Source organism: Eretmochelys imbricata, chromosome 2 (genome assembly GCF_965152235.1).
Source record: "Eretmochelys imbricata isolate rEreImb1 chromosome 2, rEreImb1.hap1, whole genome shotgun sequence".
Taxonomy (NCBI): Eukaryota; Metazoa; Chordata; order Testudines; family Cheloniidae; genus Eretmochelys; species Eretmochelys imbricata.
The window spans coordinates 3,212,102-3,348,314 of record NC_135573.1 but is presented as its reverse complement, the minus strand read 5'-3'; the positions used below and the strand labels follow the sequence as shown (position 1 = coordinate 3,348,314).

General features: G+C 62.0%; 7 protein-coding genes across 10 annotated transcripts in view; 4 read left to right on the top strand and 3 right to left on the bottom strand.

The window, feature by feature from the left end:
- PPP1R16A (protein phosphatase 1 regulatory subunit 16A) overlaps window positions 1-1,238 on the bottom strand; it is a 77,714-nt gene extending 76,476 nt beyond the window's left edge. The window contains exons 1-2 of one of the 2 annotated variants that reach the window (XM_077809685.1): window positions 1,205-1,223; window positions 234-299 (exon numbers count right to left, since the gene is read on the bottom strand). The gene's annotated coding sequence lies outside the window, so the exon portion shown is untranslated. Of the gene's footprint in view, window positions 1-233; window positions 300-1,204 lie in introns of both variants that reach the window. The other variant, XM_077809686.1, reaches the window with a different exon arrangement.
- Window positions 1,239-15,967: 14,729 nt separating this feature from the next.
- On the top strand, window positions 15,968-22,402 carry LOC144261323 (forkhead box protein H1-like). Its single transcript, XM_077810744.1, has 3 exons — window positions 15,968-16,252; window positions 20,787-20,891; window positions 21,305-22,402. Exons 1-3 carry the CDS (start codon window positions 15,968-15,970, stop codon window positions 22,400-22,402), a joined length of 1,488 nt encoding a protein of 495 aa, XP_077666870.1.
- Window positions 22,403-36,254: 13,852 nt separating this feature from the next.
- Window positions 36,255-39,066, top strand: FOXH1 (forkhead box H1). The gene is made up of 3 exons (XM_077808803.1): window positions 36,255-36,377; window positions 37,346-37,450; window positions 38,122-39,066. Exons 1-3 carry the CDS (start codon window positions 36,255-36,257, stop codon window positions 39,064-39,066), a joined length of 1,173 nt encoding a protein of 390 aa, XP_077664929.1.
- A 2,202-nt stretch (window positions 39,067-41,268) lies between these two features.
- On the bottom strand, window positions 41,269-91,785 carry KIFC2 (kinesin family member C2). The gene is made up of 19 exons (XM_077808802.1): window positions 91,705-91,785; window positions 83,533-83,602; window positions 83,063-83,229; window positions 80,444-80,696; window positions 73,753-73,949; window positions 73,230-73,295; window positions 72,309-72,446; window positions 64,972-65,169; window positions 59,269-59,442; window positions 58,710-58,857; window positions 58,301-58,431; window positions 57,979-58,090; window positions 56,393-56,574; window positions 54,054-54,158; window positions 53,447-53,577; window positions 45,235-45,358; window positions 44,791-44,920; window positions 41,855-42,084; window positions 41,269-41,394 (listed from the first exon to the last, which is right to left on the bottom strand). The coding sequence occupies exons 1-19, from the start codon at window positions 91,783-91,785 to the stop codon at window positions 41,269-41,271; spliced, it is 2,763 nt and encodes a 920-aa protein (XP_077664928.1).
- A 3,629-nt stretch (window positions 91,786-95,414) lies between these two features.
- Window positions 95,415-105,053, bottom strand: LOC144260846 (putative flap endonuclease 1 homolog). Of its 3 annotated transcripts, XM_077809681.1 has the most exons (11): window positions 104,655-105,053; window positions 104,212-104,302; window positions 103,611-103,713; window positions 103,150-103,195; window positions 102,755-102,840; window positions 102,159-102,295; window positions 100,313-100,373; window positions 98,705-98,836; window positions 97,992-98,143; window positions 97,070-97,223; window positions 95,415-96,749 (listed from the first exon to the last, which is right to left on the bottom strand). In XM_077809681.1, exons 1-11 carry the CDS (start codon window positions 104,734-104,736, stop codon window positions 96,663-96,665), a joined length of 1,131 nt encoding a protein of 376 aa, XP_077665807.1. In that variant the 5' UTR covers window positions 104,737-105,053; the 3' UTR covers window positions 95,415-96,662. The 3 variants fall into 3 exon arrangements, with proteins under 3 accessions (XP_077665807.1, XP_077665809.1, XP_077665808.1); XM_077809683.1 differs by lacking the exons at window positions 97,992-98,143; window positions 100,313-100,373; XM_077809682.1 differs by lacking the exons at window positions 102,755-102,840; window positions 103,611-103,713.
- Window positions 105,054-108,363: 3,310 nt separating this feature from the next.
- TMEM276 (transmembrane protein 276) lies at window positions 108,364-111,462 on the top strand. Its single transcript, XM_077809680.1, has 3 exons — window positions 108,364-108,381; window positions 109,010-109,121; window positions 109,935-111,462. The coding sequence occupies exons 2-3, from the start codon at window positions 109,032-109,034 to the stop codon at window positions 110,436-110,438; spliced, it is 594 nt and encodes a 197-aa protein (XP_077665806.1). The 5' UTR covers window positions 108,364-108,381; window positions 109,010-109,031; the 3' UTR covers window positions 110,439-111,462.
- Window positions 111,463-118,204: 6,742 nt separating this feature from the next.
- On the top strand, window positions 118,205-127,000 carry LOC144261302 (ras-related protein Rab-7a-like). Its single transcript, XM_077810710.1, has 5 exons — window positions 118,205-118,399; window positions 119,015-119,177; window positions 122,955-123,074; window positions 124,745-125,052; window positions 126,668-127,000. The coding sequence occupies exons 1-4, from the start codon at window positions 118,205-118,207 to the stop codon at window positions 124,867-124,869; spliced, it is 603 nt and encodes a 200-aa protein (XP_077666836.1). The 3' UTR covers window positions 124,870-125,052; window positions 126,668-127,000.
- The last annotated feature ends 9,213 nt before the right edge of the window (window positions 127,001-136,213 follow it).

Below are 136,213 nucleotides of genomic sequence, written 5' to 3'. Positions count from 1 at the left end.
TGAACAGAAGAATGGAGCTGGGAAAATTAACAACTAACCACGTTCTGTGTCTATCTTCCGTGTTGCCTGTCCATTACGTTTTGTATGACATCCTATTAGATTGTAAGCTCCCTGGGACAAGGACTACGTCACTTACGTGTTTACACAGCACCCAGATCCTGACTGGGGCCACCAGAACATAAACATGAAATAATACATGAATAGCCATCACCCTCCCTTCCCCACGTTCTCACCTGCAGAACATTTCTCTGCTCCAGCTGTAGTTTCCCAAGCTGGGCAAAAACCCTCTCCTGCTGTTCCTGAGATATGGAAAAATGGGGAGAAGAAATATCTGCTACATTTTCAGTCTATAGGAATTCTCTTCTTTGCTCACTCGGATCAAGACCAACTGGGCTCCCCCCGACCCCGCCTGCCAGAAGTGTCAGGACACAGTGAAATGAGGGAAATAACAGTGCCACCAGCATTTCAAGTGTCACTTTAGACCAGGGGTCAGCAACCTTTCAGAAGTGGGGTGCCGAGTCTTCATTTATTCACTCTAATTTAAGGTTTCGCGTGCCAGGAATACATTTTAACGTTTTTAGAAGGTCTCTTTCTATAAGTCTATAATATATAACTGAACGATTGTTGTATGTAAAGTAAATAAGGTTTTTAAAATGTTTAAGAAGCTTCATTTAAAATGAAATTAAAAAGCAGAGACCACCGGACAAGTGGCCAGGACCTGGGCAGTGTGAGTGCCCCTGAAAACCAGCTCGCGTGCCGCCTTCAACACGCGTGCCATAGGTCGCCTACCCCGCTTTAGACACTGGTAATGGTGGCCCCTGCCATGAGACCCCTGTCCTCATCATACCCCCACCCCCTCCATACCCATCATGCCATGGTACCCCCACCCCCTCCATAGCCCAACTGACCCATGATAGGCCCCCCCGCCACCGTCACAGCCCCCCAAGCACAGGCCCCCCCGCCCCCTCCACAGCCCCCCATCACAGGCCCCCGTGCCACCGCCACAGCCCCCCATCACAGGCCCCCCTCCCTCCACAGCCCCCCCATCACAGGCCCCCGTGCCACCGCCACAGCCCCCCATCACAGGCCCCCGTCCCCCCACAGCCCCCCCCGCAATGGCCCCCCCACCCCCTCCAGAGCCCCGCCCCAAGCACAGGCCCCCTGCCCCGGGGACGCTGACGCTCCCGCTCCCGGCTGCACTCACCCGCCGCCGTCGGCAGGAGCCGGATCGCTCTCCGGCTCTCTCCCCAATAGGGGCGGGTCGCCACAGCGCCTCGCCATAGCAACCATCCACACTTCCGCTCTGGGCGGAGCTCCTGCCGGAACTGGGCGGCTCAGGGCAGACGCCGGCGGCGCCATGTCGAGTGTGGGCGAGAAGCCGGGGGGCGGGGCCAAGGGAGCTCGGCCGCGCCCCCGCCTGTAGGGGGTGGCGCCAGGAGGGACAAAGGGCGGGGCTGGGGGCGACTTAGTGAAAAGCCTCGGGGCCTGGCTGGGGGCCCCATCTCTCCCCCCCACCCCCCCCCCCACCTTGGGGCCTCCACAGTGTCCCCATCTCCCCCCACCTCGGAGCCTGGCCGGGGGCCCCCATCTCCCCTCCCCGCCTTGGAGCTTGGCTGGGGGCCCCATCCCCCCCAACCCCCGTCTTGGGGCCTCCACAGTGTCCCTATCTCCCCCGCCTCGGAACCTGGCCGGGGCCCTATCTCCCCCCCCCTCCCCGGGCCTGGCCGGGGCCCCCATTTCCCTCCCGCCTTGGGGCCTGGCCGGGGGCCCCATCTCCCCCTACCCACCTAGGGGCCTCCACAGTGTCCCCATCTCCCCCCGCCTCGGAGCCTGGCCGGGGGCCCCATCTCCCCCTGCCTGCCTCGGAGCCTCCTCTGTATCCCCATCTCCCCCTGCCTTGGAGCCTGGTCAGGGGCCCCATCTCCCCCCGCCTCTGGGCCTGGACAGTGTCCCCATCTTCCCCCGTCTCAGGGCCTGGACAGTGTCCCCATCTCCTCCTGCCTCGGGCCCTGGCTGGGGTCCCCGTCTCCCCTCGTCTCGAGGCCTGGACAGTGACCCCATCTCCCCCTGTCTCAAGGCCTAGCTGGGGGCCCTATCCCTTCCACACTGGGGCCTGGGCAGGGGCCCTGTCTCCTTCACATCAGGTCTCCAGCTGGGTTTCCTGATCCACCCAGCTCAGAGTCCTGACCCACCTGCATCAAGGGTCCCAGGCCGCCCTGCCTTCATAAAGGGCCAGCGGGGTTTTCCAGGCCATCTGGGCCAGGGCCCCTATAGCCCTCAGCTCAGGCTCCGGCTGCCATTCGAATGCCGCCTGCCTATGTAGAGTTGGTGCCATTGACGGATGTCACTACCCCCCATATTTACACTTATACCCAGGGCCCAATCCTGCTCCAAGTGACTCCAATGGGAGCCCTTCGAATGGAGAACACGGCTCACACCACAGCAGGAGGCCTGAGTGATCTCACCAACCTAGACATTCCCCTCATATAAGTGGGACTGGACCAGTCTCAGAAAAAATACTCTAGCCAGCATCTGCTTTTTAATGGGATCCACTGGATCCTAGCACGAGGCACCAGCTGTCCCCGTTCCCGGCACATTCTCTCCTTTCCCTGACCCCAGGCCCTCATGGAGTTAGACCAAGAGCTTTGCTCCTTTCAGTGCAATGTTTTCTTCCCACATTTCCACAGCCTTCGTTTCAGTCTTCAGTCTGCCTGGAGGGTTGATTTTTCTCCCTTGCAAGAGTATCTCTAGCTTTTACTTTGTGTTGCATTGATGGCTGTAGGTTAATTGTTGCTACTTCGGTAAAAGAAAAATCCTATTCACAAACCATGGTACATTTCCACCCCTTTGATACCTGGATAAATTCATGTAAAATGTCATTGACTTTTTTACTCTTCCCTTTCCCAGAAATGCTCCTCTCCAGAGCCCTAGCAGTGGGTGCTGGCCACATATCTTTTGCTTCAGCCAATGGCCCTTGCCTAGCCAGTTTCCCCCTGGCTTGCATGCCCTAGCAAAGAGATTCCCACTGGTGGGGGGTGCCCAAGGGCAGGGCATGACTGTTGCTCATGCTGGATCCTGACCTATATTCTCCTACTTTCCCCCCACAGTTGGGGCTACATAATGCTGCTCCCTGCAGCGTTCATGACCTCACACAGGGAGTACAAGAGAAACCGCCACTGCAGGGGGGTAGGGAAACCAGTCCCTGGGTGAGGGATGGAAGGAAGAAGAAAGCCCAGACAGCTGGGGAGGGCTCAGACTAGCAGGCAAGGGGGAAGGGGGGCCCAAAGTGGAGGTAGTGGGGCAGGACGGCCAGCCAGAGACATGCTGTGATAACTGGTAGAAACACAGCCGAGAAGAACAACTAGGAGCCGCGCTGGAGCTGGGGAGGAGGAGAGAGCTGGACAGGGAACGGGGAAGAGGCAGGAGGGGGAGCAAACCCAGAAGCAGACAGAGGAAAGGAGACAAGAAGGGAAAGGGCAGAAAGGAAAAGCCGGGAGAGTCAGAGGATGGGGCAGCAGCGTAGCCAAGGCAGGTCAGGAAGGGCGAGGACAGCTGGTGCTGATGCATTGGACAGGTGCGACCATGGCTGTTGTGAGAGCTCCAGGGGAAGGTTCAGTCCAAACCAAAAGAGCTGCTGCCATTGACGTCCCCCCTTTACTTTCCTGCGAGCATTTCTAGGAACACGGCTTTGTAAAACCCATTAGCAAACACACTCCATAGAGCCCCTAGAACCCCCCAGCGTCTTTCAGCACAACTCCCTATGCAGTAAATGTGCCAGAGAGCAGCAGTTCTCGGTTTTGGATATTAGGTGGATGGAAGAATAACATCAATAGTTCTCTGCACTGTCTGACTCCAGCCATGGAGTGGCTTCAGATCTGAAACACACAAGTGAATAGCCAGGAGGTGTAGCAACTGTTAGTTCTCCTTAGGGTCCCATGAACTTAGTTGGGACTTGGGGAATAGCCATGTCTCCTGGATGTGTCCCCCCGAGGCAGTTTCCAGTTCTAGCTCCGAAAAGGCAGCCGCGGATAGAGCGAAAACCCAGCTTCTCCTGGAGTCTCTGCATCACAGATCCTGCCTTTTCCAACCAAGGCTTACGTCGGCTTATTTTCATCCTGACTAGTCACAGACGCTCAGCTTGGAGAGCACCTCTGCGGGTAGTGAGGGCTGGCTCCAACACCCAGTGCAATCCAGGGGAGTCTGCATTGTCTGCAAATGGAGCCTGGGAGCAGGTTCTCTCCTGCACAGCGGTTCCATCAGCAGCTTGCCACAGTGTCCGTCCCTCCACTCCAGCCTTGAGTAACCCCACGCCCAAGGATGGGCTCTCCACACCCTCCCTGCCTGCTCTCTCCCCTGCCCTAAAGATCCTCACAGTGACATTTTGTCCTGCTTCAGTTTCAGACTTGTTCTCGATGGAGAATTACCCCCCTGAAACACACGCACACACTCTCCTCTGTGTTACACCTGGCCAGGTAGGGCTGTTTCCACGTTGCTTCTCCCTGCTCTTTATGCACAGACTGTTTGCCAGCACCCAGTAACGCTCCCCAGCAGCTCGGGACACAGAGCACATCCTGGCTGCAAACCTAGGGAGAGCTAGAATGGGATCACCTGAGTTGGAACGAGGCCTCACCTCTCCTTATTTATTAACCCTGACAGCAATTCACGTGTTCGAAGTGTTGTACCAATGGGAATTCCACACTGAACCGCCAACGCCAGCCGCACACTCGGGCACTAGGATCAGTGCAAATTCACTGGGGAGAGCGCCTCCTACTGAGCACCCCTAAGCGCTGTGCTGGGGCATTGGGGTCAGCACTGACTGCAAGGCGAGGGAGCCTCCCACCCTAAAATCATCCACACCCTCCCCTGCAGTCCAGCACCGGGCTCAGCACCATCTCAGGAGAGCAGCCATTAAGTCCTTCAGCCCCCTTGGTTTTTCTGGTGGTCTCCCATCCAGACGCTGAGCCGGCCTGACTCTGCTAAGCCTTCCTGAGCCAAATTCCCCGAGGTACTGACGGCTCACAGCACCCATCACCTTTAGGCAGGGCAGCTGGCACTCACCACCCAGAATGCTTTGCAGGCGGATTCTCGGAAGGACGGGGGAACCACCAGAGCATGGGGGCATTCTGCTGACATCACAGTGGGGAGACTCCATAGCCCGCAGAGCTGGCGGCCCCCGGAGACATCCCGTAGCGCAGGATCTCCGGGCCAGCAGGCCTCCACCTTTCAGAACGCACTGTCAGAGAGATCTGGCCCAGCCCCCAGACATGGCCCAGGCTGGGCCAGCATGGGGCGCATCCCCTCATGCCTGCAGGAGAGGAGGGCACCACGGAAGAATAGACAGGTCTGGGCTCCTTCCTTCCTGTGAAGATGAAGCCGATGATTGGGAGACCGACCCGGACTATATAAATGACGCCACCAAGAGAGGCTTTTGGTCAGGGGATGGCCACGGAGCCTGCTCTGAGATCTCCATTGCCTCCATCATCTCTGGTAAGGACCGGGGAGAATGCTGGGAAAAGACCCTTGACAATAACCGCAGGGGTTCTGCCTGCCCGTGGGGATGTGTGGATGGGCTGAGAGCACTGAACACGTGGGCCCACCTCTCCCTTCTCCCAGGCACGTTCCTTCCTGCTGCCCTTTCAGCCTCAGCCTTGCTGCTGCTTCAGCTGGGAAACAGCCTGGGGCAGGATGTGGGGCCGAGGGGGAGCGATGTCCCTGCAGGAGTGAGGTAGGGAAACTGACCACCAGCCAAACAGACGTGGGTGCTGCTGTGTGCCCCAAGAAGACCCATTGCCACTGTTCCCTCTAAGCTGGGCGCGTGTGCACACAGATCCTAAACCCTGCGCACACGGCAAACCACCGTGCGCACAACAATTTACACAGAAGAAATTTTTTGCGCACACGGACTGTCAGAAATTAGAGGGAACACTGCCCATTACCCCGCTCTACTCACTTTCAGCTCCAGGGCTCACCGATACGGGTTCCAGTAACAATCTGGGAACGGTCCCTGCTGCAGCGTTTGAGTCTGTGACCCAACCCAATGGGAACCTTTGGTCCCATTTCTACTACAAATTCAACCATGTCCGTCAAAGTGTAATGTCCGAGGGGGGAGAGAGAGATGCATGATGCACACACACAGAGTGTAATGTCCTGGGGGCAGGGAAGAGAGAAAGGTCACGTTGTATACACACACACAGACACAGAGTCATGTTTGGGGAAGGGGGAGAAAGCACACACGTACTCGATGATGGCAGGACCAGGAAACAGAACCCAATTACACCAGTCGCAAATGCAAGTCCTGCTGGACAGCCCCCTGTGGGAGCAGGCTGTCTGTTGTATGCCCCATCACTTGACACGCTCTGGGTTGCGGGAGTTCAGACCAATGGTAGGAGCAGGAGGCTGGGAATTAGGAGCCCTGCCCAGCTCAAACCCTAAGCAAGCTGTGTGTCACAGCCCCGGGCAGGCCTCAGTTTCCCCTCCCAGGGAAGGCACTAGAAGAGGGGTGAGGGCAATTACCCTGCCTTGCTTGTTTTGGATTTTACTCTCCTTTCTGGGATTGTTTCAGATCTGTCGAACTCCATCCGTGGCTGTGAGCTGAACCAGCCTGGCACGGCGAAGCCAGGCGCACCCCGTGTCCTAACCTACGAGAACAGGGGGCTCCGGCGCCCACCCACTGCTGAGGACAGCCACCTCCGGAGCTCTCGAGAGACAATCCAACGGAGCCCGCGGCCAGGCACCGGGACTCGCCTGCTGCGGCCGTACCCCAGCGTCTACCTGCACTCCTCCGCGGGCACGGGCATCGAGAGGGCCTCCGTGTTTGAGTGCAACGCTGCTGAGAAGCTCGACACCTTCTTCTACGAGAAGCTCAAAGCTTGTGAAGAGGCCCCCGCCCCGCCCTGCCCTGCCCGGGGTGACTCCAGTACCTACGCGAACGAGGAGCTCCTGGGTGATGAGCCAGGGACGGAGGCTGCCAGCAGGAGGAGGGCCCACAGCAGCACAGACAGAGAGGGGCAGCTGGCGCATCAGAGAGACGGAGCCCAGCAGGGTGGTTTGGCCCCCCAGGACCAGGGTGGGAGGCCCAGACGCAGTCACACCAGACAGAGGAACAGGAGGAGGGACAGCGGAGGCCTCCAGCGGCTGCCCAGTTCTGGAGATGCCCCCGACCCCGCAGCCTTCGATCAGAGCCTGGGGCCGTTCCAGCCAGGGGACAGGACAGCAGCAGGGCCGGGGTGGGAAGAGCCCGCCCATGGGAGGGGGTGCAGCAGACCTCCCCGGATACTGCCGCACTGCGTGATTGCTCATCTCCAGAGCTGTACGGCCTGCCAGCGGTTTAACCAGAGCCTGCAGGCCTGGCCTGGGGAGGAGGCCACCTACGAGAACAGCTGGGCCCCACGGGAAGAGGAGAGCGCCCCCAGCAGGAGGGCGAGGTCAGCAGCACCCTCGCAGAGGCAGCTCCGGCAGAGGCTCTCCGAGGTCCGGAAATGGCTGGAGCAATCCATGGCTGAGGAGCCTTCGCTTTGTCCGGGGCCAGAGACCCACAGGGCCCCAAGCCCGGTTGTCCCAGGCTGGTTCTATGCCTGTGAGAGCTATAGGAACTTGGATCAGAAAGAGGGTGGGACCTGGAGGAGGCTGGAGCGGGACGGGGACCCAGGGAGCCGCAAACAGCCTGCAGAGTGGGGCAGCAGGAGAGGGAAATGGGAAGCAGGAAACCCCCCGCGCTGCCAGGTGAGGAGGGGCCTGGAGGCTGAACAGCAAGGGAAGGGGGAGAGAGAGGCCCCTGTGCGGTGCAATAGTCCTGCTGTCAGTAGCCAGCGTGGTGGCATTGTGAGCCCAAGTCACGAGGTCAGGGCTCCCCGTCAGGCTGGTGCTAGCCCCCGGCTGAGCTGCAGGGAGGAGATCCACCAGCCTGGCAGAACGGAGGGGCTATGTGTGGGGAGCAGCCTCGAGCCGCGTTGCCTAGGCCATTGAAAACCAGCCCAGACAAAGGCCTGGAGACTCCGGAGGGACCAGCCCAGCCCCAGAGGCAGGGACTAGCCGCTTCCATCAGCCTTGCCCACCTTCCCCCTCAAAGCGAATCCCCCTGGCCGTGGCCCAGGGCTTTGGCAAGCCAGGCACAGCGCCCCCCACAGGAGAGCAGGGGATTTTCAGGGATTACGGGGAGGGGGATGGGAACTGGGACCAAACACCACTGGCCGGCTGTGTCCAGCCTGTCTGGCAGTAGACAGACGCTCAGCCAGAGGTGGAACAGGAGCCAGGCTAGCAGGCCGGGCTCACTGGCAAGGAACAAGGGTGCACGGTCTATCAGGGAAATGTCACAAGGGCACGCAGAGAAGGCAGCCCCTGGCAACCCTTTTATTACACAGCAGAGGGCCCTTGCTCCCCCGTCACTGGGAACCCACCCTTGACTGCAAGGGGTGAAAATGGAGCAAGTTGCGCAGAATTGGACCCTGTCTAACCCCCCCGCCCCCGCAGGGCTCAGCTCAGGGCTTGGTCAGAACGGACGGCTTGGGGGTGGGGAGCTCGCGCTGGGAGAGGGAGCAGGCCACAGCGCTTGCCTCCATGCAAGTGTGCCCAGCCGCTCTCCGGGGGCTGCCAGCAGTGCCCTGCAGGCCACCATTTGGGAGCCGCTGTCCCAGATGACCTGCTAGGTCTCTCCACCCCACTCCAATTTCCGTGGTTGGGGAAAGGATTAGTCACTCCTGTGGCTAAGCTGCAGCTTCCCCAGTGGGCACAACAAGAGATCTCAGGCCTCAGGGCGGATCACCAGCTGGCGTCAGGAAACCATTTCCCTCCATGGCAGCGTTGCAGTTAGATGTACCTGGCAAATGTCCAACTTGCACAGAACATCTGGCATGGGAGACAGGGTCCCAGGATTGATGGGCTATTGGGCTGTCCTGCTATGGCAGGGGGTAGGATGGACCATGGTCTGTCCTGGTCCGGGGTGGGGTGGTACCCAGATGAGATGGACCATGGTCTGTCCTGGTCTGGGGAAGGGGGGCCCAGGCCATCGTCTATCCTGGTCTGGGGAGCGTGGGCAGATGAGATGGACCCTGGTCTGTCCTGGTCTGGGGAAGGGGGGCCCAGGCCATCGTCTGTCCTGGTCTGGGGAGGGGGGGCAGATGAGATGGACCCTGGTCTGTCCTGGTCCAAGGGGGACGACACCCAGATGAGATGGACCATGGTCTGTCCTGGTCTGGGGAGGTGGGGTGTACCTAGATGAGATGGACCATGGTTGTCCCAGTCCCTCCCCCAGCACCTGATGCCCTGGGGGTCGGAGCCCCGCAATGCCCGCTCACTGCACTGCGTGACCCCCTCTCTCTGCCTTAGCCTGTGGCGAGGGGCCTTGGCCACGAGGAGCTGAACGCAGCGACCGTCCCGCAGGGCACGTGCTCCTGCCTCTTCTGTGAGCACCAGAGACGCGGCCCGGGCTCCGAACCAGGCTGGCGGAGGGAAGGCCACGCCAACGAGTCTTGGCCCGGCACCTGTTCTGCCACCGAGGCTGCAGCTGCCAAGCTGCAGGCCGAGAGCCGTGTCCAGAGGATAGTGGAGGCCTTTGAGAGACGATCCCGCAGGGAGGCCAAGGCAGCAGCACAGGAGAAGCTGTTCCAGGCCGCCCGGCAGAGGGAGCTGGACAGAAGAACCAGGGCAGTGGCGTCAAAGGAGCACCGAGGGGCCCGGCTCGCTCGGCAGCCTCGGAGCGGTTCCAGGCCACCCCGATCCCATTCCAGGGAGCACAGGCGAGAGGCGCCCCGGCCTGAGGCCGTGACTGAGGGGAGGCCCCAGGGCTCCCGGCGGAAGGGAGACACCATGAAGAAGAAGAGGCCAAGCTTTGTGGGGAAACGCAACAGCCATCACTAGTCCCTTGTGATCTGCCTGCAGCTCAGCTGGGGGGGAGCTGGCAGCCCCAGGACCCACTCAGGAGAAGGGTCGGGCAGCACCTACATGCTGGGAGCCTGGTGTGCCACAGGCACGGACGGGCAAAGGCGGGCTGAGCTGGGCTACAGGGCACCAGATAAAGAGCAGGGCCCATGACAACCCAGGTACCCTCTGCCTGAGCAATCAGGGAAGGAGAAGGGGGGAGCCGTGGAACAAGGGGGGCACCAGCCTGGGGGGCCAGGCAGGAGCTCAGAGCTCCTGGGGCCTGCAGAGACCCATGGCCGGGGCCGGCAGCCTGGGACGGGTCCCCCAGGGAGGGCGGGGGCTGCGGAGAACACCAGTGTCCGAGTGATGTGTCCATCAGCGGGGGAGGAGCCGGGCAGGGGGGATCGGGGCCACAGGCTGCCTGAGGAATGCCAGGGGGGCCCTGGTGGCTCCGTGCCACGTGATGCTTTCCGAGATGGTGCAGGAGCCCCCCCGGGGTGGCAGCACCCCTTGGTCCAGCCCAGCTCTCCCCACTGGGGTGAAAGGGCGAGGAGAGCCTGGGGCTGGCCTGAGGGCGCTGATGGCTCACTCTGCACCAAGGCCAGAGGAAAACAGGGACCAATACATCATTGCACCACTAGAGGTCGCTGTGTGTCTCCTTAGCGAGGCTGGCGCCTGGGAGGGGAGCCAGGAGCACCCTGAAAGGAGCAATGCTCTGGGGTCTGTCACGCACCCCCACCCCCAGAGCACTGGGGCAGGCCGCAGCAAGGGCCCTGCAGCCACGGAAAAAACAGGCACAGTCCCCCAACACCTGGCCACACCTGTGCACAGACGGACCAACACGCACAGCTCAGCCACCCTACAGCAAGGAGCCGGGCACAACCGGCAGACAGACAGACAGACAGCTCAGCCACCCTACAGCAAGGAGCCGGGCACAACCGGCAGACAGACAGCTCAGCCACTGTACAGCAAGGAGCTGGGCACGACAGACAGACAGACAGACACACACACACACACACACACACGTATTGCTCACGCCTAGTGGTCAAAAATCACATAATCTCCCCCCATCCTCCCAAATGACAAGCTTGGCTTAGAGACCCTGTGATTTTCATACTAATCGAGGCTGAGTCTTCACTTGCCTCCTTGTCACTGGGCCTTTGGGGTCACAGTTTCCAGCTTTCCCCCCAAACCGGGGAACTCTGGGCCTTTGTAAAGCGAAGCTGTGCATCTCACCCGCTCACCTGACTCCAGTAGCTGGGGCTTTAAGAAAACACCAGATGTAAGAATTGGCAAGAAACTCTCCCACGGAGCCTTCCCCACAAGACAGCCACACACACCCCCACGACACAGCCACACCCCGTCACACACACAAACACCCCCCCCCACCAGAGACGAGCCCTGGCCCCGGCCCCAGGTTTGCACTCCACCTGCTTCTCTGTAGACCCAGATACTGCCCCCACCTCCACCTCCCCCATTGCTCCTTGCTGCTGTTTTTATTTCCCCCTTTTTTAAAACCTCCCTCACTTCTCCCCATCCTGCTTGGGTGGGGCCCAGGCTCGGAGCAGCAGTGGGGGCTGCGGGTCAGGATTGTGAAGAATCAGCAGAACTTGGAGGGTGGGGGGAGCCCAGGGCTGGGACAGCAGCAGGAGCTGCAGGTCGGGATTGAGGGGCAGGGCATTGTCAGAGCTGGGGGTGGGGAGCCCAGGACTGGGCTACCTGGCGGGCTGCAGGTCGCGATTGAGGGGCACGGGCAGAGCTGGGTTGTGAAGCCTGCACAGACCCTCTCTGCTCTGGGCCTGATGCGGCTGGTGCTATTCCACCTCCTCCCCCTGCCCAGGGCATGGAGCCAGGGTCCCTGCCTTCACATCCGCAGACGGAAATCCACATCCCTCCTCCCCAGGGCGATGGGGACTGTCAGGCCTGGTGCTGGCCAAGTCAAGCGGCCACATCAACAAGCCTTTCCCAGCTCCTGCCCCATCCCCCCTGATCTCGCACAACAATGGGGCTGGGGAGGCCCTGCTGAGCTCAATCACCAGCCCAACAAAGGGAGCTCCTGCCTGGCCTGGCGGCAGGGAGATGGCCGCAGACACCTCTGGGGGGGAGCAGCCCTGGCGGGGAGGTGACAAATGCACCAATGCCAGCTCTGGGGTCAAAAGGACAAGGGGGGGAGCAGCCAGAAATGGGGAGCACAGGCCTGCACCCTGCGTGCCATGGGGGGATGGGAACCAGCAGGCTTGGCTGGGGAGAGCCGGGGGCGGGGGCGGAATTAATGACAGCGGATTTAGGCTGGAGGCGAGATCTCCTGGGCACTGGCATGGGCTCTCGCTGCCCCAGGGCTGGGCTGGGCTGGGAGCCTGGCGGACGGCTTGGAGAGTGCACTAGGGAGGACGTGGCTCATAGCGGTGCGGGGGGCACGATGGAGGCGGCAGGCAGGGCACACGGAGCAGACGGGGACGGAGAGCCTGTGCGGGGTCAGAGCCGCCGGCCAGCCAGCGAGTCCCGACGACCCACCGGGCCCAGGGGAACCGGTGCACGTCCCGGCCACAGCCCAGCGGGTGCAAACCAGCCGCCTTGGAGCTGCACCTGTCCCACCGGCTGAGGTTCCACCCCTAGCAGCATAGGTCTGGGGGGGCTCAGGGTCGCAATGGGAAAAGCGGGTGTGTTTCCTCGCCCGGCCCTGCCCTGGCCAGCTCAGCCACTGCCATCTCCCAGCTCCCCAACCCTCTGCTCCTGGGCTGGCCCCAGGCTCCCACACCATGAGCTCCCCCCAGGGCAGGGGCGGGGGTACACAACAACATGGCCAGCCCCTGGACAGTACCAGTCATACTGTCAGCCCCAGGGAGTCAGCTCCCACCCCAGCCAAATTCCTTAGCAGTGGGAAAGCCAGGGGGTGGGGTAGGGGATCTGGGCATGTCTCTTGACAGATATTGGGAACATGACACATGCCAGCCCATAAGGCTCCATGCTCGGGACCAAAGGGGCTCCAGAGTCCCGATTTACCAGTGCTGATCTCCATCCTCCACTGGGCGGGGCACCCAAAGCACCGTATGCCCCAGGCTGGATTCATCCCAAACCCACCACTAGCCCGCCAGCTGGGGACAGGTCATTCCAGGTAGGCTGCAGAGGGGAAAGGAACACCCAGGCCAGCCAGCGAGTCCATGCAGAGCCCTGAATAGAACCCAGGTGTCCTGACTCCCCAGCCTCGGTTTTAACCGTGAGAGCAGCATGTGCCTGCAAGGCCGCCAGGCGAGGGGTGTCAGTCGGTGTCACTGGCACAGTCAGGAGGTGCTCGGTGGTTACGAGCGATGGCCGTGTGCCAGTGGAGAGCTCTGCACTGCTGGTCCGCGGGGTTCCAGACTCCCTGAAACAGACAACGCCACAACCGGGTGCGGCCGACAGCAGGACACAGCAGGTGTGAAACCCACGGACTGCAAGGGACAGCGCCCCCTACTGAGCCCCTGCCCCCCTCCCTGCACCACAGCGCCCCCTACCGACCCCCGCCCGGCTCCCTACACCACAGCGCCCCCTACTGAGCCCCTGCCCCCTGCACCTCAGCGCCCCCTACCAACCCGCGCCCGGCTCCCTACACCACAGCGCCCCCTACTGAGCCCCACCCATCTCCCTACAACACAGCGCCCCCTACCGACCCCTGCCCGGCTCCCTGCACCACAGCACCCCCTACTGAGCCCCTGCCCCCTGCACCTCAGCGCCTCCTACTGACCCGCGCCCGGCTCCCTACACCACAGTGCCCCCTACTGAGCACCACCCATCTCCCTACACCACAGCGCCCCCTACCGACCCCCGCCCAGCTCCCTGCACCACAGCGCCCCCTACTGAGCCCCTGCCCCCTGCACCTCAGCGCCCCCTACCAACCCGCGCCCGGCTCCCTACACCACAGCGCCCCCTACTGAGCCCCTGCCCCCTGCACCACAGCATCCCCTACTGAGCCCCGCCCATCTCCCTACACCACAGCGCCCCTACTGAGCCCCACCCATCTCCCTACACCACAGCACCCCCTACCGACCCCCGCCCGGCTCCCTGCACCACAGCGCCCCTACTGAGCTCCGCTCCCCGCATCACAACGCCCCCTACTGAGCCCCCACCCCACTGCCTGCACCACAGACCCCCCTAGCACCACACCAGGGCATTGGGGTCAGCACCGACTGCCAGGGGAGAGCACCCCCTCCTGAGCCCCTGCCCCACTCCCAGCACCCCAGTACCCCCTCCTGAGCCCAACCCCTGCTCCCTGGAGTGCAGCGGCCCCAGCGCCACCCTGGGGCATTGGGGCCAGCACTGACTGCAGCCACGCTAGGGAAGTCCCTGCTGAGTGATGACACGGGACAGCACCGTCTCCCCACAGGGAAACCTAGACAAGGCAGTTTGCGATTGCCACAGGAGTTACAGGGGCAGCCTCGGGTTTGCCCTGACCAGCTAAGCTGCAGGAATGCTAGAAACAGCCTCTTCCCCTGTACAGGAGCTGAGAAGGGAGAGGCCAGCTCCAAACTAATAGGCCTTTAAGAGGGAGGCCTCCAAACCAACCCTGGCCCCCAGAACTCCTGGGTTCCTTTATGTCCTAGGAGGCATGTTCCCTTAGGCACCAGGTCAGGGAAGGAGTTGCTTAGCTGACCTCAGAGCAATCACCGAGCCACCAGTCAGCACAGCCAGGTCTCTGTGGGTACGTCCACACCGCAGTGAAAAGCCCGTGGCACCGAGTGTCAGAGGCCAGGGCCACTGACTCGGGCCTGTGGGGATGGGGCTGCAAATTGCAGTGTAAACGTAACCCGAGAGCCCAGTCAGGCTAGAGACCTGCAACCCATAGCAGCAGTAGGGTGGCATGTGTGAAAATTCAGGAGGGGAGGCGGGAACTGGCGCCTATCCCTGAATATCGGAAAAGTCCCTATAAAATGGGGGCAACTGGTCATCCTTGGCAGCTGGCACAATGTGCTCCTCACATTGAGTCTAGCCTCTCCTTTTCCTGGTTATATGGCCGGGCCGGGCCCCAGAGCAGGACTCCGGGACTGTGCCCAGTCTTTGTGAACTCCAGCCAGGGGTAACCTGCTCTGTCACAGCCAAACCGGGAAAACAAGGCCCAAGAGTGGGGAGCGCCCCCTCCTGAGTCCCCAGTGCCGCTCCCTGCAGCAGGCGGAGGTTCCTCGGAGGTCTCCCAGCCAGGCCGGAGTCGCTTGTTGGGTCGGTCCTGTGCCACGTCTGGGGCTGTTGGCGGGCACCCCACCCCCATGGCCCACAGTCGCTCACTGTCACCCACGCGAGTCCCAGAGAGTCACAGGGCCCAGGCCTGGCAAACTCAGCTGGAAACCCGCCCTGAGCATCCACAGCTGCTGCATGGCCCGGGGCCTCACATTTCCATGTCGATCCAGGGAGTTACAGGCACCAAAATCCACTGCTGACTGCGCCCCTGCTGGGGACCTTTGCTCGGGGCGCTGGGGGCGAAGCCCCCCCTCTGGATTGGAGTCCCGGGCTGGGGGACTCAGCTTCCCTGAGAAGCAGGCGAGGCCCCAGCTCTCAGACCATCCGGCTAGACTGGCCCAAGCCCTCCAGGTCCAGTGTGAGGAGTGACCCTGGCCTGGACCCAGGGCAGGGGAGAACGGGCCAGATCCTGAACCCCTTGCTCAGGCCTTCCCCAGGCCAGATGCCCATGGGCTTCAGGCTCTGGGCCTGGCCAGGGGGGCCTGACAGATGTTTCAGACTCAGCTCTACCATGGGCTGCCAAAGCCCCCCTCGGGCCAGTCCCCTGCGGGCTAGTGGGGTCCAGCAGGCCGGCCCAGGAGAGGGGCTGCGAGGCCGCAGGTTCTCCCCCAGCTGGGGTTGAGCCCGGGCTCTCACCTCCACCAGCCTTTAACGTCCTCCCCGGCCCCCCGCTTAACAGAGCCCTGCTAATGGTCGGCTGGCCGGCCGGCCCTGCCCCCTGGTGCCAGCAGTCTGGCTCCCCAGTTGGGGCAGAGATGCGGATCAGCATGAGAAAGGCTTGAGTCGGAGCAGGAGAGCCGCTGCCTCCCACCTGAGCCCGCCCCCTGCCCCTCCTGGCCCGGGGCTGCCCTTCACCTTCAGCACCCGGAGCAGCAGCGGCTGGAGCAGCACCCGGGCCATGTCCCATCCTACGGGGGAGGCAGCCCCTGGGCAGAGCGGCGCAGAGGCGGGGGGCTGCCCGAGCCCCCCGGGGGAAGCGCCCCAGCGCTGTGCCCAGGACGGGGGAGGTCCGGGCGCTGGGGATGGAGCGGGGCCGGGCGAGGAGCCCCAGGACTCCAGCAGGAAGGGGAAGAAGAAGAAGAAGAAGAAATACAACCGCCACCCCAAGCCGCCCTACACTTACCTGGCCATGATCGCCCTGGTGATCCAGGCCTCGCCCGGCAGGAAGCTGAAGCTGTCCCAGGTAAGAGCAGGGCAGGGGCCCAGGAATCTGGGGGGCCTTGATTTCCCCTGTTGTGCGCGGTCCCACAGGCTGGGCGACCGGGGAGGGGGGGCAGAGGGACTATTGGACCATCTAGTCTGACCTCCTGTACCTCCCAGGCCATGCACATCCCCCAGGTCCCCTGCTCTGGTTCCCCGCCCCTCCAGGCGCCCCTGGGAGAGCCGGGCAGCCCAGAGCCGGAGGGAGGGAGGGAGGGGGACACTGGGCTCCAGTTGGTACAGGGCCTGCCCCCCCTTGCTAGGCTTGCACGGCTCTGGGAGAGCCCCAGGACCAATGGTGGGCGAGGGGGATGCCCGGAGACCCGGGCACTGTCCCTCCCCTCCCAGGGCCTGCTCTGGGGCCGAGCTGGGCGCGTGCAGCGGCCGGGGGATCGGGGATGGGGGCAGGCGACAGACCCCCGCGGAGGGAGGGTTTGGCTCCCGCTGCTCCCAGCGGCCGGGACCCAGCGGCTGAGCCGAGCCCCATTCAGCCCCGCGCCTACTGTATATGGTGTAGATAAGCCGCGGGTCAGGGGTCGGCCAGGGAAGGAGATTAGGAACAGCGCGGGGGGGGGGGGGGATTCCTCGGGGGTCAGGTGACCTGGGAGTTTGCACAGACACGGGGGGGATTAGCACATTGGGATGGAGAGCTCGCCCGACCCCCAGGCCAGGGTCTAAGGGGTCACACGAGGCTTTACCGCTGCCTGGGCCAGCGCCGGGCCGAGCTGCCGGGAGCCGGTGGTTGCTTAAAGCCCAGAAGCTCAGAGCACTTTACAAACACGGAGCGCAAGGCCAGACAGTATCACTGCACTGGGGAAACTGAGGCACGGGGCCCGTCCGAGGTCCCCCAGCCAGTGGGAACAGAACCCAGGTGCCTGGTTCCAAGAGCTCTGCTCTAGCCACTAGACGCCACTCCACTCCACTCATCCTAAGGGACCCGCTCCCCTTGGGCATTTGCCCCCAGCTTGCGTTACTGGCCCCCCACTAAGCTAGGCTAACAGCTGGCACATACAGCCCCGGGCAACCTGGGAGGGGGCGGGGCCTGGACGAGTCAGCCAATCAGCTCCACCCAGATCAGCTCTGCATGGGGTGGGGGGTCAGGTACCAGATTGGACTCACATGCTCAGCTCTCCTCGGACCCCTTCACCGCTTGGTGCCCCAGCTGCCCTGCCCCATGGCACTGTGGGTGCTGCAAGGGTTAATGGTGGGGGCTGGGGGCTTTGAGATCCGGAGGGGCAAGTGCTGGGGGGGAGGGGGTACTGGGACAGCCTATGGGGTGGGGGTGGTCCCCAGCTCCTCTGGAATGGCAGGGCAGAGCCGGGGGAGACTCTCCCCGGAGCGTGGCGTGGGCTCTGTGGGCTGTTTTGGGGGGCTACTGCCAGTGAGTGGCCCAGCCCTGGCCCTGGGGTACTGTTCAAGTGCTGGAAGCCAGCAGGAGGCATCAGGGAGCCCCCAACAGCCTGCCGTGCTGAGTAATCCCAGCCCCCCTGCCCAGGTTCACGGATGCTGCAGGGGCTCTGTGCTGGTGCAGCTCAGGCCCTCTGCCGGGGCCAGGAGGGGAGATGGGCATTACCGGAACCAGAGCCCAGCCCTGCTCCCATGTAACCTCTGCTCCCGGTGCCGTGGGTTCACTGGGAGCAGGTGGGTGAGCTGAGCTCACACAGAGGAAGGGCGGGCATGGGGGGGAGGCCATGGGGACGGGTGTGCACCCAGAGGCAGAGCAGACCTGGGGGTGCCCCAGCACCAGCCTTTTCCACCTTGTGGGAAAGGGGAGCTCCCTCTCCCTGGCCTGTTCGGTCCTTGGCCCCTGCAGAGGCCTAGTTAGTGCTGGTTGTGGGGGGGCGGGGGGGGGCTGCACAGCGTGTCCCCTGGCCTGCTAGGAACAGGGATGCACCCCTCCATATTTGGGTCTCACACGCCACCCAATGGCCACAGTCACGATCCAGCAAGAGCCAGACAGGACCAACACGATGGCTGTCCTTGAGGGGATTAAACCCTCCGCTCTGCACCACGCCCTGTGCCCCAGCCTTGCTTCCTGACAGGCTACAGTGCCTCCTTAAAGATGCAGCCAGCTGCAATCTGCTCCAGTCCATGACCACCAGGGGCCTGACAATTCCTTCCTGGCACTTTGTGCCATCAGTCTCACCTGCATTGCGGGGGAATGAAGCGTCACAAGCCCGCTTTGCACAGGGGTGAAAGATGACATAAGAAAACTCTGAATTGTTTAACAACACTTCGTTAGATGCTCAAAAAAGCCATAATTAAGGAAGACCCTGTTGGTTAAAACGCTGACCTGGTTCAGAGGAAAGTGAAGGCAGCTATACAAAATTAAAAAATAATGTATAACAAATGGAAGAAAGGGGAAGTTGACAGTTATGAGTATAAATCAGAGGTTAGGAACTGTAGAAAATTGATAAGGGAAGCAAAGGAACACAAGGAGAAATCTAAGGCCGGCAGAGTTAAGAACAATAAGCAGTAGTTTTCAAAGTATATTAGGAACAAAAAGAATCCTCACAATAGTATTGGTCCAGTACTAGATGTAGAATTATTAATCATAATGCAGAAAAGGCAGAAAAGTTCATTAAATATTTGTTCTGTATTTGGGGAAAAAAACCTAGATGATGGCGTCTCATCATATGATGATGATAACACTACACCCATTCCACTAGTCTCTCAGGAGGATGATAAACAGCAGCTACTAACATTCGATATTTTTAAATCAGCTGGTCTGGATAACTTACATCCAAGAGTTTTAAAAGAGCTGGCTTGACCATTAATCTTGATTTTCAATAAATCTTGGTACAGTGGGGAGGTTCCAGAAGACTAGAAGAAACCTAATGTTGTGCCACTATTTAGAAAGGGTAAACAGCATGACCCAGGTAATTATATGCCTTTCATCTGACATCAATCCCAGGCAAAATAATGAAGCAGCTAATACGGGACTTGATTAACAAAGAATTAAAGGAGGGTGATATAATTAATACCAATCAACAAAGGTTTAGGGAAAGAGATCCCGTCAAACTAATTTGATATCTTTTTCTAATGAGAGTACAAGTTTGGAAGGAAAAGGTAACAGTGTTGATATGCTATTACTTAGACTTCTGGGCATTTGATTTGGTACCACAGGATATTTTGTTTAAAACACTGGGAAGATATAACATGAACACGGCACACATTACATGGATTAAATGCTGGCAAATGGATAGATCTGAGAATGTAACTGTAAATGGGGAATCGTCATAGAGAAGATGTGTTTCTAGTGGGGTCCCGCAGAGATCGGTTCTTGGCCCTGGGCTATTTAACATTTTTATCAGTGACCTGGAAGAAAACATAAAATCATCATTGACAAAGTTTTCAGATGGCACAAAAATTGGGGTAGTGGTAAGTAACGAAGAGACCAGGTCTAAATTGCTTGGTAAGCTGGGCACAAGCAAACAATATGCATTTTTATACACCTAAATGTTAACGTGTACATCTAGGGACAGAGAACGTTGGCCAGGCTTACAGGATGGAGGACTCTGGGAAGCAGGGACGCTGAAAAAGATGTGGGGGTGATGGTGAATAATCAGCTGAACGTGAGCTCCCAGTGCGACACTGTGGCCAAAAGGGCGAATGCGATCCTGGGACGTATACATGGGAATCTCCAGGAGGAGCAGAGAGGTTATGTCACCTCTGTATGTGGCCCTGGTGCGAGCGCTGCTGGGGTCCTGAGTCCAGTCCTGGGGCCACAGTTCAAGAAGGATGGTGGTAAACTGGAGGGGGGTCAGAGAGGAGATATGAGAATGATTCCAGGATTAGAAAACCTGCCTTGCAGGGATACATTCAGGGAGATCAATCTATTTAGCTTAACAAAGAGAAGATTAAGGGGAGACTTGATCCCAGTACCTACATGGGGGGCACACGTTTAATAACGGGCTCTTCAGTCTAGTAGAGGAAGGTCTAACACCATCCAGTGGCTGGAAGTTGAAGCTAGACACATTCACACTGCAAATAAGGCACACGATTTTGACAGTGAGGGTCATTAACCACTGGGACAATTTTCCCCAGGTCATGGTGGATTCTCCCTCACTGACGATTTTTAAATCCAGACGGGCTGTGTTTCTAACTGCTCTGCTCCGGGAACAACTTGGGGGCAGGGCTTTGGCCCGTGCTGCACAGGGGGTCAGCCCGGATGGTCACGCTGGTCCCTTCTGGCCTTGGAATCGAGGACTCTGAGCCAGCGGAGGGCCGGCCGCAGCCCCCAGCAGTCAGGGAGTTGCACGCAAGGCCCCAGGAGGGAGGAGCCTCCCCAATTTGTGCCACCACAATCTGAGGTGCCCACCTGGCTCGCTGTTCGCTGTGTGGCACCAGTGCTGTGTCCCACGCGGGTCCCAGTGAGGTGGCACCAAAGCCAGCAGCCCTGCAGTCCAGGCGGGGACAGCCTGAGGCACGCTGAACGGAGCAGTCTCACAGGGCCCAGCGCTGGGGTCTGCTCCGCCCGCGGCCAGGGGCTCTCACCCCCCGTCTCTCGGTTTCAGATCATCCAGGAGATCGGCGCCCTCTTCCCCTTCTTCACCGAGGGCTACCAGGGCTGGAAGGACTCCATCCGCCACAACCTGTCCTCCAACCGCTGCTTCTCCAAGGTGAGCGCTGGGGTGCAGTGAGGGAGCGGGGGCTGGGGAAGAGAACGGCCTCCGGGGGGCTCTGGAGATACAATATGTTGGGGGGGACACTGGGTCCGAGGGTAGGGGGATGGGATGGGGAGCCTGAGGGAGTAAGGATCCAGCTTTGGGGGTAGGTGATGGACTGTCAGGCTCCAGGACAGGGTTGATGGAGCTGGAGAAGGGCCAGGGGAGAGCCCAGGGCTAAGGATGAGGTGATGGGGGGTGCTAGGCTCTGAGGGGTGAATCGGTCAGGCCTGACACACAGGGAAGCTCTGTCCCGACTTCCCGAGCTCCTGGGGTTGGGTTCGGGGCCTCCCCAGGCTCAGGATTGCTCCATGGCTCCCCCGGAGGCCGATCCCCGCACTGAGCCTGTCTCGCTCTCTCCCTGGCAGCTGCTGAAGGATCCCGCGAAGCCCAAGGCCAAAGGGAATTTCTGGACGGTGGACGTGAGCCGGATCCCCCCGGACGCCCTGAAGCTGCAGAACACGGCCATCTCCCGGCAGGAGGCGGCCTCCTTCGCCAGCGACCTGGCCCCCTTCATCCTGCACGGCTGGCCCTACGGCTGCCAGGGGGCACAGCACCAACTGCAGTGCGCCAGGGCCTCCTCCACCCACGCCAGCTCCGACAACGAGGAGAGCGGCTACCAGCTCGGCGAGGCAGCGAGGCCGAGCAGCTCCTTCACCATCGACTCCCTCCTCAGTGACTTCCAGGAGGTGGGTCTGTCCGGGAAGCCCCGGGAGGAAGGGGGCCACCCCCAGCCCGTACAGCCCCCTCCCAGCCAGTCAGCGGGAGACTCCCTTCCCATCAGCATGGACCTGTGGGGCCCAGTCCCCATCTTCCGTGTCTCCTCTGGGCCCCCGTCGCTGCCCTGGCGACCCCTGTGCAGTCTGACTGCACCGCAGTCTTTCTCCTCCTCCTCCAGCAGCATCTCCACCCTTAGCTCCTTGTCGTCCGACGAGAGGGACCCCGGCAGCCGGCGGTCAAAGCAGGCGCGAGGCTCCCGAGCCCCGGCCAAGCGCCCCCGGCTACTGGCTGCCCGTGAGAGCAGTGGTTCCAGCTCGGACTCCGATGGCTCCGGAGGCTGCACCCCGGCTCCATCGCCCACGCTGGTCCCCCGGCCGTGCTGGGAGCAGCTCCCCACCTCCTACACCAAGTGCGTGGCCCCCAACGTTGTGGCTCCCCCGAGCGGCCCCCCGTTCTTTGCCTTCCCCACAATGCCGGGCCTGCCCTACTACAGCTACAGACCCCCCAGCTACGTCAGCCCAGTGTACTGGGACCTGAGGCCAGGCCCCTCGGTGGCCCCCAGGCAGCAGGGCCCACAACTTCCTGGCCTCTCCGTGGACCTGGACCACACGGTGCAGGGCATGCCCCCCAACAAGAGCGTGTATGACGTGTGGGTGAGCCATCCAGGAGACATTGTGCACCCAGCGCTGTACAGCCAGGGCCCCATGCCCGGCAGCGTGGCGCTGACCCGCTATGACTCCCTGTGATGGGCCCCAGTAGGGGAGGGCTGGGCAGCCCCGTGGCCTCTCAACAGCCCTATCTCTTCGGGAGCCTGCGCCAGCTGCATGGATAAACAAGCCCTTGCAGGCCCAATGGTGCTCCTCAAAACCGGGGCCAGCAGGCAGAGCTGCATCTGGATCTGCAACGGTGCGGTCCCTGGAGACTACAAATCCCAGCATGCAATGCTCCATGCAGAGCCGAGCATCCCTGGGGGGCCACCCGTCCTCCCACGGAGCCAGCTGGCAGCAAGCAGGGCATCCTGATGGGCTGTTCTGCTCTGCAGGAGGAAGACACGGATGCCATTGACTCTGGTCCTCACCCAGCGGGGAACCATCTCTGCTGCCTTTACTTACCTACCTGGATGGCTGCCTTTGGGCCTCTCCGGATGGGATGGGGGGAGTTCCTGCAGGAGTCTCTCTGCTCCCCCTTCTCCTGAGTTGCCTCCCTGGCAGGACCCTCTGCTCCCTTCCACATCGCGTCTGCACATGTGTGCCCTCCCCTGACATGCTCCGGGGGCCAGCGGCTGCTACAGTCCAGTGGCTCCTGGGGAGGGCCTAATCCAGGTTCCCAGCTTCGGCCGGCCCCAACTGTGCAGAGCTGGGGGACATGGAAATCTGAACGCAGATCTGGATTCCTAGCGGGACAAACCATCTGACCACATGGCAGTGTAACCCACACATCTTCTGGATGTGGTGTTCTGTCCCATCTAGGGGCACCGAGACCAAAGGTGTGTGGATTACAACAGCACGAAGGCTGGGCCTGCCTCTGGGGAGTTTCTGTTTGCCCCGGAATCTGCAGACAGAGACGCAGCTCTCAGAGCGGGGCAGCTTCATGACTTTCTATAATGCTGGGGTACCCTCCCCCATGCAGCCCACCAGGCATCTAGCATCAGCTTCACCAGGACGCGGGCTGCTCGCAAGGCACAATTACCACCCAGGCAAGAAGGGACCAGTGTGACCATCCCATGTGACCGCCTGTGTAACACAGGCCAGAGACCTGCCCCCAAGTCATTCCCAGAGCAGAGCTGTTAAGAAAAAAAACAGTCTTGATTTAAAAATTGCCAGTGATGGAGAATCCACCATGACCCTGTTCCAGTGGTTCATTGCACTCACCATTAAAAATGTTACCCCTCATTTCACTTCCAGTCTGAATCTGTCCAGCTTCAGCCTCCAGCCACTGGATCATGTCAGACCTTCCTCTGCTAGATCGAAGAGCCCGTTATTAGCTCTTTGCTCCCCACGCAGGTGCTCCCAGACTGATCAAGTCACCCCTCCACCTGCTCTTTGTTAAGGTAAATAGATGGAGCTCCTGGAGTCCATTCCCTATAGGCAGGTTTTCTAATCCTTCCATCATTCTCTTGCCTTGTCTCTGCCCCCTCTCCAATTTATCAACCTCCTTCTTGCGTTGTGGGCACCAGAACTGGACCCAGGACTCCACAGCGGTGGCACCAGGGCCACATACAGAGGGAAAATAACCTCCCTCCTCTTACCCAAGCTTACAGTTTGTACCTCCCAGGGTCCCATTCGCCCGTTTGCCCACAGCATCACGCTGGGAGCTCACATTCAGCTGGTCCTCCACCCCCACCCCCAAATCTTATTCAGCGCCGCTGCGTCCCAGGAGAGAGTCCCCCACCCTGTACCTATGGCCGGCAGTCTTTGCTCCAAGATTTTTTACTTCACGTTTGGCTGTACTGAAACACACACTGTTTGCTTGTGCCCAGCTTACCAAGCGATCCAGGTCATTTTGTATCAGTGACCGGCCCTCTCTGCTAGTTCCCACTCCCCCAGTTCTGCGTCACCTGCAAAATACACTGGTGATGCTTACATGTTCTCTGCCAGGTCAATGATAAACCCCTTCAGTAGCGTAGGGCCAAGAACCGATCCCTGGGGGAACCCACTGGGAACACACCCCCTCAATGGTGATTCCCCTCTAGAATTACATTTTGAGACCAGTTAGTCTGGGGGGAGGGATAGCTCAGTGGTTTGACCAGTGGCCTGCTAAACCCAGGATTGTAAGTTCAATCCTTGAGGGGGCCATTTAGGGAACTGGGGCAAAAATTGGGGATTGGTCCTGCTTTGAGCAGGGGGGGTTGGACTAGATGACCTCCTGAGGTCCCTTCCAACCCTGATAGTCTATGATTCAGTCAGCTTTTAATCTCCTTAAGACGTGCCACGCTGATTTTGATTAAAAACTAGAAAAATACAAAGTATCATAAGGTACCACGTCAAACCCCTCACAGAAATCTGTTACAGCAACACTATTCCTGTTATCAGCCAAACTTGTCATCTCATTGAAAAGACACCGAGTGAGTTTGACAGGATCTATTTTCCATAAGCCCGTGTGGATGGGCATTAGCTCTATCACCCTCCTTTCATTCTTTAACTGCATCCCTGTTACTGAAGCTACTGGAGATCTCCCTCTGCCAGCAGCAGTAGCAAGTCTCTTATCCCCGCTGTGAGTCCAGTCACTAGAGGACGCCATCCCTCACAGCCAACAACGTTACATACCTTAGGGTGGAGTCTCCTCTTGAGTCAGTGTCCAGCATTTCTAAGAACCCTTTTATCTAAGGAGGAGGCCACATTCTGGTCCCAGGTGCCCCAGGGAATGCTGCACGTGTGTCTTCAAGCAAATCTGGCTCATGCTTTTTATTCTTTAATGGTTTTGCCTCCTTTCCTTCTCTTTGTTCCAATCCCCCCTGGAAAAGCAGCACTGGCCAAATGATTCCTAGCGGTGGCACAGCTTCTCTCTTTCCGTTTACAAACCAGCCAGCTGGTCAGCCCGAGGCCACCTGCAAAGTGACACACGTCAGCAGGAATAATCTGAGCCCCTCGTTTATCTGTCTCGGGTGCTTCTATGGTCCCCATCACGGTGACTGAGCACCTCCCGATCTGTAACGTGTTTCACCTCACAACTCCCCTGGGAGGCAGAGCAGAGCTGTTAGCCCCATTTTATGGGTGGGAAACTGAGGCACAAAGAGACTAAATCACATGGGGGGGGTGTCCTGTGGTAGAACAGAGACTTGAACCCAGGTTTCCCAAAGCCTAGGCTGGTGCTCTAACCACTGGGCCATCCACCGTCTCATAGAAACCACGGGAGGGGCAATCCCGCTGTGGCCAGCTCGCTGCAAAGCTCTGCTGAACGTGTAGCAGAATGGAAACCCACGGTGTTCGGGAATGGAGGGCAAATCAGATGACGCCCTTCTCTCCATTCAGACTGGACGTGTGGGCCAGGATAACTAGCCATGGGAACAAGCTACCAAGGTACGTGGGGGATTTGCTGTCACTGGCAATGTTTAAATCGAGACTGGCTGGTTTTCCAAAGACCTGCTCTGGTTCATTCAGGAATTAATTCCAGGGAATTGGCTGGTTGGGGCTACACAGGAGGGCAGATGAGATGATCACAGTGGTCTCTTCTGGCCTTGGAAGCGATGAACAGGGCCGGCTCCAGGCACCAGCGAAGGAAGCAGGGGCCTGGGGTGGCCAACAGAAAGGGGCGGCATGCCGTCCGTCACCGGGGCGGCACGTCCGGGTCTCGGCCCTGCAGTCCCTCTCTTCCTCTTCGGTGGTACTTTGGCAGCAGTTCAACCAGGCTTGGGTTTTTTAGTTTGGTTTTTTTTTCCTTCACCACCTGGGGCGGCAGAAAAGCTGGAGCTGGCCCTGGCGATGAAGCTCAGGGACATGGCCCAGCTACCCACCATAATGAAGGGAAGAGAGGAGGTAAGGTAGATCAGGCTGCGCTCTTCCCTCCCCATCTCCTCCTACAGGACCTGAGGGGATGGTCAATTAATTTAAAAGGCAAAAACCGCATCACCGATCAAAGGAAATTCTGCTTTCCCACCCCCCCGCACACTTGGCCTGTGGAATCCACTGCTCTGGGGATCACCGAGGCCAAGAGTTTAGCAGGCTTTGTGGGTGAGAACATCCCCCAGGGTTCCATAGGCCGGGCACCCACTGGGGTCAAGCGGGGGCTGCCCCCGTGGAGAGGGTATTCCATAACCACCCACTGGGAAGGTCTTGCCCCATCCCCTGATGAATTGGTGGTGGCCCCAGCAGGCGGGATGCTGGATTAGATGGACCATTGGCAGAGCCCGTGAGAACAGCCCTACATGCCTTAGCCACTTGTTGCAAGGATTTGATTGGAGATTTGAGCTGTGGGGGTGGGTGCTGACTGGATGCCTGGGTCACGTGGCAGGTTGCTGTTCCCTCCATGGAACGAGCGTCCGGGTTCCAGGAGCAAGCCCCTGGGTGCGAGTTCGAAATTCACCTCCGGCATGGACTGTCCCAAGCCCACAGCTTCCCCGCCCGCTTCCGCCAGCCGCGGCACTCGCGGAACCGGCTGCAGACAGCGAACAGGAGCAGAGGGCGAAAGCAGGCGGAGGAAGTTCAGGGTTTCTGCTAGAGAAAGCGTGGCCAGAGCGTCTGCCCAGGGGCTCTCCCAGGCCTACCAAAAACATGGGGCTTGAGCTAGAACTGCAGCTGGAGTCAGTGGAGCTTGGAGCTGCCCCACCTGTCCTGCCTGCCTCATTAACCCCTGGTCTCCTGCATGTCTCTGAAAGAAGGTCTCCAGGATCCATCTGTGTCTGACCTGTCTGATTGTGCTTCTGACGCTAAGCTCCTCCATGACTGTATCTTCTCCTGGGTCCAGTCCCGCACACGGCACCCTGGCTCCATGTCAGTAATAAAGTATTTGTGCCTGGTTAATTGGCTGCAGGTCTGTGCATAGCCCCCTGTGGGTGTGGGGGTTTGGGGTTTCAGAGATTGGGAGGGGTTGTGGGTGTCAGAGACAAGGGGGTGTCACAGATGAGGCCTGAAGTCACAGGCTTAGACTGAGCTATGAGCTGGGTGAGAGCAATGGGACCACTTGAGCAATGAGCTGAAGGGATCGCCAGCTGGCCCAGGATGAGCGGCAGGGCTGAGGGAGGCAGTTTGGCTGCATCACCATAACTGAAATTCCCTTTGAACAAGTCCGAGAATGTTCCTCACGCTCACGAGGAAGCTCACGCCCCCCCGGCACAATCCCAAGAGCCCATCCTTATGGGCCTAGGTCGGAGCCCACTCCCGGGGGATCCACTGAATTGTCAGAACAATGGGGAACAGTCTCAATTAGAACACAAGGCTGTGCGAACCCTAGCCTGGCAGGTACCTGTGTAAGTGCAGAGAGCATCCCTCGGCATAACAAACAGCAACCTGTAATAAAAGGCTATAGTTCCCTTAAAACTGCCATCACTATGCTTCAGAGTTAACGGGGAGAGTAGCATTCCAGGCTGCCTGCAGCCATCACTGCGCTGGTTACAGCTCACGGTTGGAGGGTTTTTGTTACATACAAACCAGGAGGGCTAGAAACTGACTTTTTAGATACTAGGGCTTAAAATCTGCAGCCCCATTGTGCACTGGGCATGAGTTTGGCAGCAGGTCCCACAGCTGTGGGATAGCTGGGTGCACATGTCCCACTGCCCAGGTCTGAGCTAACCTGAAGCTCTGCCACCCACCAGGAGTGTCCATCAGGATTAAACCCCAACACACCATTCAGCGGCCTCCCCCGCCCCCCCCCCCCCGGGCAGCGGGGCTTTTTGCACATCCAAGGTTTCCCCAGGCTTTGTTCAGTGAGCTCCCCTCCCATGTGCTCATTCACTCTCCCCCCATCCCAGTTATCGCTGAACTAGGCAGGGGGAGCAGAGATGGGGGGCTGGTGAGATCCGGCGACAGTGGGGAGCTGCTCACCAGGCACAGAGGAGCGCCCTGTACCCCCACCCCAAAGAAGCCATGCCCACACAGGCATATTTCACGTTTGCCCCCTCCCCTGGCAAACCAAACCCACTGCCCCAGAAGAGACCCGCCCCATCCCCATCTGCCCAGGACACCAGGCGCTCCACACCGCCTCCAGGAGATCTGCACCATCTGCCCCCGCCCCTTGCTGGGCTCGCCTGCTGCTGCCCCCTCTGCCCGACTAGATGCACGGTTGGGACCTGCACCTCGAGATCCTCTGCGTGCACCTCCTCTCCTCTCCCAGGAGGCCCCGCCCCAGGGCAGGAGCCCGCCGGGGCCTATCCCAACCTAGGCCCCTGCCTGGGAACCCCCCCAGGTCAGAGGTCTGGCATGAGCGGGTTCAGCCGGGCAGGAACTGGGGGGAAGGGCAGGAACCCAGAAGACTGGGCCCTTGTACACTTGGGCCAAAGGTCCAGCGATCCTCACGCCACTTGATGCATGTAACTGCGGGGGGGCGCATGTGTGGGCCTGCAACACTGCCCCCTGGTGGTCATGGTGGACCTATCTGTGCATGGCATCAGCTCGCCGCCGCCGGAATCAGGCCGAAGAAATCTGCAAACTTAATTCCAGCTCTGGAGGGCGCCCTTCTCCCTCCTGCCCTTTCCCCGCCTGCCTTGGGACCCCACCACACCCTTCCTGCGCCCTCCACCCCATCTTCCCTCTCACCTCTCATTGCCTTCCCAATCCCGGCGCTAGGAAAACGAGCCATTATTTGCTGCATGGTACAAAATCCCAGCCTGGCTCCAGGTGGTGCAGGGAGCCCTGTTCCCCCATCACCTGCAGGGGGGACACTGCCTGATAGGCGCCCCTCTTGCACTGCCCTAAGCCAAATGTCCCACATGGCTCTGGTGCCCCACCCCCACTCCCAGCCTCCAGCCCGCTGCTCTCCCATTACCCCCCTATCCCATCCTGCAGCCCCTGCTGTTCTGGTCCTGGCCCTCTCCTGAGCAGAAGCTGACGCCTGTGCCCAGTAGGAGGGTGTTTTTGTGCTGAGACCCCCTAAACTCACCTCACTTGTGGAGACCTGTCTGGAAGGTGAGGCCAGGCTCTGCAGTTGGAGGGGGGGCTGCAGGCAGTGACAGGGAGCTGGGGTCATGCCAGGAGCAGGGATTAATGAACAGATGGTGCCAAGGGGCCGTGAACTGGCACAAAGAGGATCAGCGGCAAATGCTCCGCAACAAAAGGTGAGAGGAGTTTGCGTGGACCTGCCCCAGGGGCTGCCATTCAGCCCCCTCCCCCTGCGGCCCAGGCCCCAGGACCCAGGTTGGGCCGGACTGGCGCAGGGGAGCTGCTGGGATGGCACCAGAGGCTTCAACCAGAATGCCGGGGGCGGGAGGTCAGTCTGACCAGGGGGATGTACTCACGGGGAGCTGGGATCCCACAGTCCCATGCAGCAATGCTCCCCGCAGGCCCAAGCCAAACGCCCCCCACCCCAGCCACCAGCCAGGGCCTGACCCCGAGCCTGAGACAGGCTCTAACCCAGCCCTGCACCAGCCCAGCCGCTAACCCAGGCCATAACTTGAGGCCTAACCCAGCTGTCTTAGGGCGCGTCTACACTGCAAAGAAAAACCCCACACCACGGCCTCAGAGCCTGGGACGACTGATTCGGGCTCGCAAGGCTCGGGCTGCAGGGGCTAAAACCAGCAGGGCAGCCGTTCCCGCTGGGTCTGGTGCCCGGGTTTGGAAACCCCAGACGTTCCCTCCCCTTCACCGGGTCTCAGAGCCCAGCCTCCAGCCCACGCCGAACGGCTATGCTGCTGCTCTCAGCCCCACAGCCTGAACCCCACAGCACTCTGGGCCTGGGCGCCCCAGGCTGGTCTTTGCAGGGTAGCCAGGCCCTCGGAGCCCTCGGGGCAGCCAGGCTGCAGCACGTAGCTGATCAGCTGGAGGTGCTGGGAGCCTGAGAGGTTGGGAACAAATGCGACGGGGCCAGAGCTGTCATTTCCTCCGAGCTGAGCCAGGAGACTCCGGCCTCAGGGCAGACCAGGTCTCTGCTGCTGGACGGTCCGGTCCGGAGGATTTAAGGGAGCGTCAGGAAGCAGCGGTGGGAGGGTGAGCAAGCCGTGTAGTGGGCAGGCCACCCCCCGCCAACAGCCAGAGATCTGTTCATTTCCAATCTGGTGAGCTGTTCAGTCCCTACGCACCTCCTGGTGCCCTGATGGTGCCACTTCTTCCCAAAGCATCCGCAAACTCCCTGGTCACATCAGCTGGCCCCACCCAGGACCGTAGCCCCTAGCCAGGCACTGAGCCAGGCCTGGTCTGCTGGCCCTGCACCGAGCGAGCACCAGCCTCCGGTTCGCTGCTCGGAGGGAGCCGAGGGACCAGGCCAGATACACGCTGTTCACCTGTGTCCGCAGGAGGGACCGGGTGCGGACCCCACGTCTGGGCTGACCCTGCCTACCCTCAACCCCTTTGCCTTGTCTAGGCCAGGGGTTCCCAATGGAGGGCCGGACACAGCCCCTGGGGGTCTGCTGGCTGGGGCGGAGATCGGGGGGCATTAGGAGAGTTGCCCCCCCGCAAATTGCTTCTTTCCACTCCCCTCCCGGCCCTGGCCCTTCAGCGCAGCCCCAGGGCACACAGTCCTAGCCACTTGCCCGGCCTGGCAGAGCCTGTGTTTGGGGGGCAGGGTCTGGAACAGGGGAATTTTTGGGGGTGGGGGAGCCTGGGTCAGAGGCGCAGAAGAGGCGCAGCTGGAAGGTTTCCTCCTCCCGCCCTCAGCAGCTGGCTTGCAGGCCGGGGGACAGGAGTATCGGGGACCTCCCATGCACTCACCTGTCCCCTTCCCCCATTCCGTCTCTGCTATTCATGCTGGAGCCCCTGCCCCATTGCAGGCTGCACCCGGTGCCCTCCCCAGCCAGCCATCCCTCGCCAGGGTGGGGCACAGAGCTGCTCCTCAGCCTGCTCCTACCACCGGGCTCACTCAGCCGTCTCGCCGACTGCGGGCTCCCCTTCCCCATTCCCCCCAAACTCAGGGTCCCCCTCACAACATGGCTGCCCCACCCCTTCCGAAACTCCCTTAACTCTTCGTACACCACAGCCCACCCCAGCCCTTCCACCTCCCCATGAGCCATCTATGGTCAGCTTCCTCCGTCTCAGACCAGACTGGTCTCTCTGTGTCGCCCCCTCACCCCTCTGCCCCAGGGCCAGACTGGGGCTCTCTGGGGCTGAACCCCGGCTTTGACTGGGGTAACGGGTTCTGCCCCCTCCCCCTTTCTCTGCCCCCCACCCCCACGCTCCCCAGCCAGAGGCGGCCTGCCTGCTGCAGGAAAACCGGGCCCTGCGGGCCAAGCTGGCTCTGGTAGCCCCAGGACCGAGCAGAATGTGCCCCACCTGCCACCGGTGAGAGGAACACCAAGGGACCTCACTCAGCCACACCCCCACCAGCACCCCTGTGGGGCAGAGGCCAGGGGACCTTGCTTATCATAAGTGGGGGGGACAGGGAGCTTTGGCTCAATTTGGGGAGAGAGATCAGGGCTTTTGCCTCTGCAAGGGAAGGGGTGCTGGGCACCAGTGGGCAGGAGGGGTGACACCTGCCCTCAGATGGAAAGATGTACCCCTGAGTCCTGGCCCCTGCTGGTACATCGAGTTTCTATGTCTGTCAGAATTAATATTAATAGTGTTCCCCAAGGAGTGTGAATGGTGGGCCACAGCACCTATTGCAGCTGCAGAGGGGGGCCTCAGGGAAAACGTCTGGGACCCCCTGGTCTAGGCCAGCCCCCACTGGCCTCAGGGAAGCCCTGCCAAGCAGCCAGACTCTCTGGAGGGTTTCCAATCAGCAAAAGCTCCCCTCTCGGATCCACATGGCGGGTGGCGGCTGCTCTGGGAGCTGTGTGGATAGGAACATCAAGGGAGCGAATGGCTCCCCTCAGGGCAGGAGAACAGGCTAGCAGAGCTGGGCCCTATGCTGTGGGGCTGGGGGCTCAACGCGCTCTGGGCCCTGCCCCCGTCTGTCTAGCCGGGAGGTGCTTCTATGGCCCTCAATATGGGAGTCCCTCTGCTGATGCCCCTCAATCCCTAACCACTGCCCCCTGCTGCCCCACCCTGGGGTGTGTCCCCCAGCTCTGCCGGTGCCCCTCAATCCTGACCCACAGCTCCCTGCTGCCCCAGCCCTGGGCTCCCCCACTCCACTCTGCCGGTGCCCCTCAATCCTGACCCACAGCTCCCTGCTGCCCCAGCCCTGGGCTCCCCCACTCCACTCTGCCGGTGCCCCTCAATCCTGACCCACTGCCCCCTGTTACCCCGGCCCTGGGGTGTGTCCCCCAGCTCTGCCGGTGTCCCTCAATCCTAACCCACAGCTCCCTGCTGCCCCAGCCCTGGGCTCCCCCACTCCACTCTGCCGGTGCCCCTCAATCCTGACCCACTGCCCCCTGCTACCCCGGCCCTGGGGTGTGTCCCCCAGCTCTGCCGGTGCCCCTCAATCCTGACCCACAGCTCCCTGCTGCCCCAGCCCTGGGCTCCCCCCCAACTCTGCCGCTGCCCCCCAATCCTGACACGCAGACCCCTGCTACCCCAGCCCTGGGCCCCCCACACCTCTCGCTCTGCTGCTGCCCCTCAAACCCCGACCCGCAGCCCCCTACCCCCACTGTTCCATCTTCCTGTGAACCGTAACCTCTCTGCGACCTCCCCACTGGTGCCAGGACTCCCCGGCGCAATCAGCCCCAGCATTAGCAGCCCTGTTAGTGCGGGCACTTTGCATAATCCTCCCAGTGTTAGCACAACAAAGGGGCTGGGGCTGGAGGGCGAGGGGAGCAAACTGGGCCCAGGGGAATCCAGGGGGTATCTCGGGGGAAACGGCCCACCAGGGAGGGGGGTCGGAGCATGGCGCAGTTCCCCTAGGGAAGGTGGGAGCCTGGGCGCAGCACTGAGGAAACCACGTCTGGGGAGGGTCCTAGAGTCATAGATCAGGGTTGGAAGGGACCTCAGGAGGTCAGCTAGTCCGACCCCCAACGCAGGTCCTCCCGGACCTCACAGGCTTTGCCACTTGGGATTTCTGCCGTGGAGCCAATCACCCCAAAACACAGACGTGAGGGGCAGACCCGGCCTGGCCCAGCCCAGACCCTGCCTGAGAGCAGGGTGAGCAGCCAGCTCCAGCCCCATGCCTCAGCCATGAAAGCACAGCGCTCACCCGGGGGGACTCCAAACGCTGCACCCCCTGAGGGCTGGAGGCATCTCGCCCCAGGGCTGCTGCGCTACCCCAAGGGGAGAAATGGCTGAATGTAAAGGGTTAACCCTTTCATTGCTGATTGCTGGAGCAGAAACACCCAGGCAGTAGGAGCAGATATTCCCCTCCCACTGCCAACCTCCTCCCTGACTCCCTCAGCTGGGGAATCTCCCAGGAGACACTTAGGACCTGGGGATCACCAGCACCAGGATCCACCTGGGGAAGGGCGGGGAAGCTCGTAGCGTGAGCCTCTAGCTCAGTGGTTCTCAGCCTGCGGCCCGTGAGCCCCCTTCCAGCCCAGTCAGCTCAGAGCTGCAGCCCATGGGACACCCTCAGGGCCATATCTGTACTATTGGATGCATCCCACAGAACACATTCTGGCCCACCTACGTGGCCCACAATGGTAACTGGGTTGAGAACCGCTGCCTAGCTAATCGGTGATGGACATGCCCAAAGCCGGCCCACAACGGTCGCTGCCCTGACTATGAGCTCGCCCACTAAGCAGGGCGAGGCCTGGTCAAGGTCTGGATGGGAGATGTCCAAAGAGAGGGTGCATCCCACCTTGAGCGGGGGGGGGGGGGGGGAGCTGGCAGGGCTCAAAGGCACGGGAACATGCCCTCCTGCTGAATCTCAGGCAAAGGGCCAGCCCCCTCCCTCAACGACAGTGATGCCACCCCCCAGGAGTGCAGAAATCATGAGATTGGCTTAAAAATCCCGAGATCTTCAAAGCCAAACACCCGGCCTCCGGGTTCCGAGCCTCCAGGGCTCACGCAAGCCTCAGGGCCCAAACCCTGGGAGTAGCAGGCTCTCTCGCCCCCATGTCCTCCCATCCAAACCCCGTGGGGAGAAGAGCCGGGCCTGTGGCTGACGGACAAGATGGTTCGGGCATGGCAGGACAGGGGCCCTGCTTTGCCACAGGACCGCAGTTCCCTGCCTGGACCTGCCTCCCCTCCATGGCAGCAGGCTGGCAGGTTTTATGCCTCTGGCTTCGTGTGGGCATGCGGCCAGTCAATGCCCAGTGGCATCAGGAGAGCCTTGCTGGCAGCTCTGGAGTCCTGCACGTCTCCATGGCCCAGCACCCAAGCGCATCCCCGGGTGGGAGACAGGAACAGCAGGGCTGGGATAGGATCCCAAGGGGTAGAAATAGCTCCTTTGGGTCCCTGCCAGGGCCCCAGCTCAGGGCTGTGCCCTGCAAGCCCTTCAGTGATGGGGCTTCCCCTAGGACAGGGAGTGGGAGGATGGGTGGCCCAGTGGTTAGGTGTTAAACTAGGTTCTGCAACCAGCTCTACAGACTCCCCTTCGTTTCTCGCTGCCTCGGCTGCCGTCCCTACCCTGGGGGTAACAGTGCCGCCCCAGCCCACGGGGAGGCTGGGAGGCTAAATCTCTCCTGTGATTGCCAGGTGGCTGGATACCACAGGGAGAGGGGGCTGCTGCGTGAGCAGCCAGAGAGACTCCAGTCAGTGCCCCACAGGGTCTGGAGCCCTCCTTGGGCGTGGTTCTTGCTATTCAGCCTGCTTGAGTTGATGACATTCAGTAAGGATGAATGCAAAGTGCTCCACTTAGGAAGGAACAATCAGTTGCCACATACACAATGGGAAATGACTGCCTAGGAAGGAGCACTGCAGAAAGGATGAGGAGTGGGTGTCATAGTGGATCACAAGCTAAATATGAGTCAACAGTGTAACACTTGCACACAAAAAAAGAGAGAGAGAGAGCACACATTCTGGGCTGTATTAGCAGGAGTGTTGTAAGGAAGACACAAGAAGTAATTCTTCCACTCTGCTATGTGCTGATTAGGCCTCAGCTGGAGGATTGTGTCCAGTTCTGGGTGCCACATTTCAGGAAAGATGTGGACAAATTGGAGAGAATCCAGAGAAGAGAAACAAAAATGAGTAAAGGTCTAGAAAACATGACCTCTGAGGGACGCTTGAAAACACTGGGTTTGTTTAGTCTAGAGAAGAGGGGACTGAGGGGGGACATGATAACAGTTTTCAAGCACATAAAAGGTTGTTACAGGAGGAGAGAGAAAAATTGTTCTCCTTGACCGCTGAGGACAGGGTCAGAAGCAATGGGCTTAAATTGCAGCGAGGGAGGTTTAGGTTGGACATTAGGAAAAACTTCCTAACTGTCCTGGTGGTTAAGCACTGGAATAAATTGCCCAGGGAGGTTGTGGAATCTCCGTAGTTGGAGATGTTTAAGAGCAGGTTGGACAAACACCTGTCAGGGATGGGCTAGATAGTTCTTAGTCCTGCCAGGGAGGTCCCGTCCAGTCCTACGAAGCTATGATTCTTCCTGGCATCACCCCGACTCATGGCTCCTAGGCCCCCCACCCAACACCCTAAACTAGCCAGGCCAAGCCCTGCCCTGTTCCTGTACCAGGCCTCACTCTGCCCACCGGAATCTCAGCTCATCTGCAGCTGTTTGTCACCCCTGTGCCCAATACCATGGCGGTGCCCCAGGACGGCAGGTGCCCACCCAGCCAGGCGGGGTCACCCCAGAGCCAGGCAGGGCAGGAGGCTCTGGCGGGGGGTGGCTCCCCCCCAGCAGCGCTGTCTCAGGCCCCATTGTGCTGAGCTGCAGAGTGAGCTGTGGAGGGGAGGCAGGGGGCCACTTCTCACCTCAATCAACCCAGGGCCGCCTCCTCCCAAAGCAGAGCCAGCGCCCAGCCCCTTCCCCTGGGCCGCACCCCAGCCGGGCTGGCTCCAGCGGGGGGCGAGCCGCCCATCTGCATGACAAAGGCCGCGATGGCCACTGAGAGCCCCTAATGCGCCCACCTGAGAGCTCCCAACAGCCGCCGCGGGCGCCTGGCCTCCCTCTTCACACGCTCCGGGCGCCTGGCCAGGACGGACGGACCCAGCCCCCGCGGAGCAGCCCTCGGGCCCCGCCGGCCACCCCACTGCCCAGCCCAGCGCCATGGAGCAGACGCCGCCGAAGAAGAAGAAATACAGCCGGCACCGCAAGCCGCCCTACACCTACCTGGCCATGATCGCCCTGGTGATCCAGGCCTCGCCGGGCAGGAAGCTGAAGCTGTCCCAGGTACGGGGCCCCCCGCCCGGGACAGCTGCGCCCTTCTGGCCGGGCAGCGCAGCGCGCAACTCGCCACGGCCCGGATCGGGGCCCCTGGGTGGTTGGTGCCCCCGGGAGGAGACCCCCGCCCTGAACCAGTGACCCCGGACCGCAGGCTGCAGTTCCCTCCTGGGGTGCCCTGTAGGAGGTTGTGGGGCGGGGACCCAGCGTAGGGTCACCGGTCCCGGGGTTAGCTCCGCTCCAAGCGTCTTGCCGTCTGCCTGCGGGCTGGGGGGCATCGGCTGGGTTTGGGGGGGGGCTACGGTGGATTGGCGGCAGGGGCGATGTGGTTTTGGGGTGGTGGGGCAGTGGCTGCGGGGCGATAACTGGTTTGGAGAAGGGGAAGGGGGTCGTTGGGGGGGTCACTGGTTTGGGGTAGGGATGGGGTGGTAGGGGGAGGGGGGTCACTGGGTTGAGGGGGTGGAGGTGTGGGGGTCACTTGTTCGGGATGGGGGGAGAGGGTTTGGGGCGGTCACTGGTTCGGCGTGTGGAAGTGGGGGTTTCTAGTTTAGGTTAGGGGATGGGGTTGGGTTCAGGGAGGGGGGTCACTGGTTCCGGTTGGAGGTGGGGGTCACTGGTTCGGGGTTTTGGTGGGTGTTTGGGGTCACTGGTTTGGAATGGTTCCGGGTGGGCGGTCAGTGGTTTGGGGTATGAGAGAGGGTTGGGGGGGGTCACTGGTTCGGGGGAGGTGAGAATCACAGGTTTGAGGTGAGGGGATGGGAGGTGGGCTCAGTAATTTGGGGGTGGGGAAGGCGGGAGAGAAGGTTTGGGGGTCACTAGCTCGGGGAGAGGTGGGGGTCAGTGGTTCGGGGTGGGGGTCACTGGGAGTCACTGGTTGGGGTCAGGGAGGGGTGCGTGAGGGTCCCCCAGCAGGGATCAGCCCTGGGGTCTGCTCCGCCCGCGGCCAGGGGCTCTCACGCCCCGTCTTTCGGTTTCAGATCATCCAGGAGATCGGCGCCCTCTTCCCCTTCTTCACCGAGGGCTACCAGGGCTGGAAGGACTCCATCCGCCACAACCTGTCCTCCAACCGCTGCTTCTCCAAGGTGAGCGCTGGGCCGGGGCCACAGACACCGGGGGCAGACTGGCGGTGGGGTGATGGTGATGGGGTATGGTGGGCAGGCTGGTAATATTGGGGGTAGGGATGATGGGGAATGGGGGTCAGCCTGGCAGTGGGGGGGATAAACAGGACATGGGGGGCAGACTGGCAGTGGGGGTGGGGTTAATGGGCTATGTGGTGACAGGCTGGCAGTGGGGAGGATGACAGGACATGGGAAGCAGGCTGGCAGTGGGGGGTGGGGTTAATGGGGCATGGGGCAGGCTGGCAGGGTAGGGATGACAGGTATGGAAGGCAGGCTGGCAGTGGGGGTGGTGGAGATGATGGGGTATGGAGGGCAGGCTGGCAGTGGGTGGGGTAAACAGGAAATGGGGGGCAGGCTGGAAGTGGGGGGTGGAGTTAACGGGGCATGGGGCAGGCTGACAGGGTGGGGAAGATTGGGTATGGAGGGCAGGCTGGCAGTGGGGGGGTGGGGATTATGGGGTGTGGGGATGACAGGGGATGGGGTCAGGCTGGCAGTGAGAGGGGTAAACAGGAAATGGAGGGCTGGCTGGCAGTGGGGGGCAGGCTGATGTGGGGGGTCTCTGACTCTGGGGAGCTCTGTCCCTGGAGACCTCCCCCCTCCCACAGGTTGAGCCCGTCTCGCTCTCTCCCCGGCAGCTGCTGAAGGATCCCGCGAAGCCCAAGGCCAAAGGGAATTTCTGGACGGTGGACGTGAGCCGGATCCCCCCGGAAGCCCTGAAGCTGCAGAACACGGCCATCTCCCGGCAGGAGGCGGCCTCCTTCGCCAGCGACCTGGCCCCCTTCATCCTGCACGGGCAGCACTACAGGGGGGGCCCCCAGCAGATGCTGCCTGCAGCCAGCGTGGGCGCTAGAGTTCCCGCACCTGGGGCCGATCCAGAGACTCAGGCCCCGCAGGCCAGGCCCCGGCTGGACACTTCCTTTTCCATCCAGTCCCTGCTGCAGAACCTGCACAAGGTGGACTTGAACGAGCAGCCCGGGGGTCAGGGGCTGCCCAGGCTGGGGAGGTCTCTGCACCCGGAGTGCCAGGAGCCCTCTCCCTTTCCGCTTCCTTCCCCCGCTGCGCTGAGGGCCCCTGGCAGCCCCAACTACCCCTCCAGGGGCCCTGGCATCCCAAGGACTCGCTCCTCCTCTGCCTCGACGCTGCCCTTGGATGAAAAGAGCCCAGGCAGCCCACAGCCCCCGGCTCTGGCCAAGTGCCCCCAGCTGCTCCAGGCCTTCCCGAGCAGCAGCTCCGACTCAGAGGGCTCCACGTGCCGCACCCCGCCAGTGTCCCCCATGCACCAGCTCCCCCCCTCCTACGCTATGGGCCTGACCCCGCTCATCCCCACTTGTTTTGCCTTTCCCCCCATCCCCGGGCTGCCCTACCTCAGCTACTGCCCCGCTGCCTACGTCAGCCCAGCCTACTGGGACCTTGTGCCCCAGCCCTTGCCAGCGGCCCTTCCCCCACTGCTGGGCGTCCCCATGGACCTGGACAGCGCCCTCCCGGCCCTCCCCCGCAGCAAGGCCAGACACGCCCCTCCCACGGCGCCTCCGCCCTGGCACACCCAGCATCTGGTGCCCCCCCAGTACGGGGGGTTCTGAGGGACACGGGGGCAGCCCCTTTCCGGCGGGGCAGCAGCGCGGCTGCTGGGCGATGGCTGATGCTAAACGTGCAATAAAGGCCAAAAGCTGGGAAAGGGCAGCTCCCCACCGGCCCTGCCCCAGAGACCAGCCCCTCCCGAGCCCCTGACCTGCACCACGCAGCCTGCAGGCCCAGCACGCAGCGTGGCCTAGCCGCGGGGGTTAGGTTGCAGCGGTGCGTGCTGCAGCATGGCCCGGGAGCCTTCCCAGGGGAGCAGGGCCCAGAGGCTGGGCTGGAGGAAGGGCGGGGTGGCTCCCAGGGGCTGGGGCAGCCCGGGCCAGCCCTGCCCCTCCTCCGGCCAGCCCCAGTGGGAAAGTGAGCGGGTGGGGTGGAGACCGTGGGGGGGGTATGTGTGTAAAGTGTGCTCACGCACGCACAGCTATGAATAAAGGCGAATGGAGACTTGGCCGTGCCGCTCACTGTGCTGACCCCATCACCTGCCCCTGCCCTACGCTGACCCACAGCCTGCTCCCCCCAGCTCCCTGAGCCTGTCCTGTTCCAGCCCCAGGTCCATCTGCTACTCACTACGGGGGGTGGGAATGGGAGCAATGTGAGGGCAACCGCAGGCAGCAGTAGGGGTGGGGGGCTTCACCATCTGCCCCCTGCTGTGCTTGGCAACCCCCCCCGCCCCCCATGAGTGCGGGAACCCATGTCAGGAAATACAAAGCCTAACCCCTCTGCCAGGGCACAGGAGCATGGGCTATGAGACTGTGTTTGGGGCTGGGTCCCACCAGTTGGGGGCCCAGGACTACCTGTGGGGATTGCAGAGGCTGGGGACAGCAGGTTCTTTGCTGTGGGGGTGGGGGGGAGGCCACAAACTGGCTGAGGATGCAGGAGACACAGGGTCCCGTGGGAGGCAGGGAAGAGGTGGGAGGGGGAGGGATGTCTCAGAGCTGGGCTCCTCACCCTAATAAGGCAGCATCAAGAACAGGCTGGGGATGCAAAGGTTCCTCTTTATTGCCCCTACGAGCGCCCAGCGGGAATAGGGCTCAAGTAGCACAAACACAGCCTGGGGGCCCCAGCCCTCCCCCAGCAACCCGACTGCCAGGGACGCAGACCTGGGGACGGGGCATGAAGGGCCTCTCCTGGCAGGCGGTGGGGCGGGAGCACTGGCTGGGAGGGGAGTGCCCAGCTACTCCAGCAGGGGGCAACTGCAAGGAGTGGGGCAGCACCGGCTATGGGGGGGCTCCTAGCTATTCCAGCAGGGGGTGCTGTGGAGGGGGCCAGCAGCGTGGGCATGAGGATGCCTGCCTCCAGGCTATTGCACTAATTAACTCCTGGCACAGAGCTCGGGTTCGAGGAGCGGCGGGGAAGATGAGTCCTCCGTGATCTCCCCCAGCATGGGTGGCCGGGGGGATGTTGGTGCACATTTGCCTGGCTTTGCATATGCATTCAGACATGTGTGTGCGGAGGAGCATGCGTGATTGTTCAAGCCAGTGACTGCTCAGCAATTGTCAGGCAGTATGTGGGGGCATTGCTGTGGGGTGGGGGCAAGGCCCTGCTGGTCTCCTATTTGCCCATTCGGAGGGCAGGGTGACTCTCTGTGTGCTTTACACACACGCAGGGAGCATGCCCTACCGTTATGATAGGGCCTACAATAACAGTTGCAGGGTGGGAGCCCATTCTCCCACACAGCTTTCCTCTGTCATCGGGGCCAGCAGAGGGGAGCACGGTGTGGACAAGGGCTGCCAATACCCAGCATGGGGGGCTGGGCGACCTGTACTACAAGGGTAATGGGCGGGGGCACGTCTCCTAGTCCGAATGGGCCCAGAGTGGTCCTGCTCAGGGCAGGTGTCTGGCCCGAGAGGGGCCCCATGGCTGGAGGAAATCACAGCCCAGCTGCCGAGCTGGGGACAGTGTGCCGGGGTACCCGCTAGTGGGCAGAGGGAACCAGCATCGCACGGTCAGCCCAGGCCAGGCCCTTCCCTTCCCCTGCTTCTCTGCCCTGTTGCTGGGCTTAGGACCAGGGCTCCACCCGCAGCCTGGTGTCTGGGACCAGACGCCCCCACTACCCCGTGGATGCGCTGGCTGTTGCATGTGATTGCTCCCTCCCAGCTGACGGCCGCTGCGTACCCTGCCCCGGTGCCTCCTTGCTGTACCACAGCTGGAGAGAGGTGGGGTTGCTGCCTGCATCTTGGGCCCGGGAACGGGGCCAGGCGGGCTCAGAGCTCGCTCCGGCCCCAGGAGTCGATCCTGCGGGATGCTGGGCCCAGCTCCACCTTGCAGACGCGCTGGGCGAACTTCAGGGAACACATGGTCTCCCCCGCGTTCTTCTCCAGTAGCGAGATCTGGGGGGGAGAGATGGACGGAGTAAGGGGGCCTGGTTAAAATAACCCGCTTTCACCACCAAGGGGTAGCGGGCCCCATCCCCCAGAGTCCTACCCCCACACAGGGGTCCCTCATCACGGTAATAACGGACGTGGGTGCTGAGCCGCCCTCTCGGTGGGGGGTGCGGGGGTGGGATGACATGGCCTCGCTGCTCAGCCGAGCAGGAACTAATCGAGCCCTCCGCGATCCCTGTATCATCCTGGGCTGGGAAGTCTGTTAATCAGCAGCGTTCTCCCTACTGGTCAGAGGCAGCAGCACGGGGTGAAATAATGTAGGCCCTACGCAAACAACAACGGTCATTCCCCCTTTTCTCTGTCACAGAATGGCGAATTTCCATGAGGCATTTCGGGTGCAGGCCTGTGGAGCCCCAGCATGCAGTGCAGCCATTCCTCAGCATGCCCCGGGCTCGGCGGTACCTACCTGCACCATCATTACAGTCTTGTTGCCCTTGCCCAGGGAGTCCTGCAGCAGGTAGGTGAGCTTAGAGTTGCGGAAAGGCACGTGGCCCTGCTTGGCTCTGAGGGCCTGGATCACCTCCCCCAGGGCCAGCAGGGACTTGTTAATGTTCTGAGCTTCCTTCAGCCGCTCGCCCTGCGCCCCCGACTTCCAGACCCGCTCAGAACCTGCCAGGTCCACCAGATTCAGCTTCCCTGGGGTGCCGGAGACACAAGAGGAGAGTCTGGGCTTTGTGCGGCAGGCTCTGGGGAGCCAGGAAGGGCTGGGTCTGCCAGGAAGGGGCCAGGTGTGGGGTGCTCTTGGGGGAGCCACAGCCCCTCCCTGCCCACCCTCCAGATCCCCTCGTTCCCCCTCCAGCTGGCACTGGACCCCCAGCACCGAACCACACCTAACACTGCCCCACAAAGAGAGGAGAGCCAGATTTTCAAGCGGGGATCTCTCCATTCTGGGAGCACAATTTTGCACCAATGGTGATAAATCTGAGTCTGCAATTCAGACCACAAAAGCCACTGCCCTGCGGGGACAGCCTGGTACATTGATCACCCAGCGACCTGAACTGCACCCGCAGACTATTATGGGGCCGTGAGTTGTGGCTGTGAAAACAGAGGCCAGCACCCTAGGGCAAAAGGGTGGCCCTAATGCTGGGTGGTTAATAAACACCCTCCCCCCATCCCACCCCCCACGATGCTGACCATGGCCAAGCGTTCAGAGACTGCAGGCGGGAGGCTGGCGGTTCCCTCCCTGGGTCTGGGTCACTTGGACAAGGACAGCAGCCTGGTCAGTTCCACCTTGTTTCTCGTCCATTTCACTGTCAGGGGCTCATGCCCTAGCACAGGGCTGCAGTGTTGGGCCCCTGCCAAGGGGATGAGTGTTCAGCCTGTCAGCCCCTGGGGGGGCCGTCGTTTCCTGCGCATACTTCCAGCGGCAAGCACGGGGGGACACCCCCACTCCGGCTTCTAGCTGCTACTGCAAGACTCAGCATGAGCCATGGCCTAGAGGACAGGCGAGGATCAGGGTGCAAGGTCTCTGGAGCACTGATCACTAAAGGACGCAATTGGATGCAGTAGGGCCACGGTGTGAATTCAGCGTTAGTGGGTCGGTGGCCCTACCAGGTGGAGCCCTGTGCAGATCAGGCAGTGCCAGGACGAGCTCCCCCCACCCCCATTAGCCCTGCCCTATAGGGGTTCCACGGCTCACCCGGAGAGCCCCAGTACAGCGGCTTCTTGGTGAACATTTGAGAGTTGCATTTATCAATGTTGATCAATGCAAAGTACTGCACACTGGAAAACATAATCCCAACTCGACATAGAAAATGATGGGGTCTAAATTAGCTGTTACCACTCAAGAAAGAGATCTTGGAGTCACTGTGGATAGTTCTCTGAAAACATCCACTCACTGTGCAGCGGCAGCCAAAAAACGAACAGACTGTTGGGAATCATTAAGAAAGGGATCGATACTAAGACAGAAAATATCTTATTGCTTCTATATAAATCCACGGTATGCCCACACCTTGAATACTGCATGCAGATGTGGTCGCCCCATCTCAAAACAGATCTATTGGAATTGGAAAAGGTTCAGAAAAGGGCAACAAAAATGACGAGGGGACTGGAACGGCTTCTGTAGGAGGAGAGATTAATAAGACTGGGACTTTTCAGCTTGGAAAAGAGACGACTAAGGGGGGATATGACAGAGGTCTATAAAATCGTGACTGGTGTGGAGAAAGTAAATAAGGAAGTGTTATTTACTCCTTCTCATAACACAAGAACCAGGGGCCACCAAATGAAATTAATAGGCAGCAGGTTTAAAACAACCAAAAGGCAGTATTGCTTCACACAACGCACAGTCAACCTGTGGAACTCCTTGCCAGAGGCTGTTGTGAAGGCCAAGACCATAACAGGGTTCAAAAAAGAACTTCATGGAGGATAGGTCCATCAGTGGCTAGTAGCCAGGATGGGCAGGGATGGTGTCCCGAGCCTCTGTTTGCAGAAGCTGGGAATGGGAGACAGGGGATGGATCACTTGATGATTCCCTATTCTGTTCAATTCCCTCTGGGGCACCTGGCATTGGCCACTGTCGGCAGACAGGACACTGGGCTAGATGGACCATTGGTCTGACCCAGTCTGGCCGTTCTTCTGTTCTTCTGAGAGGGTGAGGCATATCCATGGGGATCCAGCCTGGGGCCCAGCCAACTCGTTTCACAGGGTATACCTATACTGCAATTAAACACCCACAGCTGGCCTGTCTTATCAGACTCGGCCTCTCGCTACGGGGATGTTTAACTTCGGCCTTGGGATCTTCGCCCATTGCAGGGTCCCAGAGCCCAGGCTCCAGCCTGAGTCCCAGCGTCTACCCCACCAAACTGCAGCATAGGCCCGAGCCAGCATAGACCCGTGCAGGCTGGCTGGCAGCCAGGAACAACGGCCGGTCACTGCCCTGGAATCAGAGCCAACCCTCCCCTGAGCGAGCCCCGGGCAACTTGACACCTCCTCAGCCAGCCATTCCTGCCTAAGAACCCCACCTTGTCCCTGAGAAGCCTGGTCTTACCTCAGTGCAGCCTCCGTGGGACCTCTGCCCCCCACAGCTCTGCCCCTGCGTGGGGGTGGCCGGAGGAAGGCTCAGGGGCCTCCCACAAGCACCAAGCCTCAAGTTCCTCCTCCACCCCCCGGAAATCCTGAATCAGTGTGTCCCCAGCACTGACCATGACGTCCAAAGCCCCCAGCCCTCTTCCTCGCCTCCTGTCCATCAGCTGCCGCTGTGGACCGTCAGATTCGGGTGGCTCTGCCGCCCCCAGGCTGTCCCAGGGCTTCCCTCCTCTGTGCGCAGCAGCCAGCAGGGGGCGAAGCGGAGCAGGCCGGGGGGTCCAGGAGAGGATTGTGGCGCAGGTCCGCGGCAGTGGGTACCTGAGGTCTTGGTCCCGGTGCTGCAGTTGGTGCCGGTGATGGTGACGGTGAGCAGGGCGTGGGACCGGGAGCTGCGCTCGTTCATGTTGGTGCAGTAGGTCGCCCGGTTCCTCTTCCCCAGCGACAGCATCTGAGACAGACCCAAAGGCCGAGGGAATGAACCCACCAGGAGTGAACCTCACAGCCCCCAGCCCCACCCTCCAAGACACGGCAGCTGCGGGGAACCTCCCGCTCTGCTAGGCGAAGCTGCCGGGGAGCGCCGGCCTGAGTCACTGGCACTAGCAAAGGGAGCAAGCAGACGGGCGGCTGGACCAGGTTTCACCAATTCATGAGCAGGACTCCGCCCCTCTTAGCTCCACCCCTGCCAGTATAACTCAGATGCCCTGCCCCCTCACTCCTCCTGCACCCGAAGGCCATGGGTGGCTTTGTCCCGTCCCCTGGTACCTTTCGGATCTCCCGGAGCCCCGGCACCTCCACACTGGTCAGGCCCGGCACGTGGAGCTGCCCACTCCCGTCAGGGTTCAGCTTGATGTCCAGCTTCTCCTGCGGCTCCTTCCCAAGCAGATCCCTGCAGGGAGATGACAACATCGGCTCAGGCTGGGTCCCCGTGCCCAGGACGGTCCCTGGGTGCTCTGGGTCCCTCAGGGCGGGTTGAGACACTATTGAGTCTGCAGACAGGGATGCTAGGGAAGGGGACGGGCCATGGGGAGGCTAGGACGTAGGGCTGGGTAATACCAAGTGCTTCACAAACCATAGAGAGCAATCGCTGCTCTCTCCATGCAAGTGCAGCCACCTCTGGAGCAGGCCTGTACAACCACTCTGAACAGCAGCTTAGAACAAGTGAAGAGGAATCCTGGATCCAACTCAAATCAACAGGAGGGTTTAAGGAGGCAGCATTGATTCATCTGAGCTGGGATTAACTCAGGACCTAGTTTTATGTTTCATCTTAAATCTGCATCTCCGGCAGCACGGCGCCCCCTAGTGAGCGCTGTGGTCCTGTCAATCAGAGCCGAGAGCGCCCCCTGCAGCACGGCCCCCTAGTGCGCTCTGGGGTCCTGTCAGTCAGAGCCGAGAGCGCCCCCTGCAGCCCGGCGCCCCCTAGTGCGCTCTGGGGTCCTGTCAGTCAGAGCCGAGAGCGCCCCCTGCAGCACAGCGCCCCCTAGTGCGCTCTGGGGTCCTGTCAGTCAGAGCCGAGAGCGCCCCCTGCAGCCCGGCGCCCCCTAGCGCGCTCTGGGGTCCTGTCACTCAGAGCCGAGAGCGCCCCCTGCAGCACGGCGCCCCCTAGTGCACTCTGGGGTCCTGTCAGTCAGAGTCGAGAGCGCCCCCTGCAGCACGGCGCCCCCTAGTGAGCGCTGTGGTCCTGTCAATCAGAGCCGAGAGCGCCCCCTGCAGCACGGCGCCCCCTAGCGCGCTCTGGGGTCCTGTCACTCAGAGCCGAGAGCGCCCCCTGCAGCACGGCGCCCCCTAGCGCGCTCTGGGGTCCTGTCAATCAGAGCCGAGAGCGCCCCCTGCAGCACGGCGCCCCCTAGTGCGCTCTGGGGTCCTGTCAGTCAGAGCCGAGAGCGCCCCCTGCAGCACGGCGCCCCCTAGCGCGCTCTGGGGTCCTGTCAGTCAGTGCCGAGAGCGCCCCCTGCAGCACGGCGCCCCCTAGCGCGCTCTGGGGTCCTGTCACTCAGAGCCGAGAGCGCCCCCTGCAGCACGGCGCCCCCTAGCGCGCTCTGGGGTCCTGTCAGTCAGAGCCGAGAGCGCCCCCTGCAGCACGGCGCCCCCTAGTGCGCTCTGGGGTCCTGTCAGTCAGAGCCGAGAGCGCCCCCTGCAGCACGGCGCCCCCTAGCGCGCTCTGGGGTCCTGTCAGTCAGAGCCGAGAGCGCCCCCTGCAGCACGGCGCCCCCTAGCGCGCTCTGGGGTCCTGTCACTCAGAGCCGAGAGCGCCCCCTGCAGCACGGCGCCCCCTAGCGCGCTCTGGGGTCCTGTCAATCAGAGCCGAGAGCACCCCCTGCAGCACGGCGCCCCCTAGCGCGCTCTGGGGTCCTGTCAGTCAGAGCCGAGAGCGCCCCCTGCAGCACGGCGCCCCCTAGCGCGCTCTGGGGTCCTGTCACTCAGAGCCGAGAGCGCCCCCTGCAGCCCGGCGCCCCCTAGTGCGCTCTGGGGTCCTGTCACTCAGAGCCGAGAGCGCCCCCTGCAGCACGGCGCCCCCTAGTGCGCTCTGGGGTCCTGTCAGTCAGAGCCGAGAGCGCCCCCTGCAGCACGGCGCCCCCTAGCGCGCTCTGGGGTCCTGTCAGTCAGAGCCGAGAGCGCCCCCTGCAGCACGGCGCCCCCTAGCGCGCTCTGGGGTCCTGTCAGTCAGAGCCGAGAGCGCCCCCTGCAGCCCGGCGCCCCCTAGTGCGCTCTGGGGTCCTGTCAGTCAGAGCCGAGAGCGCCCCCTGCAGCCCGGCGCCCCCTAGTGCGCTCTGGGGTCCTGTCAGTCAGAGCCGAGAGCGCCCCCTGCAGCACGGCGCCCCCTAGTGCGCTCTGGGGTCCTGTCAGTCAGAGCCGAGAGCGCCCCCTGCAGCCCGGCGCCCCCTAGTGCGCTCTGGGGTCCTGTCAGTCAGTGCCGAGAGCGCCCCCTGCAGCACGGCGCCCCCTAGTGCGCTCTGGGGTCCTGTCAGTCAGAGCCGAGAGCGCCCCCTGCAGCACGGCGCCCCCTAGCGCGCTCTGGGGTCCTGTCAGTCAGTGCCGAGAGCGCCCCCTGCAGCACAGCGCCCCCTAGTGAGCGCTGTGGTCCTGTCAATCAGAGCCGAGAGCGCCCCCTGCAGCACGGCGCCCCCTAGTGCGCTCTGGGGTCCTGTCAGTCAGAGCCGAGAGCGCCCCCTGCAGCACGGCGCCCCCAGTGCGCTCTGGGGTCCTGTCACTCAGAGCCGAGAGCGCCCCCTGCAGCCCGGCGCCCCCTAGTGCGCTCTGGGGTCCTGTCAGTCAGTGCCGAGAGCGCCCCCTGCAGCACAGTGCCCCCTAGTGAGCGCTGTGGTCCTGTCAATCAGTGCCGAGAGCGCCCCCTGCAGCACAGCGCCCCTAGTGCGCTCTGGGGTCCTGTCAGTCAGAGCCGAGAGCGCCCCCTGCAGCACAGCGCCCCCAGTGCGCTCTGGGGTCCTGTCACTCAGAGCCGAGAGCGCCCCCTGCAGCACGGCGCCCCCTAGTGCGCGCTGGGGTCCTGTCACTCAGAGCCGAGAGCGCCCCCTGCAGCCCGGCGCCCCCTAGTGCGCGCAGGGGTCCTGTCACTCAGAGCCGAGAGCGCCCCCTGCAGCACGGCGCACCCTAGTGCGCTCTGGGGTCCTGTCACTCAGAGCCGAGAGCGCCCCCTGCAGCACGGCGCCCCCTAGTGCGCTCTGGGGTCATGTCAATCAGAGCCGAGAGCGCCCCCTGCAGCACGGCGCCCCCTAGTGCGCGCTGGGGTCCTGTCACTCAGAGCCGAGAGCGCCCCCTGCAGCACGGCGCCCCCTAGTGCGCTCTGGGGTCCTGTCAGTCAGAGCCGAGAGCGCCCCCTGCAGCCCGGCGCCCCCTAGCGCGCTCTGGGGTCCTGTCAGTCAGAGCCGAGAGCGCCCCCTGCAGCCCGGCGCCCCCTAGCGCGCTCTGGGGTCCTGTCAGTCAGAGCCGAGAGCGCCCCCTGCAGCACGGCGCCCCCTAGCGCGCTCTGGGGTCCTGTCAGTCAGTGCCGAGAGCGCCCCCTGCAGCACGGCGCCCCCTAGCGCGCTCTGGGGTCCTGTCACTCAGAGCCGAGAGCGCCCCCTGCAGCACGGCGCCCCCTAGCGCGCTCTGGGGTCCTGTCAGTCAGAGCCGAGAGCGCCCCCTGCAGCCCGGCGACCCTAGCGCGCTCTGGGGTCCTGTCAGTCAGAGCCGAGAGCGCCCCCTGCAGCACGGCGCCCCCTAGCGCGCTCTGGGGTCCTGTCACTCAGAGCCGAGAGCGCCCCCTGCAGCACGGCGCCCCCTAGCGCGCTCTGGGGTCCTGTCACTCAGAGCCGAGAGCGCCCCCTGCAGCCCGGCGCCCCCTAGCGCGCTCTGGGGTCCTGTCAGTCAGAGCCGAGAGCGCCCCCTGCAGCACGGCGCCCCCAGTGCGCTCTGGGGTCCTGTCACTCAGAGCCGAGAGCGCCCCCTGCAGCACGGCGCCCCCTAGCGCGCTCTGGGGTCCTGGCAGTCAGAGCCGAGAGCGCCCCCTGCAGCACGGCGCCCCCTAGTGCGCTCTGGGGTCCTGTCACTCAGAGCCGAGAGCGCCCCCTGCTCGCCCCCTAGCGCGCTCTGGGGTCCTGTCACTCAGAGCCGAGAGCGCCCCCTGAAGCACGGCGCCCCCTAGTGCGCTCTGGGGTCCTGTCAGTCAGAGCCGAGAGCGCCCCCTGCAGCACGGCGCCCCCAGTGCGCTCTGGGGTCCTGTCACTCAGAGCCGAGAGCGCCCCCTGCAGCACGGCGCCCCCTAGTGCGCTCTGGGGTCCTGTCAGTCAGAGCCGAGAGCGCCCCCTGCAGCACGGCGTCCCCTAGTGCGCTCTGGGGTCCTGTCAGTCAGAGCCGAGAGCGCCCCCTGCAGCACGGCGCCCCCTAGTGCGCTCTGGGGTCCTGTCAGTCAGAGCCGAGAGCGCCCCCTGCAGCCCGGCGCCCCCTAGTGCGCTCTGGGGTCCTGTCACTCAGAGCCGAGAGCGCCCCCTGCAGCCCGGCGCCCCCTAGCGCGCTCTGGGGTCCTGTCAGTCAGAGCCGAGAGCGCCCCCTGCAGCACGGCGCCCCCTAGCGCGCTCTGGGGTCCTGTCACTCAGAGCCGAGAGCGCCCCCTGCAGCCCGGCGCCCCCTAGTGCGCTCTGGGGTCCTGTCACTCAGAGCCGAGAGCGCCCCCTGCAGCACGGCGCCCCCTAGCGCGCTCTGGGGTCCTGTCACTCAGAGCCGAGAGCGCCCCCTGCAGCACGGCGCCCCCTAGCGCGCTCTGGGGTCCTGTCACTCAGTGCCGAGAGCGCCCCCTGCAGCACGGCGCCCCCTAGCGCGCTCTGGGGTCCTGTCACTCAGAGCCGAGAGCGCCCCCTGCAGCACGGCGCCCCCTAGTGCGCTCTGGGGTCCTGTCAGTCAGAGCCGAGAGCGCCCCCTGCAGCCCGGCGCCCCCTAGTGCGCTCTGGGGTCCTGTCACTCAGAGCCGAGAGCGCCCCCTGCAGCCCGGCGCCCCCTAGCGCGCTCTGGGGTCCTGTCACTCAGAGCCGAGAGCGCCCCCTGCAGCACGGCGCCCCCTAGTGCGCTCTGGGGTCCTGTCAGTCAGTGCCGAGAGCGCCCCCTGCAGCCCGGCGCCCCCTAGCGCGCTCTGGGGTCCTGTCACTCAGAGCCGAGAGCGCCCCCTGCAGCACGGCGCCCCCTAGCGCGCTCTGGGGTCCTGTCACTCAGAGCCGAGAGCGCCCCCTGCAGCCCGGCGCCCCCTAGTGCGCTCTGGGGTCCTGTCACTCAGAGCCGAGAGCGCCCCCTGCAGCACGGCGCCCCCTAGTGCGCTCTGGGGTCCTGTCACTCAGAGCCGAGAGCGCCCCCTGCAGCACGGCGCCCCCTAGCACGCTCTGGGGTCCTGTCAGTCAGTGCCGAGAGCGCCCCCTGCAGCACGGCGCCCCCTAGCGCGCTCTGGGGTCCTGTCAGTCAGTGCCGAGAGCGCCCCCTGCAGCACGGCGCCCCCTAGTGCGCTCTGGGGTCCTGTCACTCAGAGCCGAGAGCGCCCCCTGCAGCACGGCGCCCCCTAGTGCGCTCTGGGGCCCTGTCAGTCAGAGCCGAGAGCGCCCCCTGCAGCCCGGCGCCCCCTAGTGCGCTCTGGGGTCCTGTCAGTCAGAGCCGAGAGCGCCCCCTGCAGCACGGCGCCCCCTAGCGCGCTCTGGGGTCCTGTCAGTCAGTGCCGAGAGCGCCCCCTGCAGCACGGCGCCCCCTAGCGCGCTCTGGGGTCCTGTCAGTCAGTGCCGAGAGCGCCCCCTGCAGCACGGCGCCCCCTAGCGCGCTCTGGGGTCCTGTCACTCAGAGCCGAGAGCGCCCCCTGCAGCACGGCGCCCCCTAGCGCGCTCTGGGGTCCTGTCACTCAGAGCCGAGAGCGCCCCCTGCAGCACGGCGCCCCCTAGTGCGCTCTGGGGTCCTGTCACTCAGAGCCGAGAGCGCCCCCTGCAGCACGGCGCCCCCTAGTGCGCTCTGGGGTCCTGTCACTCAGTGCCGAGAGCGCCCCCTGCAGCACGGCGCCCCCTAGTGCGCTCTGGGGTCCTGTCACTCAGAGCCGAGAGCGCCCCCTGCAGCACGGCGCCCCCTAGCGCGCTCTGGGGTCCTGTCACTCAGAGCCGAGAGCGCCCCCTGCAGCACGGCGCCCCCTAGTGCGCTCTGGGGTCCTGTCAGTCAGAGCCGAGAGCGCCCCCTGCAGCACGGCGCCCCCTAGTGCGCTCTGGGGTCCTGTCACTCAGAGCCGAGAGCGCCCCCTGCAGCACGGCGCCCCCTAGTGCGCTCTGGGGTCCTGTCAGTCAGAGCCGAGAGCGCCCCCTGCAGCACGGCGCCCCCAGTGCGCTCTGGGGTCCTGTCAGTCAGAGCCGAGAGCGCCCCCTGCTCGCCCCCTAGCGCGCTCTGGGGTCCTGTCACTCAGTGCCGAGAGCGCCCCCTGCAGCACGGCGCCCCCTAGCGCGCTCTGGGGTCCTGTCACTCAGAGCCGAGAGCGCCCCCTGCAGCCCGGCGCCCCCTAGTGCGCTCTGGGGTCCTGTCAGTCAGAGCCGAGAGCGCCCCCTGCAGCACGGCGCCCCCTAGCGCGCTCTGGGGTCCTGTCAGTCAGAGCCGAGAGCGCCCCCTGCAGCCCGGCGCCCCCTAGCGCGCTCTGGGGTCCTGTCACTCAGAGCCGAGAGCGCCCCCTGCAGCACGGCGCCCCCTAGCGCGCTCTGGGGTCCTGTCAGTCAGTGCCGAGAGCGCCCCCTGCAGCACGGCGCCCCCTAGTGCGCTCTGGGGTCCTGTCAGTCAGAGCCGAGAGCGCCCCCTGCAGCCCGGCGCCCCCTAGTGCGCTCTGGGGTCCTGTCACTCAGAGCCGAGAGCGCCCCCTGCAGCACGGCGCCCCCTAGTGCGCTCTGGGGTCCTGTCAGTCAGAGCCGAGAGCGCCCCCTGCAGCCCGGCGCCCCCTAGTGCGCTCTGGGGTCCTGTCACTCAGAGCCGAGAGCGCCCCCTGCAGCACGGCGCCCCCTAGTGCGCTCTGGGGTCCTGTCAGTCAGTGCCGAGAGCGCCCCCTGCAGCCTGGCGCCCCCTAGCGCGCTCTGGGGTCCTGTCAGTCAGAGCCGAGAGCGCCCCCTGCAGCACGGCCCCCTAGCGCGCTCTGGGGTCCTGTCAGTCAGTGCCGAGAGCGCCCCCTGCAGCCTGGCGCCCCCTAGCGCGCTCTGGGGTCCTGTCACTCAGAGCCGAGAGCGCCCCCTGCAGCACGGCGCCCCCTAGCGCGCTCTGGGGTCCTGTCACTCAGAGCCGAGAGCGCCCCCTGCAGCACGGCGCCCCCTAGTGCGCTCTGGGGTCCTGTCAGTCAGAGCCGAGAGCGCCCCCTGCAGCACGGCGCCCCCTAGCGCGCTCTGGGGTCCTGTCAGTCAGAGCCGAGAGCGCCCCCTGCAGCACGGCGCCCCCTAGTGCGCTCTGGGGTCCTGTCAGTCAGAGCCGAGAGCGCCCCCTGCAGCCCGGCGCCCCCTAGCGCGCTCTGGGGTCCTGTCACTCAGAGCCGAGAGCGCCCCCTGCAGCACGGCCCCCTAGCGCGCTCTGGGGTCCTGTCAGTCAGTGCCGAGAGCGCCCCCTGCAGCACGGCGCCCCCTAGTGCGCTCTGGGGTCCTGTCACTCAGAGCCGAGAGCGCCCCCTGCAGCACGGCGCCCCCTAGTGCGCTCTGGGGTCCTGTCAGTCAGAGCCGAGAGCGCCCCCTGCAGCCTGGCGCCCCCTAGTGCGCTCTGGGGTCCTGTCACTCAGAGCCGAGAGCGCCCCCTGCAGCCCGGCGCCCCCTAGTGCGCTCTGGGGTCCTGTCAGTCAGAGCCGAGAGCGCCCCCTGCAGCCCGGCGCCCCCTAGTGCGCTCTGGGGTCCTGTCAGTCAGTGCCGAGAGCGCCCCCTGCAGCACGGCGCCCCCTAGTGCGCTCTGGGGTCCTGTCACTCAGAGCCGAGAGCGCCCCCTGCAGCACGGCGCCCCCTAGCGCGCTCTGGGGTCCTGTCAGTCAGAGCCGAGAGCGCCCCCTGCAGCCCGGCGCCCCCTAGCGCGCTCTGGGGTCCTGTCAGTCAGAGCCGAGAGCGCCCCCTGCAGCCCGGCGCCCCCTAGTGCGCTCTGGGGTCCTGTCAGTCAGAGCCGAGAGCGCCCCCTGCAGCACGGCGCCCCCTAGTGCGCTCTGGGGTCCTGTCACTCAGAGCCGAGAGCGCCCCCTGCAGCCCGGCGCCCCCTAGCGCGCTCTGGGGTCCTGTCAGTCAGAGCCGAGAGCGCCCCCTGCTCGCCCCCTCCCCCTGTCCCAGCACGGCGCCCCCTCGTCCCATGCCGGGTATTGGGGTCACTGTAGCGTGCTGAGCAGGTCCTCTGGTCAGACCCTGCCCGGTCGGGCAGCGCGGTGCCCAGCCTGTGCAGCAGGGTGAGGGGAAGGTTCTGTGGGGGGCAGGGCGTTCCTAGCGGTGCGTAGGGCAGGCCCCCTCCCCCGGCCCCCTCTTACCGGATCACCTCGTTGTAGATCTCCACCACGCTGAGGCTCACCGAATACTTCCACAGCCCCTCCCTGGCCTCCATCTCCTGGTACAGGGCCTGCAGCGCCCGCTGGTTTATGCCAGGGTCCTCGGGGACGCCCTGGAGCCAGACAGAGACAGGGCCTCAGGCTTCCGCCCAGCTCAGAGGTGGGGGCTTCGGGGGCAGCCTAGGCCCCCTCAGAGTCCCCTCAATGTGGAGGCGTGTGGTGGCCTGTCCATGCGCGTCACAGCCCGTTGGCACATGCGTGTGTACCCGTGTGTAGGAGTGTGCAGGTCGGGATCTCCTGCACTGAGCCCCATGCTTCCAGGCGGCTCCAAACGCCCTCACACCGGCAGGACGCCCACAGACGACGCCCTCCTTCCCAAGGGCAGGGAGACAGATCCCACCTCCCGAGAGCGGGAGACTGTCTGGGGGGCAGCCGGATTCCCACGTCCCTGGAGGGCTCTAGGCCTGGGATGCAGAGCGGGGTCTCTCCATTCCCCCACCCCAGTGTCAGCCCTTCCTGGAGCCTGTGGGGCTAAGTGGGGCAGAACCCAGACTGGCCCCTTCCTCAGCCCCATGGCCCTGCTGCCTACCTCCATGGTGTACGTCTTCCCCGAGCCAGTCTGCCCGTAGGCAAAGATACACACGTTGTAGCCATCCAGACAGGACAGGACCAGGGGCTCGATCTCCAGGAACACCTGAGCGGGAGGCAGACAAACAGGTGGGCATCAGCAGGGGGCCGAGGGACCCGTGTCCCGGTGTGGGGTGCAGGTTCTGCAGTGTGGGTGACAGCCAGCAGAGCTGTGGGGGAAGGGGTGCAGTGCAGGGGGTGCCCTGAGCAGGCGGGGTGAGTGCTGGGGGCTGAGGCTGCCAGTCGTGCGGGAGGAAAGCCAGTTACCTGCAACCCTGGCAATCATGGCTCTGGTGGTCCGGGAGGAGCTCCAGGGTCCTGTCCCTGGCTAGGCACCTGGGGATCAAGGGGTCACAAAGCACCAGGTGGAAAGGTCAGCGCAGAATTAACGAGCCCTCCCCAGGGGGGAGGCAGTGCCCAGAGCTCCCCCGCGGCGATAGGCCCCAGCACGCTCTGCCAGACTGTGGAGCACCACCACACGCCGTCTTAGAACACGATCCCCCTGCATGCCACTCTAGAACAGACCGCAAACGGCTCTAGGACAGTCGAGTCGCACACCACTCATGCACACCGAGCTCTAGAACAGACCACAGGCGACTCTAGAGCAGTCTAGCTGCACACTGCTCTAGAACAATCCACCCACACGCTCAGGGAGCGAGAGAGCTCTAGAACAGTCCATCTCCACCCCACACACACCTCTAGAACTCAGGCCACATACCACTCTAGACCAGTCCATACACACACAGAGAGAGCTCTAGAACAGTCCATCAACACACCGCTCACATGTCATTGTAGAACACTCCACATCACCCCCACATGCTGTTTTAGGACACCGCACCCTGGCACGTCAAATCTAGAATGTTCCACACGTCGATCTAGAATGTGCCATATTTCCATTTACTTAGAACACTATAACCCACATGGCATTTTGCAACCCTCTGTTAACCATCCTAGAATGTCCCACCTTCCCAAGACAATTCTCTAGAACATTTGGGCCATAAATGCCCACCTAGATCACTATATCCTATCTTATTCTAGAGCTCTATAGGCCACCTTTGTGTGCCATTTTAGAACACCATGCGATGCACGGATCTAGAACACCACAGGATGTGTCTCCTTGCAGAACACTCACAAAGGCATGCTGTCCTAGAGTGCCCTACACAGACCATGCTAGAACGCTCCACCCCGCACCCTGATCTAGAACAGCCTGCCCTGTGCGCTGATCTAGAACACTGGCGAGTCTTGCTGTCCTGGAACACATCCTGCCCCGTGGTCTAGAATCTCCCTCCTCCTCCTCCTCCGCTGCTCCCCAGTGCAGCACTGCTCTGACATGCTCCATTTTCTGGAATGCTTTCCCCCCTTCTGCCTGTCTCACTTCCCCGGTTCCTCTAGAGCGCTGCACCTCCCTGCACCCTGGAACTCCCTCCCCTCCCCCGCAGCGTTCTGGAGTCCCCCAAGCCCCTCCAGCATTCCAGGAGGCTCCATCTCCCCAGGTTCCAGGACACTATATCCCAGCTCCATTCCCTTCCCCACAGCGTTCTGGACCGCTCCAGGCTCTGCTCCCTTGGTAAGCATGGGGGGCACAGCCGTCGCCCCCATATCATCACAGTGCAGATGTGAGGGAGGTGGGGATGGAGTGGGGCACATGCCCCGGCCTGCCCTCCCTCATTCCCAAGAGCTGCCAGGCAGTGCAGCTCCCTGGGGGGCCTGCCGGCCGCATGGCAGCTCTATGGAGGGGCTCCTGGTAATGCAGCCCATCCAGGGGGCCCTCCCCCCATCCACACAACTGCCCCAATCGCTGGGCTGCTGCTGCCCCCGCAGCTGCCAGGGGACGGCCCTTCGGCTGAGTCACACAGGCGCTGTGCCTCCCAGCCCGGGGCGGAGACCAGCACTGACATGGCCAAGGGGCGCAGCACCCCTGGCATGGGCACAATGAGGGGAAGGGAGAGCTAAGTGTCTGGCTGCAAATGCTGCCTTGAGAGCCACCCCTCCCATCTCCCCCACCCCGGCCTGGGGGGCCACAGCTCTGAGGTGAAGATGCCCGTGGGCCCGGCCAGGGCACCGAGTCCCCAGGCATGGCGCGGGTCTGAGAAACAGGCAGGGGGTGGCTCAGATCCAGTCCTGCCACCAGAATGCCCCCGGGGGCCCTGACTGCCAGGAGCTTGGGTGGCACCTGGGCCCCCAGCTCATGGCCGGCACCGCCCGGGGTTCGGGGCAGGAGGGTGGCCGAGCCGGGGTCCCCAGTCTGACACAGATGGGATGGGGCACGGCGGGGCGGGAGGGAGTCGGGCAGCGGGTCACCTCCTCCTGTGTGGCCTCCGGCAGGAAGACCTTGTCCAGCTCGAAGGTCCTCTCCTTGCCCTTGTAGCGGGCGGTGATGCTGCTGTCACTGCCGGGCTCCGTGCTGACGGCCGTGCTCACCTCCCCCTCCCGCTGGTCCACCTCCGTCACCGGCTTCAGCCGGCACAGCACCCGGATGTTCCCTGGGGGCAGAGACGCAGGGTCACGGGGGCTCTGCGGGGCCCTGGAAACTGGAGTCCTCTACACGCGACAGCCAGGGGCCTGCCACGCTGCCCTCAGCCCTGCCTGGCACCCTCAGGCTCCATGGCCCAGCCAGCCCCTGGCCAATCAGTGCCAATGGATGCCTGGCCCATGAGAAGCCAGGCTGAGACCGCTACCCACCGGCCCCAGAGCCGCCCGCAGACAGGCTCACCCTGCAGCCAGGGCCGAAGCCAGCCCTGCGGGACCCCACAGCGAGTGTCTCCGAGCCAGCTGCTCCCTGTGCAGGGCAGAAGCCAGTACTGAGCCGGGGCGGCCTGGGAAGGGCGCTGTCCCACTGCGGAGGGGAACACATTTGATCCCGTCCCTGCCCAGCGCCCTGAGCCATGGCTGTGGGGAGCAGGGCACGCTGGAAGTGGGCGAGGAGCACTCCCGCCCTGGGCAGAGCCCGAGTGGCACCACGGCAAGGTGGGACCCACCAGCAGCGCCAAGGCCTGAGCTGCCCCCAGAGACCAGGCAGTGACCTGCCGCAAACATGCCCCCACTATGCCCCATCGGCCCGCTCCCCCAGGCTGCAGCCACACACAGGCTGGGAGGGGGTGCAGGAGCCAGGGGAGGGCAAGTCTAGGGTCTCCGGTATTTGGGGAGGGCTCTCCATTGGCAGCTAAGTCCCTTAATGGCTCACTGGGGGACCCTTGGGTCCCAGCCCAGTGGGCACTGCCTTCTTCGGAGCTCTGCCCCCACACCCGGGGTATGCTCCCGTCACCGCCGGGGTGCAGCCCTGGCTCCTCAAAGCATCTGTCCTGGCCCAGACCCATTGGAAGGGACGTCTAAAGAGGCTTCTGTGGCTGGAGGTCCCAGCTCAGCCCCCGGGTGTGGGCCTGGGCAGGGAGGGCTCCAGGGACAGGCGCAAGAGCCTGAACCCTGGACCAAGCCAGGGGCTCTGGGGGTCAGCGCAGGTGCCCGAGCCCTGGGCTGGGCTGGGGGCGGGTCACAGGGTCCTGGTGGCCAGGAGCCAGGACCACACCTGGTTTCCACTGGGGCTGAACCCAGCTCAATGTGAACTGCAGGAGCAGGAGGCGGAGCAGGAACGCCTTGGCTCCTCCCACACAGCTGCTCAGCCAATGAAACACAAGAGGTAGCTGCGCCAAGCTGTCACTGGCTGCTCAGTGACCCAGCGGGCAGGTGGTGACACCTGAGAGCCAGTTAACCCTTTCCCGCCTGCCGCACCCCCCATGCTCGGCTCTGGACCGACCCAACCCAGGAGAGCGACCTGCCATCCCAGGCACCCTGGGGCCTCTGCTGGGTGGGGCGAGGGGCCCATCCAGCCCCGCCCATGGCCCCCGCACTGAATCCATCCCCTGCCACCCTCCCCCAGCCCTTCGCACCTTTCAGCTCCACCAGCTGGGCGTGGTACTTTTTGCGCAGCAGCACCTCGTGCTGGTATTTCCACTGCAGGTCCCGGCTGGCCTCCGACGCCTCGCTGGCGGCCGAGCACATCTAGGGGGACAGGGACACTCAGCCCCCGCCGGGCCCCCGCAGAGAGCCAGCCTGAGCGCCCAGCGCCGCTGGTGTTGGGGGCAGGAGGCTGGGGGAACAGGAGCAACTGCCCCTTTCCCCTGGACGGGCCTCCCCTGCCCCCTCCATTCCCCGTGGGCGAGCCCCGCTTCTCCCCGACAGGCTGTCCCCCAGCAGCCTCCCCAGCCTCACCTGTCTCCTGGCCTCCCGGATGGCTGCCTCGTAGAACTCGGAGAAGTCACGCACCTGGCTGCGCAGGCTGGAGTAGCTGGTTTTCATGCCCTTGAGGATGGGCTGCAGCGTGGCCAGGCGCCTCTGGACACCTGCCAGGGGAGCAGAGACCGGGGGCAGCTGCCCTCAGAAACAGGCCCTAGCTAGTCCATCCCCCCCACCCCTGCCCCACACAGGGATCCACTCCGCAGGGCTGGAATCTGCTCCCATCGAGCGCAGGGGATCCACTCCCCAGGGATCAGCTCCCCGGGAGGCAGCACCAGGATCTGATCCCAGCAGGGACTAGCGTTGTGCGCTCACGGCTCAGGATCCCCTCCTGACCAGGGGCTTTCGGAGACGCTTCCCCAGCCCCTCCCCAGGCCGGCGGTACCTGTCAGCTGCTCGCGGAGCTGCTCCAGGTGCTGCTCCGAGCACTCCGAGGCCTCCTTGACGGCCTCCTCCTTCTGGGCTTCCAGGTGGCTGATCTCCCGCAGCAGCTCCTCCCGCAGCTTGGTGATCTCACACTCGTAGGCAGAGATCTGCAGGTGGGGAGACCCTCGGGTCACCAGGGAGGGCTCGTCTGGCCCTCCCCAGGGGCTGTGGGGGTCACATGAGTGAGGGACGGGGCTCCTGGCTATGGCCTGGGGGGAGGTCGGTCCCTCCACAGGTGAGCGTCTGCTCTGGGGGCTGGACGGAGCAACTCCATTCCCCACCTCCACCTGCCGTGCCTGGGCCCCGGGGACCTGCCCCCTCTTTCGTGGGGTCTGGGCTACTGGAATGCAAGGCTGGGCTACCCTCCCGTGGCCGATGGCCACCCCCAGGGTTGGGTCTCTATGTCAGGGGATGCGGCTCTCAGCAAAGGAGCAAGGAGCCATGGACGGCGGTATTCTGCCTGCGAGGGCACAAGTTTGAATCCCACCCACCCTGTCCACGGTGCCGCTCTCGCTCACCTTGTCTCGCAGCCCAGCAGTCACCTCCTCCGAGCCTTGCAGCTGCTCCGCCAGCCGCTGGCACCGCTCCCCCTGGCTGCAGAGCTGCTCCTGCAGCCCCCGGTTCCGCTCCTCGGCCTCCACCAGAGACCTCAGGGTCGTGGGGGACTCCACCTCCACCGTCTGGGTCACATACTAGAGACGTGAAACGGACGCTGTGAGGGGCTGGGGGCGTGACTGCCCCCTGCTGGGGGAATCAGACCTTTCTCTGTGTGGGTGGGTGGGTGTGACTGCCCCCTGCTGGGGGAATCAGACCTTTCTCTGTGTGGGTGGGTGTGGGTGTGACTGCCCCCTGCTGGGGGAATCAGACCTTTCTCTGTGTGGGTGTGGGTGTGGGTGTGGGTGACTGCCCCCTGCTGGGGGAATCAGACCCGTGTGGGTGTGGGTGTGGGTGACTCCCCCTGCTGGGGGAATCAGACCCGTGTGGGTGTGGGTGTGGGTGTGACTGCCCCCTGCTGGGGCAATCAGACCGGTGTGGGTGGGTGTGACTGCCCCCTGCTGGGGCAATCAGACCCGTGTGGGTGTGGGTGGGTGTGACTGCCCCCTGCTGGGGCAATCAGACCCGTGTGGGTGTGGGTGGGTGTGACTGCCCCCTGCTGGGGCAATCAGACCCGTGTGGGTGTGGGTGACTCCCCCTGCTGGGGCAATCAGACCCGTGTGGGTGTGGGGGTGGGTGTGACTGCCCCCTGCTGGGGCAATCAGACCCGTGTGGGTGTGGGTGGGTGTGACTGCCCCCTGCTGGGGCAATCAGACCCGTGTGGGTGGGTGTGACTGCCCCCTGCTGGGACAATCAGACCCGTGTGGGTGTGGGTGACTCCCCCTGCTGGGGCAATCAGACCGGTGTGGGTGGGTGTGACTGCCCCCTGCTGGGGGAATCAGACCCGTGTGGGTGTGGGTGGGTGTGACTGCCCCCTGCTGGGGCAATCAGACCCGTGTGGGTGGGTGTGACTGCCCCCTGCTGGGGGAATCAGACCCGTGTGGGTGTGGGGGTGTGTGTGACTGCCCCCTGCTGGGGGAATCAGACCCGTGTGGGTGTGGGTGTGGGTGTGTGTGACTGCCCCCTGCTGGGGGAATCAGACCTTTCTGTGTGTGGGTGTGTGGGTGGGTGTGTGTGACTGCCCCCTGCTGGGGGAATCAGACCGGTGTGGGTGGGGGTGTGGGTGACTGCCCCCTGCTGGGGGAATCAGACCAGTGTGGGTGTGGGTGACTGCCCCCTGCTGGGGGAATCAGACCCGTGTGGGTGTGTGTGACTGCCCCCTGCTGGGGCAATCAGACCGGTGTGGGTGTGGGTGTGGGTGACTGCCCCCTGCTGGGGGAATCAGACCGGTGTGGGTGTGGGGGTGTGTGACTGCCCCCTGCTGGGGGAATCAGACCGGTGTGGGTGTGGGGGTGTGTGTGACTGCCCCCTGCTGGGGGAATCAGACCCGTGTGGGTGTGGGTGTGGGTGTGGGTGACTGCCCCCTGCTGGGGGAATCAGACCCGTGTGGGTGTGGGTGTGGGTGACTCCCCCTGCTGGGGGAATCAGACCCGTGTGGGTGTGGGTGTGGGTGTGGGTGACTGCCCCCTGCTGGGGCAATCAGACCGGTGTGGGTGTGTGTGACTGCCCCCTGCTGGGGGAATCAGACCCGTGTGGGTGGGTGTGGGTGTGTGTGACTGCCCCCTGCTGGGGGAATCAGACCCATGTGGGTGTGGGTGTGGGTGTGTGTGACTGCCCCCTGCTGGGGGAATCAGACCCATGTGGGTGTGGGTGTGGGTGACTCCCCCTGCTGGGGGAATCAGACCCGTGTGGGTGTGGGTGACTGCCCCCTGCTGGGGGAATCAGACCGGTGTGGGTGTGGGGGTGTGGGTGACTGCCCCCTGCTGGGGGAATCAGACCAGTGTGGGTGTGGGTGTGGGTGACTGCCCCCTGCTGGGGCAATCAGACCCGTGTGGGTGTGGGTGGGTGTGACTGCCCCCTGCTGGGGCAATCAGAGCGGTGTGGGTGGGTGTGACTGCCCCCTGCTGGGGGAATCAGACCCGTGTGGGTGTGGGTGTGTGTGACTGCCCCCTGCTGGGGGAATCAGACCCGTGTGGGTGTGGGTGGGTGTGAGTGACTCCCCCTGCTGGGGGAATCAGACCCGTGTGGGTGTGGGTGGGGGTGTGAGTGACTCCCCCTGCTGGGGCAATCAGACCGGTGTGGGTGTGGGGGTGTGGGTGACTGCCCCCTGCTGGGGGAATCAGACCCGTGTGGGTGTGGGTGTGGGTGACTGCCCCCTGCTGGGGGAATCAGACCCGTGTGGGTGTGGGGGTGTGGGTGACTGCCCCCTGCTGGGGGAATCAGACCGGTGTGGGTGTGGGGGTGTGGGTGACTGCCCCCTGCTGGGGGAATCAGACCCGTGTGGGTGTGGGTGACTGCCCCCTGCTGGGGGAATCAGACCGGTGTGGGTGTGGGGGTGTGGGTGACTGCCCCCTGCTGGGGCAATCAGACCCGTGTGGGTGTGGGGGTGGGTGTGACTGCCCCCTGCTGGGGGAATCAGACCCGTGTGGGTGTGGGGGTGTGGGTGACTGCCCCCTGCTGGGGGAATCAGACCGGTGTGGGTGTGGGGGTGTGGGTGACTGCCCCCTGCTGGGGCAATCAGACCCGTGTGGGTGTGGGGTGTGGGTGACTGCCCCCTGCTGGGGCAATCAGACCCGTGTGGGTGTGGGGGTGTGGGTCACTGCCCCCTGCTGGGGCAATCAGACCCGTGGGGGGGTGGGGGGGTGGGTGACTGCCCCCTGCTGGGGGAATCAGACCCGTGTGGGTGTGGGGGGGTGGGTGACTGCCCCCTGCTGGGGCAATCAGACCCGGTGTGGGTGTGGGGGTGGGTGTGACTGCCCCCTGCTGGGGGAATCAGACCCGTGTGGGTGTGGGGGTGGGTGTGACTGCCCCCTGCTGGGGGAATCAGACCCGTGTGGGTGTGGGGGTGGGTGTGACTGCCCCCTGCTGGGGGAATCAGACCCGTGTGGGTGTGGGGGTGGGTGTGACTGCCCCCTGCTGGGGCAATCAGACCCGTGTGGGTGTGGGGGTGTGTGACTGCCCCCTGCTGGGGCAATCAGACCCGTGTGGGTGTGGGTGACTGCCCCCTGCTGGGGGAATCAGAGCCGTGTGGGTGTGGGGGGTGTGTGACTGCCCCCTGCTGGGGCAATCAGACCCGTGTGGGTGTGGGTGACTGCCCCCTGCTGGGGGAATCAGACCCGTGTGGGTGTGGGGGGGTGGGTGACTGCCCCCTGCTGGGGCAATCAGACCCGTGTGGGGTGTGGGGGTGGGTGTGACTGCCCCCTGCTGGGGCAATCAGACCGGTGTGGGTGTGGGGGTGTGGGTGTGACTGCCCCCTGCTGGGGCAATCAGACCCGTGTGGGTGTGGGTGGGTGTGACTGCCCCCTGCTGGGGGAATCAGAGCCGTGTGGGTGTGGGGGTGGGGGTGACTGCCCCCTGCTGGGGGAATCAGACCGGTGTGGGTGTGGGTGTGGGTGTGGGTGTGGGTGTGGGTGACTGCCCCCTGCTGGGGCAATCAGACCCGTGTGGGTGTGGGTGACTGCCCCCTGCTGGGGGAATCAGACCGGTGTGGGTGTGGGGGTGTGGGTGACTGCCCCCTGCTGGGGCAATCAGACCCGTGTGGGTGTGGGGGTGGGTGTGACTGCCCCCTGCTGGGGGAATCAGACCCGTGTGGGTGTGGGGGTGGGTGACTGCCCCCTGCTGGGGGAATCAGACCGGTGTGGGTGTGGGGGTGTGGGTGACTGCCCCCTGCTGGGGGAATCAGACCCGTGTGGGTGTGGGGGTGGGTGACTGCCCCCTGCTGGGGGAATCAGACCCGTGTGGGTGTGTGTGACTGCCCCCTGCTGGGGGAATCAGACCCGTGTGGGTGTGGGGGGGTGGGTGACTGCCCCCTGCTGGGGGAATCAGAGCCGTGTGGGTGTGGGGGTGGGTGTGACCTGCCCCCTGCTGGGGGAATCAGACCCGTGTGGGGTGTGGGTGTGTGTGACTGCCCCCTGCTGGGGGAATCAGAGCCGTGTGGGTGTGGGGGGTGTGGGTGACTGCCCCCTGCTGGGGGAATCAGACCCGTGTGGGTGTGGGGGGGTGGGTGACTGCCCCCTGCTGGGGGAATCAGAGCCGTGTGGGTGTGGGGGGGTGGGTGACTGCCCCCTGCTGGGGCAATCAGACCCGTGTGGGTGTGGGGGTGGGGGTCACTGCCCCCTGCTGGGGGAATCAGAGCCGTGTGGGTGTGGGGGTGGGTGACTGCCCCCTGCTGGGGGAATCAGACCCGTGTGGGTGGGGGTGACTCCCCCTGCTGGGGCAATCAGACCCGTGTGGGTGTGGGGGTGGGTGTGACTGCCCCCTGCTGGGGGAATCAGACCCGTGTGGGTGTGGGGGTGTGTGACTGCCCCCTGCTGGGGGAATCAGACCCGTGTGGGTGTGGGTGTGGGTGACTGCCCCCTGCTGGGGCAATCAGACCCGTGTGGGTGTGGGTGTGGGTGACTGCCCCCTGCTGGGGGAATCAGACCCGTGTGGGTGTGGGGGTGGGTGACTGCCCCCTGCTGGGGCAATCAGACCCGTGTGGGTGTGGGGGGTGGGGGTCACTGCCCCCTGCTGGGGCAATCAGACCCGTGTGGGTGGGGGGTGACTCCCCCTGCTGGGGCAATCAGACCCGTGTGGGTGTGGGGGTGGGGGTCACTGCCCCCTGCTGGGGCAATCAGACCCGTGTGGGTGTGGGGGTGGGGGTCACTGCCCCCTGCTGGGGCAATCAGACCCGTGTGGGTGTGGGGGTGGGGGTGACTCCCCCTGCTGGGGCAATCAGACCCGTGTGGGTGTGGGGGTGGGGGTCACTGCCCCCTGCTGGGGCAATCAGACCCGTGTGGGTGGGGGTGACTCCCCCTGCTGGGGCAATCAGACCCGTGTGGGGGTGGGTGTTACTGCCCCCTGCTGGGGCAATCAGAGCCGTGTGGGTGTGGGGGTGGGTGTGACTGCCCCCTGCTGGGGCAATCAGACCCGTGTGGGTGTGGGGGTGGGGTGTGACTGCCCCCTGCTGGGGCAATCAGACCCGTGTGGGTGTGGGGGTGGGGGTCACTGCCCCCTGCTGGGGCAATCAGACCTGTGTGGGTGTGGGGGTGTGGGTGACTGCCCCCTGCTGGGGCAATCAGACCCGTGTGGGTGTGGGGGTGGGGTGTGACTGCCCCCTGCTGGGGGAATCAGACCCGTGTGGGTGTGGGGGTGGGGGTCACTGCCCCCTGCTGGGGCAATCAGACCGGTGTGGGTGTGGGGGTGTGGGTGACTGCCCCCTGCTGGGGCAATCAGACCCGTGTGGGTGTGGGGGTGGGGGTCACTGCCCCCTGCTGGGGCAATCAGACCCGTGTGGGTGTGGGGGGTGGGGGTGACTGCCCCCTGCTGGGGGAATCAGACCGGTGTGGGTGTGGGGGTGGGGGTCACTGCCCCCTGCTGGGGCAATCAGACCCGTGTGGGTGTGGGGGTGGGTGTGACTGCCCCCTCTGGGGCAATCAGACCCGTGTGGGTGTGGGGGTGGGTGACTGCCCCCTGCTGGGGCAATCAGACCTGTGCGCACATGTGTGAGAGCAAGAGGCTGTGCGTGGCCTCTAGAGGCCGCAGAGGCAAACTGGGGCCCCGAGAGGCAGGCCCGGAGCTGGGCTCACCTGTACGTCGGGGGGCCGGTTCTGCTGGGTCTCCAGCGCGAGCTGCAGCTCCTGTATCCGCTCGTCCAGCCTGCGCACCTCCTGCCCCTTCCGCCACTGCACGGCGCTGGCCTGCCCCTCCAGGCGCACCAGCTGCTCCACCTTCTGCTGCAGGGAGGTCTCCAGGTGCTGCACCCTGGACCTCAGGCCCTCGTTCTCCTGCAGGGGCCGTGGGCAGGCCGTGGTTACGTGCCAGGAGGCTCCTCGGGGACCTACCTGGCCGGATCTCCCGGCACAGTGCGTGAGTGTGGACACAGGGGCGCCAGCCGGGAGCGGGTCTTTGGAGCTCAGGGTCCTGCATCCCACAGTGGTAGTGATGCGGGGGCTGGGCATCGGGGGACTCTGGCGGTCAGTGACACGGGGCTGGATGGGGGGGCAGGGATCTAGGGGTGAGTGATGGGGGGGCTAGGCGGGGAGGCTGTAGGGGTCAGTGACATGGGGGTTGGGTGGGAGTAGGGCTCTGGGTCAGCAAGAGGGGCCCCGTTCACCTTGGCCAGCATGGCAGAGGACTGGGCACAGGGGGGGTGGGAAGGCACTGGGTCACCTTGGCCAGCATGGCAGAGGGCTGGGAACGGGGAGGGGCTCTAGGGGGTCAGCGAGGGGGGTGAGGGTGGGGTGGGGGGCAGTGGGTCACCTTGGCCAACATGGCAGAGGGCTGAGCACAGGGGGGGCGGGGGGGCAGTGGGTCACCTTGGCCAGCGTGGCAGAGGGCTGGGTATGGGGGGGCAGTGGGTCACCTTGGCCAACATGGCAGAGGGCTGAGCACAGGGGAGGTGGGGGGGCAGTGGGTGACCTTGGCCAGCGTGGCAGAGGGCTGGGCACAGGGCGGATGGGGGGGCAGTGGGTCACCTTGGCCAGCGTGGCAGAGGGCTGGGCACAGGGGGGGCGGGGGGGGGCAGTGGGTCACCTTGGCCAGCGTGGCAGAGGGCTGGGCACAGGGCGGGCGGGGGGGGCAGTGGGTCACCTTGGCCAGCGTGGCAGAGGGCTGGGCACGGGGGGGGCGGGGGGGGCAGTGGGTCACCTTGGCCAGCGTGGCAGAGGGCTGGGCACGGGGGGGCGGGGGGGGCAGTGGGTCACCTTGGCCAGCGTGGCAGAGGGCTGGGCACGGGGGGGCGGGGGGGGCAGTGGGTCACCTTGGCCAGCGTGGCAGAGGGCTGGGCACATGGGGGGCGGGGGGGCAGTGGGTCACCTTGGACAGCGTGGCAGAGGGCTGGGCATGGGGGGGCAGTGGGTCACCTTGGACAGCGTGGCAGAGGGCTGGGCATGGGGGGGCGGGGGGGCAGTGGGTCACCTTGGCCAGCGTGGCAGAGGGCTGGGCACAGGGCGGATGGGGGGGCAGTGGGTCACCTTGGCCAGCGTGGCAGAGGGCTGGGCATGGGGGGCGGGGGGGGCAGTGGATCACCTTGGCCAGCGTGGCAGAGGGCTGGGCACGGGGGGGCGGGGGGGGCAGTGGGTCACCTTGGCCAGCGTGGCAGAGGGCTGGGCATGGGGGGGCGGGGGGGCAGTGGGTCACCTTGGCCAGCGTGGCAGAGGGCTGGGCATGGGGGGGCGGGGGGGGCAGTGGGTCACCTTGGCCAGTGTGGCAGAGGGCTGGGCACAGGGGGGGCGGGGGGGGCAGTGGGTCACCTTGGCCAGCGTGGCAGAGGGCTGGGCACGGGGGGGCGGGGGGGGCAGTGGGTCACCTTGGCCAGCGTGGCAGAGGGCTGGGCATGGGGGGGCGGGGGGGGGCAGTGGGTCACCTTGGCCAGCATGGCAGAGGGCTGGGCATGGGGGGGGCGGGGGGGGCAGTGGGTCACCTTGGCCAGCGTGGCAGAGGGCTGGGCATGGGGGGCGGGGGGGGGCAGTGGGTCACCTTGGCCAGCGTGGCAGAGGGCTGGGCATGGGGGGGCGGGGGGGGCAGTGGGTCACCTTGGCCAGCGTGGCAGAGGGCTGGGCACAGGGGGGGCGGGGGGGGCAGTGGGTCACCTTGGCCAGCGTGGCAGAGGGCTGGGCATGGGGGGGCGGGGGGGGCAGTGGGTCACCTTGGCCAGCGTGGCAGAGGGCTGGGCACAGGAGGGGCGGGGGGGGCAGTGGGTCACCTTGGCCAGCGTGGCAGAGGGCTGGGCATGGGGGGGCGGGGGGGGCAGTGGGTCACCTTGGCCAGCGTGGCAGAGGGCTGGGCATGGGGGGGCGGGGGGGGCAGTGGGTCACCTTGGCCAGCGTGGCAGAGGGCTGGGCATGGGGGGGTGGGGGGGGGCAGTGGGTCACCTTGGCCAGCGTGGCAGAGGGCTGGGCATGGGGGGGCGGGGGGGGCAGTGGGTCACCTTGGCCAGCGTGGCAGAGGGCTGGGCACAGGGGGGCGGGGGGGGCAGTGGGTCACCTTGGCCAGCGTGGCAGAGGGCTGGGTATGGGGGGGCAGTGGGTCACCTTGGCCAACATGGCAGAGGGCTGAGCACAGGGGAGGTGGGGGGGCAGTGGGTGACCTTGGCCAGCGTGGCAGAGGGCTGGGCACAGGGCGGATGGGGGGGCAGTGGGTCACCTTGGCCAGCGTGGCAGAGGGCTGGGCACAGGGCGGGCGGGGGGGGCAGTGGGTCACCTTGGCCAGCGTGGCAGAGGGCTGGGCACAGGGGGGGCGGGGGGGGCAGTGGGTCACCTTGGCCAGCGTGGCAGAGGGCTGGGCACAGGGCGGGCGGGGGGGGCAGTGGGTCACCTTGGCCAGCGTGGCAGAGGGCTGGGCACGGGGGGGGCGGGGGGGGCAGTGGGTCACCTTGGCCAGCGTGGCAGAGGGCTGGGCACGGGGGGGCGGGGGGGGCAGTGGGTCACCTTGGCCAGCGTGGCAGAGGGCTGGGCACAGGGGAGGCGGGGGGGGCAGTGGGTCACCTTGGCCAGCGTGGCAGAGGGCTGGGCACATGGGGGGCGGGGGGGCAGTGGGTCACCTTGGACAGCGTGGCAGAGGGCTGGGCATGGGGGGGCGGGGGGGCAGTGGGTCACCTTGGCCAGCGTGGCAGAGGGCTGGGCACAGGGCGGATGGGGGGGCAGTGGGTCACCTTGGCCAGCGTGGCAGAGGGCTGGGCATGGGGGGCGGGGGGGGCAGTGGATCACCTTGGCCAGCGTGGCAGAGGGCTGGGCACGGGGGGGCGGGGGGGGCAGTGGGTCACCTTGGCCAGCGTGGCAGAGGGCTGGGCATGGGGGGGCGGGGGGGCAGTGGGTCACCTTGGCCAGCGTGGCAGAGGGCTGGGCATGGGGGGGCGGGGGGGGCAGTGGGTCACCTTGGCCAGTGTGGCAGAGGGCTGGGCACAGGGGGGGCGGGGGGGGCAGTGGGTCACCTTGGCCAGCGTGGCAGAGGGCTGGGCACGGGGGGGCGGGGGGGGCAGTGGGTCACCTTGGCCAGCGTGGCAGAGGGCTGGGCATGGGGGGGCGGGGGGGGGCAGTGGGTCACCTTGGCCAGCATGGCAGAGGGCTGGGCATGGGGGGGGCGGGGGGGGCAGTGGGTCACCTTGGCCAGCGTGGCAGAGGGCTGGGCATGGGGGGCGGGGGGGGGGCAGTGGGTCACCTTGGCCAGCGTGGCAGAGGGCTGGGCATGGGGGGGCGGGGGGGGCAGTGGGTCACCTTGGCCAGTGTGGCAGAGGGCTGGGCATGGGGGGGCGGGGGGGGCAGTGGGTCACCTTGGCCAGCGTGGCAGAGGGCTGGGCACAGGGGGGGCGGGGGGGGCAGTGGGTCACCTTGGCCAGCGTGGCAGAGGGCTGGGCATGGGGGGGCAGGGGGGGCAGTGGGTCACCTTGGCCAGCGTGGCAGAGGGCTGGGCACAGGGCGGATGGGGGGGCAGTGGGTCACCTTGGCCAGCGTGGCAGAGGGCTGGGCATGGGGGGGCGGGGGGGGCAGTGGGTCACCTTGGCCAGCGTGGCAGAGGGCTGGGCATGGGGGGGCGGGGGGGGCAGTGGGTCACCTTGGCCAGCGTGGCAGAGGGCTGGGCATGGGGGGGCGGGGGGGGCAGTGGGTCACCTTGGCCAGCGTGGCAGAGGGCTGGGCATGGGGGGGTGGGGGGGGGCAGTGGGTCACCTTGGCCAGCGTGGCAGAGGGCTGGGCATGGGGGGGCGGGGGGGCAGTGGGTCACCTTGGCCAGCGTGGCAGAGGGCTGGGCATGGGGGGCGGGGGGGGCAGTGGGTCACCTTGGCCAGCGTGGCAGAGGGCTGGGCACAGGGGGGGCGGGGGGGGCAGTGGGTCACCTTGGCCAGCGTGGCAGAGGGCTGGGCATGGGGGGGCGGGGGGGGGCAGTGGGTCACCTTGGCCAGCGTGGCAGAGGGCTGGGCACGGGGGGGCGGGGGGGGCAGTGGGTCACCTTGGCCAGCGTGGCAGAGGGCTGGGCATGGGGGGGCGGGGGGGGGCAGTGGGTCACCTTGGCCAGCGTGGCAGAGGGCTGGGCATGGGGGGCGGGGGGGGCAGTGGGTCACCTTGGCCAGCATGGCAGAGGGCTGGGCACAGGGGGGGGCGGGGGGGCAGTGGGTCACCTTGGCCAGCGTGGCAGAGGGCTGGGCACAGGGGGGCGGGGGGGGCAGTGGGTCACCTTGGCCAGCGTGGCAGAGGGCTGGGCACAGGGGGGCGGGGGGGGCAGTGGGTCACCTTGGCCAGCGTGGCAGAGGGCTGGGCACGGGGGGGCGGGGGGGCAGTGGTTGACCTTGGCCAGCGTGGCAGAGGGCTGGGCACAGGGCGGATGGGGGGGCAGTGGGTCACCTTGGCCAGCGTGGCAGAGGGCTGGGCATGGGGGGCGGGGGGGGGCAGTGGGTCACCTTGGCCAGCGTGGCAGAGGGCTGGGCACGGGGGGGCGGGGGGGGCAGTGGGTCACCTTGGCCAGCGTGGCAGAGGGCTGGGCATGGGGGGGCGGGGGGGGCAGTGGGTCACCTTGGCCAGCGTGGCAGAGGGCTGGGCACGGGGGGGCGGGGGGGGCAGTGGGTCACCTTGGCCAGCGTGGCAGAGGGCTGGGCACAGGGGGGGCGGGGGGGGCAGTGGGTCACCTTGGCCAGCGTGGCAGAGGGCTGGGCATGGGGGGGCGGGGGGGGCAGTCGGTCACCTTGGCCAGCGTGGCAGAGGGCTGGGCACAGGGGGGGCGGGGGGGGCAGTGGGTCACCTTGGCCAGCGTGGCAGAGGGCTGGGCACAGGGGGGGCGGGGGGGGCAGTGGGTCACCTTGGCCAGCGTGGCAGAGGGCTGGGCATGGGGGGGCGGGGGGGGCAGTGGGTCACCTTGGCCAGCGTGGCAGAGGGCTGGGCACAGGGGGGCGGGGGGGGCAGTGGGTCACCTTGGCCAGCGTGGCAGAGGGCTGGGCACAGGGGGGCGGGGGGGGCAGTGGGTCACCTTGGCCAGCATGGCAGAGGGCTGGGCACAGGGCGGATGGGGGGGCAGTGGGTCACCTTGGCCAGCGTGGCAGAGGGCTGGGCATGGGGGGGCGGGGGGGGCAGTGGGTCACCTTGGCCAGCGTGGCAGAGGGCTGGGCACGGGGGGGCGGGGGGGGCAGTGGGTCACCTTGGCCAGCGTGGCAGAGGGCTGGGCATGGGGGGGCGGGGGGGGCAGTGGGTCACCTTGGCCAGCGTGGCAGAGGGCTGGGCACAGGGGGGGCGGGGGGGGCAGTGGGTCACCTTGGCCAGCGTGGCAGAGGGCTGGGCACAGGGGGGGCGGGGGGGCAGTGGGTCACCTTGGCCAGCGTGGCAGAGGGCTGGGCACAGGGGGGGCGGGGGGGGCAGTGGGTCACCTTGGCCAGCGTGGCAGAGGGCTGGGCACAGGGGGGGCGGGGGGGGCAGTGGGTCACCTTGGCCAGCGTGGCAGAGGGCTGGGCACAGGGGGGCGGGGGGGGCAGTGGGTCACCTTGGCCAGCGTGGCAGAGGGCTGGGCACAGGGGGGGCGGGGGGGGCAGTGGGTCACCTTGGCCAGCGTGGCAGAGGGCTGGGCACAGGGGGGCGGGGGGGGCAGTGGGTCACCTTGGCCAGCGTGGCAGAGGGCTGGGCACAGGGGGGCGGGGGGGGCAGTGGGTCACCTTGGCCAGCGTGGCAGAGGGCTGGGCACAGGGGGGCGGGGGGGGCAGTGGGTCACCTTGGCCAGCGTGGCAGAGGGCTGGGCATGGGGGGGCGGGGGGGGCAGTGGGTCACCTTGGCCAGCGTGGCAGAGTGCTGGGCATGGGGGGGCGGGGGGGGCAGTGGGTCACCTTGGCCAGCGTGGCAGAGGGCTGGGCACGGGGGGGGCGGGGGGGGCAGTGGGTCACCTTGGCCAGCGTGGCAGAGGGCTGGGCACAGGGGGGCTGGGGGGGCAGTGGGTCACCTTGGCCAGCGTGGCAGAGGGCTGGGCACAGGGCGGATGGGGGGGCAGTGGGTCACCTTGGCCAGCGTGGCAGAGGGCTGGGCATGGGGGGGCGGGGGGGGCAGTGGGTCACCTTGGCCAGCGTGGCAGAGGGCTGGGCACAGGGGGGGCGGGGGGGGCAGTGGGTCACCTTGGCCAGCGTGGCAGAGGGCTGGGCACAGGGGGGCGGGGGGGGCAGTGGGTCACCTTGGCCAGCGTGGCAGAGGGCTGGGCACGGGGGGGCGGGGGGGGCAGTGGGTCACCTTGGCCAGCGTGGCAGAGGGCTGGGCACAGGGGGGGCGGGGGGGGCAGTGGGTCACCTTGGCCAGCGTGGCAGAGGGCTGGGCACAGGGCGGATGGGGGGGCAGTGGGTCACCTTGGCCAGCGTGGCAGAGGGCTGGGCATGGGGGGGCGGGGGGGGCAGTGGGTCACCTTGGCCAGCGTGGCAGAGGGCTGGGCACGGGGGGGCGGGGGGGGCAGTGGGTCACCTTGGCCAGCGTGGCAGAGGGCTGGGCACAGGGCGGATGGGGGGGCAGTGGGTCACCTTGGCCAGCGTGGCAGAGGGCTGGGCATGGGGGGGCGGGGGGGGCAGTGGGTCACCTTGGCCAGCGTGGCAGAGGGCTGGGCACGGGGGGGCGGGGGGGGGCAGTGGGTCACCTTGGCCAGCGTGGCAGAGGGCTGGGCACGGGGGGGCGGGGGGGGCAGTGGGTCACCTTGGCCAGCGTGGCAGAGGGCTGGGCACGGGGGGGCGGGGGGGGCAGTGGGTCACCTTGGCCAGCGTGGCAGAGGGCTGGGCACGGGGGGGCGGGGGGGGCAGTGGGTCACCTTGGCCAGCGTGGCAGAGGGCTGGGCACGGGGGGGCGGGGGGGGCAGTGGGTCACCTTGGCCAGCGTGGCAGAGGGCTGGGCATGGGGGGGCGGGGGGGGCAGTGGGTCACCTTGGCCAGCGTGGCAGAGGGCTGGGCATGGGGGGGGCGGGGGGGGCAGTGGGTCACCTTGGCCAGCGTGGCAGAGGGCTGGGCAGACACAGTCGCCAGCTGCTGCAGGAGCCCCTGGGTGATGCTGAGACTCTGCTTCAGCCCCTCGTTCTCCACCGTCAGGTTGTGGATCCGCTTCTCCGAATCCGTCACCCCCTGGAAGGAAAAGCGGGGCCGGGGAGCTCGAAGCCTCGGCAGCCCCCCCGCCACTGCCCCCAGGAGCCTCGGCAGCCCCCCCACACTGCCCCCAGGAGCATCAGCGCCCCCTCCCCACACTGCCCACGGGAGCCTTGGCACCAATCCCACACACTGCCCCCAGGAGCCTCGGTGCCCCCCCCACTGCCCCCACACACACATACTGGCCCCCCCCACACACACACACTGCTCCCGGGAGCCTCGGCACCCCCCCACAGTGCCCCCAGGAGCCTCACACCCCCCCCCACAGTGCCCCCACAGCAGCTGCCAGCTTTCCTATCCTGGGAGCGCCCCCTCCCCCGGCTTCTCTCATCTTCCTCCCCACCACATTCTTCCTCCCACACCCTGGGGAGCAGGAGAAGGGATAGGCCAGTAAAGGAGGCAGTGGGGGGAGAGGGCAGAGACAATGGGGTGGGGGGGATAAAGTGCGGGGGCAGAAGGAACAAGCCTAGGCGGTACAGTGGGGGGACATGGGGCTGGGGGGCAGATGCAGTGGGGGGCAAAGGGACAGGTGTGGAGGGGCTGCAGTGGGGGGCAGCAGAGGGGATGTGGGGATGCAGTGGGGGGGAGCAGAAGGAACAGGCCTATGGAGTGGAGTGGGGGGAGGAGGCAGAGGGGATGGGGGGTTGGGGTGGGGGACTAAAGTAGGGGGGCAGAGGGGACAGGCCTAGGGGGAGGAGGCAGAGGGGATGGGGGGAGGAGGCACAGGGGACGGGGCTGGGGTGGGGATGTCTTTCTCCTCACCATCCCCGTGCGCAGCCGCGTCAGCTCCTCCTCTCGCTCCTCAATCTGCTGCTTCAGCTCTTGGACCTAGCAGAAGGACACACCTGGCATCAGGCCCCTCCCTCCCCAGGGGCTGCGTGCCACGGCCCCCTCCCCAAAGACGGGGCGCTGCCGATGGAGGGCGCAGTTAGGGCAGGGACAGCCCCAGGGCATAAGGGGCTGGCTGGCGGGGGTGAGCCCAGTGCCCCACATGGCCCCCAGGGCTGTAAGGATGAGGCTGGTGCCTGCTAGCGGGGGCTCCCCTATAGCTCAGGGGCGCTGAAGGGCTGAGTTCTTGCCCTGGTTCCCCAGGGACTCAGCCATCCCTGCCCTGCAAGGCCCTGCAAGCAGAGATCCCACCTGTGGAGCTGTCTCCATCCTCAGGGTCTTCTCCCCTTCCTGGGGCTTTGCTGTGGGCCCCGCCAGCCTCTTCTCAGCAAGAGCATCATTCCCATTCCCATCCTACCTGCCAAGGTCCACCAGCAGCGCGGCCCCTGGTTCTCACCTGCAAGCCGAAGCTCCCTGCCAGCTGCTGCTTCTCCTTCTCCCCCTCTTCCAGCTGCTCCCTCAGGCCCGTGATCTCCTCCAGCAGCTTGTTCCTCTCTCCCTGCAGGGCACTGATGGACTCCACCAGCCGGTGCACACCCACAGGGGTCACGGGCGGACACGGGGACAGGGGGCAAGCGGAGGGCGGCTTCATACCTGGGGTGAGGGGGACATATGCAGTCACTCCTAGGACATCCATGTGGGTGCAGAACTAGGTGGGCCATCTGGGGAAGGGACGAAGGGGATGGGGGGGATGCATCCCACCATAGAATCAGCCTGGAGACAGAATCACCCTCCGCTCAGTGAGGGGCAGGCGGGTATGTGCTCGGGGGGGGGGGAGGATGTGTCGGGGGTTGGACAGGTATTTTGTATGGGTGGGTAGATGGATGAGTGTATTGCATGGACGGATGGATGGATGGTCATGTTGGATGGACGGGTGGGTGAATGTTGGATAGGTGGATGAATGAGTGGGTGCATTGCATGGGTAAATGGATGAGTCTGTTGGATGTGCGAATGGATGAGTTTGTTGGGTGGACAGGTAGATGGATGGATGGTGTGTTGGATGGACAGGTGGATGTGAGGGATGGATGGATGGGCAGATGGATGTGTGTGTTGGATGAGTGTGTTGGATGGATGGCTGAGTGTGTTGGATGGTGTGACGAAGTGGGACTGTTCTTAATGTTTCCTCTGAATAGTGTGGGGGTGCCTCAGTTTCCCCTATGCAGTTCTTAAGTATCTAGGGGGTGGGATAAGGGTGTATGATCATTGCAGAGCCCTAGAGGACAGGTGTCTGCAGGAGTCTGGACACAGAGAATGGCCGACACCCTGTTTCCTGGCCACTGATGGCCTGGCCCTTTCCCCCTGAAAGGTGAGAGCTAAAGGGTTGGAGAACAAAGGAATCAGGTGACCTCCTGGCCAGGAAAAGGGACAAAGCCCAGAGGAGGAGGGGCTGGAGGGAGTTTCAGTTTGGGGCTGGCTGGGACATGGAGTGAAGGGCAGACATGGTTGTCTGGCTCACTGCCACCCAAAATGGACCCAGCTGAGGGGTCCTGTTCTCTGCACCTGCAAGCTCTGTTTTAGACCATGTTCCTGTCGTCTAATAAACTTTTTGTTTTACTGGCTGGCTGAGAGTCACGTCTGACTGTGAAGTTGGGGGGGCAGGACCCTCTGGCTTCCCCAGGAGCCCCGCCTGGGCGGACTCGCTGTGGGAAGTGCACGGGGGGCAGAGGATGCTGAATGCTCCGAGGTCAGACCCAGGAAGGGGGAAGCTGGGTGAGCTGTGTGTCCTGCAGACAGGCTGCTCACAGAAAGGAGACTTCCCCAGGGTCCTGACTGGCTTCATGGGGAGCAGTTCCAGAGCATCGCCTGGGGACTCCGTGACAGATGGATGGATGGGTATGTTGGATGGTTGGGCAGATGGATGAGTGTGTTGGATGGTGTCAGAAGTCACAGGTGTGGTGCTCTGCTCTGTTAAATGTTGATAACAGTCAGTTGCGTGCATGTGTTCCCTCTGTGCGCTGCCCTGGCTCTGCAGATTGCTGACACAGAAGACCCCGAGAGAACCCCCAATGACCACAGGCTCTGACAAGGTACGAAGGCACCCGGCCAGGTTTATTGTCAAATGAAAGAGTCTCTAGCTCCCCGGATAAGATGTCTACAGTTCTGCTAGTACATATGTGCTCCCTGACAATGGATTGGCTCAGCCAGTGGCGGGATTTACCACTGCCCCCTAGGCCAAACCAAGACATCCACTCAGGAGTGCATTCATAGCCACAGCTACAAACAAGTTACACATCACTCCTGACGCATAGAGGTGCAACCCCTCTAGGTGTTAGGGTGCCGCCTCTCACAAAACAACTCTACCATATTACTTTCCTGCCCCTGTCTTTAGGATAGGTCAGCCTGTTCCTGTTAGCTGTGGGGTACGTGCTTGTACCAGAGTGTTCTGGTACCATCCTGGCACGTGTTTCCATAACTAGTGCCCAGGACCTTTTAGGGATGTGTATTTTTACAACATCAGCCCTCTTCTTGCCAGATTCTGTGACCAGGGCCTGCCTCTGGCTCACAGCTTAACTTTGCTTTATGTCAGCAAAATCTTGACCATTACTTTAGTTCAGGCCTTACGCTTCATACCAGGCCTCTGATGCAAGAGTTTGTTTCAGGGCATCATCTTACTACAGATGGATTGATGGATATGTTGGATGGATGGTTGGTTGTGTTGGACGGTTGGGTGGATGGATGGGTGTCTTGGATAGATGGATAGGTGGGTGGGTGTGTTGGATGGTGTAGTAGGAAGAGAGCCTGAGACATAAGCCCTTGTGTCAGAGGCCTGGAATGAGGCAGGACCCGCTCACAAAATCTGGCAAGAACAGGGCTGATATTGCAGAAACACACATTCCTAAGAAGTGCTAGGCACAGAGCACTCACGCAAACACATCTCGATATCAAGTGGTACCAGAACATCCCAATATCAAGGATGGTAGAAAAACATTCCCCAAAGATAAAAGGAACACACTGACCCCTCTTAAAAGATAAGGTCAACATGACAGTATGTAATAGAGATGTTTTGATCGAACCAACACGTACAAGGTGATGGGTGATAATTCGCCACGTCAGGGGGCAGTAACTATGTCAAAGGGGCAGTACTAACTTGTTTGTATTAGGGCAGGGGTCGGTAACCTTTCACAAGTGGTGTGCCAAGTCTTCATTTATTCACTCTAATTTAAGGTTTCACGTGCCAGGAATACATGTTAACGTTTTTAGAAGATCTCTTTCTATAAATCTATAATATATACCTGAACGATTGTTGTATGTAAAGTAAATACGGTTTTTAAAATGTTGAAGAAGCTTCATTTAAAATGAAATGAAAATGCAGAGCCCCCTGGGCCGGTGGCCAGGACCTAGGCAGTGTGAGTGCCACTGAAAATCAGCACACGTGCTGCCTTCAACACGCGTGCCATAGGTCTTCTACCCCTGTATTAGGGTATAAAGATGTATCTCAGAGGGAATATCTTTGTCTGGTCTAGGGAGGAACAGAAAGTCCCACCGTTCACTGAGCTGGTCCATTGTTATGGGCATACATGTATTAGTGGCCCAGTAGTCTGTGGGATACTAGTACTGTGCTTCTTCGACAATGAACCTGGCTGGGTGCCTTCGTCCCTTAACGGATCTTGTGCTCATTGAGCGGTTCGCTCAAGGTCTGCTGTGCCAGCTGTCTGCACAGGGCTGGGGCGGTACAAAGAGGGAACACACACAAGCAGCCAAATATTTATCAACATCTAACCACAGATGGATGGATGGGTGGATGTGCTTGATGGTTGGGCAGATGGATGAGTGTGTTGGATGGACAGAGAGATGAATTCATGGTGTGTTGGATGGATGGGTGGATGAGTGTGTTGGATGGCTGGACAGATGGATGAGTGGGTGTGTAGGATAGACAGGTGGACGGATGGGTGAGTGTGTTGGATGGATGAATAAATGGACAGGTGTGCTGGATGGGTGGGTGGATGAGTATTTTGAATGGATGAATTGATGCCTGATCTGCCTGTCCATCCAATACACCCATGCATCCACCTGTCCATCCAACACACCTACCCACACATCCATCACACCCTCCATTCATCCACCCAAAATACTCATCCACCTTCCCCTCCAACACACCGGTCCATCCGTTCATCCATCCAACATGCCCACACATCCATATGTCCTACCAACACACCATCCATTCATTCGTCCGTCCATCCAACACACTCATCCATTTGCCCACCCATCCAACACACGCACCCATCCATCCAACACACTCATCATAGAATCATAGAATATCAGGGTTGGAAGGGACCTCAGGAGGTCATCTAGTCCAAACCCCTGCTCAAAGCCAGACCAATCCCCAACTAAATCATCTTAGCCACGGCTTTGTCAAGCCTGACCTTAAAAACTCCTTCCTTAGAAGTTTTTAAGGTCAGGCTTGACAAAGCCCTGGCTGGGATGATTTAGTTGGGGGTTGGTCCTTCTTTGAGCAGGGGGTTGGACTAGATGACCTCCTGAGGTCCCTTCCAACCCTGATATTCTATGATTCTATGATGAGTGTGTTGGATGGATGAATGGATGGGTGGGTGTGTTGGATGAGTGTGTTAGATGGACAGACGAATGAATGGATGGTGTGTTGGTTGGACATATGGATGTGTGGGCATGTTGGATGGATGAACGGACAGACCGGTGTATTGGAGGGGAAGGTGGATGAGTATTTTGGGTGGATGGATGGAGGGTGTGATGGATGTGTGGGTAGGTGTGTTGGATGGACAGGTGGATGCATGGGTGTATTGGATGGACAAGCAGATGAATGGCTGTGTTGGATGGACGGGTGGATGCATGGGTGGGTGTGTTGGATGGACGGGTGGATACATGGGTGTGTTGAATGAATGGATGGATGGACAGGTGTGTTGGATGGGAGGGTGGATCACTATTTTGGGTGTGTGAATGGTGCATTGGATGGGTGGGTGTGTTGGACATATGGGCAAATTGATGCATGGACATGTTGGATGGATGAACGGATGGGTGCATGTTTTGGATGAACGGATGGGTGCATGTGTTGGATGGACGGGTGGGTGGTGTGTTGGATGAATAGATGGATGGTGGGTTGGGTGGGTGGTGTGTTGGATGGATGGGTGGGTGTGTTGAATGGGTGGGTGGATGGTGTGTTGGATGGAAGTGTGGATGGTATGTTGGATGAATAGATGGATGGTGCGTAGGATGGGTGGGTGGTGTGTTGGGAGGGTGTGTTGGATGAATAGATGGATGGTATGTTGGGTGGATGGTGTGTTGGATGGACAGGTGGATGGTTGTTGTATGGGAGGGTGGGTGGTGTGTTGGGTAGGTATATTGGACAAATAGATGGCTGGTGTATTGAATGGCTGGGTGGTGTGTTGAATGGGTGGGTTTGTTGGATGGACGGGTGGATGGTGTGTTGGATTAATAGATGGATGGTGCATTGGGTGGATCGATGGGTGGGTGTGTTGAATGGGTGGGCAGATGGTGTGTTGGATGGACGGGTGGATGGTGTGTTGGATGGATGGGTGGGTGTGTTGGATGGAGGTGTGGGTGGTGTGTTGAATGGGTGGATGGTGTGTTGGATGGATGAGTGGATGGTGTGTTGAATGGGTGGGTGTGTTGGATGGACGGGTGGATGGTGTGTTGGATAGGTGGGGGTGTTGGATGAATAGATGGTGTGTTGGGTGGATGGATGGGTGGGTGTGTTGAATGGGTGGGCAGATGGTGTGTTGGATGATGGGTGTGATGGATGGACGGGTGGATGGTGTGTTGGATGGATGGGTGGGTGTGTTGGATGGAGGTGTGGGTGGTGTGTTGAATGGGTGGATGGTGTGTTGGATGGATGAGTGAATGGTGTGTGGAATGGGTGTATGGTGTGTTGGATAGGTGGGGGTGTTGGATGAATAGATGGTGTGTTGGGTGGATGGATGGGTGGGTGTGTTGGGGGATGGGTGTGTTGGATGGACGGGTGGATGGTGTGTTGGATGGATGGGGGTGTGTGTTGAATGGGTGGGCGGATGGTGTCTTGGATGAGTGGGTGTGTTGGATGGATGAGTGGATGATGTGTTGAATGGGTGGGTGTGTTGGATGGATGGGTGGGTGTGTTGGATGGAGGTGTGGGTGGTGTGTTGAATGGGTGGATGGTGTGTTGGATGGATGAGTGAATGGTGTGTTGAATGGGTGGGTGTGTTGGATGGACGGGTGTATGGTGTGTTGGATAGGTGGGGGTGTTGGATGAATAGATGGTGTGTTGGGTGGACGGATGGGTGGGTGTGCTGAAGGACGGGTGTGTTGGATGGACGGGTGGATAGTGTGTTGGATGGATGGGTGGATGTGTTGAATGGGTGAGCGGATGGTGTGTTGGATGGGTGGGTGGGTTTGCTGGATGAATAGATGGATGGTGTGTTGGGTGGATGGATGGGTGGGTGTGTTGAATGGACGGGTGGATGCGTGAGCTGCGGTTCACTGGTTCATCGGGTTACTTCAGAAGACGAAGTCTCTTCTGCCTCCAGCAGAGCGGGTCCCTGCAGATCAGTCTCTGTGACTCATTCAGTCCTTGGCCTCTCTCCAGAGGCTGCCCAAGAGGGGCCGACTGACCACCACTCATCACCATTTCGTTTGGACACTGCCCCTTAGCCGAGACCCTCCAGCACACTCTGCCTCCAGTGGCCTCATGGGGCAGCCGAAGCTGCCCGACAGGTGACTTTGAGCAGCCACCATCCTGGAGGTGAAGGGCTCCTCCCCCCTATTACCAACCCCTCTCCATGTCCAACCGCCAGCCAGGTTTCCTCCCATCACCAGTGCAGCCACCCTCCTGCATCTCCAGGGCTGCAGCAGGCCCATCACCCTGGTCCTCGTGACAACCTCAGGAGCTCCTCTACCCTGTTGTCTTCAGAGGGGAGGAATTCACACAAGGCCTGACAAGGCGTAGGGGACGAGGCGGGACGCCAGGCAATGGCACCCAGGCCTCGGTGGGATCCCAGCGGTGCCCAGGCCTCGGCGGGGGCGGGACCCCAGCGGCGCCCAGGCCTTGCAAATTTCACCCCCGAAGCCCAGGTGGCTGCTCATGGGCGTTGCTGCGGTCGGGACGAACGACTCCCCACCGTGCAGCGTCTCCATGACGTTCTGCTGCTCGCAGATGACGCCCTCCAGGCTCTCGATGAGGCTCAGCTTGTCCTGCACCCGCTGCCTGTAGGCCCTCCTCAGCATCCGCAGCTGCTTCCGTCGCCGGTGCTCCTCCCGGCGCAGGAGGGAGCGGTACTCCCCGGCTTGCTCCTGCAGCCGCTGCATCTGGCCGTAGTGCTCCAGGAAGGAGAGGAGGTGGGACATCACCGAGATGAGCGGGGAGTCGGGGAGCTGGCGTGGGGGCCCGTGGGAGGAGCAGGGGGAGGGGGGGCCCGTGGGGGATGGTCCGGCCCGAGTGAAATGGCGGGACGGGGAGGGAGGGGCGGACATGGCAGGTCGCAGGGGCACATGGGATGTGGGGGGGATGAGGGAGGTGGTTCGAAGGAGAAAAGAGAAGACAGAGCAGTTAGCGCAGGCAGAGGGTGGGGATGGTTTGCCTAGCGCGGAGGGTGGGGGCCAAGGACTCAGGAGACTGGGCCCTGTCCCTGCTCTGCCACAGACCCCGTTTGACTCTGGAATGGGTCACTTCATCCACTGTGTCTCGGACCCCCACGCGTGCAGTGGGGCTGGCTCCATGAGACGCTATAGGCTATGGTGAGGCACTACGCCCAGGGGCCAGAGGAAACCCCCAGACAGGTACCCCACATGCAGCAGCCTGCGCAGACCTCACAGCTGCCTGGCACCATCGGCAATCGCACACCAAGAGCAGGGGCCCTGTGCGCTGGGCACGGCACACTTCGTCGGGGACAGGTGCTGTCTGTCTGTCTGTCTCGGCTGCTGAGCGTGGGAGGAGAAGGGACTTGCCCAAGGCCACCCGTGTAGCCAGGGTAGGAAAGGTGGCAGGTCAGGCGAGCCACCCGAACACGGACCCGGGGGCCGGGCGGGACGGCACTCCGGCAGCTAGATCAAGCGCCCCCCCACCCCGTGCTCCCCAGCTGCACTGCTGTGTTTAGTGCACCAGAGTGAGCAGAGCTAGCATGTCTGTCCGCGCGAGCTGGGAATCACCTCCCGGCTCAGACCCAGAGCCTGGGCCGCCTCCGAGCCTGGGCTCCTGTTAGGAGCAGAGGGGCCCTTAGGGCCCGGTTCCTGGCTGCCCTGTGTCATGTCATTGAGGCCAGCGCTCCCAATGGCAGCGTTCTACCCACGCTCTGCCAGGCTGTGCCAGGCCCTTCGGTATCACCGTGACGGGCGGTATCCAAAACCAGGCAGGTGGACATGGAGCCAGGGATGGGCAGCGCTGTAGGATTCCAGAAACCCACACACACTCCAGACCAAGACCATTGGTCCCCTCTGTGGTCTGAGACACACGGTGACCCTGGGGACACAGGGACTGGGTCCCTCCTTCTCTGCTCCAGGCCTCACCAACCCCCTTCTGGGGAGAGTAGAGAGCTGGAAAAGCTCCTGGGTGGACAGGAGCACTGGCGACTGCCTGGTAAATAGCCAGCAGGTCAGTGAGGGCAGCAAAGCAAGCAGAGTGGAGGACAGGGACGGATGAGACCTGGGAGCTGTCTGGATGGATGGCTCTGCTGGGCTGGTACATGGCCACTTCAGATCTGACGCAGTGGGTCCTGGTGTGACCCAAGAATCCCAGAATGCCAGCCGGCAAGGGGGTCCAGCAATATCCCGATGCTGGATTGTGCATTCTGGGTCCCCAAAAAGCGAACTGTCCACACAGATGCTGCGTAAGGGGCTATAGATGTCCACTGACAGCGTGCAGGTTTTCTATCGCACAAGGGACCTTTGTTCACCTGGCTCTCGGGCGGGACGTGAGCACCATAAGCTAACACAGCGTATACCCATGTACATACGAAGCCAGCAGGGGGATGTGAAATCAACAGGGAAGTGGCACGCCGGAAAAAGAAACCCCAGTGCGTTATCCTGATCTGAGAACATACACTGAAGTCTGGGGACTTGAGCAGAAGGCAGAGACGACACCCCCCATCCTTCACCTAGGAAGGAAGCGGGCTGGGCATTTACGGTCCTGAAAACAGGATCTCAACCCCCTTGGCTGAGACTCGGCAGAGGAGTTTGGGGGTGAGATATGCTTCGTTGGCCGGCAGCTTAGCCTGCTGAGTGAAGTGCAGGCTCCAGAAAGCATGCTATGATCTTGTTTTACAGGTAACCTTTTGTTTCCATTATTCTCCCTCGCCATCTCTTGGTTCTTTGCCAATGATCTCACCCTTGTTTTCACGATAAAGATCCCTCAGAGCCGTGATATCACACAAAGAGCGGATCCTGACTCTCACAAACAGGGGTACATGTTGGCCCCTGGGGGACAGCAGGCCTGGTACTTCTGGGAGTGTCCTGTGGAGACGGGGCTCGGGGACTGGGGTGCACCTCCTGTTAACCTGCAAGGCAAGGTAAGGGCTGGCACGGCCTGGAGGAGAGGGCCTGGGTGGCTGACAAGAGGGGGGGGTGAGGGAGTGGACACCCAGCTAAGCACAAGCAAGACTCCCCCAGCACAAGAGACGGGGGATACCAAGGGGCCTCACAGTTCTGGGCACCCCGAGACCCATCACACCTGGCCACACCTGTTTGTGTTTCATGCTCCTCATTGCCATGGAGACAGGTCTGATGGGGAACATGCCCAGATTTACCTTCCCGCCAAGGGCCTCTGTGTCCGCTGGGCAGAGCTTCCCCTCGGCAGCTTCCCGCTTGAGGGACAGGAATTCGGTGAGCGGGGTGGCGGCATCCTCCAGAAACCCGCTGTCAGGGCCAGCCTCCTCCTCCTCCGTGCCATTGTCTCGGTCGCTCTCGGAGCTGCCTGCAAAGGCGGGGACCAGCACTGGGCGGGAGCAGCAGCGCCGGGGCGCCCCTTGGCTCCCCCACCGTCGAGACAGCTGTGCCCCAGCTCAGCGGCACCCCCCCCGCCCCGTGTGAGATCCACGCCCCCAACACCCCGCACCCCTCCAGGACATGGGCAGAGCTGGGACACTGTCCCAGCTCACCAGCCCGGCATGCACCGAAATGCAGCCAGCACCCGCCCCCTGCAGCTGGGCCCCGTGCGAACCGGACCAGCCGCTGTGGCTCAGAGCCGTGCACGGGGCAGGGAGAGGAGGCTACGCACTGTCCAGCTCCGGCAGCTCCGGCCACAGCTTGCGTCGCCTGGCTGGCTCCGCGGAGAAGGCATCGGGGCCCTGGAGAGCAGGAGGGGAAGGAAACATCTGTCAGCAACAGAGGCCAGGCCATGGACGGGTCCTCAGAGCCCCCCGACCAACCCGCCCCCTTCCACGCATGGGTCCTCAGAGCCCCCCGACTAAACATCCACTGCAAACGGGTCCTCAGAGCTCTCCCCATCACCATGGACGGCATCTCAGAACCCCTCCCCCGCAGACAGTGCTTCAGAGCCCCCCCCACCCCGAGCAACCCCACACCACAGATGATGCCTCAGAGCCCCCATGGCACCACCCCTTCATGAACAGCACCACAGAGCTCCTCACCCCCTGAACACTCCCCACCACGGCTGCCCCCCCCAAGCCCCTCCGGGCACGGACAGCCCCCCCATGCCACCCCCCACCACTGTGCCCTACAGATCTCCCCAAGAAACCCCCCGCCACAGACAGCCCCATAGAGCCCCCCTCACGCACTCCCTCACCACAGACAGTCTCCCCACACACCCCTGGCTACAGATAGCCCCACAGAGCCCGTTCCTGGCCATCAACAGCCCCACAGAACCCCCTCAAGTACCCCCCCACCACAGACAGCCCCATAGAGCTCCCCCCCCGCTCCCCACAAGCCCAGCACAGAGCTGACCCTGCTGGGTGCAACTGATGCCCTGAGCCGGAGCCATCTCCGCGATGAAGCTGTCTAGACACCGGGAACACTCCCGGATTGCTCCCTTCAGCACTACGTGCCCAGGGCCCTGATGCACCCCAAGACCCGACCCTCTCCCACGAGGCCTGGCTGGGTGCACCAATGGGGCTGGGGAACAGCAAGGTGCTGAGCTAGCAAGATGGGAACCCTGCTAATGGGGAAGAGCCGGCCCTGCCCGGGTGCTGCCCCCGCTAACATACGCCAAGGAGGAGGGCACACACCCGTTCCCCCTCGGTGCCCGGCGCACAGAGGACAAGCAGCTGCTTAGCCCCCAATGGCAAGCCCTGCTCTTTAACTCATGCTTAGCTCTGGAGGTCCCTGGTTCAGCCCAGCCCCTCGCCCAGCTACGCTGATGGGGCACCTGACTGTGTTGCCTGGCCTCACAGCAGGCACCCCCTACTGGAGGAGTCAGCATTGCACCCAGCACCGGCTGGGGTGCGGGGGTGCTGCTGTCTGGGTACTGCTCTCTAGGGGGTGCTGGGAGAGCAATGCCCCACGGTGGGCTGCTGCAGAGTTGGGTGCCTGAGGGGGTCAGGGGCTGCCCACAAGGCAGCACGGAGCCAGCGTTACACTGGGGGGGGGCGGGGGATGCTTTGATTTAGACACAGAGACTAGCCCTGGACCCCTGAGCACAACTGCCCCAGTTTGCAAAAACCACCTCCTGCCTCCCCCACCCCGCAACCAGCCTGTACATGACGCCTCGTGCATCCCCCTTCCCTCCACCACCCCCGCGGTCTATACCCTGCCTGTCTCCGGTCCCCGGGGCAGACCCTGCTCTCCACCCAGCGGCCAGATGGACTCAACCCCTCGTCCAAGCTGTCAGATGAGAATCCCTGCTCATCCTAAACCCAACGCAGCAGCACCAGTGCTGGGGAGCTGTCTGCCTCTGTGTCCCCCGCCAGGGAGACAGACCCACAGCGCAGCAAGTCAAAGCCTGAGCCAGGCCTCCCTGGACAATCAATACAGCCTGGCTGGAAAATGCGCCAGCTCCCTGCTAACAAGCTGCAGCCGAGCCAACCTCGGAGCCAGCTGCGCAGAGCGGAGCCGAGTGGGGAAACGGCAGAGCGCCAGAGCCGAGATGCCAAGGGGAGGAAATGGGGCAGGCTCTCAGCACCGCCCTATGGATCCAATCAGCCCTCTGGCAGGGGAGATCACGCTGCCTTGAGCGGTCAGGCCCCCATCCTGCCGGGCCCCTTTGGAGAGAACCGACCCCCCAGCTGCTAAAGCGCCCACAGAGCCAACCCGGGCACACCTGGCACGCACATCCCGCCCCAGCAGAGGGGCCCAGCCTGGGAACGGCGCACAAAGCTCTCTGCCAGCGGAACACGAGGCACGGCCAACGCTCCTGGCCCTGTAGACGTGTCTGGCAAGGCTCAGCGGGGCTGGGCGCCGACCCGTGGCTGCGGTGAGGACGGGTCAGAGATTGGAACAATCGATGTCTATTCAAACAACAGACGACACCCCTGCCCCCAGGCGTCCTCAGTGCAGAGCAGGGGCCCAGGGCAAAGCGGGCAGGGAAAGCCGAGGTTCTGTGCCATGCTGACAAGCAGAGGGAGACCCAGACCCAGCCCCCCTGCGAGGGGAGGAGTGAATGAACCCCAGTCTGCTGTCCTCTGCGCTGGGTCCGACTGGAACCAGGAGGCTCAGCACAGACAGACCGAGCCCTTCAATCCCTCGTGCCTTCTGGCGCCTGCTCCAAGCGAGTGGGCCCTAGCAGGCTGGGCCCCCGCCCCTGAAGCCACACCGTCCCCAGCCCCTACTCACGTCCCTCGCGCCGCCAGTCTCTCCCACCTCCTTTCCCTGGCGCTGTCGTAACACGCTTGTGAAGCGTGGGTCATGTCTCTAGGGGCTGCTCCTGATAGAGGATAAGAGCCTACTGCTGCTGGTGGCTGACGGAGGGATTCCTTTAGCTCAAGCGACGAGGACCTATGCTCTGGTGCGGATCCACAGCGAAGGATGTCACTGAACCGGACCCCGAACAGGCACCTGAATGCCTGCGCTGCCATCCCTTCCCATGCACAGCCAGCTTGGGGAGTAGCCCACGCATTACCGGCCGACCCTCAATAACAAGCCTGTGTTAAAACAGGGGTAGGTGTTAGCGTTGGCACAGGGATTCCACCTGGCCCCAGCATGGGACGTGGGAAATCCAGGCCCATCCATCAACCAGGGGACAGCCTCAGCACCCGCATCTCCAGCAGCTGCCGAGGGCTGCGGTGGAGTCTCCATCCCTAGACATTTTTAAATCAAGATTGACCTCGAGCAGATCTTTCAGAAAAGCATCCAGACAGGAGTTAATGCAGGGCACTCCTAGGGCCGATGTGATAGATACAGAGATCTCACAACGGCGCCTCCTGGCCCCAGGCTCTCAGAATTGATGGAAAAAACACCAGGAAATCACTAGTGGCCCAGGAGCGAGAACACCAGAGTCCTGCAGCGGCCTTGGAAGGGATGTCAACAGGACAGGACCTGCCCCCCATGTACTCCCGAGGGCTCTCACCCCACCACGCTGGGTGCAGGATCCTAGTGATGTCACACGGGCCAGCCTGGGCAAGGATAAAGTCAACCGGCTAAGTGCACAGCTGGGTCAGCAGGTTCAATTCCCCCTCCAGCAGGGCTGAGCTGCCCCCATGCCCAGCCCTTCGACCCCTGGCTCTCCGCCTCCCCACTGCCAATTTCAGTCACTTCACTTGTACTGCTAAGTGCCCAGGCTGCTGGCTGCATTGATCTCCAGAACCAAACCTGTGCCCGGGGCTGCTCTGCCACCACCATAGAATCATAGAATATCAGGGTTGGGAGGGACCTCTGGAGGTCATCTAGTCCAACCCCCTGCTCAAAGAAGGACCAATCCCCAACTAAATCATCCCAGCCAGGGCTTTGTCAAACCTGACCTTAAAAACCTCTAAGGAAGGAGATTCCACCACTTCCCTAGGTAATGCATTCCAGTGCTTCACCACCCTCCTAGTGAAAAAGCTTTTCCTAATATCCAACCTAAACCTCCCCTACTGCAACTTGAGACCATTACTCCTTGTTCTGTCATCTGCTACCACTGAGAACAGTCTAGATCCATCCTCTTTGGAACGCCCCTTCAGGTTGAAAGCAGCTATCAAATCCCCCCTCATTCTTCTCTTCCGCAGACTAAACAAACCCAGTTCTCTCAGCCTCTCCTCATAAGTCATGTGTTCCAGCCCCCTAATCATTTTTGTTGCCCTCCGCTGGACTCTCCAATTTTTCCACATCCTTCTTGTAGTGTGGGGCCCAAAACTGGACACAGTACTCCAGATGAGGCCTCACCAGTGTCGAATAGAGGGGAATGATCACGTCCCTCGATCTGCTGGCAATGCCCCTACTTATACATCCCAAAATGCTGTTAGCCTTCTTGGCAGCAAGGGCACACTGTTGACTCATATCCAGCTTCTCGTCCACTGTAACCCCTAGGTCCTTTTCTGCAGAACTGCTGCCTAGCCATTCGGTCCCTAGTCTGTAGCGGTGCATGGGATTCTTCCATCCTAAGTGCAGGACTCTGCACTTGTCCTTGTTGAACCTCATCAGATTTCTTTTGGCCCAATCCTCTAATTTGTCTAGGGCCCTCTGTATCCTATCCCTACCCTCCAGCGTATCTACTTCTCCTCCCAGTTTAGTGTCATCTGCAAACTTGCTGAGGGTGCAATCCACACCATCCTCCAGATCATTAATGAAGATATTGAACAAAACCAGCCCCAGGACCCACCCTTGGGACACTCCGCTTGATACCAGCTGCCAACTAGACATGGAGCCATTGATCACTACCCGTTGAGCCCGATGATCTAGCCAGCTTTCTATCCACCTTATAGTCCATTCACCAGTCCATATTTCTTTAACTCGCTGGCAAGAATACTGTGGGAGACAGTGTCAAAAGCTTTGCTAAAGTCAAGGAATCGCACGTCCACTGCTTTCCCTTCATCCACAGAGCCAGTTATCTCATCATAGAAGACAATTAGATTAGTCAGGCACGACTTGCCCTTGGTGAATCCATGCTGACTGTTCCTGATCACTTTCCTCTCATGTAAGTGCTTCAGGATTGTTCTTTGAGGACCTGCTCCATGATTTTTCCGGGGACTGAAGTGAGGCTGACTGGTCTGTAGTTCCCAGGATCCTCCTTGTTCCCTTTTTTAAAGATGGGCACTACATTAGCCTTTTTCCAGTTGTCCGGAACTTCCTCTGATTGCCATGAGTTTTTAAAGATAATGGCCAATGGCTCTGCAATCACATCTGCCAACTCCTTTAGCACTCTCGGATGCAGCGCATCCGGCCCCATGGACTTGTGCTCGTCCAGCTTTTCTAAATAGTCCCAAACCACTTCTTTCTCCACAGAGGGCTGGTCACCTCCTCCCCATGCTGTGCTGCTCAGTGCAGTAGTCTGGGAGCTGACCTTGTTCGTGAAGACAGAGGCAAAAAAGCATTGAGTACATTAGCTTTTTCCACATCCTCTGTCACTAGGTTGCCTCCCTCATTCAGTAAGGGGCCCACACTTTCCTTGACTTTCTTCTTGTTGCTAACATACCTGAAGAAACCCTTCTTGTTACTCTTAACATCTCTTGCTAGCTGCAACTCCCATTGTGATTTGGCCTTCCTGATTTCACTCCTGCATGCCTGAGCAATATTTTTATACTCTTCCCTGGTCATTTGTCCAATCTTCCACTTCTTGTAAGCTGCTTTTTTGTGTTTAAGATCAGCAAGGATTTCACGGTTAAGCCAAGGTGGTCGCCGGCCATATTTACTATTCTTTCGACACATCGGGATGGTTTGTTCCTGTAACCTCAATAAGGATTCTTTAAAATACAGCCAGCTCTCCTGGACTCCTTTCCCCCTCATGTTATTCCCCAGGGGATCCTGCCCATCAGTTCCCTGAGGGAGTCTAAGTCTGCTTTTCTGAAGTCCAGGGTCCATATTCTGCTGCTTTCCTTTCTTCCCTGTGTCAGGATCCTGAACTCGATCATCTCATGGTCACTTTCTCCCAGGTTCCCATCCACTTTTGCTTCTCTACTAATTCTTCCCGGTTTGTGAGCAGCAGGTCAAGAGGAGCATGGCCCTTAGTTGGTTCCTCCAGCACTTGCACCAGGAAATTGTCCCCTACACTTTCCAAGAACTTCCTGGATTGTCTGTGCACCGCTGTATTGCTCTCCCAGCAGATATCAGGGTAATCGAAGTCTCCCATGAGAACCAGGGCCTGCGATCTAGTAATGGGGATTTGGACCGATGGGCTTTGGACCATGGGTCCCCTCTGGACTGTTGCCCATTTTTGGCTCTGGGACTCCTGCCTCCTTTTTTTCCAGGGGAAGAATCGTTTGCTATCTCCAAGAGCTTGAGTCAGGTGATAGAGACGGCAAACTGAGCAGCACTTAGCCCCCCATTCAGGATACAGGGAACCAGGGACTGTCTGTGAGGTGGAAATACAACACATTTACAACTGATCAGAGAGCCACTTTTCCCACACGCGTCATTAACCTGTGTAACTCACTGTTACTAGACCTTATTGAGCTTAGCAGAATACAAAACAGGGCCAGACCCTTCTAAGGATCATTACTCCAGCCATGGTTACCCATTACAAAGGCTATAATTTCTCCTGGTCCCGGACATCAGCAGCCCCTAACTGAATGATGCGGGGTTAGGAAGAGATGACCCCCGGACAAGTTACTCCATAATCATCCAGTACCAGGTGCCTTGTGCCTTCCTCTGGAACGGCTGGGGCTGGTCCCTTTCACCAATAGGACAGACTGAGACTATCCCTGGTCTGTTCAACCTGCCCATTCTTATGTCCCGAGTGCTGACCCAGACAGACCGAAGGGGCCACTAATCACATTCAGAAAACAATCTCAGCTCCACAGCAAGGCATGGCGAGCGGGAGGGACGGGGCGTGCCTGGAGCCCCACCTAGCCTGAGAGCAGGGGCTGCCCGACTGGGGAGGGGCAGGTAGACTCACTCAGGCAGCTGGCTCCTTAGTGCACCCGGAGCGGGAGAGGACCTAGGGTGTGGGCTGAGCAGTCAGGCGTGGGGAGCCGGACTGAGCTGCTCTTTACATTCCCCCGGGACCCCAGGACAGGGGGACCTGCCATGCACTTTGCTATGAGCTGGTTGGGAAAGGGGTCTGCTGCCAGGGAGACAGAGCGGGTGCGCAGTTACCATGGCAACAGATGTCTTTGAAATTCCACCACGGAATGATGGCGACAGATCGACTGTTACTTCTGGTTCCTGTCACTGCAAACCATCTCTGAGTACCCCTCCTCCCCACCAGTGTGCCAGGAATAATGGGGATCCATCCAGGCAGGGGCAGGTGCCCCCAAGTCTGCATGGCTAGGACTGAGGTACCCTCCCTCCACCTCTTCCCATGCCGGCAGAGGATCAGTGTCCCATATCACTCCCCTGGGCTGGATCCGGCAGCACCAAAGCTGACCTGGTTTCCTCCCCCTTCCCCTGGCCCGCCAGGCAGATGCGACAGCCGCAGCCAGGCGGGCTTTCATCTCTGCATTGATCAGGGAGCAGCATCCCCACAAGAGAAGCAACCACGGCTACCTGGGCACACAGCGGCTCAGAAGCCAGGCTGCCGGGGACCATGCCAAGTGGACAGAGGGCAGAGATCCAGGGCCGGCAGTGCGAAGGGCCGTGGGGCTGGGAGTGGAGAGGGAATGACTATCTGGCCCAGGACAGAGCAGTCCCACTCGGTCAAGGGACAGGGACTGGCTGCTCCGGGTCAGCAGCAAACTGAACAGCATGAGGGGAGAGGAACAGCCCACCCCGGTGGGGCAGGTGGCAGCTTCCCATCCCTGCCATGAGTTGGGAGGACTCAGCCGGGCCTCCACCACCCAGAAACCACCCCACGGCCTGGCACCTGGGGAGTCTGCTCAGGAGACGCCCAAGACCAGCCTGGCCGGGGGGCTGCAGGCTGGGACTGAGGTCAACAGACCTAAGGGGGGAGCCCAGGGCTGGGGGAGCAGGGGGCTGCGGGTTAGGATTGAGGGGCACCGGCAGGGCATGGAGATAGGAGCACCGGGGATCTGGCTGGGGGAAGCCAGGAACCCCGGCACAGGGCACCGGAGGACAGTGAACAGCTGTCAGGGGCAGGTGCTGCTGGGGGCGTGCAGAGCAGCTGGGGGCCGGGGGCAAGGCGGGGGGGGCCGGGGGCACAGCGGGTAGAATAGCTCCCCCCTTTGCCCTCCCCAGAGGTGGCACTGGCAGGTGTCCCGGGTCCGCACCCCGGGGCCGGGCTCCGCTAACGGGGTCCCCGTGGCCCAGCGGCCCCGTCTCACCGCTTGATCCGATCCAGAGACTGGCCCGGGCCGGGGTTCCCCACAGCGGGGGCGGCTCAGGGCCCTCTGGAGGGCATGACGCTGGCTGAGGGGGGCCGGGGTCCCCCCGCCCGGTGCCCCAGCCCCCCCCCAGTCCCCCCTACCTGCGGCGGGGGGAGCGGCGGCGGGCCGCGGCGCAGCAGCGCGTACACAATGTAGACCAGCAGCGAGTAGAAGGCGAACATGGGGGCGCCGGGGGGAGGGCCGCCGGGGCGCCCTGCGCAGCCCAGCCCGGGGATCCCCTCGCCCGCCCGGCAGCTGCAGCGCCCGCCCCCCGGCCGAGCCAGCCGCAGCGGCTCGGAGCATGCCCAGTGCCCCCGCCCGCCCCTGGCGCTGCGGCACCGGCGGGGCCCGGGCGGAGCTGGGGGGAGCCGCCCACGGGCGGCGAGACGCGGGCACCCCCTGCAGCTCCCTGGGCACGGGCAAGACACGGGCACCCCCTGCAGCCTCCTCACGCCCTGGGCATGGGCGAGACACGGGCACCCCCTGCAGCTCCCCTCACTGACACGGGCACCCCGTGCATCTCCCCTTGCCCTGGGCACAAGGGCGACTCGGGCACCTGGAGCCTCTTTGTGCCCTGGGCATGGGTGAGACACGGGCACCCCCTGCAGCTCCCCTCACTGACACGGGCACCCCGTGCATCTCCCCTTGCCCTGGGCACAGGGGCCACTCGGGCACCCCCTGGAGCCTCTTTGTGCCCTGGGCATGGGTGAGACATGGGCACCCGCTGCAGCTCCCCTCACTGACATGGGCACCCCGTGCATCTCCCCTTGCCCTGGGCACAAGGGCGACTCGGGCACCTGGAGCCTCTTTGTGCCCTGGGCATGGGTGAGACATGGGCACCCGCTGCAGCTCCCCTCACTGACACGGGCACCCCATGCATCTCCCCTTGCCCTGGGCACAGGGGCAACTCGGGCACCCCCTGGAGCCTCTTTGTGCCCTGGGCATGGGCGAGACATGGGCACCCCCTGCAGCTCCCCTCCTCTGGGCACGTGTGAGACACAGGTACTCCCTGCAGGCTCTTTGTGTCCTGGGCACGGGCAAGACATGGGCACCCCTTGCAGCCTCGTCAGCCCTGGGCAGCGTGGATCTGCAAGACCCAGGGGGCCTGCAGCCTCCTTGGCCCCTGCTGGTAGTGACAGACACCTGGTCAGAGCCCCAGGCCCCAGGCTGCTGTGGTGAGTGTAGGGTCTGAGTGTAGGGCCTGACCCGGGGGGGCGTGAGCTGCTGGCCACGGGGAGGGCTGCGGGCTCTGAGAGATGCAGAGAGCTGTGACAGGCTGGGCATCATGCCCATTTCTCTGCTCCACAGCCCTAGGGAGCTTGAACCACAGCAGGGAGTGAGTGCAGGGGCATGGGTCTGAGACATGGAGCACAAGGGCTGGAGCAGGAGGGTTAGCTATGGAGCACCGAACCCATGAAATAATCAAACCCCCACCCCCAGTTCCCCGAAAGATTCTCCTGCTCAAGGAGCACAGCCCTGAACACGCCAACTGGCCCTGGGGCCTTATTACACGCCCTGTGATGACACAGAGGATTCCTAGATCCCAAGGCCCGAAGGGCTCAGGGTGATCCTCTAGCCTGATCGCCCATATGCCACAGGCCAGAGACCTGCCCCCCAAGACTCCTGTTTGAAGTAGAGCAGAGTCCTGAGCAAACCCATCAGGAAACCGAGAATCCACCACCACCCTTGGGAAATTGTTCCCATGGTGAATTATCCTCCCTGTGCAAAATGTACATCTCATTTCCAGTGCGAATTCTCTAGCTTCGATGGCCAGCCATTGCCTGGTGTTAGACCTTCCTCTGCTGGACTGATCAGCCCAGCTGACCTGAATGTGGCAAAGAAAGAGCCCCTCCCTAGCCAGAGAGCAATTAGCAAAGGCCTGCTGGCAACCAGGGAGGGGCTGGGGATCTCAAAGAAAGGGGCACAAGAATATTCTATAATGGGGTGCATTAGTCAGTGTAAATACAGGTCGAGACCTGTAACTGGAGACCATCTTACCTTTGCGCCTGGCAGCTCTTTGAGTCTTTGTCATTCCAGCTCCCTCTCCTGCTGTGATCTGTCCCTGCTGCCCCCGCAGCACCCCACCAGGCAGCGGGGAGGCAGAAGCCTGCTTCTTAAGTCCCGCTCTGGGCTTTGCTGGGCAGGGCGGCTGATCCCAGCCATAGCACAAGGCCGTGTGCAATGCACCGTGTGACCGCAGCCCCCCCGATTGCCCGGGCTCCCCTTACGGCCCAGCAGGACACGGCGCCCGCGCTCACTGAAAGACGGAATGGGCCAGGAGCTCGGGTGGCGGCAGGGTGAGGAGACGTGAGCTCAGTTACTCAGCCCCCTCCAGGAGACCCGGGCTCCCAGCAGCCCCTCCAAGCGAGCTGGCAGCTGTGCAGCTTGAGGTGCATTCGGTCCCAGTCCCGTGTTATCTGTGGGTTCCCCGTAGGGAGCGTGATGTACTTTGGGGTGTGGAGGGGGTCTCCAGGGGCGCTTTGGCTGCCTCTGTGGCAGGGGAGAGGCAGGGTCCCCCCTCTTCTCTGTGCAGAGCTCTCCCGGTTGCCCCAGGAACCAATTCAGCCAGGCCCTAGCGCAAGGGTGGCCAGCCTGAGCCTGAGGAGGAGCCAGAATTTATCAATGTACATGGCCAAAGAGTCCCAGTAATACGTCAGCAGCTCCCCATCAGCTCCCCCCACACGCTCCCAGCGCCTCCCGCCCACGGGCAGCCCCGGCGAACAGCGCTTCCCCCTCCCTCCTGATCAGCTGTTTCGTAGGGTGCAGGAGGCTCTGGGGGTGGGGTGGGGTGGGGTGGGAGCGAGGGCATGGCAGGCCAAGGGAGGGGACGGGAAGGGGTGGAGTGGGGGCAGGGCCTGGGGCAGAGCCGGGGGTTGAGCAGTGAGCACCCCCCGGCACACTGGAAAGTTGGCACCTGTAGCTCCAGCCCCAGAGTCGGTGCCTGTACAAGGAGCCGCACGTTAACTCCTGAAGAGCCGCGTGTGGCTCCGGGGCCCCAGGTGGGCCACCCCGGCCTAGCGCAGCAGCGCTCCGTGCTGAGCCCACCAGCAGAGGGGTGAACGGGTCCACTGGGGCCTCCGTCCCGCCAGGGGCAGCGGGAACAGCACAGCGAGCGGGCCGGCATGGGTCCCGCTCAGCCCCGCCCGCTCCACCCAGGGAGAGCAGCAATCCCCCTCGTGCCCAGTGGACATCTTTCCCCGAGCCTTCACGGTCCATAGCGAGTCTCACGCCCTTGGGACTCTGCAGCGAGGGGTGGCAAAGTCCCTTGGCTGGCATGGCACGTCCTCCCCGCTGCAAGCAGGCCGAGCACCTCGCACACCCTCCCGAGCAAGGCCCCTGGCTCTGAGCAGCCACCACCTCAGCTGGGCCTGGGGGGGAGTTCCCATGGGGGCGGGGGTGGAACTGCCTCCGCTACAGCTGGGAAGCTTCCTGTCCACCTGAACGGAGCTCAGCAGGGTCTGTCCCGGCCGGCTCCGACCCATCCATCCCCCGGGGGACCGGCCAGCTCCTGGTGCCAGCTGCAGACTCAGAGCAAGGGAGGTACAGAGGTCAGGGCCTAGCTCGTTCACGCCACTGCTAGCAGGGTGGCTGAGCTCAAAACTACTCCAGCCCCCACCTCTCCCAGCAGGGGGCGCTGTGGGGAGCGGGGCAGGAGCTGGCTTGGGGGAGCTCCCGGTTTCTCCAGCAGCTTCTGGAGCAGGAAGACGGTGCAGCTTCGCGGGGCAGTGCTGGGACCCTCAGCAGCTGTGACTAACGGGAGCTCTTGTGCCAGAGGTCTTTACCAGTTACAATCAGACTGAACTGTATCACCTCTGACTTTATTGCCGAGCTCCCAGAGCAGAACAGGAGACGGTGTCCTGGTGCCCCGTTGGGCTGGCCAGGGCGGAGATATCGGTAGAGTCGCAGCGGGCACGTCTATGCAGCAGCTGGGCGCAAGCTCCCGGCCCCATCAGATACCACCTGACGCCTGGGCTTGAGAGCTGGAGCGCCAGCCCGAGCCAGAACATCTCCCCTGCTCTTTGTGCCCCCCGGCCATGCTCCTCAGTCCGGCCTGCTTTGAAATGTCCCTGGCAGACGATCCCACAGCCGGATCCATCTCCCAGCCGCGGAGTCACTCCTGATATTCACTCTCATTCTTCCCTTCCCTAACCCCATCCCCATTCTGCTCCCATGGGTACCCGAAACAGGCAGTCGAGGGACAGAGCTCCTGTCGGACTGTCTCCAATGCCCTCCTCCCCCTGGCGCTGGGGCCAGGCCAGCAGGAAGGATGGGCCTGTGATCCAAGCACTGGAGAGAGGCTCTGGAGAGCTGGGTTCTAATCCTGACTCTGCCACAGCCTCCTGTGTGACCTTGGGCAAGTCGCTTAGTGGCTCTGTGCCCCTGGTGCCCCGATACCACAGTGCTGGGCCTGGCAGCAGAAACCTGAGAGAGTTCTGAAAGGCGGCCAACTTTGGCCTCAATTTGCAGCTACCAGGCACAGAGCGAGCAGGCACTGTGTTACTGCCCCATCCTAGATTGCTGGCGCCCCTCAATCACAACCCGCAGCCCCCTATCCCAGCCCCGGGCTCCCCCCGGCTCTGCCGGCGCCCCTCAATCCCGACCCGCAGCCCCCTAACCCAGTCCCGGGCTCCCCCCGGCTCTGCCAGCGCCCCTCAATCCCAACCCACAAAATCTGTTGGAGCTCTCAGGAGGGGGGTACTGAACCAACCTGTCCAGCCGGTTGTTCTTGCCCCTCATCACACACACACACACTCTGCACTTTGCACCCTGGCCACAGGCCATGCAGCTGTCCCCTAAGGCCAGTGCCAGTGGGCGGCCGGCAGAGACTGCAGCTCCCAGCATTCAGTGCCTCACTGGGCCGTATTGCATGCTGGAGCATGGGCTGCACCGGGGCATTAAAGTCGAGGCGATTTGGTTCCGTCCGTGCCCATCAGGTTCAGCTGCGGGGCTCCCGGCATGTTGCCCCAGCTGCCCACTGGGCGTGGCTGGCAGAAGGCCTGGGGGAGAGCAGACGGCAGCGTATGGGTGCTGTGGAGGGAGCAGGCACAAGGCCAGCATCTCACTTCCCCGGCTCCGGGCTGCCCGCTTTTCCGGATGTCCCTGCCTGCAGTTTCTGTCTCTTCCTGCTGGGCCGGGGGCTGGGCACCTGGGGAAGGAAAGTGGCCGAGATCAGACCAGCTCGTCTCACTGTCTGGGTCCTGTTGATTCAAGGGCAGCCCCCAGCAGAGATGGCGGCTAAGACTGATACGTGCCCAGGCCCCTGTTGGGACCAATGGGGCCAGGACTGGAAGCAAAGGGATCCGTGTAGGGCATGAGGAACCCCGATGGCTGGCTCCAGGCCTGGCCCTGCCCCCTCCTCACACAAACACCTGGCACAATGAACACCCTGCTCAGTGCTGTTTGCAGATCTCCACCCATACACAGGATAACCCCCTGCGCCATCCCTCGGGCCCGCCCACCCCTTACCTCCGGCGGACGTGCTCGTTTGCTGGCTGGGAAGAAATCGCCCAGCTTCCGCTGCCTCCTGCCCTCCCGGGGCACTTGCTGCTTGGGCTGGGCCTCCTTGGGCTTGGGCTGGGCCTCATGCCACCGCTGCAGCCGTCGGCACACCCGCGACTCACTGGAAAGAGAGCTCGGGTCAACGTGGGGGGGGGGCAGGGCCCGGAGGGGATCTGGGCCAGGGGGGCACCACAGCAAGAGGAACGGAAACCAAGGGGGGTTGAGGAGAACCCCCTAAGTGTGGCCCTCCTCGCCCGCCCTGTGCCAGGATCTCAGCAGAAGTGGCTCAGCGCCAGGCCTGCTCCCAGAGCTCCCTGATACAGGGGGTCTGGCTTGAATGGGCTTCCCGAGCTCTGGGCCCGCTGTGCCTCAAGGGCGCTGCAGTAGATCTGCTCCATCGACAAGGCCGTGTCCAGCCTCTCCAGGGCTCCGAGAGTCACCCTGGGACTGGGGCCAAGCGAAACAGGCAATTCCTTGGAGCCCAGCTCGGACCCAGGTCAGGTGCTGGAGACTTGCATGGGGCACTCGAGGCCCTGGCGCTCTGAGTGTCGATCCCAAAGGGGGCGGGGGAGTCTGCTGGTGCCACACAGCGAGCTCCATGTTGGTGCGAAAGGTGCCGGACTGGGAGCACTGGAGACGTGTCCCCTGTCTACACACTGCCCCACCTCCCCCCATCCCGCCCTGGACATCCCCCCTGTGGGCGGGAGAAAGGGGGTGAGTCTCCAAGGCCTATTTAGCTGCTGGCTTCAGGACTGAGGCTGCCAGCTGTGGGGTCAGATTGGGGGCAGCCACACAATGAATTGAGACCCCCCCGAACTCATCACACACAGGACTCCTCCCCATGCTAGGCCATCCCGCCTGCCCCCCATCCAGACAGTGCAACACTGACTTCATGTGCTTCTCGCGGGCGAGGAACTGCACCAGCCCCTCCGGGTCGGGGTCATGCCACTCCAGCGTTATCTGGCCCGGGTCGGCCACCTCCGGCTGCAGGAAGAGCCTGCGAGCTCCCTCCAGGTCCCAGTTGGTGGGCAGCGGGTGCTTCTGCAACAGCAGCAGCTTACAAGCCAGCGGTGCCCTGTGCCTCCAAAGGATCCCAAAGCACTTTGGAGCCCACATCCAGGAATGGCTGTACCCACCGCTGCAATGCACCCACCTCTGGGGAGGGACCAGCAGCTGGTTACCAGTGCATAGCTACACCACAACCCGGGTTGGGGCCGGGAGTGAAGCAGAACCCTGCATCCACAGTTACCGGATCTAGGACACCAGGGTTCACGCCCCAGGGTCTTTAACGCCCATGGGGTCGATGGGCAGGGGCCTCGGTGTCGTGTCTCATTCAAAGGGCCGCACAACTGCACCAGGGAGCACAGGCCGGCGGGGGGGTCACTACTGTTCCCCCCCCAAGGGGTGAGGGGTTTGTTCCCTCCAACCAGCCCTGCTCCTTTGCCCACTTCTCGGGCATCCCCCCTACCTGGCTCTCGCTGGCAGTCACGCCCCTCCTGGCCCTTCCCACCGACAGCGCGGCTTTACGGCAAACCCAGCCCACTCCCCGGCTTGGGCAGCACACGGCTTGGCTGCTCATGCCCAGGCCGAGGCCTCCGGTACCTGCGGGTCGATGTTCTGGAGAACCTGCTCGATGGTCCCGTGTTGCTGCAGCAGCCTGAGGGCCTTCTTGGGGCCCAGCCGCCAGATCTTCCCACAGTAATCACAGCCCAGCAAGATGCACAGGTCCACGAACTGCTCCGGGACAGGCCCGGCCCGAGGAGAGGGGGAAGAAGACAACCATCACCAGAGGGGTTAGCTGGGTGGCCGCCTGCTCCGGCCCTGACCACCCCTCCCACACCCTGCTGAGGCTGGCGGACCAGGGGCCAGCTCATGCCACAAGTCTCAACCGAACCCTGACAAATACGTGGCTGGCATAGCCTGGCCCGCCTGTGGGTTAGTATTGTTCAAACAGGTGTCAGCATTGGAAGACTGTGTTTAGCCTGTATGGAACGGTGGTGAGCTGCTGCCGGCGTCAATCTGACGTATCACGTCCGTATCCCCTCGTGCAAGGGACTATCGGAGCGGTTGGACAGTGAGCCTCTGTGACCCTGTAACTCGCCAGGCAGGAGAGAGACATTAACCAGTGTGAAGTGTTGGCTCCAGCAGGTGTTACGTCCTGCCCACAGGGAAGGTCCATCAACACCTGCTGTGCCCCCCTTCCTCCACCCCACCCCCGCTGAGTCATGCACGTGGTTTCCTCCCATCAGCTGAGTTTGTGGCTCAGAGCACATGGCGGGAGGGGGATAAAACCCCAGACAGAAGGAAATGATCCTCTCTGCTCTGCTTGGACTCTGGAGGGGCAGGTTTCTAGGCAGAAGCAAGAGATCCCCAGTGCTCAGCGTGGGTCAGCCCTAAAGGACGTTTGGAGCTTGCGTGTGACAGATGCTTCTATTCCCTTTTGAAACTTGTGACTGTAACTTGGGTGTGTATCTATGGTTCCCTGCTTAACCTTGTCAATAACTCTCCTGTTTCCTTTTCCTGGTTAATAAAGCTTTAGACAGTTTATTATAGGACTGGCTACAAGCGTGGGCTTTGGTGTGAGAGCTAAGGTGCAACTGACCTGGGGTGAATGACGGGTCCTTTGGGTCAGGGAGTAACCTGACTATTGCCGTATCCTTGGGGTAAGGGCCCAGCTATCACACAGGCAGCTCCCCTGGGTGGCAGGACAGATGGGGGAGCCCACGGGGCCTGGCTGTGACTCCCAGGTTAGGCTGTTGTAGGGCCTGAGGAGCTCACACCTGGTAACTGGTTGGTGAAATCGAATACAGAGCTCACAGCCAATGGGGGGTTGGTGCCGGGTTCCCAGCACTCTGCCCTGAGGCTGGCATGCACGCCCTGGGGTCACGGCAGGCAGCGTTACACTCCTCACCAGCACGGTCCCTCCCCGTCTCAGCATAGCCTCACCTGTTCAACATGCACCAGACTGACGGGCAGCCCAAGGGAACGATGAGACAATCCTGCTGGCCAGCGTCGTCTCCCTCTTCCCCTGGGCTGCCCGTCGGTCTGTCTGCATCCACCCGCTGCCTCCTGTCCTCGGATTCTCAGCTCTGGGCGGGGCCTGTCTCTTTGTTCTGTGTCCGGGCAGCACCGAGCGCAGGGGGTTCTGCTCCACCGCGGGGGCCCCACGGTGGTACCACCACACAACAAAACCCATCAATCCATCCCCACCTGCTCCTGAGTCATCCCCAGCTTCTGCAGAATGGCAGGCAAGGAAAACTCTTCCACCTCACTGCAAGAGACAGAGGGCAGCGTGAGGCTGGGGCACCCTCCCCCGCCAAGCCCCCATTCCTGTCCGCCTTATCCTATGGCACCCCCCAGAGCCGCGCAGCCATCCCTTGCGGCACAAACCTGGCGTGGCCAGCCAGTGGGAGCCCAAGGCCATAACCTGAGTGCAGGCTCCAGTCTCCCGTCTACACCTGTCCAGCCCCCAGCACCTCCCCTCTGCTGGGTGGGCACCCTTCCGGCTCCCCCACCACCCACTCCTCACTTCCTCTTCCACAGATTCCGAGATTCTCAGGCCAGAAGGGACCACTGTGATCATCCAGTCTGACCCCATGTGTAACACAGGCCAGAGCCCTGCCCCCAAACAACTCCTGTTTGACCCAGAGCAGATCTCTTAGATTTAAAAACGGCCAGTGAAAGAGAATCCACCATAGCCTTGGGATGTTGCTCCGGGGTTAATGGTTTTAACCCTCACTGTTAAAAATATGCCCCTTATTTCCAGTCTGAATTTGTCTAGTTTCAACCTCCAGCCATTGGATCATGTTAGACTTTAGTCTGCTGAACTGACAAACCTTCTGTCAAATCTCTGTTCCCACGGAGGTACTTATAGACTGTGATCAAGTCACCCCTTCACCTGCTCTTTGGTAAGGTAAATAGATGGAGCTCCTGGAATCTCTCTCTATAAAATATGTTTTCTAATCCTTTAATCATTCTCATGCCTCTTCTCTTAACCCTCTGCAATTTATCACCATCCTTTTCAAATTGTGGGCACCAGAACTGGGCCCAGGATCCCAGCAGCCCTCGCACCAGGGCCACATACAGAGGTGAAATAACCTCTTTGCTCCTCCTGGAGATTCCCGTGTATACCTCCCAGGATCGCATTCGCGCTTTTGGCCACAGTGTCGCACTGGGAGCTCAAGATTCAGCTGGTTATCCACCACGACCCACAAATCTTTTCCAGAGTCGCTGCTACCCAGGATAGGGTCCCCCATCCAGTAAGTATGGCCGACAGACTTTGGTCCCAGATGTATGACTTTACATCTGGTCGTATTGTTGTTTGCTTGTGCCCAGCTTACCAAGCAATCCAGATCGCTCTGTGTCAATGACCAGTTCTCTTTGTTATTTCCCACTCCCCCAATCATTGTGTCATCTGCAAACTTTGTCAGTGATGGTTTTATCGTTTCCTCCAGGTCACTGATAAACATGTTAAATAGTGTAGGGCCAAGAACCGATCTTCTTACTACGAACACCGGCTCAGTGGGGATTCCCTGGTTTCAGTTACATTTTAAGACCTATCACTTGGCTAGTTTTTAATCTGTGGGCCAGGTTAATTTTATATCGTTCTAGTTTCTTCATCAAAACGACATGCAGGACGAGGTCAAACGCCTTCCAGGAGTCTAAGTCCGTTACGCCAACGCTATCAGCGTTATCAGCCAGACTTGTCATCTCGTCAGAAAAGAGACTGAGTGAGTTTGACAGGGTCTATTTTCCGCAAACCCATGCGGATTGGCATTACTGAGATCACCCTCTCGTTCTTTATTAACTGAGTCCCCTCTCAGCTGCTCCGTTACCTTGCCCAGGATCGACGTCAGGCTGACAGCCTATAATTACCCTGGTCCCCCTGTTTATCCCTTTAAAATCCTGGCACATGAGCTTTATGCCAGGCCTCTGGAACTTCCCCGGGGTTCCCAGGCGCCAGCAGCTCCTGGATCCCCCTCTCTCCTCTACCATGTCCCCCAGCAGGGCTCAGACCCACCAAGGGCTCAGCGTGGCCAAGACCGCTGCCACTCACCAGCTTTTCTTGGCGCTCAGGTGGCGGATCAGGCGGAGGCTCCCGAAAGGCAACGCGTCCATGTCCTCCGTGGCCGTGCACCAAACCTTGCCAGACTTCACCAGAGCTGCACAAGTGGCTTCTGCCTCAGCCGGAGCCTGCGCACAGGTACAGAGAGCAGCTCTGCTAGCATCCCCATGGGGACAGCGCCCTCCTTGGGCCATCCCCCAAACGGGACCTGCCAGCGGCACACGGCCCCTCCTCCCCGGTCCCCGCTCAGACCAGCTTTCACTGCTTCCTTTACATCACAGCAACTGGCTTGCTTCTGTCAAGGGTCCATGTCCCTCCCAGAGCACTTTGTGTAGGCCCTAGATAAACAACCCCCGTCTCCACCAGCGATACCCTGCGGCTCTGTCACACTCAGCCATGGACCCTCTGGCCAGCAGAGCCACCTGGGCCACCCCTGAAGAGCAAGAAACTGCAGCCAAAGCAACCGGCTTCGCCCAAGCACAGGGCCTCTCCCCTTCTCCTGGGGAGCCCAGACAGCTGCCCCAGTGACCCACGGACTGGCCCCTCTGCCACAGGATCCGACCCCATGCTGTCCCACTCCAAGTTACCTGCACACATGGCACACCCAGGTAGCTCAGCAGGGTCTCACAATCCTGCTTCAGGGGCCGCTGCAGGTTTTCAGCCAGGCGGGACTCTGTAACCAGCAGAGGAATGTGGGTCAGGGGTTCCTGATGCAGCAGGGACCCCCGTTCCCAGTTACAGTGCCGCCTGCTGTTGCATACAGGCGCTGCATGTTCAAGCCGGACCCCAGGCCTGGACAGCGAAGGCTCTGAAACTAGGCTTGCCACCCGGATAGGGGCCACTGACTGCCACTGCGAGAGCCCAGGGAGCTCTCTGGAAGGCAGGGGAGGGCCCTGTTGGGGCAGGGCAGATGAGGCGAGCCACGGACCCCCAGCTGCTTTGCAATGTGGCACAGCAGAATTCCACAGGCTTGGGCATTTACCTGCAGCGTCTCTCCTAGCCCTGGCAGCCTCTGCCCGCCTGGCCAACTGCAAGGAAAGGAATCTGTTACAACGATCTGCGCGCAGAGACGTCCTATCCCCTTCTCACCCCAGGCCGGGCATCATCCTCCCACCCAGGACAGAGAACATCGGCATAGCCCCCCCAACCCCTGTCCCAATTGCTGCAGCGCCCCCTGTGGCTGGGACCGAGAATGATCAGCTGTGTATCCCCACCCCCGCCCCTACCCCATTGCTGCATGTTCTGTCCCCTCTGCCATGTTCAGGGATCACAGTGCTCACAAGAGCTCTGCCTTACAATACTGCACCTGGGGCTACTCCTGCATGTAAGTGACCTAACAACAAGAGCTCCCCGCCTGGACTCTCTACCCGGGAAGCTCAGCTCTTAAAGGCACAGCCCACCCTGCGCCATTAACAAACGTCCCAGAACGCCTCTGATACCAACCAGTGGCTGTTTGAGGTCAGGGGGCCGCCCGTCAAACACAAACACCGGTTTGATGCCATTTTCCAGGAGATGCAGCGTCCGGTAAAACAGCCCCTGCAAGTGACTGAGAACAAAAGCTGGGAAGCCTGCGGCTTGCACCACGACGCGTGTGCCAGGCGGAACGGAGAGCCCGGCAGCGGGAGCCGCTCTGACAGAACGGGGGAAGCCCATCTGGCGTCACACACCCGCACAGGTGCAGGCCGGAACAATATGGCTGCCCAGCTTCAATGTGAGGGTGTCAGCACCCTTATCCCCACGCACGGAGGAACAGGCAGGGGATGGGGGCTGCTCAAAGCCACCCAGGAAGTCTGTGGCAGGGCTGAGGGCAGGCTCCAGGGGCTCCTGTCTCCGAATCCTGCACACAAGCCATTAGGCCATTGAACTGTCCTCCGCTGGGCCCCCGGCACGGCACGGCACGGCACCGTGTGAGTGAGCTCCCAAGGCGATCCCCACTGGCCAGGCACTGGGTGTGTGACACCACGGAGCTGGTGCTGCCTAGGGGCTCTGGGAGCAGGGAGCAGCCCTGGGGAAGCCGGGCACTGCTGGGGTACGGGCCACTCACCTGATGTTCTCCCCGTTGCGGTTGAAGATCTTCGGCATGGCCGTGCGGAACTGGTAAATGGCAATGGATGCGTCCAGGGCTATGACGCGGTCTGGGAAGCCCAAGGCAACAGCCAGGTTATTCCCCCAGGAACGGGCATAACCTCCGCCCCATCCTGTCCTAAAGGGCTGGCTGCTCTGGAACTGCCTGCCTGGGGACTCTCACTCCTCATCCTCCATGCCACCCCCCAGGGCTGCTTCCCCATTCACCCCCCTCCCAATTCCCTGGGGTGTCCCCAGCCGCTACCCCCACCATTCCCAGGCGATCTCAGCCTCTCCCACCCTCCTCTTCGCTCTGAATCCCCACCTGCCCCCTGGCCCCTGCCCGCTTGTGCGGTCCCCTCCCGCCGGGGGGCAGCAGGAGGAGCCATGCCCCAGGCTGGGGAAGAGCTGGGGGGTGCTCACCTCGATACTGTTGCAGAGGGAACGAGCTCACAGCCTCCGCAGCCTCCTCCTTAATCACATCTGCCAACCTGACGATGCCCATGGGCACGATCCGGGAATCCGTGCAGGGGCTGGGCACGGAAGGGGGGGCCACTGGGGGGGACGGATAAAGAGTGTCCCCCGGGCTGGGCACGGAGAAGCAGGGGGCAGACACTCCCCAGAACAGGGGACACACACCGGGCAGGCTCCAGGCACGCAGCGGAGCTCAGAGCAGGGACCAGACCGAGGGGCAGCGCGGCCCGGGCCCAGAGCCGGGGCTGCGCGCGGGGAACCACGGGCAGCGGCAGCCGCCGGGCTGGGAGTTCGCGTCCGAGCCGGGCCGGGAGGTGCGGGGCCGGAGCGCAGGGGGAGCCGGGCCGGGCCGGGCCGGGCCGCGCCGGAAGGAAGGAGCGGGGCGGGGCAGCAGCCCGGGCGGGGAGGGAGCTGCGGCAGCCGCAGGTCGGACCGTGGGCAGACAGATCCCAGCAGCAAGACGCGCAGGGATGGGTGGGGGGAGGCTACCCGGGAGCAAAGAGGCTTTTCCAGCTCTGATTGCCCGGGCGAGCCTAATGCTGAGGGGTGCTTGATGCCCCCCGAGGGGGGGACTGGTCCATGGGGACCCCGAGGCAGCAGACGCTCCGTGCCCGAGGAGTGGCCTGGCCCATGCGGATGGTGATGCCCAGGGGGTACCTGGCGTGTGGGAGTCTTGTCTCTGGCGGGCAGGGGTCAGGTCCGTGTCTGCCCGCCAGGCCCGGCTCTCTCTGCAGGTTGGCAATCACCTGACCCCTCTGCGCGGCTCCTGGCCCACTGGACACTCAGAGCCGCTGCTCCCCAGCATCCCAGTCCCAGATCAGGCTCTGGGTGAGGCCGAGCGCGGAGATATGGATATAGCGACACCAGTCAACGTTCATGTCACACGGTTCCCAGGTGCAGGTGACCCCAAGCAGAAGTGCTGGAAACCAATGGTCACAGACAAAATCCAACCACAAAGCACCTTCTAAACCCTAGGCTGGCTGAGCAGATACCTTCTTACCTTCTGGAGCGACGCTCACCCAAAGTCTTCCCGGTGTGGGACAGCCAGGCCTGGTTGTGATTGTCCATCTGTGGACAAGGCGCAGCTGGCAGCTTGCCTCCTTGTTGACGCATCCCAGGTGTCTCTTCACCTGGAGTTTGGCCCTCCAATCCATGTTTGAATGACACCGCCTAACCAGTGGGTTTTCCTGGGTTTTCCTTTCCTGTTGATTTTCCAAACCCTTGACCAGCATGCGGCTCAAGCTGCAGATGGGCCTCCGTTGTGAGACAGTTGATGCAGAGAGAGACAAGTCCCTTCCCTCCTGCTGCCCGGAGCATGTTTCTCACAGTCTGGTGACCTCTGCAACTCACAGACCTTAGGAATACAGTGTGCGGTCTAGCTCCCTAGCTCCTGAAATATCATCCTACCTACATCTTGCAATGATCATAACGACCAGTGTATTGCTGACTATTGGTAGAGACTTCATATGCCACCCTTTGACACAGTATTATGCATATAGCTGACCCAGAGGATCCCTGTGAACTCTTACGCAGTCTTTATGCCCTCTGCCTGTTCCTGGGTCAGAGTAACCCTGAGACCGTGGCCACACAGTGCCAGGGGAGGGGAGGTGCAGCATGGCTCATAAGGACCCTCAGGCTGGGGGCACTCAGTATCCAGGAAGGGGTGGCATGGCACGGCCCATGGGGACCCCGAGGCTGCAAACACTCAGTGCCTGGTGAGGGGTGGCACGGCCTGGCCCACGGGGACCCCGAGGCTGGGGGTGCTCAGTGCCTGGTGAGGGGTGGCACGGCCTGGCCCACGGGGACCCCGAGGCTGGGGGTGCTCAGTGCCCGGTGAGGGGTGGCACGGCTTGCCCCACAGGGACCCTGAGGCTGGGGGCGCTCAGTGCCAGGTGAGGGGTGGCACGGCCTGGCCCATGAGGATCCCGAGGCTGGGGGCGCTCAGTGCCTGGTGAGGGGTGATGTGGCCTGGCCCATAGGGACCCCGAGGCTGGGGGCGCTCAGGGCCCGGGGAGGGGTGGCGCGGCACGGCCCACGAGGACCCCGAGACTGGGGGCGCTCAGTGCCCGGGGAGGGGTGGCGCGGCCCGGCCCACGGGGACCCCGAGGCTGGGGGCGCTCAGTGCCAGGGGAGGGGTGAAGTGGCCTGGCCCACGGGGACCCCGAGGCTGGGGGCGCTCAGGGCCCGGGGAGGGGTGGCGCGGCACGGCCCACGAGGACCCCGAGGCTGGGGGCGCTCAGTGCCCGGGGAGGGGTGGCGCGGCCCGGCCCACGGGGACCCCGAGGCTGGGGGCGCTCAGTGCCCGGGGAGGGGTGGCGCGGCCCGGCCCACGGGGACCCCGAGGCTGGGGGCGCTCAGTGCCCAGGGAGGGGTGGCGCGGCCCGGCCCACGGGGACCCCGAGGCTGGGGGCGCTCAGGGCCCGGGGAGGGGTGGCGTGGCCTGGCCCACGGGGACCCCGAGGCTGGGGGCGCTCAGTGCCCGGGGAGGGGTGGCGCGGCACGGCCCACGGGGACCCCGAGGCTGGGGGCGCTCAGTGCCCGGGGAGGGGTGAAGTGGCCTGACCCACGGGGACCCCGAGGCTGGGGGCGCTCAGTGCCCGGGGAGGGGTGGCGCGGCCTGGCCCACGGGGACCCCGAGGCTGGGGGCGCTCAGTGCCCGGGGAGGGGTGGCGCGGCACGGCCCACGAGGACCCCGAGCCTGGGGGCGCTCAGGGCCCGGGGAGGGGTGGCGCGGCCTGGCCCACGGGGACCCCGAGGCTGGGGGCGCTCAGTGCCCGGGGAGGGGTGGCGCGGCCCGGCCCACGGGGACCCTGAGGCTGGGGGCGCTCAGGGCCCGGGGAGGGGTGAAGTGGCCTGGCCCACGGGGACCCCGAGGCTGGGGGCGCTCAGGGCCCGGGGAGGGGTGGCATGGCCTGGCCCACGGGGACCCCGAGGCTGGGGGCGCTCAGGGCCCGGGGAGGGGTGGCACGGCCCGGCCCACGGGGACCCCGAGGCTGGGGGCGCTCAGGGCCCGGGGAGGGGTGGCACGGCCCGGCCCACGGGGACCCCGAGGCTGGGGGCGCTCAGTGCCCGGGGAGGGGTGGCGCGGCCCGGCCCACGGGGACCCCGAGGCTGGGGGCGCTCAGGGCCCGGGGAGGGGTGAAGTGGCCTGGCCCACGGGGACCCCGAGGCTGGGGGCGCTCAGGGCCCGGGGAGGGGTGGCGCGGCCTGGCCCACGGGGACCCCGAGGCTGGGGGCGCTCAGTGCCCGGGGAGGGGTGGCACGGCTTGGCCCACGGGGACGGATTTCCTAGCACAGTGTATAAGCAGCCGGGATGCCAAGTGTGGCTCAAGCCGGGTGAGGGGTTCCAGTCTCTGCCCGCTGAGCCCCAGGCGCTGGCCAGACAGCCCAGCCCAGCGGGGCAATGGGATACGTGCCCCGCTGCCCTGCACCCCGGGCCTGGCGGCTCCCTTCTGCACCCAGGGCGAGTCCCAGCCACCCCGCCTCGAGCCCTGGCTGAGGCTGCCCTGGGTCCCTGCGCGCCGACGGGCTGCGATGACTCCTCCGTGCCAGCAGGGGGCGCCAAGGCAGCGCTGCCTGTGTCCGGGCACAGAGCGCGCCTCTCTCGAGTGACTCCCCGTGCGCCGCTCTAGCCCAGGCCTCGCTCGCCGGGCGCCCGCCTGTTGCCGGAAGTGCGGTGGGGGGGCCGGTGAGCGCGGAGTGGCCGGTGGCCGTGCGGGGGGGGGGCACTCTGGGGGTCGGGGGAGGGGGCGCCGGCCCGGGAGCGCGTGCGGGGTGGGGGGGCGCCCAGAGGTGGGGGGCGCCGGCCCGGGAGCGCGTGCGGGGGGGGGGGCGCCCGGAGGGGAGAGGGCGCCGGCCCGGGAGCGCGTGCGGGGGGGGGGGGGCGCCCGGAGGGGAGGGGGCGCCGGCCCGGGAGCGCGTGCGGGAGCGGGGGGCGCCCCGATGCGGGGGCGCCGGCCCTTGAGCGCGTGCGGGGTGGGGGGGCGCCCGGGGGGGGGGCACCGGCCCGGGAGCGCGTGCGGGGTGGGGGGGCGCCCGGGGGGGCGGGCGCCGGCCCGGGAGCGCGTGCGGGGCAGGGTGGGGGGAAATGGCCGTGAAGTTCTCGCTCCCTAGGCGGGTTTCCCAGCTGGGGGCTCTGCCCTTGGCCCAGGCAGTTGCTTTGCTGTGTGAACTCCGCAGCCGTGTCCTGCCTGGGCAGCTGGAGCTGGGGGCTCAGACGCCGGAGCCCGGCACTGCTCAGCCGCTGGAGGGAGGCTGCCTGCCAGCCCCCAGTAACCTGCTCTCTCCTCCCTTCTCCCTTGCAGGCTGGATAAGGCCTCTGCCCCCATGGCTGGCCGGCCTGCTGAGTGGAGCACGGCTCTGCCCAGCCTGGGGCTGTGCGCCGTGTGTCTGTGCTCAGCTGTCCGCACCTTCCAGGTGAGAGCGATGGCCGCAGGGCTCAGGGACGGGCGAATGTGCCCCTCTTACCGTGGACCTGCCCAGGTGGCAGCTGCGCGGCTGCTCCTGTTTTCCCACCTGACGGAGACAGGTCTTGTTAAAGAAACTTTCAAGGCAGAGAACAAATCAGCGCACTGCGCGCTAGTGCTGTGGCCTAGCGAAAGGCCGTCTGTGTTGTCCCTCATTCGCTTCTGGCTGCCCCCATATTTACTGGACCAACAGATTTACAGGCCCAAGGATAACTTACCAGGTTTCTTCCCGCAGCACTTGATTGAAAGTTAGTTTAATGCTTACAGGTGTCAAGAGTCTGAAAAGGAGGCCTGGGGCCCGAGTTCAGCGTGTTCTGGTCTACCAGATGAGTCCTTGGTTTCTTGGCAGTGTACCTGCTTCACCAGCTCTAGATCATTTTTTGGCAGAAGCTGGGGGAAGGATGAGTCTGTTTGTGAGCGCAGGAGGCGGAGTCAGTGTCTCTGGGGCTGGGGAATCTGCTTTGGGGATGGGAAGTTGTCAGTGGAACAAAAGGGGTTTCACAGTCGCACTACAGGTAGGAAGAAACACAAGCAAAGACTTTTTTCTTAATGGGCCTTTGTGAGGAGCCATGTGTGAAGGAAGCAGCGGAGCTCGTGAAGGGTGGACTCCCGCTGACAGCGTGATGCAACTCTGGGTACCAGTCAGGGGGCATGGATCCTCAGGCTGTTACCCTGGGTGTCCAAGCTATTGCTTTGTGTCTGTTCTGCTGAGTTCCCTGTGATCGTGGCCTGCGGCTCATTGCTTGCCTCTGTGTGTTTGTAGATAAATCGCGGGGCTGCGGCAGGGTTTCTCCTCCAGGCCCTGGCAGCACTTGTGGGAGCAGTTGGCTTCTTCTGGACACCTCTTGGGCTTACCTTGGCAGCAGATTCCCAGTCTGGTACCTGGGTCTCCACCGTCATTGGCCTCCCTTTGCTGGCTTTTGGATTCCACTGGCTGAACGGCGACCACTCCACTGCCAACATCCTCCTGGGAGGAGCCCTGCTGCTGGCCACGGGCTTGGAGTACCTCACTGAAGAGGGCAGGGCCATGGTTGCCCAGTCTGTCACCGTGGTGGCCTCCATCACCATCCTCATCCTTTCCATTTTCACCATGAATTTCTATGGGATACTGGGCAGCCTGGTGTTGAGCACAGCTGGCCTCCTGTCTGAGGTGAAGGTGGAGAGATTGCTCGTGCTGAGGAAGGAAGCCGTCCTCAGCTGTCTCCTGGCAGCAGGAAATTTGGCATTTCAATGGGCCTTACGGACACAGCACCTTGACCTGGATTGATTTTATGTAGGACTGACCTGTGGCGTTCTCAGTGTGGTCTGTGGCTGCCATCAGCCTTGGTGCAGAGGTTACAGCTTCTGGCATGCAATGTGACCCGGGCCCTTGGACTGTAGAGTTAACCTTCATGTTTACAGCCGCTGTCTGATCTACATTAGCGCACTGGGTGCAGCCCTCAGGCTCCAGGTAAGTCTCAGCAGCAGCTTGTCTCTTGGGTAACTGATTGATGCCGGATGAGAGGAGGATACCAAAGATCGGAGCTGTCATGTTTGCTGCTGTTCCTTGGAGTGGGCCCCGATAGGGCAGAAATACACCCAACTGCTGCTCCAAACTGCTTTGAATTTCTTCTTTGGTCTCTGGGGTGGGGAGAAGAGGCAGGGTGACTATGGAGCCCTCTTGGAAGCCGGCTGGTTCAATACCCCCAGCCTTCCAGGACGAGTTACAGGCCGCCCAGGGAAGAGGCTGGCTGTTCCATCGTAGGCTCAAGGGAGCTGGTGACAGAAAGGACCTGCCAGTCCGTTTCCCAGCAGACCATTGCATGATACTGTTGCAGACTGAGAGAGTGCCTGGTCCCGCGTCTCCAGCACTTCCCTTGGGAGCCCATTCCTTAAGCAGATGGAGCTCAGGGTATTGTTCCTGCCAACCAGTCTACATTTACTTTTGCTTAATTTCATTCCAGGCATTAACAGACTCTTTTGAATTTACGGGTATTAAATTCAGGGAACTCCAATTTTTTTCCCGCCCCAATATTAACTCAGCCCCTCTGCAAGAATAATGTTGTTATTGAGCCCTTGGCACTTTTCACCATCGAAGTGCTCTAAGTGCTACCAGTGGCCTGTAGTGTCTTGGATGTCCCATGATAACTTGCTGTCATATAGTTCTGATTGCCTTGGGAACTGCACCCTTGAATGTCCTGACTATTATGCTTGTAAAGCCTTGAGCACTAGCTGGTTTTTTTTACATTTAATTTCCTCACTTGAAAGGGAAAATAAAAAAGTGAGACCAGATGAAATAAAGCGTTTTCCACCCGGTGCATGTGTCTCCATGGAGTTGCACGAGCACGCTGGCTGTCTCTGTCTGCCTGGGTGATTGCTGGAGGGAGCGCTGCATGGCCGTAGCTCTCTGGATAGACACACACCACAAGTGTAACCCAAGAGTGCATCCTCATAAGGAAGCTGGCCTGGCCGCTGTGCTGTGTTCACTTGCTTCTCCTCCAACACTTGGCAAAGCCAAGTCCTCATTGGAGACCCTATAAGACGGTTTCAAACCAAGCTGCTGAAATCTTCTTGAATGTCCCTCTTAACACCCGGGAAAGCTCTCCCCCTGCTGCCTCCCCCCTCCCCTCCCCTCCCCACACACACACTTAGGGCAATGTTTTGCTCTGCAGCTTGGCTTCTGTTTGCAGAGACCATCCATTCAGGGTGTGGAAGAGCAGCTGGGGGAACCCCCACAAGCATATTTGAGTTTCTTACCCGTATTCATGCTCTGGCTGGGCCCCCAGTGTTTGGGTATCTGTAGTTGTAGCTGATGCTGGTATAGAGGGTCTCGCTTGTACCCTGGCATGGCTTTTCCCAGCCACTGGGATACTCACTGTGCAATGAGACCAGGGGTGGGCAAACTTTTTGGCCTGAGGGCCACATCGGGATTGCGAAACGTTATGGAGGGCCGGATAGGAAAGGCTGTGCCTCCCCAAAGAGCCTGGCCCCCACCCCCATCTGCCCGCTCCCACTTCCCGCCCCCTGACTGCCCTCCTCAGAACCCCTGACCCATCCAACCCCCCAGCTCCTTGTCCCCTGACTGCCCCCTACCCCAACTGCTCCCCTGGGACCCCACACCCTATCCAGACCCCCCCTGTCCCCTGACTGCCCCCCCCCCCGCCCCCTGTCCACACCCCTGTCCCCTGACAGGCCCCCCAGGACTCCCATGCCTATCCAACCCTGACTGCCCCCTGGGACCCTTGTACCAAACTGTCCCCCCAGGACCTCACCCCCTGTCCATCCCCCCCACTCCCTGGCCCCCCGGGACCCCACTCCCATCCAACCCTCTCTGTCTCCTGACCACCACCCCCCCCGAACCTCTGTCCCATCCAACCTCCCCGTCACCTGACTGCCCCCGGGACCTCCTGCCCCTTATCCAACCCCAGCTCCGCCCTACCCTTATGCCGCTCAGAGCGGCAAGACAGGCTTATCTGAAAGCCTGGGAGGTGGGCGGGCTCAAGCCGTGCTAGCTGTGTGGCTGTGGGGGAGGGGGGACAGCAGGGGAGGAGCCAGGGGCAAGCCTCCCCAGCCAGGAGCTCAGGGGCCAGGCAGGACGGTCCCGCTGGTTGGATGTGGCCCGCGGGCCGTAGTTTGCCAACCCCTGAGTTAGATTCTTCCATAATAAGGTTTGAACTTTTCTGTCTTTCCTCATGAAGGTGGTTAAAACATCAACAGCAGCTCTTGGGTTTTTCTCTCAATAAAATTAAAGGAGTCAGGCAAATTCTGCACCACCCCTTGCTCCCCCCAGTCCCCAGTGCAGCTCTGCCGGTAGAACGCCTGACTTCTAGCACTCTCTGCTGACCTTATCTGTTTGCATAAATCGTTACCCTGGTGACAGGCGTTCTGTATCCGGGCATGAGTCCCTACGTAGTTCAACCTGGCTGTAAGAGTTAGATGCCCTAGAAGTGACAGGACCCCTGCCCCGTTACCAACCCCAGGAGCCTCACAGGCTCTGGCTAGCTCTTTGTTCTTCTTTGAGTGCTTACAGACATTCCACTCAGGTGTGTGCATGCCCAGTGCACCAAAGCCGGAGAAATTCGCCTAGCAGTACCCGTAGGGGTAGTGTTTGCGCCCCTTGCCTCATAGCCTGTCCCCTGGCTGTATAAGGGCAGCGTCGCCTTGACCCGCCTCAGTTCCTTCTCACCACCCCCAGCAAGAGGTCGGAGCATTGTGGGCACGGCCCTTTTATCTCTAAGTTGTTGAGAACTTTGTGTTCATAGTTAGTTGTTTAGTAGTTAGTACCTTAGGTGGGTTAGTTAGTTAGCTGGAATGTCTTCACCAGGATTTAAACGTTGCCCATCATGTGAGGGGCTATTCCAAATAGTGATCCCCACACGCAGTGTTTAATGTGCCTGGGAGAGGAACACAGTAAGGGCAGATGCTCCATCTGTAAGTCCTTCAGGACAAGGATGCAGTTAGCAAGACACTTGAGATGCGAGCAAGCCATGAGGCCCCCGTCAGCCCTGGAGATGGTACCAGCTCCTCAGCTGTCGTGTGAGCCTCATTGTACCGATGGTCTGCGGCAGAACTTGGAGGCAGCCTCTAGGAGGGCTCCACCAAGGAAAAGGACCCATAAATCGGAACACAGCTGGCAGAGAGAGTCATTCTCTGCAGGGATCAATGATGGCTCCTTGGGTACCCGTGCAGGAGCTGGTCCTTCAATCCATTCTCTCGTACCAAGGCAACATTGAGAGGCTGTACAGTCAACTCCAGCACCATGCGTGAGTCCAGAACTGCCGTCTTCAGCACCAACAATGACCACGCCCGTGGCCTACTAGGCGACATCAGACCTATTATGCCTCTCAGTCCCAGACTCTCCAATCACCAATGAACCGTCAGCAGCAATGACTTCATCAGTGATTAGGGCACTGACACCATCCTTGGTACCACCTGTACGCCTGGGTACCCTGTCTAGGCTGGTGTCTGACCAGTTCTTCGGCGATGACGACTTCGGTACAGACTGAGGCTTGAAGACGGGTGCCAACACCGGCCCTGGAGCCGCCTTGAGAGTCAGTACTGAGCAAGAACATGTTGCCCCTGCAACCCATAGGGCCCCTTATTGACCTAGGGCCCGTGCAGGCAGCGTATTGGGCCTTGCATGAAGCTGGATGGTGGCTGGCTGGCTCTGCCGGGAGTTGATCCTCCATTACCCCAAATGACTTTGGGGTTCATCGGGGCTGAATTAGAATTCTTCCTCACCCTCCCTTTTGACCCCCAGAGGCCGGTTTACAGCTTGGTCCAGACACACATCTGATACTGACATCATGGGATCAATACCAATCACACGTTAGGCGTAGGGGCTCTTGGCACGCTACTCATTGGCCACCGATGCCTTACCCATATCCACGATGGCCTGGGAATCTGTGGAACGCTCCTTCTTCCTTCAGATTCCGATCTTCCACCCACTCTAGGGCAACCTCTACGCTTTCAATTCAACCTCCCAAGTCTCTCCTCCTCCCTGAACTGTTGACCCAACATCACGGCCAGGTTGTTCATCCAGCAGTAGGCAGTCTACCCCTTACCACGTGGGTGCTAGATGAGGAAGAGACACAGTTAAAGAAGTTCTGCTTAGAGTAGGACATCTGGGGGGGGCCACCTGTTTTTGTCTAAGTGGAAGCAGTTTTCGGTTTGGGGGAACCTCAGAGGGAGTTCATCCTATGTCAGCATGGATTCAGAACGTTCTGGACTATTGGTTGCAGTTGAAATCTTTGGGCCTGGCTCTTAGCTCTTCCAAAGTTCATTTGGCTATGATTTCAGCTTTCTACCCTCCTCTTTGGGGAAAGTCACTAAATTCACATCCTATGATAGGGAGGTTTCTGAAAGGCATTGTCTGTCATTTTCCACCAGTGAAGAAAATGGTGCTATTGTGGGACCTTAATACAGTGCTCGTGCCACCAATGAGTCTGTTTGAGTCAATAGTTAACACGCTCATTGGCTCTCCACTCCCAGGAGTTGGCCTTCCTGGTAGCTATAACATCCACTAGACTAGTCAGGGAAGCCTTCATGGCAGCAGATCCCCCATACACCCACTTCTTCAAAGGCAAGGTAGCTTCAAGACCATAGCCAAAATTTCTGTCAAAAGCGATCTCTCGGATTCACCTTAATGAGGTTATTTAATTACCTGTATTTTTTCCCAAACCACACTTGGGCATAGAAGAACAACGCCTTCAGACCTTAGATGCGGGAAGGTGCTCGGCATTTTATCTGGAAAGGACTAACCCCTTTCGTTCATCACCTCTCCTCTTCGTATCTTACACTGAGCGGATGAAAGGACAATCGGTCTCCGCTAAGTAGATAAGGACGTGTATTGCCGCAGCTTCTGGAGCAGCTTAGATTACGCCCCCAAAGTCGTTACGGGCTCATTCGACGAGCGCTCGAGCAACATCAATAGCGTTTCTTAGAGATGTTTCCCCGAGTGGATGGCCGCAGGGCTGCAACTGGCCCTCAGCGCACACCTTTGCGAGACACTGCGCTATCACCACGGCTTCTCGGGCTGACGCCCGCTTTGGAAAGGCAGTTCTGCAGTCTCTGTGTAAATCGACTCCGAGCCCTGGGAATACACGTCCGCAAGCACTCGAAGAGGAAAAGACTGTTACTCACCTGCGTTGGAGCCGTTCTTCGAGATGTGGCTGCAGACACGTATTCCACGACCCACCCTGCACCCCCTCTGCATCGGAGGCTCCAGCCTGGGGTTTGGTGCAAAGGAACAGAGGGGTCATGGCAGCTCTGCCCTTCTAGAGCCGGGGAGGGGCGTGAGCACTGCCCATGCGTGCTGCTAGGCGGATTTCTCCAGCTGTGGTGCATGAGCGCGGGATACGTGCCTGCCGCCACACCTCGAAGAACAAGGTACCAGACAGGTGAGTAACCATCCGCTAGTGTTGATTTGTGCCAAAAGAGTTAAAAGAGCAGGACCACGTGTGGGGTAGAATTTCTGCTGTCACTCGTATGTGGCTTGCAGGAGTGGGGTGGCTACGTGCGTCTCTGCCCATTCTGCTGGGGAGGAGCTGTGCAAAGCAGCCCTTGTAACACACGAGAGGAAGGAGTGTGGCAAAGTGCGGGTGGGAGCAGCAGCAGGAGCTGGGGAAGCATCATCAGCAGAAAGTCCCTTGCAGCGCCCGTCCTAAGCCAGGGTACAGGGCACGTTTGGGGCGTGCTGGCAGACCTGGCTGCAGCGCTGTGCCTATGACAAGGCCAAGCCCAGCTGCCGGAGTTCAGTTCCCCTCCCCCCAATAGCTGGCTGAGCACGTGGGGAACACAGAGAGCAGGATGGTGGCAGGGGAGGCAAATGAGACCATGCTGCCTTCTATGCAAGGCTGGCTCTGGGAATACCCTGCGCTCCATCCGCCAGCGGGTAGAACAGGACAGCTTGGTGACGCAGGCCTCCCACCTAGGCCAGTGGTTCACACCTGGGCAGGAGCAGCTGAACATCCCACCGGCCACGATGGAGTAAGTCAGGGGAAGAGGGGGGTCTTGTCCCGGCTGCATCTGCCACTGTGATGAGCCTCCGCGCAGGCAGAGATGCCAAGCCTGGAACGGAGCCCGAGCTCCCTCCAGGGGGCCTCTCCAGTTTATGAATGCAGCGCTCAGTTCCCTCTCTGTTGGCACTGAACCATCAAAGAGCAAATGGGTGAAAGCAGGAGCAGGGCAGAGCAGATCAAGGGGGGATGGGTGTGCGTATGCAGTTTTCCCCATGAGTGCAGTTCCCTGGCAGTGCAGACAGCTCCCTGATCAGCAAGAGGGGGCAGGGGCTGAATGCAGTGTGGCCCAGGGGGCAGGAGCGGCTGGTCACCTTCATCCCCCACCTGGGTCAACCGGACAGGCAGGCAAGCCGGTGTCACTGGGGTGGGTAGCTCTCCAGTCTGCGAGGCTGGGAGCTCTTTGCTGGACAGATGTTAACCCATGCAGCCCCTGGCGGGTGGGATGGGGACATCTCCAGGTTGCACGGGGGAAACTGAGGCACAGAGCAGGGTTGGGCCCTGTCCCAGGCTGTGGAGTGGGTGTCAGGGCTGCGGGAGGAAACCAGGGTTTTCTGCCTGTGGAGGCTTTATGGAGAAGGGGGCCCCACCCTCCTTTTTTACTGCACTGTGACCGCATGTGACTGCCCTGCTGGGAGGGGTGTGCCAGGTGCACTGGCTCCTCCCCAGGCTCTACTCCAACGCACCAGGAAGCAGTTGGCAAGCTCCCTTGTGGGCACAGCAAGATCCTGGCCAAGGTAGAGGAACCCCCTCTTAGCTTTGCCGAACCTCCCCCTGCCCTGCTCAGTCAGCTGCCCCAGCCCTCCCCCCGCCCCCCTGTGATGCAGAAAGCAAACACTCTGGCTGGGGGGTACCAGCCGCTGCTGGAGCCCCGAGGGGGCCCCATTACATCCCAGCTCAGAGTCCCTGTATCAGAGAGCTGCGCCAGGCGAGGCCTGCTGGACCCTCTCCCCTGGCACTCCCCGCTTGGAGGACAGAGCAGCCCAGGCCCCGCTCGTCCCTGCTCCCATAGTGACTGTGTGAGGGCACGCCTGGGGCGACGGGGAGCTGAACAGGGGGCTCGACAGTGGGCTCTCTCCCCAGCAGTCAGTGCTGGCCCCAGTGCTCCAGAGCAGGGCTAGGGGCCGGAGTCGCTGGAGGTGCCGAATTTCACACCACGCCCTCTCAGGGAGCTAACGATGCCTTCCCAAGGGGCAGAGGGCCCAGGGACTGAGTCCCTCCAGGGTCGGGCTGCGGTGTGCTGGGAAGGTTCCTGCCCTGGGGAGAGCTAGAGGCATTCACTGTCTGTGGGGTGGGCCCCCTGGGGCTGGAGCTGGCAGTGAGGGGGGTGGGGGGTTCCCCCAGCATACAGCAGCCTGGGCCCCAGCTGGGGAACCATGCTCCATTCCCTGCTTTCTCCTTCCCTCCGGCTGCAGCCCTGCTAGGTCTGCCTGCCCGTGGCCCAGCGGGACGGGTCCTGCCGGGGAATGGAGCCCCTGGGCCAGGCCTGGGCACTTATCACCCACGGCTGCTGGAGGGAGCCAGCCCCCGCACTGTGATGGCGACCGTGCCCCTGCCCGGGCTGAAGTTCAAGCTCATCCTGCTGGGGGACTTTGGGGTGGGGAAGACCACCTTGTTCCACCGCGTCCGGGCAGGGCGCTTCCTGCAGGGGGCCCACGCCCCCGCCGAGCACCTGGCCATCTGCGAGAGGACCATGCAGCTCAGCCTCCCCCAAGACCCCCGCCTGGCCCAGGTACGTGGCTGTGGGCCTGTCCCTCCCCCTCCCCCCAAGGCCGGGTGTGTCTGGGCCACACCAGCGAGACTCCTTGCAGCAGCACCATGGTAGCCGCCGGGCCCTGCCACGGGCACCCAGACTGTCCCGCTCTGGGGAGCGACGCCACAAAGGGGTTAATCGGCTGTCGGGAGTTGCTAGGCGACAGCATCCCACCCTCAGGTAGCGGCTCAGGGCTGGGCTTGTGTTGGCTGGGAGCCTTGGTGGTCTCCACTGGTGGGGGGGCCGGGCTGGCAGAGGGCCTGGAGTTGAATCAGGATGCTCTGTAAATGAGCTGGTTTTTCTGAGTCCCTCTCTGGACTCTCGCTACACTCACCACAGCACGTGGGGCTCTGGGCCCATCTCGCCTGGTATCCTGCCGGCGTCCTGAGGGAGATGAAACCAGCCGGCTGGGCAGTGCTGTCTGTGGCATGTCCCTGGCACGCCCACAAGCCAGGCGGTTTAGGCCCTGCAGCCCGAGACCTTTACCATCTAACCCAGCCAGCTTACAGACTCCAGCCACAGCGTTTGTCTAGCCAAGCTCATGTGGCAGTGAGTTCCACAGGCTGCCAGTGCCTTGCTCTCTGCTGTGCGCAGATCTCCCTGTGGGACACGGCCGGTGAAGAAAGGTTCCTCTCCCTGAGCAGCTGCTACTACCGGGGCACAGACGCTGTGCTGCTGGTGTACAGCGTCCAGAGCCAGCTCTCCTTCGACAGCCTCCCGCACTGGGTGTGCATGGCCCGGCAGCACTGCCCAGAAGGTAGGGGACAGGGCAGGTGGGACGGTGTCCCTGGGCAACTCCCGCCGTGCGGGGACGGGGAGGGCCGAGGTTCCCAATACCCCTCCTCTGCACTGTCCCTTGACTCCGCTCCCTCCCAGACAGCGGGTTCCCCCGGCCCGCCAAGGGGGGCGGTTCGCGGCGCTGTCGGAGCAGCAGTGATCTGTATAACCTGTGTGCTCAAAAGGTCTGTTACGCTCCCCGCCCTTTTGTCTCCTCTCCCTCTTTGAATCCCTGCGAGGACGTGGCTTTCCCCCGCCCCCTCCCTCCTGGAAGGCTTGTGGGATGGATGGGCTGCCAGAGCAGCTGGAAGAGCAGAAGAGCTCCCCGTAGACAAGGGGTCTGGGACTCTGATAAGGCAGCGATCACGCCCCCAGTGCATGGACACCTGACGTGGTGATGCCACATGGGCTCTGGCCCATGGCAGGGATGCCCAGCAGGGCCCCATGCCCCCCACGGACCTGTTCTAGCCTCCCCACACGCTGTCCCTGCCCCGTGCACAAAGCCTCTCCCCCTCCCCATTCCACTACCTGCGCCCCCCCTCCCCTGCATGTAGCTTCCCTCTCCTGGAGGGAGCACCCATCCCATAGGCCTGAGTGCCTGTCCCGGGGTTGGGCCCCGCTGCCCGCCACCCTGAGGGCTGGCATCCAGCCTGTGCCACCCAGCTCTTTCCCAGGCTGGGCTCCAGTCATGCTCGTTAAGCCCTGGGCTCCAGGCCATCTCTCTCACGAGGGTCCCTGGCAGCTTTTCAAAGTGGCTGGAGACAGAGGGAGCCCGGAAAATGGTTAAAGAGAAACCAGCCGCCCTGCCGACATCATGCGTGTGCATCTGTACATGGGTGTGTGCGTGTGCGCATCTGACTGTTAATTAGCGATGCCCTGGCCAGAGCACTGCAGTCTTCAGACACACATTTGTTTCTTCAGGTATGTTGGCAACAAGAAGAAAGCCAAGGAAAGTGTGGGCCCCTTACTGAATGAGGGAGGCAACCTAGTGACAGAGGATGTGGAAAAAGCTAATGTACTCAATGCTTTTTTTGCCTCTGTTTTCACTAACAAGGTCAGCTCCCAGACTGCTACGCTGGGCATCACAACATGGGGAATAGATGGCCAGCCCTCTGTGGAGATAGAGGTGGTTAGGGACTATTTAGAAAAGCTGGACGTGCACAAGTCCATGGGGCCGGACGAGTTGCATCCGAGAGTGCTGAAGGAATTGGCGGCTGTGATTGCAGAGCCATTGGCCATTATCTTTGAAAACTCGTGGCGAACCGGGGAAGTCCCGGATGACTGGAAAAAGGCTAATGTAGTGCCAATCTTTAAAAAAGGGAAGAAGGAGGATCCTGGGAACTACAGGCCAGTCAGCCTCACCTCAGTCCCTGGAAAAATCATGGAGCAGGTCCTCAAAGAATCAATCTTGAAGTACTTGCATGAGAGGAAAGTGATCAGGAAGAGCCAGCATGGATTCACCAAGGGAAGGTCATGCCTGACTAATCTAATCGCCTTTTATCATGAGATTACTGGTTCTGTGGATGAAGGGAAAGCAGTGGATGTATTGTTTCTTGACTTTAGCAAAGCTTTTGACACGGTCTCCCACAGTATTCTTGTCAGCAAGTTAAGGAAGTATGGGCTGGATGAATGCACTATAGGGTGGGTAGAAAGCTGGCTAGATTGTCGGGCTCAACGGGTAGTGATCAATGGCTCCATGTCTAGTTGGCAGCCGGTGTCAAGTGGAGTGCCCCAGGGGTCGGTCCTGGGGCCGGTTTTGTTCAATATCTTCATAAATGATCTGGAGGATGGTGTGGATTGCACTCTCAGCAAATTTGCGGACGATACTAAACTGGGAGGAGTGGTAGATACGCTGGAGGGGAGGGATAGGATACAGAAGGACCTAGACAAATTGGAGGATTGGGCCAAAAGAAATCTGATGAGGTTCAATAAGGATAAGTGCAGGGTCCTGCACTTAGGACGGAAGAATCCAATGCACCGCTACAGACTAGGGACCGAATGGCTAGGCAGCAGTTCTGCGGAAAAGGACCTAGGGGTGACAGTGGATGAGAAGCTGGATATGAGTCAGCAGTGTGCCCTTGTTGCCAAGAAGGCCAATGGCATTTTGGGATGTATACGTAGGGGCATAGCGAGCAGATCGAGGGACGTGATCGTCCCCCTCTATTCGACATTGGTGAGGCCTCATCTGGAGTACTGTGTCCAGTTTTGGGCCCCACACTACAAGAAGGATGTGGATAAATTGGAGAGAGTCCAGCGAAGGGCAACAAAAATGATTAGGGGTCTAGAACACATGACTTATGAGGAGAGGCTGAGGGAGCTGGGATTGTTTAGCCTGCAGAAGAGAAGAATGAGGGGGGATTTGATAGCTGCTTTCAACTACCTGAAAGGGGGTTCCAAAGAGGATGGCTCTAGACTGTTCTCAATGGTAGCAGATGACAGAACGAGGAGTAATGGCCTCAAGTTGCAGTGGGGGAGGTTTAGATTAGATATTAGGAAAAACTTTTTCACTAAGAGGGTGGTGAAACACTGGAATGCGTTGCCTAGGGAGGTGGTGGAATCTCCTTCCTTGGAAGTTTTTAAGGTCAGGCTTGACAAAGCCCTGGCTGGGATGATTTAACTGGGAATTGGTCCTGCTTCGAGCAGGGGGTTGGACTAGATGACCTTCAGGGGTCCCTTCCAACCCTGATATTCTATGATTCTATGATTCTATGATTTGTGACACTTTGCATGACAATGGTGTGTATTGTACGTGTCTCCCCTAAAGCTCTGCCGGTGACCCTCATTCCCGACCTGCAGTTCTTCTATCCCGGCCTGGGGTCCTACCCCCAGCTCTGCCGGTGCCCCTCAATGCTGGACCTCAGCCCTGTGCTCACAGGCACCGACTTAAACCTTCTTTTTTCCGGGAGGGTGCCCCACCCCTGCTCTGCCTGGAGGCCCCTTCCCCAAGGCCCCACCCTTGCTTCACCTCTTCCCGCCCCGCTCCAGTGCCTCCCGCCTGCCAAGCAGCTGATTGGTGGGGCCCGCTGGGCAGCTGATCAGTGGGAGGCTGGTGGGTGCTAAGCACCCACTATTTTTTCCCCATGGCTGCTCTAGCCCCAGAGCACCCCCAGAGTCAGCGCCTGGGCTCCCCACGCACAGCTGTGCTGGGCTCCGGCGGGGAGCTGCAGCCGGGAGGGCAGAGCAGGCAGGAGACGCCCTTCCAGAGAGCCCGTCTCGTCCCATCCCGGCTCTTGTCCAAGCCTGCCCCTTGAGGCAGAATCGCCAGGTGCTCACACGCTGCTGGCCCTGGCAACCACAGGCTCCGTTCAGGGCCGGGCCCCAGGGTGCTGTGCAGACACGTACCGAGACACGCCCTGCCCCGAAGAGCTGACAGGGAACACGGGCCACTGGCAGGGCGGGGCGTCCCACGGAGCTGCTCGGCTCTCCCGGTGGCAGGTGTCGTCTGGGATCAGTGGGGGACACGGGGCCAGTCCATCCGTGAGCTGAGCCCCCCGGGCTCTCGAGCTCTGTACACGAGGGAGTTGGCAGAGATGCTGAGGCAGTGCCAAGGGACAGGGCAGTTCAGGGTGCGGACGCTGGTCTGAACATGTGTCCAGGCCTCCCTGCCGTGCACGGGGGTACAGGGCCCTGGCTGGGCCTCCCTGCGTACAGCCGCGGCCCCCCCGGTGCTGTACGCAGGTGCTGGCCCTGTCCTGAGCCCTTGCGTTTTCCTGTCTCTCTCTCCCCCATCACCCCATCCCATCTCTGCCTCCTGCAGCCCCCATCTTCCTGCTGGGGAACAAGACTGACCTGGAGCCGTGCCTGCCGGAGGACAAGGCTGAGAAGTTTTCTGTGGAGCACAGAATAGCTGGCAGGTTTAACGTGTCTGCCAAGACAGGTAGGGTGGGGCTGCCCCCCTTGCCTCATGCAGCCGGGGAGCTGGGCCCCCCAAATGGGCTCGGCACGGCTGGGAGGAGCTGGAGCCCTCTCCGAAACATGATGTGGCAGCTGGGCAGCTTCCCTGCCCCAGCCGTGTGGCCCACCCTGCCCACGGGGCAGGGAGTTCAGGCTCTTGCCCATTCAGTCCTTCTTCTCGGGGGGGCCCTGCCATTGATTTCAGTGGGAGTTAGTACCTTTGGGGAGCAGGACTTCAGTGCCCATGGCCAGTGCTGTGCTGAGATTCCTCCCCAGCTGTTGAGTGGCTGTCAGACAGGAGCCACTGCCCTAGGGTTGCCAACTTTCTAATAGCAGAAACCCGAACACCCTTGCCCCACCCCTTCCCTGAGGCCCTGCCCTCGATCACTCCTTCCCCCCCTTCCTCTGTTGCTTGCTCTCCCCTACCCTCATTCACTCGCTCATTTTCATTGGACTGAGGCAGGAGGTTGGGGTGCCAGAGTGGGTGAGAGCTCCGGCTGGGGGTGCAGGCTCTGGGGTGAGGCTGGAAATGAGAAGTTCAAGGTGTGGGAGGGGGCTCAGGGCTGGGGGAGGGGTGTGGGCTCCCAGCGGGGGCTCAGGTGCGGGAGGGGGCTCAGGGCTGGGACACGGGAGGGTGTGCAGGTTGTGGGCTCTGGGAAGGAGTTTGGGTGCGGGAGGGGGCTCAGAGTAGGGGGTTGGGGTGCAGGAGGGGGTGTGGGGTGCAGGCTCATTGGGGTGCGGGAGGGAGTTTGGGTGCAGGAGGGGGCTCAGGGCTGGGCTTGGGGTGCGGGAGGGGGAGAGGGGTGTGGGCTCCAGGAGGGATTTTGGGTGCGGGAGGGGGCTCGGGGCAGGGGGTTGGGGTCTGGGAGGGATGCGGGGTGTGGGCTGGTTGTGGTGCAGGAGGGGGTGCGGGCTCCGGGAGGGAGTTTGGGTGCAGGAGGGGGCTCAGGGCTGGGGTTGGGGTGCGGGAGGGGGAGAGGGGTGTGGGCTCCGGGAGGGATTTTGGGTGCGGGAGGGGGCTCAGGGCTGGGGCAGGGGGTTGGGGTGCAGAAGTTGGTGAAGGGTGCGGGCTCCGGGAGGGAGTTTGGGTGCGGGAGGGGGCTCAGGGCTGGGGTTGGGGTGCGGGAGGGGGAGAGGGGTGCGGGCTCCGGGAGGGAGTTTGGGTGCGGGAGGGGGCTCAGGGCTGGGGCAGGGGGTTGGGGTGCAGAAGTTGGTGAAGGGTGCGGGCTCCGGGAGGGAGTTTGGGTGCGGGAGGGGGCTCAGGGCTGGGGTTGGGGTGCGGGAGGGGGAGAGGGGTGCGGGCTCCGGGAGGGAGTTTGGGTGCAGGAGGGGGCTCAGGGCTGGGGCAGGGGGTTGGGGTGCAGAAGTTGGTGAAGGGTGCGGGCTCCGGGAGGGACTTTGGGTGCGGGTGCCCATGTATGGCTCTCAGACACACCCGGCCCTTGTGCACACCCGGCCCCCGTGTACACGCTCACGTGTAGAGCCTTCCTTCTCACGCACGGCCCTAGACACATGCATGTGCGCTGAACCCCCGTTACGCACAGACACGCACACACACGCTCCGCAGGGGAAGCGGCTCCTCTTCCTTTCCCCCGGGGGAGACTCCTGGTGCTGCTGCCCGCGGCTGAGCCGTGGCCGGTCTCGCCCCTGCAGGGGAGAACGTGGACAGGTGCGTGCAGGACGTGGTGCGGCTGCTCGTCCTCGAGAGCGACGCAGGGTGCGGCAGGCTCACGGTGCCGCTGCAGGAGGCCGGCTCCTCCAGCCCGTGCGCGTGCTGAGAGCCCTGGGGATGCCTGGCAAAACCGCGCTCCGCGTCAGGAAGCTGCTGGGGTCCCGGCCTGAGCCCCGAAAGCCACTGTGCCACCACCAGCCACTGCTCCTGCCGGGCGTGGGGCCACCCCTGGAGAGACCCTCCTGCCCTGTTCCCGGAACGTGCTGCCGGAGAATCCCTGCTGTGGGGGGTGAGCAGCCTCGTGCCATCCAGGCATCTTTGTCCCCAGGAAGGGGAGGCTGGACCCCAGGGGCTGGGGCTGAGCCCCACGTCTGTCCCCGCGTCTGCGGTTTGTCCTCTCGCTGCTCACCAGCCTGTAGGGGAGGAGAGCCTCCCACAGGCCCAGCACATGGGCTGCGCCTGGTCGCTGGGAGACCCACGCGCACACACTAGGCCCAGCAGGAGGCCGTGTCAGCGGCTATGGGGGCTCTTCCGCCCTCTGGGCCGGCAGCGAATCAATGCCCCCCCGCAGTGCTGGAGGGCGCTCTGCGTCCTGATTGAGAGAGGGTGAGAAAAGCAGCCCCTGCTCCCTAGTGCTCATTGCAAATCCCATTGTTCTCCATGCTGGGTGGTGGGGTAACCTACTGTCCTGTGCCCAGGCCAGATGCCATGTCAAGCACCTGGGCTGGGCTGGGCTCTGGGAGAAGCGAACAAGGAGAAGGGGGCTGCATAGCAGGTGACTTCTTTGCATCAGCCTTCACTGGGGCAGGGGGTGGTGGGAACCGGTCCCAGACTCGCTCTTGTCAGGCGCTGCAGAGAAGGGAGGAGGGATTGAGGTGACAGGGGGGTTGCTGGAACAAGCTGCCAAGGCGCTGGCAGTCCCCAGCACCAGGTGGGATAAGCCACCAGTAGTACTGTGTGATCCGCACCAGAGGGCGTGGTCCCTGGGACCTCTGGTTGCATCTGCCGTAAGAAAGGTGTTGCCCATGATCCGGGGAGTCACCGCGAGTCTCATCGCAAAGCTCGGGAAACTATCTGAAATGCTCCATCGGGTGAAATCTTGGCCCCATGGAAGTCAATGGCATGTTCCTGTTGGCTTCCCTGGAACTAGGAGTTCACCCATAGATCTTCAAGGCTAGAAGGGAGCCTGAGCCTGACCTGCTCAGCAGGCCAGACTGGATCTCCCCCAGCTCCGCCTGTTCTGAGCCCAGCTGCTTGTGTCTGGCTGAGGCAGCTCCTCCAGAAAAGCATCCCATGTTGATGTGAAGATGGCAGAGATGGAAAATCCACCACTTGGTGTTTGTTTGTTGCAATGGTTAACTGCCCTGCCTGTTAAAAATGTGTCATCTTTCTAACTTCCATTTGTCTGGCTTTAACTTCCAGCCCCGGTCTCTTGTTCTGTCTTTCTTTGCTAAATCAGAGATTCCGCTTAGGGCCTGGTAGCTTCTCCCTGTATTGATCCCTCTCTACGGTACTGAGTGCTGCCCATCTTGCACTGTCTCGAGTCATCGCTGTAGCTCTCTCCTGCACCCTCACCAAGTTTCAACTTCCTTTGTAAAACGTAGGCCCCGTGTTCCAGTCTTAGCACGATCAACAAAAAGCCAGGGACGAGCCTGCCCGGGCTCTGCAAGGGAAAGTCACGCCTCTCCGATCTGCTGGCATTCTTTGAGCATGTCAGCACATGGCGGAGAAAGGAGACCCAGGTGATACTTGGTCACCTAACCCTGCTGGTTCCCAAGCAGCCCTTCTGCTGGTGGAGAAACACTGGGCTGGAGGCTGTGTTTCCTAGCCGCTCTGTGTTCTTGGGGAACCAGGCACAGCACCCAGCCTGTCTGACTCACGAAAGACATTCCTCCACCCCCCAGCCTCTGCTTGAACCAAAGCTGCATCAGAAGAAAGACTTACAAAAAGCAATGAAAAGGCCGTGGGAGACCCACCTAAACCCCTGGGAGAAGGGTGACAGGATTAAGGAAACTCCCTTAGGCTCATTTGCATCAAAGATGGGACAGGGAGGCATCTCCATTAGCATACAGACTGGAGAACAGAGACTCCGAGGCAAGAACCGCAGGGAACTCTGGGACCAGAAAAGCAGGGAAGCACTGCATGATGGGGGATCTCTGCTCCAGATGTTAACAAACCCACGCCTGCACACCCCCAGCTCAGCAGTTATCAGACCAACTAGTAATAAATCCTTGATTGGTATCCAAAATACTGAAGCTGCCTAACTGCATTGGGAGCTCCCTCGAAGGAACACTGCCCATAGCCAGGGATGATCAGCTCCCCTGATCTAGCCTGAACAAAACGACCTCCCTTGTTTACACGGCAACAAATCTAGTGTTCTCCCTTGAACCGTTGTCGTTTCTCTACAAAAACCGCTGTCCACGCTCAAGTAAGTGCTCTGATGCCTGGATCCACAATCTGCGTCAGTTCCACTGGGACTTCATCTTCTCCTGACTGATCATGCTGGGGGCTGTGCCTGTCTCCAGCTCTCTGGACCCTCCGCTACCACCACCACCTGGGACCGCCTGATCGAGTCCAGCTTCACGGAGTGGCAAGAACCCAGCTCGCTCTAGGTGCAGCCCCCTGACCCTGACTGGTGGGGTCAGTTAGAGGTCTCTAAACCTGACTTTTACAATTGTGTTTGTTAGATTTAATAGTATCCCTGTTTTGTTTGTGTGGCTCCCCATGGTTATTACCTGGCAATAAATAACTTTCATGGTTAAGCTGGTTGCTTCTCTCTCTCTCTCTCTCTCTCCCCCCCCATCCCCCTCATGGGTGTTTTTGGTTTCCTCATTCGCTCTGCAGCAGCGCTCCTCGTGCCTAAGCTACAGATCCCTGCAGCGCCCGACAATCCTGTGGGGTTTGCTCCTCCAGTGGGTTATGAGCAGAAGAACGGTAATGGGAAAGTGGGGATAGGGACGTGCTGAACCTGGGGCATAGGAGGGCAGCAGCTGGGGGGTGCTGCTCGGCCCAGTCTGCTGGGGCCAGGGGCATGTGGCGGACTGAAAGTGCTGCTCGGCCCAGCCTGCTCCGGCGGGCTCTGTTCCGGTGCGGTGCCCATGGCACGTGTGGGCGACCGCTTGGAAATGCTGCTCCCGGCCTGCTGAGTGCAGGGGCATATGAGGGGTCAGCTGGGGCATGCTGATTAACTCTGTCCTCTCAGATGCGCCCTGTTAACTTGCGTGTGCTCATCTGATTCTGGGGCTGGAGGAACCCAGCCCTGGGAACCGAGGTCCGGCAGGACAGCTCCATTGGAAGGGGACTTGCAGCAGGGAGAAGCAGAGCGCCGTGTGAGAACACAAGTGACGCAAGCAGTACATGGATAGAAGTACAGACATCCCCCTGCCCCCAGAAGAGTAACCCGAATAAATGAGCGTACCCCAAAGTGACGGGCGAAGCTGGCCAGAGCCGTGGCTGGCGATGCAGCCTGAGTCTGCGACGGTCTTTGGGGTGACAAAGGTACACTGCAGATGCGCCTGCTGGTGTGAACCTAGCCCTGCACTGCAGCAGGCTTTCCTGAGGGGTGGGGTAATGAGGACAAAACACGACAGGCCGGGAGACTGAGGCCAGACAAGAAACATCAGTGGCCCTCCAAGACCAGACTCTTGGTTCCAAGGCACCCCCGTGGCCTGTTCCCCCCTTCTCAGAAGCAGCCCTGCTTCTCTCCTTTCTGTGCCCTGGCCCAGTTTGCTTCCTGCTGCAGCAGGACAGGGGGAGCAACTTTCCTCCTCGCTGGAACCCCTGAGAAGCTGCTGGTGAGCCAGGAGTGAGGAGCCAGGTGTTGGGGCGCAGAAAGGACCGTCCTGCTCCTGGTGGCACGGGGGAAGGCGGCTGGTTCCGAACCTCCACCGCAGAGAGCCATTTCCACAGCCCCCTCCGCCGTGTCCTGCTGCTGCTCGCCAGCATGGGGCAGGCCTGAGCTGGTTCCAAGCAGCCCCTTGGGTCTGCAGGGAGACTTGGCTTTTCCCCCCGGGGGTGCCGCAGTTAGCAGGTCACGGGATGGTTTGGGGGGCTCAGTGATTGCTGGGCCCTGGCAGTGTGCTGCGTGCTTGGCAGCGTGCGTGCAGGCTCTGCCCTTGCCCCAGGGCTCGGTGGCGTACACTCAGCAAGCGGGCACTCAATGGAAAACACATTTAAGGCCAAAGGGACACATAAGACTTTGCCTTCTGCGGCTCCTTGGGCATGGCTATTGCCAGCGCTTGAAAACATTCCCTCCCATCCCACCTGGGTGAGATTGTCATCCCCGTTTCATAGACGGGGAAACCGAGGCACAGGGAAGTGAAATGTCTTGGCCAGAGTTTGTTTTGTTCCCGCTTAAATAATTATACAAGAGACACCCAGACAAGCCAGGCTTCAGCCGCTCTAAGCTGCCATTAATACTGCAAGAGAAGCCGGCACCAGGGCAAACTCCTGCCAGCCAGTCACCTCCAGCAAGACTCCTTTCCACCCTCACATCGATGCGGGCAGCAAACCCTCGGCCCTCTCCAAAGCCCTGCCTCACAGGTGGCTTTGGCAGGGTGTCCGTGTCACATAGTCCAAGCTATTTCAGATCAGCGGAGGGAGCGAGTTGTGGGGCTCTCGTGAAGCTCCTCCTGCCAGGTCCAGGCTGAAATGGGCTCTTTGGTCTGGTCTCCGTAGGCGGCCTGGTATGAGTGTCATTGTTACAGCTGTGAAACCTGGTCAGCAGCCTAGCTGAGGGACCAAGGAAAACATGCACACGATGAACCAGGAGCCTCCTGGGCCCAGGATGCAAGTGTCACAGTTCAGGGCTGTGTTTCCCCCCTTGTGGTCCCTGGAGGGCACCCGCTCTAGGCTCCCAGCTCCTCCATCGTCACCTGTCTCTCTTCCTTCTGAGCAGGGGGTTTTCCAGGCTGCACAGTTCCCTGCCTACACTGCGATATCCCCAGCAAGCCAGACTGCCCGAGCAGGCCAGCTTCTGGGCTTTGCCTTGTTCTCCAAAGCGATAAACGGCCTAGCAGCCATTGGTTACGAGTTCCCACCCAGCCCTTCCTCAGGGAGCACAGTTCTGGGCAGGTGGAAGCATGACAGAGAAAACATTTTAAAAAGTAGCTTCTAAAAAGCTTTCCAGAGGTCACCCCAACTCCAGCCTCGGGCTCGGGCCTGCATCCCTCCTTCCGACTCTCCCCTAAAGCTGTCCCGCCCATTGGCTGGAGCAGAAAGCAGGCCCTGAGTCCCTTTAAACTTTGGCCTTTCTTTACTGGTCTTGGGAGAATCCAGTCTGACCCAGCCTACGCGAGCCTCTCTCTCTGGCGGTGTCACAACCTGAGTGAATTTCCCCAGTCACCCCTGCTGCTCTGAGTTCCCAGAGGTCTGTGGTCGATTTCCCGCCATGGAATTACAGACAGTCCCTGGCCCACAATGATACAGGAACGTAATACAGTAAGAGCTCCCCAAGACACGGCGAGGCACAGGCCCCAACCCCGGGGGTGCTCCGGGGCTGGAGCCCCCACGGGGAAAATTTGGTGGGTGCAGAGCCCCCACCGGCAGCTCCCCGCCCCACACCTGGCCCCAGCTCGCCTCCGCTCCGCCTCCTCCCCTGAACGCGCCGCCCCCCTCTGCTTCTCCCCCACCTCCGGCTTCCTGCGGATCAGCTGTTCGCGCGGGAAGGGCTGAGAAGCAGGCGGTGGCTTCGCGCTCAGGCCCAGGGAGGTGGAGTCGGAGCGGAGGGGAGCTGCGGCCAGGCGTGGGGCGGGGAGCTGCCGGTGGGGGCTCTGCACCCACCAAATTTTCCCCTTGGGGGCTCCGGCCTAAGACGCCACTTTTGATGTGATCGGTGGGGGGAGCGGTTGCTCCCCCTGCTCCTCCCCTAGCTACGCTCCCCCACCCCTAGGAGCCAGAGGGATCTGCCGGATGCTTCCTGGGAGCTGCCCCAGGTGAGCACCTCCGGGACTCCCCACCTCACCCCCCAGCAGGTGCGTCTGGCTCTTAGGGGTGGGGTGGGCACCCACTATGGTGACCCACGAGACCCTCCTGCCTGGTTCTGGGGGCAGTCGGGGACAGGGGAGGCAGGTGGATGGGCCAGAGGTTCAGGAGGGGCCTCAAGGAACGCGGCGGGGTTGGATGGGGCAGGAGTCCTGGGGGGCGGGCGTGGGCCACCACCCCCTCGTGGGGTGAGGAGGGAACCGGTGGTTAAGATTTTGGCAGCTCATCCCTGGGAGCACCCGACAGCCAAACCAGAAGTCAGCACCTGTGCTGCGGGGCGTTGCCATCCCTGTCACAGCAAGGACGGGCAGCTCCCCGAGAGCATCCCTGGGCTGAACTTTTCCCACTGCGTTTCCTCTTGCGCCCCATCTCCGGAGACACTTGCGGTGGAACCAGCTCTCTGGATTGGAGGCTCGTCTCATGCCAGCTGACTGGGCCGGTGCTGATCCCACAGCAGGGACCACCGGGGTGCGGGATGTTCTGAGTCACCAGTCTCAGCATTCGCTGCACCAGCACATTTGACCGCTGAGCCTGGCAGTTTGAACCACGGATCTTCCGTTTTTAACCCCATAAACCATCTCCTTTCCTTGGCACCCAAGGATCTCAAAGTGCCTAATGGGCTAATTCATCCACCCTCAGCCCCCTGGGAGCTGGACAGTATCATCATCCCACCTTACAGAGGGGGAAACTGAGGCATGCATCATGCTAGTTAGGCCTTGTCCCTGCTCCTGTGAACGTAGATGGACACTTCTAAACCATTCAAGGGGTGCAGGATTGGGCCATGAGTTCACCGTGTGTCCTGATCCTTAAACCCAAGGCCATGCCTCCTCTGCCAAACTCAAAGTTGGATTCATTGTGAAAGTCCCTCATAAAGGTGACCTGTAAGGATGGGGAAATGGAGCCTGCGTCCTTATTTGCTTGGCTACTTCAAACACTTTGGGGGTGATTATTTGGTGGGTTTTTTTCGTTATTATAAAAGGAATGTCTGGAATATCAGTTCCAAACAGTGGCACTAAATGGAGGAGGAATAACGAAGCCTTGTTAGCAGAGCTCCCAAAAGTCAGACTCCAATGACTAACCAGCTTGTAGAGGCAGGAAGCCCAACTCCTTCTGTTCATCGAGTCATAGACTCCACGGCCAGAAGGGACCGTTGGGGTCATCCAGCGTGACCTCTTGGGCAGAATCCTCTGGGAGGATAACGTGAGGGGGAACGGAGTCCAGGAGAGCTGGCTGTATTTCAAGGAATCCCTGTTGAGGTTACAGGGACAAACCATCCTGATGTGTAGAAAGAATAGTAAATATGGCAGGCGACCAGCTTGGCTTAACAGTGAAATCCTTGCTGATCTTAAACACAAAAAAGCAGCTTACAAGAAGTGGAAGATTGGACAAATGACCAGGGAAGAGTATAAAAATATTGCTCAGGCATGCAGGAGTGAAATCAGGAAGGCCAAATCACAGTGGGAGTTGCAGCTAGCAAGAGATGTTAAGAGTAACAAGTAGGGTTTCTTCAGGTATGTTAGCAACAAGAAGAAAGCCAAGGAAAGTGTGGGCCCCTTACTGAATGGGGGAGGCAACCTAGTGACAGAGGATGTGGAAAAAGCTAATGTACTCAATGCTTTTTTTGCCTCTGTCTTCACGAACAAGGTCAGCTCCCAGACTGCTGCACTGGGCAGCACAGCATGGAGAGGAGGTGACCAGCCCTCTGTGGAGAAAGAGGTAGTTCGGGACTATTTAGAAAAGCTGGAAGAGCACAAGTCCATGGGGCCGGATGCTTTGCATCCGAGAGTGCTAAAGGAGTTGGCGGCTGTGATTGCAGAGCCATTGGCCATTATCTTTGAAAACTCATGGCGATCGGGGGAAGTCCCGGACGACTGGAAAAAGGCTAATGTAGTGCCCATCTTTAAAAAAGGGAAGAAGGAGGATCCGGGGAACTACAGGCCAGTCAGCCTCACCTCAGTCCCTGGAAAAATCATGGAGCACGTCCTCAAGGAATCAATTCTGAAGCACTTAGAGGAGAGGAAAGTGATCAGGAACAGTCAGCATGGATTCACCAAGGGCAAGTCATGCCTGACTAATCTAATTGCCTTCTATGACGAGATAACTGGCTCTGTGAATGAGGGGAAAGCAGTGGATGTATTGTTCCTTGACTTTAGCAAAGCTTTTGACACTGTCTCCCACAGTATTCTTTCCAGCAAGTTAAAGAAGTATGGGCTGGATGAATGGACTGTAAGCTCAACGGGTAGTGATCAATGGCTCCATGTCTAGTTGGCAGCTGGTATCAAGTGGAGTGCCCCAAGGGTTGGTCCTCAGGCCAGTTTTGTTCAATATCTTCATTAATGATCTGGAGGATGGCGTGGATTGCACCCTCAGCAAGTTTGCAGATGACACTAAACTGGGAGGAGAGGTAGATATGCTGGAGGGGAGGGATAGGATACAGAGGGCCCTAGACAAACTAGAGGATTGGGCCAAAAGAAATCTGATGAGGTTCAACAAGGACAAGTGCAGAGTCCTGCACTTAGGATGGAAGAATCCCATGCACCGCTACAGACTAGGGACCGAATGGCTCGGCAGCAGTTCTGCAGAAAAGGACCTAGGGGTTACAGTGGACGAGAAGCTGGATATGAGTCAACAGTGTGCCCTTGTTGCCAAGAAGGCTAACAGCATTTTGGGATGTATAAGTAGGGGCATTGCCAGCAGATCGAGGGACGTGATCATTCCCCTCTATTCGACACTGGTGAGGCCTCATCTGGAGTACTGTGTCCAGTTTTGGGCCCCACACTACAAGAAGGATGCAGAAAAATTGGAAAGAGTCCAGCGGAGGGCAACAAAAATGATTAGGGGACTGGAACACATGACTTATGAGGAGAGGCTGAGAGAACTGGGATTGTTTAGTCTGCAGAAGAGAAGAATGAAGGGGGATTTGATAGCTGCTTTCAACCTGAAGGGGCATTCCAAAGAGGAGGGATCTAGACTGTTCTCAGTGGTAGCAGATGACAGAACAAGGAGTAATGGTCTCAAGTTGCAGTAGGGGAGGTTTAGGTTGGGTATTAGGAAAAACTTTTTCACTAGGAGGGTGGTGAAACACTGGAATGTGTTACCTAGGGAGGTGGTGGAATCTCCTTTCATAGAGGTTTTTAAGGTCAGGTTTGACAAAGCCCTGGCTGGGATGATTTAGTTGGGGATTGGTCCTGCTTTGAGCATGGGGTTGGACTAGATGACCTCCTGAGGTCCCTTCCAACCCTGATATTCTATGATTCTATGACTGCTAAAGACACCTGAAGGGAAGGCGGGGTCAGGGGGAGTCCAGATTGAGACGGGGTCCAGTCTGAAAAGGAATATAACTGGAACTCTAAACCACAGAAACTTTGCAACCTGCCTAAAATAACATTTAGGGTAAGAAATTACATTTTGTAACCTGTTTCTTAAGTATATTGAGCTTAGCTTGCATATTTTGTTTCATTTGCTCAGTAATCTGCTTTGTTCTCTCTTATACTCACTTAAAATTCACCTTTTGTACTTAATAAACTTATTTCTTGTTCATTGTGAAAGTATCACTTACAAATGTAGATTTTTTTTGTTACATAACTGCACTCAAAAACAAAACAATGTAAAACTTTAGAACCTACAAGTCCACTCAGTCCTACTTCTTATTCAGCCAATTGCTAAGACAAAGAAGTTTGTTTACATTTACAGGAGTTAATGCTGCCCTCTTCTTATTTACAATGTCACCAGAAAGTGAGAGGTTTCAGAGTAACAGCCATGTTAGTCTGTATTCGCAAAAAGAAAAGGAGTACTTGTGGCACCTTAGAGACTAACCAATTTATTTGAGCATGAGCTTTCGTGAGCTACAGCTCACTTCATCGGATGCATACCGTGGAAACTGCAGCAGACTTTATATATACACAGAGAATATGAAACAATACCTCCTCCCACCCCACTGTCCTGCTGGTAACAGCTTATCTAAAGTGATCATCAGGTTGGGCCATTTCCAGCACAAATCCAGGTTTTCTCACCCTCCACCCCCCCACACAAATTCACTCTCCTGCTGGTGATAGCCCATCCAAAGTGACAACTCTTTACACAATGTGCATGATAATCAAGTTGGGCCATTTCCTGCACAAATCCAGGTTCTCTCACCCCCTCACCCCCCTCCCAAAAACCACACACACAAACTCACTATCCTGCTGGTAATAGCTCATCCAAAGTGACCATTCTCCCTACAATGTGAGAATAGGGGTTCCCATGGCACTTTTGTGGCCGGCATTACAAGATATTTACGTGTCAGATATGCTAAATATTCATATGCCCCTTCATGCTTTGGCCACCATTCCAGAGGACATGCTTCCATGCTGATGATGCTCTTTAAAAAAATAGTGCGTTAATTAAATTTGTGACTGAACTCCTTGGGGGAGAATTGTACATCCCCTGCTCTGTTTTACACACATTCTGCCATAGATTTCATGTTCTAGCAGTCTCGGATGATGACCTGGCACATGTTCGTTTTAAGAATATTTTCACAGCAGATTTGACAAAACACAAAGAAGGTACCAATGTGAGATTTCTAAAGATAGCTAGAGCACTCAACACAAGGCTTAAGAATCTGAAGTGCCTTTCAAAACCTGAGAGGGACGAGGTGTGGAGCATGCTTTCAGACATCTTAAAAAAGCAACTCTCCGATGGGGAAACTACAGAATCTGAACCACCAAAAACAAGGAAATCAACCCTCTGCTGGTGGCATCTGACTCAGATGATGAAAATGAACATATGTGAGTGCTTTGGATCGTTATCAAGCAGAACCCATCATCAGCATGGCTGCATGTCCTCTAGAATGGTGGTTGAAGCATGAAGGGACATATGAATCTTTAGCGCATCTGGCACGTAAATATCTTGTGACGCCGGCTACAAAAGTGCCATGCGAACGCCTGTTCTCACTTTCAGGGGACATTGTAAACAAGAAAGGGGCAGCATTAACTCTTGCTAATTGTAACCAAACTTGTTTGTCTGAGCGATTGGCTGAAGTAAGACTGAGTGGACTTGTAGGCTCTAAAGTTTTACATTGTTCTATTTTTGAATACAAGTTTTTTTATACATAATTCTACATTTGTAAGTTCAACTTTCATGGTAAAGAGATTGCACCACAGTACTTGTGTTAGGTGAATTGAAAATACTGTTTCTTTTGTTTTTTACTGTGAAAATATTTGTAATAAAAATAAATATAAAGTGAGCAGCGTACACTTTGTATTCTGTGTTGTAATTGAAATCAATATATTTGAAAATGTAGAAAACATCCAAAAATACTGAAATAAATGGTATTTGATTATGCATACCTTCCTCCACATTGAGGAAGGAAGCAGATTTCATAATATACCTTTGGGTCTGCACTCCAAGGGAGGTGGACACCTGAGTTCTGGGGCAAGTCCCTTAAGCTGAGACTTCCCAGAACTGATCTCAGTGTCTGTGTCGTTCTG

Excerpts from the sequence above, each read along its gene's own strand:
- LOC144260846 (XM_077809681.1), bottom strand. The coding sequence starts at position 104,736 with ATGGGCATCGTCAGGTTGGCAGATGTGATTAAGGAGGAGGCTGCGGAG. Across the intron at positions 104,303-104,654 it reads CCCTCTGCAACAGTATCGAG|ACCGCGTCATAGCCCTGGAC; the intron begins GTGAGCACCCCC and ends TGGGCTTCCCAG. Across the intron at positions 102,296-102,754 it reads TGGGTGTGCCATGTGTGCAG|GCTCCGGCTGAGGCAGAAGC; the intron begins GTAACTTGGAGT and ends ACCTGTGCGCAG.
- KIFC2 (XM_077808802.1), bottom strand. The coding sequence starts at position 91,785 with ATGTTCGCCTTCTACTCGCTGCTGGTCTACATTGTGTACGCGCTGCTG. Across the intron at positions 72,447-73,229 it reads CGCGGCTGCGCACGGGGATG|GGGGTGACGGATTCGGAGAA; the intron begins GTGAGGAGAAAG and ends TTTTCCTTCCAG. Across the intron at positions 56,575-57,978 it reads CCAGCTGGTGGAGCTGAAAG|GGAACATCCGGGTGCTGTGC; the intron begins GTGCGAAGGGCT and ends CTCTGCCCCCAG.
- FOXH1 (XM_077808803.1), top strand. The coding sequence starts at position 36,255 with ATGGAGCAGACGCCGCCGAAGAAGAAGAAATACAGCCGGCACCGCAAG. Across the intron at positions 36,378-37,345 it reads GGAAGCTGAAGCTGTCCCAG|ATCATCCAGGAGATCGGCGC; the intron begins GTACGGGGCCCC and ends TTTCGGTTTCAG. Across the intron at positions 37,451-38,121 it reads CCAACCGCTGCTTCTCCAAG|CTGCTGAAGGATCCCGCGAA; the intron begins GTGAGCGCTGGG and ends TCTCCCCGGCAG.
- LOC144261323 (XM_077810744.1), top strand. The coding sequence starts at position 15,968 with ATGTCCCATCCTACGGGGGAGGCAGCCCCTGGGCAGAGCGGCGCAGAG. Across the intron at positions 16,253-20,786 it reads GGAAGCTGAAGCTGTCCCAG|ATCATCCAGGAGATCGGCGC; the intron begins GTAAGAGCAGGG and ends TCTCGGTTTCAG. Across the intron at positions 20,892-21,304 it reads CCAACCGCTGCTTCTCCAAG|CTGCTGAAGGATCCCGCGAA; the intron begins GTGAGCGCTGGG and ends TCTCCCTGGCAG.
- TMEM276 (XM_077809680.1), top strand. The coding sequence starts at position 109,032 with ATGGCTGGCCGGCCTGCTGAGTGGAGCACGGCTCTGCCCAGCCTGGGG. Across the intron at positions 109,122-109,934 it reads CAGCTGTCCGCACCTTCCAG|ATAAATCGCGGGGCTGCGGC; the intron begins GTGAGAGCGATG and ends GTGTGTTTGTAG.
- LOC144261302 (XM_077810710.1), top strand. The coding sequence starts at position 118,205 with ATGGCGACCGTGCCCCTGCCCGGGCTGAAGTTCAAGCTCATCCTGCTG. Across the intron at positions 118,400-119,014 it reads AAGACCCCCGCCTGGCCCAG|ATCTCCCTGTGGGACACGGC; the intron begins GTACGTGGCTGT and ends TGCTGTGCGCAG. Across the intron at positions 119,178-122,954 it reads CCGGCAGCACTGCCCAGAAG|CCCCCATCTTCCTGCTGGGG; the intron begins GTAGGGGACAGG and ends TGCCTCCTGCAG.